The sequence below is a fragment of the Peromyscus californicus genome, unplaced genomic scaffold (genome assembly GCF_007827085.1).
Source record: "Peromyscus californicus insignis strain IS unplaced genomic scaffold, ASM782708v3 Scaffold_9__1_contigs__length_137607984, whole genome shotgun sequence".
Classification (NCBI taxonomy): domain Eukaryota; kingdom Metazoa; phylum Chordata; class Mammalia; order Rodentia; family Cricetidae; genus Peromyscus; species Peromyscus californicus.
The window spans coordinates 53,275,841-53,420,019 of record NW_026294617.1 but is presented as its reverse complement, the minus strand read 5'-3'; the positions used below and the strand labels follow the sequence as shown (position 1 = coordinate 53,420,019).

Sequence of the window (144,179 nt, the reverse complement as noted above, 5' to 3'; positions counted from 1 at the left end):
AATATGAGCCAAGTACATAACATACATGTATGAAGATATTATAATGAAACCCATTATTTTGTATACTGATTTAAAAAGTAATTTTCAAAACTTGCTGTTATCCTCTTTAGGGCCAATCCTAATAGATAAGATGACTTCCCAGGCCCGGGTTCCCATTTCCAAGCTTCCTCTCTGACTACTGTGGAGTTTCCCATATGCCTTGCAAACAAGACTGCACATTGGCTTGCTGTTGGAAAAAAATTGCAATTTACAGATGCATTCTGTAGAAGTGATAGGATAAAACAAACTGCTTCTTATAGTTTCATTTTAAAAACTGTAACATCATGAAGAAGTTCAAATAGAAAATATCTGAGACTCAAAGTTTAGCATGTTAAAAAAAATGATCCTAATTAATGATTTAAATATACCAGCAAGATTAGGTGAAGATGATGAAATGATTTCATAAAACTGTCTGATTAAAAAAAAAATGTTCAGGGGGGGAAAAAAACCTGAAGAAAAAGAAGTCCCATGACTTTAAAAGAATAGGTCCTCTTTGCAAAAAAAAAAAAATAAGCAATACATGAAAGCACAAAAGATACAAGAATCAACACACTCAGAGAGAGCTCCTGCAAAAATCCTGAAGCCCTGCAGTTTCCTGTTCCCTCCTCCACTCCTTTCAGGGAGTGATGATCCAGGTAAGCCCTAGAAGGGACCTCCTAGGAGCTGGCCTGGTTTAAGAAGTCCTCTGTATAAGAGTGAATAAAACAGAGTTCTGTTTTCACAGAGCTTTAGACATGGTAACAAAATATACAAAAAGCAAACAAATGTTATATGTCCGACAAGAGAAGTACAACAAATAAACTGACTAAAATACTGGAATACAGGAGATGGACTTGGGTGGGAGCAGCACTGGAGGTCTCTGTCCCCCTTCCCAGTGTGGCCACAGCAAATAAATCTCTCTTTTGTGCTTTTCACTATGAATTTGATTCTTTAAATTAGCATATTGAGGATGGACGGCCGAACCTGACTTGTTGGGGCCACAGACTGTGAAATCTTAAGTCCAGAAACAATCTTTTGACCATGAAGGGACAAAAGGCAGTTTGAGGTACTTGCCAACTATAGCAAAGTAGTCAGCATATGAGAGGAACTGGCAACTTTATTTCTATATTTCTTTATTAGGAAACCAATTTTGTGCTAAAATTTTGTGTCCTTATTGAAATTTGTGTGTGTGAATGTGTTTGTGATTTTTAAACTATTATGAGCAATTGGTTCTGAGCCTGTTTTTATTTAGCTAGCTAAAATACAAAGATTTAGATGCAATTTTAATTTGAAACAAAAAGGTACTGGGTTTACTGTACTTTATCTCAGGTAGACTTGTCTAAAATACCAAATGAGATGTTCATTTTAAGCTTACTTCTTAATGATTCAGGTCTGATGCTCTCAAATGTTAGTTTTACAAACTGAGGCTGAGGAAAAATTTGATCACAGACTTTAAGAGAGATAACTTGAATATAGTTTAAAATATTTTATTGAACACTGTTTTAGACACTATTCTATTGCGGTGAAGAGACACCATGACCACAGCTAAAAGATAAACCATTTAACTGGAGCATGCTTACAGTTTCAGAGATTTAGTCCATTTTTTCACAGCAGGGAGGGAGCATGGTGACACATAGCCAGATGTGGTGCTGGAGAAGGAGCTGAGAGTTCTACAGCTGGAACCATGGGCAACAGGCACCGTTAGACCTGGTGTGGGCTTTTGAAACCTCAAAGCTCATCCCCCCAGTGACACAGTTCCTCTAGTAAAGCCACACCCACTCCAACAAGACCACACCCCCTAATCCTTCTCAAGTAGTGCCACTCCGTGATGATTAAACATTCAAATATATGAGCCTATAGGGACTATTCTTATTATACAAACCACCACAAATGCTCAGAAATTTTTAGAATTGCTTTTGCTAAGCAAACCTGAAATTTTGTAAAATTAAAAGATTAATTTTAGGCAGGGCAGTGGTGGCACACACCTTTAATCTCAGTGATAGAAATTCCTACCATGCCCCCACAGTCGGGCATGGACACTTAGTCATCTTCGCCTAGTCATTTCCGGGTCATATGTCATGCATGACCCATGCCCCATGGTTATGCGGTCACGTAGCCATGCGGACGTGACTAAGTGATCTCTGCCCATGGGCTTGTGTGCGCAGGGGCGTCCTGGCCTTTATAAGGCGGCACCGTGTTCCCCTGTCCCTTTCTTGCACGTATCTTTCCACAGGCCTGATCACATCTACCCCTTTCTCTTTGTCTTGATAAAACTCTTGTTAGTGGATTCTGTCCTGTATCATGACTTCTCCTTTGGGTCAAGAGCGCCACAAAACAACCAACATCTGGTGCCGTGGCCCAACAAGCACTTCCGGGTGCTTTGCGCTTGTAAACCGGGGAGTCTGCTCTGTCCCAGATAGCCCACTGTCCATTTGCCTGGCCTCAGGATCCTGCACACACCACTGTCTGCTTCAGTTGGTGAGTCCCCCACTTTTCAGGGATCTGTGGGAATGATCTTGAGCGTCTGGCATCCCTCTAGTATTCTTGAAACTGGGGGAACCCCTGACCATGGTCTTTACTGGCTACGGTCGGCCTTATCGCAGGCTTGGATTTCTAGTCATCTCCCACATCTGCAGTTTGAGATATTCCTCCCAGTCAGACCCCGACCTTCAAGTGCGTCCTCAGGCTGTGTAAGGCCGACACATATTTCTGGCTTGACAAAGCAGAAAATGCTGTCTGGATTTCCGGGGTCTCCTTGCCTTCACAGGCCTTAGGCCCCTGCCCTATGGAATAAGAGTTTTATCAAGACAAAGAGAAAGGGATAGATGTGATCAGGCCTGTGGAAAGACATGTGCAAGAAAGAGAGCAGGAATTATAAGGTGCCGCCTTATAAAGGCCAGGACGCACCTGCGCACACAAGCCCATGCGCAGAGATCACTCGGTCACGTCCGCATGACTACGTGACCATGTAACCATGGGGCATGGGTCACACATGACGTATGACCCGGAAATGACTGGACGAAGATGACTAAGTGTCCCGCTGGGCATGCACGACCATGCCCAACCATGGGGGCATGGTGGGAATTTCTATCACTCAGCACTTGGGGGGCAGAAGCAGACAGATCTCTGTGAGTTGGAGGCCACCCTGGTCTGCAGAGTGAGCTCCAGCACAGCCAAGGCCACATACAGAAATCCTGTCTCAAAAAAAAAAAAAAAAAAAAAAAAAAGATGAATTTTAGGATTGACCTGTATGTTGGGACATTTTTGCCTTGGTCCATTTAAAATGTACAAACATTTTGTCAGTGTTGAGATGGTCTAATTTTTGCTTTGGAATAGTTGCTAAGAGATACATTGTTGTTGTTAACTTTATTATTTACAGTGGCTGCCCCTCAGGCACCAACTCTTTCAAAGCTACTAAGGGAACTTATCTATATCTCCTCAGGATTCAGCAGTTTAGGAATTCTGCTCACTCAGAGAGGCTGAGTAGCTAGTAGCTAATCTTCTCGCTTTGCTGGTGTCTTCCAAAACACCCAGCATCCTTCTCAGTCCCCACTTAAAAAACCCTTGCCACACATGGTTCCTCCTTACCACTTCCTGTCAGCTACTTGCTGACTCAGCCTCCTGCTCACAGGCTAATTTTATTTAATCAAACACATCTTTGAATTGTTAGCAAAAGCAGTAGAAAAAAATGCAACACACTTTAAAATAATAATCCCTAGCACATTGTCTTATAAATATATTATAAAATTATATATTCTAATATAGAAATATGTTGTGGGAAATCAGAGTTCCCTCTTACGGGTTCATAGTCTTGATAATATGGGAATTTGGAAACATGACTCAGAAGAAAGTTTGAGGACCTCTTAGTTTGAGAAAAGGGTAAAGTAGGTAAGCTTAGAAATGGAGGTTTGCATAAAGCTGCATGGAGGATGGGTCTTCAGGGACTGAGGAAAAACACCCAGCATCAGAGTTGGCATGTGTGGGATGTGCTAAGTATCATGCACCATGGGGAAAGGAACTTATGTGTGTAGGACATACATACATATAAATTAGCTAACCTGCCAGTGTCAATGTTCCACAACTCCCCTGTTCTTGGTAAACCTTTTGTTTATACAAAGGCCCTCCTCATTCCAGAACTTTACTCTTTCCTTCATTTCCTTTGCACTAATTCTTTTAAAATTAGCCAACTAAGGACTGCGAGGTCCAATGAGGAAAAGGAACACTCATCACTTGTGTTAGCTGTGAACTTCTGCCCAGGTGCTTGCTGGCCTAGTCTGGTTTCTCATGTGCCCTTTTGCAAACAGTAATTGCTTTCACTCGGCTAATTTCACTTTTTGTGTTCCTTTGTATAAACATCAAGAGTTTTCTTCCTTTATATTCTTTATTTCTAACAGATATTTTATGGCTTTATTGTTGTTTGTTTTTGAGTTAAGGGTCAGAAAAGGCAAGCAAGCTTAACAATAAAGATCTGTGGATAACTGCATTGAGAGAGGAGACAATGGTATGTAATGTTATAATCTTCGGGAAGATTTAATCTTCAGCCAGCACAAGAGACAGAACTCAGATTCTATTCTTTTGAGCAGGAAGTTGTCTCTGTTTCAGATCAACAAGATGGGGCTGCTTGTGCCAGTATTTCTAAAAGTTACTAAAAGCCAAGAAATTATTCAGAAATGTTTCCTATGTATGGGATGCTGAGTGCATTCCGACTTTGATTCCTACTTGTAGTCTGCTTATGATATTTGTCTAAGACCAGGCATATTTCACTTCCAGATTGAGGTATTCAGCAGAGTGAGGAAATGTCGCCAGCCTGCCTGGTGGAATGAATATTTTTTTGTTTTGTTTTGTTTTTCGAGACAGGGTTTCTCTGTGTAGTTTTTGGTGCCTGTCCTGGAGCTCGCTCTGTAGACCCAGCTGGCCTCGAACTCACAGAGATCCACCTAGCTCTGCCTCCCGAGTGCTGGGATTAAAGGCATGTGCCACCGCTGCCCGGCGGAATGAATATATTCCAAGGAGACACTTCTGCTCTTCTCTTTAGCTATAAGACTATGGAAAGAATGGTCCCAAGAAGTCAGAACCTCCTCCAGCATCTCCTGCTGGAAGAAGAAATGGCTGAAGTCCTGGGACAGCCAGAGAAGAAGCCTGGCCCTGGAGAAAGATCTAGCACTCACTAGACATCCTTGCAGGGGACTGAGCTAAGACACCAGTGGGCAGGGACCACACCTTGTTACCGTCGGGGGTTCTTAGGTTGGGTAGGTTTTCAGCACTAAAGAATTAAAAAGCAAGAAATGCTGCAGTCATAGTACTCAGCCGAGTTCTATGGAAAAGAAAAGTAAACACACAGCACACCCCCAGACTCCCCTGAGAGGAGGAGATCTGAAGCCGGTCCATTCCTCCCTGCAGGGTCCAGGTTTGGGAGGGGGTAAACCTGCTTTTTCTCCTTCCAGACTGGTTAGTTCCGACTGCCGTAGGGGACTGTGATGGAGAGTGGAAGAAGAGTCTGCTCGTGAATTCTTTGTTCTAAAGGAGAAAGAGCCCAGAAGTCTAACAGCTTTTTGTACGTTGGAGAAAAACAGATTTGTCTGCCCATGGTTCTATGGTGATTTGCCTATGAGGAAACTGGCTAACTCCTATGATCCCTTGGGAACGGCTTAGTTATGCATATCACTAACTTATTACTAAATCCCTGTCCCGATATCAAGAACTTGAAGATGGACTTGAGGGGAGGGTGCACTGGATCTCTTTTTGTCTATTCTCAATATGTCCACATTGAATAAATCTTGTTTTCCTGATTTTCACTAGGAGATTGGGGGTAGAGGGATGGGGGAGGGGGTAGCACTGCAGGAGATTGGGGGTGGAGGGATGGGGGAGGGGGTAGCACTGCAGTGTAAAGTTGGTTCCACGTACCCGTCAGAGAAACTTTCTGTGATGAGGTAACGTTTTAACAGACACCTGAAGGAAGCGTGTTATTGTGAAAACATTTCAGATACAGTGAACACAGAGTAAGGCCCCTGAGACTTGAGTGTGCTTGGCGGCAAGAGAACACTGAGGAACCAGTGGCTGAAGTCATATCAGCAGCCTGCCGTGGTGACAGCCCAGCAGAGGATGATGGGTCAGGTGCAGCAAGTACTTGGAGTTTTGTTCTAAATGTGATGAAATGGTACCAGGGTGTTTTGATATATTTGACTTACTTTTTGAAAAGGATTACTCCTGCTGTTAAGTGGCAAATAGAGAATATATACCCGGGAGGAAGGGCAGAGGCACAGGATGGAAGCAGGAAGTTGGAGACAGGCATATTCCAAAAGATGGCAGTGGATTCCTCCAGAGGAGTGGCCATGGAGGTTGGATAGGAAACAAAACAAAAAGAGGCAAACAAAAGACTGTAAATATGTCAAGATAATGAATAGTTACTTGAATTTGAAATAAATGATTTAAGAAATCAATGTTTATTTTAGTCGTGAAAATATTCTTCTGTTTTCTTCTAAAAGCCTCCTTGTTTAGTCTTCACATTTAGGACTTTGATACATTTTCAATTAATTTTGTTTATAATGAGAGGAAATAGGCATAAACCAAAACTCAACAACTGGAAGATAAAATTTTCAGCAGAAAATGATGCCAGGTAGCGGTGGAAAAGAGGCTCAGAGAAGATTGCGTTGGAAAGGACAGGCTAGGGTGCCACTAACTCTAGTCTTCGAAAGAGAACACGTACAAAATGGGCAATAAAACAAGCCTTTATGTGCAGAATAGAACAAGATGTATAATACCTAAGCTAATGCAGCAAGGAAGAAAGCTACCTGACTGATTCAATCAAGAGCAAAAAAAGAGAAATTAATGAATGATAGGGTAAGATATCAGGAAGAAATCACTTCACAATCCATATAAGTAAATTAAAACCTGCTGATAAAATAAGGCCTTTGTCTAGTTTGGGCTTTTAGAAAATCCTGCTAAACAAGGCCTGGTGGCTATAACCCAGCACTCAAGAATCGAAAGCTGGAGGACCACCCTAAGTTCCAGGCCCACATGGTTTACATAATCTGTTCTAGACCAACCTTCACTACAGTGTGAGACTATCTCAGAAACAAAATTGCACACACACCACTAGGCTAGCCATGGGGCCTATAATCTCAGCACTCTGGAGGCTCTGTGAGGCAGGAGGATTACTGAGAGTGTGAGGTCAGCCTAGGTTACACAGGAAGTTCCAGATTAGCCTACACTATACATGCAGACTATCTCAAACAAACAAAAATCCTGCCATATGCTTTTCAAAGGAGGGGAGGAAAATGGAGTTTTTAAATTATATTGGAACACGGTATCAGAACCATAAGAAACCGATCAGCAAAATTACTTTAAAGGGGTGTTTTGTTAAAAATCAAAGAATATAGGCTGTGGGATAAAGGTTTAGTATTAAGCTGAGCTACTTTGCGTACTGGGACACCACACCTGTGGCTGTACTGGGACACCACACCTGTGGTTGTTTCTGAGAGAAAGAAACAGAGGCTATAGCGTGGGGTGAGTGTAATTGACTTGTGCTCTTTATGACATGAGTTTATGCCCTTTGACCTCAGTTTATTAACTCATTTGTTTCTGGATTGTCCTATTGAATATGTCTTTTACTCAAGTAATTAGTGTGTTTAAAAAAGCATTTGGGGAGGTGATCACACTTAAATAATTAAGATTTGTAAACCAATATGCAATTCAGTGGAGAAAGGGTGACCTTTAGAACAAATGGTTCCATATTAGATATCAATATGGAAAAAATAAACAATGCCTCTTTCCTCTCATTATATACAAAATTAATTAAAATTGTGTCAAAGTGTTAAATGTGAAGGACAAACAAGGAAACTTCTAGAAGAAAACAGAGTATGTTCATGACTTAAAAGAAACAATGATTTCTTAATGCAAAGTATGATGAGTTCTCAGCCCACCTTCATTAGAGTGTGATATCTAGTCCAAAAAACAAGCAAAAAATGCACACACATAACTAGGCTGGGCATGAGGTTCACACCTGCAGTCTCAGCATCCTGGGGACTCTGAAAGAAAAGACAAAGAGCTGGATACAATACACTTCATTAAAACTAACTTTCGTTCATGGAAAGACACCATGAAGAGAGTAAGAAGGCAGTAACAGAGACGAAAAATATGAAACAGTTATTGATAAAGCAGTAACATTAAAACCATATAAAGCTCCAGGAGAGGCGCAAAGCTACACAGAGAAACCCTGTCTCGAAAAACCAAAAAAAAAAAAAAACCATATAAAGCATTTCTATCAAAGGACAGGAGAAAGACTGTTTTTAAAAATAAATAAAACTTGAGTAAAGCCTTCATAATGCAGCTCTAGAAATGGCCAACAAATATTAAAAATAAACATTAATCAGGGAAATGCAAATGAAAGCCATGCCTTAGCTTCTTTTCCTGTTACTGTGGTACAATATCCTGATTCAGTAGGCTAAGAGAGAAGGGGTTCTCTTTAGCTCGGTGTTCAGGGTGTCATCCACTACGGTGAGGAAGTCAAGACAGCAGGAGCTGGTATCTTCAGCTAAGTTGTAGAGAGCAATGAATGCATGCTGCTTAGCTTCCTTCTCCACTTAATCATCCAGGACTCCCTGCCCAGGGCATGGTCCTGCTCACAATTAAAATGAGCTATCCTATACTAACATAATCAAGGTAGTTCCTCACAATATCAGAGACTAGCATTAATCTAGACAATCCCTCATAGGTGTGCCCACAGGCTAGCCTGCTGTGTGCTTCTAAATTATGTGAAACTGACAATGAACACTGATGATTATATTACTATACACCAAGATTATCAAAACTGGACATTACTATACTCAAACTTGCTGTTAGAAGCTGGGTGTGGTGTGTAGCTCAAATTCTAATAGATCTTAATAATAAAAACCCAGAGTCAGATATCGGGATAAATGCTGAAAGATCAGAGAAGTAAAGAGACTAGAGAGACTTTATACCTCTATCCAATCCTCAGACCAAAATGGGGAGATCCTGTCTCCACCCGTCTTATATTCCTGTCTCTACCTCCCTAGTGCTGGGATTAAAGGCGTGAACCTCCCAAGTAGTGGGATCAAAGGCATGAGATCCCAAGTGCTGGGATTAAAAGTGTGTGCCACCACTGCCGGCCTTTGTAGTTAACCAGTGGCTAGCTCCACCCTCTGATCTTCAGGCAAGCTTTATTTGTTGGAACACCAACAAAATATCACCACAGTAGTGGTGTACACCTGTAGTTCCAGCACTGAGGGGGCTAGCACAAGGAGTCCAAGTCTCTCCTGGGCTACATAGAAAGTTCCAGACCAACATATCTACATAGTTAGATCTTGTCTCCAAAAGCCAAAATGAACAACAACAACAACAACAAAGTCGCTGGTAGGATATAAATTGACACAATCTGTGTTCCTACCATGTCCATCTCTCCTTCGTATACAAGCATATTCCAGGCCTGCACACAAACCTCTTCTCAGGAGATAGCTTTTATTTTTAATCATAATTTAAAAATTTTAAAGTACATTTATTTGTATGTGCATGTTTCTATGTATATGTATATCTATGTATGTATACCAGTTTGTGTGTATATGGTGGGGGGTAGTGTGCACTTGTATACATGCCACAGGGTGTATGTAGGTATGGGAATTTTTTTCAGAGTTAGCTCTCTCCTTCCATTTTATGGGGCCTGGAAATTGACTTCAGGGCATCAGTCTTAGTAGCAAGTACCTTTACCAGCTCTATATTTTTTTTCCTTTCTCGTGCAACTGTCAAATATCAAGTATATAGTGACAAGTTAAAGACTAAATCTACACCAACCTTCTTCTTTGTCTATTCATCTTGTCTTAACTTGGCTCTTTGTTGTAAGACGAAGTGTATTCTCAACTATTCATGGAAAGAGCCTCATCCACTGTGTTGGTGAGTGAGTTTCTAGAAGAGAGCATGTGTGGAGATTTAGTTAAAGGCAGGAAACAAAAAAATCCCCTACCCTCGGGGGCTTGGTATATCATTCCATAAAGATGTAATCAAATTAGTGTGATTATGGAAACAGATAGGAGGCACCTGACCATCCCTGGGTCATTTGGCAGGAGTTGGGCATAGTTAACAGAGTTCTTTGTAAGAACAGAACTTTCTTAAGACAGGCCACAGTTCCTCCATCTTGTCCTAGCTGTAGCGGAAGTCTGACTGAGAGATGACCCTGGCTGATGTGAGGGAGAGTCCCTTAGAAAATTACTAACCCTGTTCCAGGGACTTGAGGTCCAGATGCCCCAGCTAACTGCCCTTTTTGCTTCTATTAAATTGCCTGCTTGATCTATTTACCCCTACAACTGCCAACCAGGCTATGGTTTTTGCTTTTAAAAGCTCCCCGCCCAAAGCAGTTCAGCTGCCCTGTGAGAACTGTTTCTCTCCAACCTGTCACTGGCCACTTACTGAAGACTCTCAAATTCAGACTCCCATTTTTTCAAGGGGTCTTTGCCCCATGACAGTGTTAATATTAATTTCATAATAATTTTTAGTGTATATAATGTTTGATGTTTTTCCCTCTTCAAATTATTTGAATTATTGATACCAAGGCAGTCAATGGCTTGAGTACCTGTCAGATTCATTCTTATGTCCTGCTTGCTGCCTCAAAGGGAGAGTTACTAGCTAAACAGCCCCTTAGCAAACAATGGGTCTGCCTCCCAGATAGTCCAGCTGTTTCAAAAGGCAAAAGATGTATATGGTCTGAATAGAAACCCAGGTCTAGTCCCACTGTTTTAAATGCTTCACTAACACACCAAAGAACACTTTACTCCAGCTTCTAGGACAACTCCGGCTGAAGCTACAACTCCCAACCCAAAGGTCTTTCTTGCTCTTACCTCTTTAGACAATCTTCCTTGGCCTCAGAAGACAACACTCCAAGTCGAGCCTCAGTCAACTCTATAGGACCACTGCTTACTCTGCAGGTATTCTTGCTTAAGCACAAGGCGAGGCGCACTTCCCTTGGTGGCTCGGCAATTACAGTGTAAGGCTAATGAGTGGCTGCCTGGTAAGGCTTGTAATGAGTGGAACTGGGAGACCGACTATAATTGATGAAAATTACAAAGACTAAATCTACTTGTCACACATATGTGCCATGACATATCGTTCTGGTTTTGTAACTGGGTTTCCTAAGTTGGGTTTCTACTGCTGTGATGAAACACTATGACCAAGGCAACTTGGGGGGAACGGGTTTATGTGGCTTCAAGTCACTGTTCATCACTGAAGAAAGTCAGGACAGAAACTCAAACAGGGCAGGGACCTGGAGGCGGGAGCTGATTTGGGGGCCACGGAGGAGTACAGCTTGCTGGCTTGCTCCACATGGCTTGCTCAGACTGCTTTCTTATAGAGCTGAGGACCATCAGTCCAGGGATGGCACCACCCACAATGAGCTGGGCCCTCCCGCATTGATCACTAATTAAGAAATTAGTGCCCTACACCCTGATCTTATGGAGGCATTTTCTCAACTGGGGGGGTCCCTCCATTGAGATGACTCTAGCTTGTGTCAAGCTGCCATAAAACTACCCAGCACGTTAGACTCTTTGGCTCACTTTTCATGTCAGTTGGGACACTAGCCTGTCTAGTCTGGGGCTGTCCAGTAGTGTGGTAATATTAGAGCTTCTCTAAACAGTCTTCTCCAGGGGCGGCAGTGGCGCACGCCTTTTATCCCAGTCCTCGGGAGGCAGGGGCAGGCGGATCTCTGTGAGTTCGAGGCCAGCCTGGACTACAGAGTGAGTTCTAGGACAGGCACCAAGGCTGCACAGAGAAATCTAGTCTGGAAAAACAACAACAAACCAGTCTTCTCTTGTTACATTGTCACCTTAATCATGGGTAGAGTGGGCTGAGCGGTAAAGAGAAGCAGTGGAGGTAGCGCAGCATCCTGGTCACAAAGGGGCCGCAGCATCCTGGTCACAAAAGGGCCACAGCTGCAGTCCTGGCCGTGGCCGTAGCACTGGCAACAAGTGGCAGAGGTGGCAGAAGCAGCAACTGGGGCCTAGAGACCGTGGGATGCAGAGGAGGTAAAGTTGAAATAGGATGGAGGATGTACAGAAGTGAGGGAAGGCAGAGAGCTGCGGAGCAGACCATGGAAGGCTGTAGAGCCAAGGATGAGAGACCATGGACCCTGGCCACAGGAGTTCCAGGGACCTCGGAAGTCCTAAGGGCTGAGGATGCTGATACTAAAGCTAAAGAGAAGTGAGTAGCCACTAAAGAGCTGAAGTCCCACTAATTGGAGGTGTAGCACAGCTGAGATTAATTGCGCTGTGACACTAGCTGCTGTTACAAGGTCCTGGCATCCAACACCCAAGAGCTGTACCACTAGCTAGTAAGACCTCTGTTACTGCTAGCTGCTGTTAGCCCGGGATAAGCTCACTGCTGAGTGCCAGGCCGCTGACACCAAATGCCCACAGCAATAGGCAGCTAACTTGAGTGCCTACCGTCATAAGCCTCTGGTATTCCAGACGTAGGGATATACCCCTCTGAGTGTATCAGCCTAGTTCACAAGCCTTTGGCACTCAAAGTCACAAAACTGCCGGCATTTGAAAAGCTCCTCCTTGCCTATCAAGCCCTCTGCTTGATAACGACAGCAGGAATAAAATTCACCACTCAAATATTTAAGAAAGTGAAGTTGCTCCAACAGTCTTGGCTTGAAAAGAAATGATGGTGCAATTTTATCTGAGTTTCCCTGTTGGCTTATGCGCTGTCAAAGCAAGCACAATGCTTATTATTTCTTTTATTCTATGTTATTACATTCTTTTTTCTATTATAAATCTCAAGGAAGAAAATTTAAAATCCACTTTCTTTCCCTTTTTCGCCTCACAGTCATTACACAGAGGAAACATCTCTCCAGCCAGAGCTCTCCTCCAGCCTCTCATCAAATGGAGCCTGCTCCTCTGACCTTTCCTCACCACAGCTCATCTAGGCTCAGATCAGAACTTCAGAAGCTAAAGTCACCTCTTGGTCTCAGAGTTTCCAAAATTCACTTTCAAGAAGACCATTTGATAGAGAACTTACTGTTTAATCAGAATTATCTCCTAAAATCTTTGAAATTGTTTTTTATAATGAATTTCTAATAGAATTTTACAGTTGGACAAGCTGGTAGAATGGTCTTTGGATTTTCAGGTTAGTTTTCCCCCCTGTAACCTTTACTCTGCCCCCTATAGCTACAACACATGAATCTGTCTCAATAAAGATGATTCTGCTTTCAGTGACTACAAGTACAGCTGTCTGATCTGCCCTCAGTCCCAAGTAACTTTGATCTATTTTCTTTCAGAGACATCTCCTGCTAAAAAAGCCATGATCTAGCAAAAAGTTGAAAAAGCTTCCTTCTCTTTTACCCAAACTAAAAAGAGCTAAGTTTCGAGGGCTGGGTAGTCTCAGTTATCTCCAGAAAGTAAAGGTTGTTTTTCTTGATTGGGGGAGGGGGGCAGAGGGGCAGAAGAGACCACATCAGCAGCAGCTCAACTGGCAACCTACAGTCTATAGCCCCTTGTCATGGACATGTCTGTGTGTGGGAACAGAATATGATAAAATGCCAGCACTTACAACTCTGGAAGAGGCTACCTCCTTCTCAACGAATAGTTCCGCTGTCCAATAAGAAAGAAACAACAGCTTTAACATTGTAATGTCAGTATCTGAGTGTGGAAAGTCTATAGTCCAAAGAGACCAATAGCATTTTATATGATTTTAATAGGTTGTCATTATTGAGTCTTAAATCAAGATTAATGAAGGAGCCTCACAATTAAGTAACCAGTCTACAAAAACTATATAGAAAGTGGACTCAGCTATTTCTGGTGACTATTATAAAAAAAAAAAAAAGGAAAAGTATAGAAGTTTTTGAGACTTGCGTTAAATATAACCCCTGATCTCTTGATGCTTTATATAAATAGCAAAATACCAAGAAACACCAACAACATGGTGTTAACAGCAGTATCCTTATACCTAAGTCAACCAGAACAGCTCGGAAAAGATTTCCAGGCCACTACTGTGTCTATTTGTTTTTGGCACAGTTTCTTGTTTACATAGACACTTGAAATTCTGTATTTACAAAAAGACAACGAAGTTAGTTATTCAAGGAACAGGTGATTATGGCCTAAAGAATATGCAAGTCAAAATGACCAAGTATATTATTAATACTAATGATTGCAGTCACCATATACAGTAGCTACTTTGTTAGGCATTATTTTAAGATGTATATTAACTCATTTAAGAATTTTAAAACTTGCTGGGTGGTGGTGGTGGTGGTGGTTGTTGCTGCAGTGCATGCCTTAATCTCAACACTCAGAAGGCAAAGGCAGATGGATCTCTGTGAGTTTCGGGTCAGCCTAGTCTACAGAGCTAGTTTTAGGACAGTCAAGGCTACACAGAGAAACTGTGTCTTGAAAAAGAAAAGAAAAAAGAATTTTAAAACTCAGCAAGGTAATTATTTTCAATTCACAGAGAACAACTCTAATGGAACAATGCATTAAAACCATCCTTAATATTACAGAGTTAGGAAGTGACATAATTTGAACTGTGGTAGTCTAGTTCTGAAGAATTCATAGTCAAATGAGATCATTAAATTAGGCAATCAGTTATTCATTTTTTCATGAAATACTTACTATTCCCCAGTACTGTGGTAGGCTCTAGGTAATACATAAGTGAATAATAGCGGATATGGTGCCTGTTCTCATAGAAGGTTGGATCTATCTATAAGGGAACCTTAGTATTAATTAAATAATGTAAATAATATCACAAACAAAAGTAAACTTTCAATGTAACTGGTGTACAAAGGACAAAAAAATGATGCTATGGAAACCAAAAAGAAATATTAGCCAAATATTGGTAAGAATGTGAAAATTCCATTAACTATGAAGGGTGTAGAGCCTTCATAGTAGAGTAGAAAAAGAGGAAAAGAAAGGGATTTCAAGCACATACAATCATCATTGGTTGGCTGAGCATAGTGGCATGTGCCTGTGGTTCCAACTACTCCAGAGGCTAATATAGGAAGAGTATAGGAGCTTGAGATCAGCCTGTGAAACATGGAGAGACCACGTCTCAAAATGAAATAAAGCATCCGTGATGGTCAGAGAAAACAAGAATACTAATCATTGAAGGAAGGTTAGTGAGGGGTAGAATCACAGAGAGCAAGATGAAGAAGATTGGAAGACAAGAGTGGAAAGGCTGGGACCCAGCAGAGGTTATATAGGACATGTTTTGTCTTCATAACTTCTACTTAATGAACTCTTCCAAGCATTTAAAGATTTTTAAATGGTCGAAGAGCAGTGGTGGAATTATATATGTGTTTTTAAAGGATCATTATAACTTTAATGGTTATGATGAAATGGAAAAGAGCCAATAGATATAAATTAATTAGAAGTTTATTGTAATAGTCCAGGTGAGATATGATTATATTAGAGTGAGGATGGTAATAAAGACAAGTGCATAGAATCAAACTGTTACAAGCAGAAAAAATCAACTTGAAACTCAAAATGATAGAAGACAATTTGGTCAGATATAACTCTTTGCTTTTTCAGATAGATAAAAGTAGTATCGAGATAGGTGGAAGGGTAGCTATAAGGAAAACAAATTCTTCATAGAAAGACACTGGTGGTGAATATTTTTATATTTTGAGAATTCCAAAAATGAGTACAGTGTATTTTCATCATTTCTACCCTTCCCTCACCCTTTGTCAAATCCTCCCATGTCCCCTTTCAAATTCAAGACCTCTTCTTCTAATACATACATATATATTTGAATACACACACACACACACACACACACACACACACACACACACACACACACACACACACACATATATATATATATATATATATATATATATATATATATATATATATATATGCTTTATACATATTCTCCTTCACTTAGTCATTGACTGCTTAGAGTTCTTCGACTCCGGGTGGGCTTTGTGAACCTTCCCCTATCCATGGTGGTATGTCAGCTGCTGTGGCAGTCACAATACATTTGAGAGCTCATAGGTGAAACAGTCCTAAAGTATCCAGAAGATGGTATCTCGCAATTGTCCTCCTAGTCCTTGGCCTTTACACTCTTTCCACCTTCTCTTCCTCAATGTTCCCTGAGCCTTCGATGTGTTGTAGATGTCCCATTTGGGATGACCACTCACTTATTTGCTATAATAAGAAGATGCTTGACAAGGGGCACTTGTGTATGAATACAAGGGTGAATGTACAGCTGGCAGTTGGAAACTACAGGTTCTGTAACAGCTCTGTCCACAGGTTCTTGGCTAGGTTCACAGTACCAGGTATTAGTTTTCTCCTATTGAGCGGACCTTGAGTCCAATCAGATAGGTGTTGGTTACCTCCAAGATATTTGTGCAACGAGTCTAGTAATAGAGATATCTTGCTGGCCTGGTCATTATTGTAATACATGGGATTTGCAGCTGGGTGAGACTATTGATAACTTTTCTCCCTCAATAGCTTACATAGCACCTAATTACATGATGAAAGCTAGCTTTCAGGGAGAACACTTCCAGATCAGAAGTAGGTTAATTTCTCCAAATCCTGTGACCAAAGTGTGTGCTGTCTTTGGTATATTTTTGTTGTTATTTTTGACAAAGTTTTTCCATGTGGTCTGGAATGATCTTGAACTCTTGATCTTTGGGCCTCAGCTTCCTAAGTATTAGGGTTATAGACATACACTATCACACTGAGCTATGCAAAGACATTTTATACATAAATACTTATTAACAATGAGATATATACCACTTCATATAATCTCCTCTATAAGCTAATTTAAATTCCAGAACTCTGTCCTTTTATGTTGGTAATGTAATATTCATCTATTTCTCTGTAGCAAATTACCCTAAAACTTACTGATGTAAAGCAATATTAAGTATTTTTTACCCCAGTTTCTGTAGTTCAGGAATTTGAGAACAAGTTGGCTTCATAGATTTGTTTTAGGGATCTGTCTTGATTTAAGATGGTATTACCAGATGGCATGAGCTACCTCCACTTTGGCTCATTCCTATGATTAGTCAAGTTAGCCTAGAATAATGGTGGATGTCTTTAGCTCCTACCCATGTGGAACTGTTCACAACTTCAACAGCTTCACAAAATGGAACTCTTTCCTTCTAGAACAGATAATCTACATAATATGAAATCTGCTATGTCTTTTAAGACTTAGGCCCAGAAGTAACTATTATGCCAATATCTTATGGATTATATAGGTCTGCTTGATTTGCTCTGAGAGAGTACTGTGCAAAGGGACACACACTAAGGATTACCGGTGTTGGGTTGCAAAGAGTGTACCTCAAAAATCATGTGTGGAAATATGGGTCCTTTAGGAAGTAATTGGGTTATGAGGACTCTGCAAACCTTTTAATCCATTCAAGAATTAGTGGAGAAATCAATTAAATTATGAGAGTGGTTTTGATTTGAAAAAACCAACAGACAAACAAACCTGAGTTCTGTCGGTAAGGCTTCTGGCCATATGATGCTTTCTGCTGTGTCAAAATGCTGCAACAAGGCCCCCATCGAAAGCTGGCGTCAGGCTTTTGGACTTTCTAGCATACAGAACCATAAGTGAATTAAAGCTCTATTTTTTTTAATACCTTATCTGGTCCCCAGTATTCTGTTACAGCAACAGAAAGCAGTATAACAGAGTCAATGAAGGCCAATTTGAAGGCTGGCCTTCACACATATGCATAGTTGTTTTATTGCTGCAGATGCATAGTTTGAGGTAGGCCTTAGGGACCAGCGTATACTTAAATCGGTAGCTGGAAAGAAGGTGTTTTAGTGCTCAACTTTTGGGTTCCTTTTTTTCTTATCATTTATTAGGTTTTTATTGTTTGACAGTTTCAAACATTTATATAATGAATTTTAGTCCTTTTCACAGTCCACCCCCTCTGATTCTCCTCTCTCATGCAGGTGGAAAGAACATAAGAGCAAGAAGATAGGAAGATGTACAGGAAAAACGTATCTTTTGGACATGAAATAGCTGTTGTACTCCTGAACTCAGTGCAGCTGTAGCGATCTGTAATGAGACCTGCACATGCTTTGGTCCATCAACATTTCTTCAAAGATGAGGCCCCCCTTCCTTGGGGCCAATTGGGGAAAGGAAGTATCATTTTCCTAGGTCCAGTAAATAACTTCCCACCCATGCTAGGACCAAAAAATTAATAAAGCTCAGAGGGCCATGCACAAAAAAGAAAAACTGGAAGTAGGTTAGGACTTGCTGTTAAGAAAGGATCAATTCTTAAGGATACAGTAGGGTGCTTGCTAGATTTGTATGCTTTGCAAAGGTGAAACGTGGGAAATAAATTAGTTATTCACTATACTTTGAATAACATTAACTTTACCAATTAAACTTTTGCTAAATATGTTAAATAGAAAATTATGATTCCTATGACCATGCACTTGTCATAGCTTTCTCTGGAATATTTCTGTATTAGTTAATCACGTTTGCTGTGATGAAACACCATGATCAAAAGCAACTTGGGGAGAAAAGTGTTTGTTTTACTTACACTTTCACATCACTGTTCATCATCAAAGGAAGTCAGGACAGGAACTGAAACTCTCCAGGAATCCTGAGTCAAGAACTGATCCAGGAGCCATTTAGTGTTGCTGCTTACTAGCAGGATCCCCCTGGCTTGCTCAGCCTGCATTCTTGTAAGACTCAGGACCACCAGCCCAGGGATGGCACCACTCACAATGGGCTTGACCCTCCCCCATCAATCACTAATTAAGAAAATTACCTACTGGCTTGCCTGCAGCCTGATATTATGGAGGAAATTTCTCAGTTGTGGTTTCTGCCTCTCAGATGCATGTGTCAAGCTGACATAAAACTGGGCAGCAAGGTGTCCTTTTCACTAAATATCAGTTAACCATGCCCAAGAAAATGAATTTTAAATTTTGGAGAGCAATGGCACTTTGTGATGTAGTCTAATTAACATATACATATGTATCAATACATGTCTTCACATTGTATATCCTCAGTTATTAAGAGTAAATTGCAGACATCTTAGGTCATCTGTGATTTAGATAGTGCAACTATGAAAAAAAAGCTATTCTGGTCAAGGACTGCCACCAAATGGGGTTACTTATACTGGACAGAGTAATCTTTATTGATAATTACTCAATACCACATCCTTAGTCATCAGGGAAAGGCAAGTCAAAACAACTCTGAGATACCATCTTACACCTGTCAGAATGGCTAAGATCAAAAACACTGAAGACAGCTTATGTTGGAGAGGATGTGGAGCAAGGGGAACACTCCTACACTTTTGGTGGGAGTGCAAACTTATACAGCCACTTTGGAAATCAGTATGGCAGTTTCTCAGAAAATTGGGAATCAATCTTCCTCAAGACCAAGCTCTACCACTCTTGGGCATATACCCAAGGAATGCTCAATCATACCACAAGGACAGATGCTCAACTGTGTTCATAGCAGCATTATTCATAATAGCCAGAACACAACATCCCTCAACCGAAGAATGGATAAAGAAAATGTGGGTCATATATACAATGGAGTACTGCTCAGCCGTAAATAAACAATGACATTGTGAAATTCACAGGCAAATGGATGGAACTAGAAAATATCATCCTGAGTGAGGTAACCCAGACTCAGAAGGACAATCATGGTATGTACTCACTCATAAGTGGATACTAGATGTAAAGCAAAGTATAGCCAGACTACAACCCACAGCTCCAGAGAAGTTAGCAAACAAGGAGGATCCTAAGAGGGATGCATGGATCACCCTGGGAAGGGGAAATATATGAGATTTCCGTGACTAAACTGGGGGTGGGGGGCAATGGAGGGTTTGAGATGGAGGATGAAAACATAAGAGAATGGGATGGTTGAGCTGGAACAGGGGTGGAGTGGGAGAGTAATGAAAGAGATACCATGATAGAGGGAGAGATCATGGGGATAGAGAGAAACCTGGTGCTAGGGAAGTTCCCAGGAATCCACAAGGATGACCCCACCTTAGACTACTAGCAATAGTGGAGAAGGTGCCTGAACTGGCTTACCCCAGTAATCAAATCATTGAATACCCTGTCATCATAGAGCCTTTCTCCTGTAACTGATGGAAGCAGATGCAGAGATCCACAGCCAAACACTAGGCCAAGCTCCAGGAGTCCAGTCGAAGAGAGAGAAGAGGAATTCTATGAGCAAAGGGCATCAAGATCATTACAGGGAAACCTACAGAGACAACCAAACCAAACTAGTGGGAACTTATGAAATTTAGACCAATACCTGTGGAGCCTCCATGGGACTGGACTAGGTCCTCTGCATAGCAAAACAGTTGTGTAGCTTAATCTGCTTTAGGGGTCCCCTGGCAGTAGGATCAGAATCTATCCCTGGTGCATGAGCTAGCTTTTTGGAGTCCATTACCTGTGGTGGGACACCTCACACAGCCTTGAGGCAGGGGGAGGGGCTTGGACCTTCATCTACTGAATGTACCAGGCTTTGCTGACTCCCCATGCATGGGAGGCCTTACCTTCTTGTAACAGAGAATGGGGCATGGGTTGGGGGGAGGCCATAAGGGTAGGAGGAGAGAAGAGGGGGTTTTGTGATTGGTATATAAAATGAATAAAAAATTTTCTTAATTAAAAAAGAAGAAAATTACTGAGTACAGGTTTTTAAAAAAAAAAGCATTTCTAGTATTGGGGCATGTTTTGGGGGAAAAACCATTTATACTTAAAATTTTCAGATCAAGGCATATTTAGATTACATAGTATTATTTTGAAAATTGCATGAGCTAATAATTTGAAAGCACTCAAGACACAAAGTACATGGCAGAAAGCAATGTTATTAGTACATTTGGGGGATGGTGGTAGTGGTGGAGATCATCATCCAGACAGACACATGTCTCTTCATGATTATCAGTTGTATCTGAGACTGGGATATACTGCAATCCTTACTTAGGTCCAAAAGATAAATTTGCTTAACTGCTGGGAATGTTTTGACTCACAGTTCTCAAAATGTTAATTCCAAAGAGGCATTGCCCTCAGTTTCAGTCAAGGTTCTATCCACTTCCTCAGGGTAGCCTTTATTCAGTGTCTGGCCCTGATAGTTATGCCAAGTTCCAACACCCTGTCTCAAGTTGGGACACCTTTGAAAGGTTATGTTAGGTTCAGAGCCACCCATAAAGTTGGAGTGAGCTTTACTATAACTGCCTCAACTCTTCCTTCTGTTCACTGTGTTAACTCCAAGAACATGATCTCAGAAGTTTTTCTGTGTGTACCTTTCAACCTTAGATTCTATTTCCCAGGAAACAGGATAAGATGTCCATGTTATTAGGAAATTAGAAAACTGTTTAAACCAATGTCTCTATTTTTATTGATTAGCAATTACTATACCAAGGTATAAGTTATAAAAATGGTATAGATAATAAAAAGTTTTGCAGCATTCTTCATTTTGATTAGAAAATTTAATGCTAGAGGCTAATGACACAAATTGTTGATTGAGCTGTTTTGCATATTAAGTACTTTTTGGAAAAGGTGATGATTTACATATAACTAAAGCATGTTCATCTGAACTGTAGAAGCACAAAATGCCATGAAAGCTTTTAACTCACAAGACAATTAGATATGAGAACATATTTGAACAAGTAAATTAGGTAAATTTTCCCCAGAGATTTCCTTGAAAAGATTGTTGTAAACTTAAAACACTATAAGCTGAGCTTTGCTAGGATTCACTTCCATATTTTATTATTCACTCCTTTATGGAAAAAAAAGGGGGATAAAACTATCCTGCATCACAACCATTTCTCATACCCTTTGTCTTAGGGTTTCTATTGCTGCAATGAAACCCCATGACCAAAAAGCAAGTTGGGGAGGAAAGGGTTTATTTGGCTTATACTTCTAGATCATAGTCCTTCACTGGAGGAAGTCAGGAAGGAACTCAGGCAGGGCTGGAACCTGGAGGCAGGAGCTGATGCAGAAGCCACAGAAAGCTGCTGCTTACTGGCTTGCTCAACCTACTTTCTTATAGACCAACAGCCCAGGGACGAGACTGTCCACAATGGGCTGGGCCCTCCCCCACTGATTACTAATTGAGAAAATGCCTTACAGCTGGAGCTCTCAAAGGCATTTTTTTCAACTAAGGCTCCTTCTTCTCTGATGACTGTAGCTTGTGTCAAATTGATACAAACCAGCCAGTATACTCTTATTCTTATGTCTATCATGTTTTTCAAAAACTCTTTTATATTTATTTATTATATGTGTAGAGATTTGTGTGAACGTGTGTGTGTGTGTGTGTGTGTGTGTGTGTGTGTGTGATGGTATGCATGTGGAGGTCAGAGGACAACTGCTCTTGGAAGACATTTCTCTCTTTCTACCAAGTGGAACTGAGGATTGAACTCAGGTCACCAGGTTGGGCAGCATGTGCCTTTACCCACTGAGCCATCTCACAAGCCTTAACACACTAACACAGTCTTTCTGTGTAGCCTAAACTAATCTAGAATTCACTATATAGCCCAGGTAGGTCTCAAACTCACAATATCCCTGCCTCATTTCTAAATGCTGGGACTATAGATATGCACTTGTATCATACTCTTTAGTAAGAAAAATAGTATCAGTACAAAGTATTCTGTATTGTGGATACTTCATAGTGTGAAAAAGTTCAAACGTTAAATAAACATCTGCTATGGTTTGGTTTTTGGAATGTCCTCCAAGGCTCATGTGTTAGAGACTTGATGCTCTTGGGAATTGATGGATTTTTAGAAAATGGGATTTAGTGAAAGAACATTAAGTCATTGGTGACATGTCCTTGAAGGGGTATTGGGATCAGGTCCTTTTTTTTTTTTTCTATTTAATTTTTGAGACAAGGCTTCATTATGTATTCTCAACTGGCCTGGAAGTCTCTGCATCCTCCAAGTTGGCCTTGAGTTCACAGAGTTCCACCTCCCTCCCTCTCCAGAGTACAGTGATTAAGGTATTCACTATCATGCTCAGCTATATTTTCATGGTTTCCTTTACTTTTGATATAAGTATGTTATAAGCCTGTCATCTCCTCTTCCCATTTCCCCCTTCAAACTCTCCCATCTATTTCTCCTTGTTCTCTTTCAAATTCACGGCCCCCTTTTCCTCTCGTTCTTTCTTTTTAAATTGTTTTGTCTTCAACACATCCCAATCGCATTTTCTCCTCCTTCCACTCCTCCCATTCCCCCAACACTCCATCTCTCTTCTTCCCAGATCCACTCTTCCTTCATTCTCCTTCAGAAGAGAGTAGGCCTCCCAGGAATATCCACCCAACACAGTATAACAAGATACAGTAAGACTAGGCACAAACCCTCATATGAAGGCTGGGTGAGGCCACCCCGTAGGAGGAAAAGGGTCCTAAGAGCAGACAAAAAAGTCAAAGACACCCCCACTCCCACTGTTAGGGGTCCCACAAAAACACTAAACTATGAACTATATTATATGTGCAGAGGACCTAGCACAGACCCATGAAGGCTCTGTGATTGCTGCTTCAGAGTCTGTGAGCTGTTACGAGCCATACTTACTTTATGTTGATGGACTGTGTCTGTTCTCCTGATATCTTTGACCCATCTGGCTCCTACATTTCTTTCTCCCCCTCTTCCGGGGCCCCAAGCTCGAGTGGGAAAGACCTGATGGAGATCCCCAATTTGGGCTGTCTTTGTGACTAATGTTTAGCTGTGGGTGTCTACATGTGCTCCATTAGCTGTTGCTGGTAGCCTCTTTGATGACGATTGGGCTAGGCACAAATCTTTGTGTAGCTAGAGATTTCCTGCCTGGCCCACAGTCAGGATAAATCTCTGCCACCCGCCAGTCCCACAGCCACTCAAACCCGACCAGGTAAACACAGAGACTTATATTGCTTACAAACTGTATGGCCGTGGCAGGCTTCTTGCTAACTGTTCTTACAGCTTAAATTAATCCATTTCTATTAATCTATACCTTGCCACGTGGCTTGTGGCTTACCGGTACTTTACATCTTCCTTGTCCTGATGGCGGCTGGCAGTGTCTCCCTCACCCAGCTTCCTGTTCTCTCAATTCTCCTCTCTGTTAGTCCCGCCTATACTTCCTGCCTGGCCACTGCCAATCAGTGATTTATTCATTGACCAATCAGCAACACATTTGACATACAGACCATCCCACAGCATCTTTGAGTATATAAAGATATCATTAAGAATCATTTTATTGATTTTTTCTATCATAGGTCTCTGTAATATCCAGCCTAAGAATCTTGGTCATCCAGGCAGTGTTGGCTTGTATGATTTTCAGTAACCTTGTCTGTAAAATGGGTATATTTCCAAGGAACCTCTGGGCATTGTGAAAACGCAGAGACATTAGATGGCAAAGTATCACACACACTGTAGGTGCTCACTAAATATCTATTTTATGTCCTTCCTTGTTTTCTTTCCTCCTTTTTGTTCCCAAGATGCTGTATCTTACCTGCACATTCAAGTCTGTTACAAATAACCTCTTTGTTCTTTTTTTAAATTTTTTTATTTATTCTTTGTGTCTTTCACATCATGCATCTTGATCCCATTTATTTCCTGTCCTTATATATCCATGCTCTGTCCCTGCTACATCTTCCCACAACATAATAAAATAAAAGTTAAGAGGAAAAATCTTGTCATGGAAGCTGTAATATAACACAGTGAGTCACGCAGCATGTCCTTTTGTCCAAATATCTTTACTTGTGTTCATTGCTAAGAGTCATTGGTCTGATTGGAGGCCTCTGGTTTCTTCTACTCTATTGATACTGGTCCCTCACTGGGACTCCTCTTAAATATCCTGTTGTTGTCATGTGTCATGGAGATCCTGCAGCTTTGGGTCTGCAGGACCAGCCCCTTCATGTGGTACAGCAGATCACAGATGTGGTGGATGTTGGGGTGGGCCAACTCATAATCCTGGTTCTGGGCCTGGGTAGTTGCAGAGTTGGTCAGCCCACCATCCTCATCACCAGGATGAGCTCTCCAGCATTGTCCAGGCAGCAATGAGCAAGGGGCAGGGCCGGTTCTCCTGCTTTCATGCTCTCAGGGTCAGCTTTCCTACACTTATGCCATCAGGGCCAGCTCTACTGTGTTGTCCAAAAGAGGTGCAGGGGTCACTTTCCCAAGTGTTGCAGCTTGTGAGAGGCAAGGACAGCTCTCCAGCTCTTATGACCTCAGGGCCAGCTCTCCCACCTGCCACAGGTGGTGAGGGGCACGGGTTGGGGAGGCACCTCTCCCCTGCCTACCCCACCATATGGCAGATGAGAGTCTGGGCCAGATCTGCCAAGCTCACATTCTCAGGACAGTTCATCACACCCCTGTCAATAGGGTCAGCTCTGCTGGGCTGCCCAGGCTAGGTGCAGGGCCCCTCTCCCTAGTGCCACAGCTGGTGAGGGCGGGGGGGGGGGGGGGGGGTCAGCTCTCTCACCCCCGACAGGTGACAGGATTAAGGAAGGAGGGCATCTTTCCCTCACCCTCACCATATTATGCCTTTTAATGGGTGTATAGTGACAACTCACTAAGGTATTTCTTTGTATTCTCTCCATAGCCAACTATATGAAAGGAGAATGACATTTTACATTTACATTATGTGTTGTACTTTTACAAATAATATTTTGAACATTCATGTTCATTCTTGCAAGTATAGTAGAAATGTACTTCAAGTGATAAAGAGCTGGTATCATATATTGGACTTGTAAAAGGCAGTCAGACATGTCTAATGGCACCCATAGAGGCTCAAAACAATGTAAACTGGATGGGAAAGGTGAAGTAAATTTTCAAGGCCACATGTTTCACAACTATGCAATTGTCCCTTTGTTCCAGAAAGCGGGATGATTTTTCACATTCCAGAAATCTTAATAAACATTCATGGTGTTTGAATATCCTGTAGGATTTCCTATCTAGTGGGTGACAATTTGAGTTTGAATCTTTAAATTGGCTGGGAATCTAACTCATTTTTTACTCTGTACTTTTAGAGTACAAAGCACTTTCTTGATATTGAATGAAATTGCCTATAAACAAGTGTAGCTAGAGTTTTCCTGCCTGGCCCACAGTCAGGACAAATCTCTCTTACCTGCCAGTCCCACAGACGCTCAAACCCGACCAAGTAAACACAGAGACTTATATTGCTTACAAACTGTATGGCCGTGGCAGGCTTCTTGCTAACTGTTCTTATAGCTTAAATTAATCTATTTCTATAAATCTATACCTTGCCACGTGGCTCATGGCTTACCGGCATCTTCACATGCTGTTTGTCATCATGGTGGCTGGCAGTGTCTCTCTGACTCAGCCTTCCACTTCCCAGCTTTATTCTCCTCCTTGTCCTGCCTATACTTCCTGCCTGGCCACTGGTCAATCAGTGATTTATTTATTGACCAATCAGCAACATATTTGACATACAGAACATCCCACAGCACTTCCCCTTTTCTTTTTTTTTTTTCAAAAAGAAAAGGTTTTAACCTTAACAAAGTAAAATTACATATAATTTGGGAATTTGGGTGTAACTTCTCTTACTACTTCCTGCTGGAGGGGGGCACTGTATCTTATGGGGACACAAAGAAAATTTTAGGATTATGGAATAGTCCATGAGGCTGTATTGTCTGAGCCAGTTGCCTTCAAATCATTCTGGATGTTGGATCATCTGGGCCATGGTGTCATCGGAGACCTTTCAAGGGGTCTTGGCTGGTCAAACCTGATATATCTTAATCTGGAACAAATCCATAGCCTTTGGCTTTCTGTGGGAACAAAAGTAGAGTCTCCTTTCCAAAGCAACATATACTTATATCCAAATTTTGAAGTCAAGGTATCTTTAAAATATACATATTGGTTTAACTCAACATCTTTTACGATCAAATGTTTTTCTGCAGTTAAAAATCCCAAAGACAACACAATCCAGATTCTCTGTATAATATTCATCTTCACGTGGCTTATTTTTATATTAATTTTACTGTCTCTTTAAAGACTTTATTTTTTAAAACTATGTATTTGTTTCTATAACTGTATATATCACCTTTTTTGTCTCTTTCAAGCTTACGTATATTTTACACACATTGTAAACTATTACATCTGAATCTGTCTTATTGTGAATCTATTGCTTTAAACTGCAGCAGCTGTGGCTGCTGGCTCCGCCCACCTCAGCTTCCCAACATGGCGGTGGTATGGTTACCGCCAGCTCTGGGAGCTATCGTGGGTCTCTATGCTCTTATCCAAGCAGCGTGTAGCCCAGAAACCTCTTTTCTTGTTTTGTACTAGCAAAGGCTAAATCTACCATGCAGCTTAATGTGCCACTTGCAGAGGCCTCATTCCTCCCATACGGTGGGTCGAGCGTGCATGCTAGGAACCCACCAGTAGCTCAAACCAACAGCTGCTGCTCATTTGAGAGAGACAATTAGGAAACTGTTTTTAGCTCCATTTTAGAATCTTTTTTCTCAGTTTTTAGGTGGAAACTCTTGCCACCACGTTGGACGCCATTTGTAGCTAGAGTTTTCCTGCCTGGCCCACAGTCAGGACAAATCTCTCTCACCTGCTAGTCCCACAGATGCTCAGACCCAACCAAGTAAACACAGAGACTTATATTGCTTACAAACTGTATGGCCGTGGCAGGCTTCTTGCTAACTGTTCTTATAGCTTAAATTAATCCATTTCTCCCTGGTGATGTGAGTAGCAGTCCAGTCATCCTTGTTCCACATCTAGTATCCTGCTATGAGTGAGTACATACCATGTTTGTCTTTCTGAGTCTGGGTTACCTCACTCAGGATGATTTTTTCTAGATCCATCCATTTGTCTGTAAACCTCATGATGTCATTGTTTTTCTCTGCTGAGTAGTATTCCATTGTGTATATGTACCACATTTTGTTTATCCATTCTTCAGTTGAACGGCATCTAGGTTGTTTTCATGTTCTGGCTATTACAAACAATGCTGATATGAACATAGCTGAACAAGTGCTCTTGTGGTGTGGTTGAGCATTCCTTGGGTATATGCCCAAGAGTGGTATAGCTGGATCTTGGGGCAGATAGATTCCCGCTACTCACATCACCAGGGAGGCTACCTGGAAAACAGGACCCCAAGAAAGACACAGGGATTGCCCAATGACGGAGAAATGGAAGAGATCTACATGAACAGCCTGGACATGAGTGGGGGTAATGAAGGGCAAGGTTTGAGGGAAAGAGAGCTTGGGGGAGCGGGAGATCCCAGCTGGATCAACAACAGAGAGGGAGAACAAGGAATAGGAGACCATGGTAAATGAAGACCACATGAGAATAGGAAGAAGCAAAGTGCTAGAGAGGCCCACAGAAACCCACAAAGATACCCCCACAACAGACTGCTGGCAATGGTCGAGAGACAGCCTGAACTGACCTACTCTAGTGATGGGATGGCCAAACACCCTAATTGTCGTGCTAGAAATCCCATCCAACTACTGAGGGATGCAGAGATCCATGACTAGGCCCCGGGTGGATCTCTGGGAGTCCAATTAACGAGAATGAGGAGGGTTTGTATGAGCGAGAATTGTTGAGACCAAGGTTGGATAAAGCACAGGGACAAATAGTCAAACAAATGGAAACACATGAACTATGAACCAATGGCTGAGGGGTCCCCAACTGGATCAGGCCCTCTGAATGGGTGAGACAGTTGATTGGCTTGATCTGTTTGGGAGGCATCCAGGCAGTGGGACCAGGTCCTGTGCTCATTGCATGAGTTGGCTGTTTGAAACCTGGGGCATATGCAGGATCGCTTGGCTCAGCCTGGGAGGAGGGGACTGGACCTGCCTGGACTGAATCTGCCAGGTTGATCTCAGTTCGAGGGGAAGGCTTTGCCCTGGAGGAGGTGGGAATGAGGGGTGAGCTGGGGGGAAGGTGAGGAGGGCCGGAGTGGGGAGAACAAGGGAATCCGTGGCTGATATGTGGAACTGAATTGTATTGCAAAATAAAAATAAAAATTAAAAAAAATTTAAAAAAAATTAATCCATTTCTATAAATCTATACCTTGCCATGTGGCTTGTGGCTTACCGGCATCTTCACATGCTGTTTGTCATCATGACGGCTGGCAGTGTCTCTCTGCCTCAGCCTTCCACTTCCCAGCTTTATTCTCCTCCTTGTCCAGCCTATACTTCCTGCCTGGCCACTGGTCAATCAGTGATTTATTTATTGACCAATCAGCAACACATTTGACATACAGACCATCCCACAGCAAACAAGTGAACAGTTAAGCATTTTGATATCGAGCTAAAATAGTTTGCTATATAGATCCTGCCAAGGATCTAGTTCAATCCTTTGGGACCATTCAGAGGAAATATGATTTCTTTCCACATGGCAGGTACTTGGATATTTGAAAACAGTTATCTTGACCTCTCAAATATATTTCAAGATAAACACGCACATTTTTGCTTCAAACATTCCTAAAGTAAACTTCTTCACCATGATGTTTATTCTCAAGTGAGTCAATCCTAGATTTATTATTGGGCAAAATACTAAACAAAGCATTTATAGTAATACAGTCTATACACATCTATAACAAAATACAATGAAATGCATTTTTTTTTTTTTTTTTTTTTTTTTTTGGTTTTTCGAGACAGGGTTTCTCTGTGTAGCTTTGCACCTTTCCTGAATCTCGCTCTGTAGACCAGGTTGGCCTCAAACTCACAGAGATCCGCCTGCCTCTGCCTCTGCCTCTGCCTCGCTGGGATTAAAGGCGTGTGCCACCACCACCCGGCGAAATGCATTTTTCATTGATAATATATTTCATGTCACTGAGACATTTGGAAAAATATTCTGAAATCCTTTCCTTTTCTTTCTTTTCTTCTCTCTCTCTCTGTCTTTCTTTTTTGGGTTTTTTTTTTTTTTTTTTTTTTTTTGGTTTTTCGAGACAGGGTTTCTCTGTGTAGCTTTGTGCCTTTCCTGGAACTCGCTTTGGAGACCAGGCTGGCCTCAAACTCACAGAGATCCGCCTGGCTCTGCCTCCCGAGTGCTGGGATTAAAGGCGTGCGCCACCACCGCCCGGCTTCTTTTTTGGTTTTTAAATATAGGTTTTCTCAGTGTCATCTTGGCTGTCCTGAAACTTATGTATAGACAAGGCTGGCCTCGAACTCATTCCTTCAGTAATGGACTATGATGTGGAAGTATAAGCCAAATAAATTATTTCCTCCCCAACTTGCTTTTGATCATGTTGTTTCATCATAGCAGTAGCAACCCTAGCTAGGACAATTATACGCATTAAGATTCTTGCCAAGGATCAACATGGTCCTATCTTGGCATCACAGGTTATCAGGAAATCTTAGCTGGATGAATAAATTCCCAGTCAAATAAAATTGAAGGGACAGTTTCTAAGTTATATGATTTCTATTTTATATCACTTTAAATACTTTTTCTGTAACTGTTGCATGAATCCTAAATGGTCTTATAATAAAAACCCCAGAGCTAGATATCAGGGTGAAAGCTGAAAGATCAGAGAAACAGAACAAACCACAGCCAACCTCACCTTACCAACTCCTCAGCCTTACAGAGTCTCTGCAAGAGAGTGAATTCCTGTCTCCTGCCTTATATTGCTTTCTCCACCCAGCCATATCACTTCCTCTCTCAGCCTTCCTAGTGCTGGGATTAAAGGTGTGTGATCTCAAGTGCTGGAATTAAAGGTGTGTGTCACCACTGCCTGGCTGTTTCTCTTTTAGACTAGATTAATCTCATGTAGCCCAGTATGGCCTTGAATTCACAGAAATCCAGAAGGATCTCTGCCTCTGCCTCTGGGGTGCTAGGATTAAAGGTGTGTGCCACCACTGCCTGACCTCTATAACTAACTCTGTGGCTGGCTCTGTCCTCTGATCTTCAGGTAAGCTTTATTTCTTAGATTACAAATATATCACCACGTATAACTGTGTATTTGAGGCTTGAAAAACATTTTTAAAAGTATTTTATCCTATAAATATATGATTGATTTAAATATATGCACAGCCACAGATTTACTTCCTCTACAGATCAAAGAAATAGGCAGAAACATTTGTTAATCAAACAAGCTTTCTCTGATTACCTGGCTCTGGGGAGCACGGGGTTTTGCTTTGCTGAAACATGTCTTCTGCTGCTGGCAATATTAATCCTGAGGAATCCTTTGATTCTTGATAATCTGTATCACCACAGAGATTGTGTGATCTGCAATTTAATAACCACATTTTGATTCAAATAATCACCCTGAAACCTATCTCAGACCTTCTTCACCCCTTGCATCCATTTCACTATCTGTTATTCCCTCTAATGCACCTCAGACCTTCTTCACCCCTTGCGTCCATTTCACTATCTGTTATTCCCTCTAATGCACCTCAGACCTTCTTCACCCCTTGCGTCCATTTCACTATCGGTTATTCCCTCTAATGCACCCCAGACCTTCTTCACCCTCTGTCACTCATTTCATCATTATTCTTTCCTCTAAACCCGATTGTGATGACTAATTTTATGCTACCCAGATTGGGTCAAAGGATATACAGACAGCTGGTAAAAAACTTGAAGGTTTATATTTCTGTAAGAGATGTTAGTCTTTGCATCGTTGATTTGCCCTTACCAGTGCCAGCAGGCATCACCTAGCTGATCATGGACATGCCCAGGCAGATATTTTAATAATGCTTTCTTTTGGAGTTGGAGCATCAAAGTCCTTTAGTCTGTTAGATACCGGAGCTGGTTCTGAACATCTGGGCTTATGCCAGCACTCCCAGCCCTCACTCTTGTGCCTTGGAGTGGGACTGACATACATCATTGACCCTACAGGTTTGAGGCTTTCAACCTTCAGCTGAATCATATCACTTGCTTTACTGTAAGGAGAAACACATTGTAAAGCAAAGCAAATAATTAGTTATTTTACTTGTTTTCAAATCAAGCAAGATTATTTTATGAATCCTAGCTGTTTTTTTTTTATTTTTTGTCTTTTGCTCAGAGAGTCTTCAAGCAATGTTTCCATTTTAATTCTTTTTCTCTTCACTCCTTTCTTCCTTTCCTTCCTCTTTATTTTCTTTCCTTCACCTTTCCATTTGTTTTTCCTTCCCTCCACCTCTCTCCACTTAAAACTAGAAAGATTGCCTCTCCTGGAGTTCTAAGCCAAGACTCCAAAATCATGACCTTAGCTGTAAGCATTACAGCTCAGCTGGAAAGGTATCCTGGCACTTGGGAGTCAAGGAATACCACAAAGTCACACCACATAACAAACCTCACACAAGAGATTTATTGGGAGTGAAAAACCAGGAGGGTGGCTGCCTCTGCTCAGGTGAGAAACAGCAGCAAACTCAACAGGACAGAGGGCTTATATAGAGTTCCTTTGGGAGGGGGTAGATCTTTTCAGGGTGGAGCTTTCCAGGGTGGAGATTGGTGGGATTTCTTGTTCAGAAATTGGGCTTTTTACTCTGTAGGGCAGGGTCAGGGGCCAGCAGTTAGGGCAGTTAGAGTGTTCTGTGGGTGGAACTTGGCAGTTAGAGGTCCTTGGGGGAGGGGCATAGCCACTCCTGTGGCTCAAGGGGCTTCCATTAGCAGGCTTGGACTTCCTTTTGAGAGTCTAGGGAAGAGCATGTTCTTAGTTTTCTCCAATTTCTGGCAAGCATCAGTGTTCTTTGATTGTGGCCATATTAACCCACTCCCTGTTTCTATGGTTACACTGCCTCTTTTCTTCTGTTTGTCATATAAAAATATGTTATTGGATTTACAGCTCACCAAATAATCCAGGATAACCTCATCCCAAGATTAATAATAATATCTCTTCCCAATAAAATAATGTTCACAGGTCATAAGATTAGGATATGGATTCATTTTATGAGGGTCATCATCAACTGCTTGCTGTATAAGGACACAAGCTTGCTTTCCTCTTAAAACTGCCTCTTAATTCTTTAATGAAATTTAAGAAACCTGTTCTCTCCACATCACCTTAGTTTCTAAGTCTTATATTTCCACTCAAGCATTTCTTCAGTTCTTTTGTTTCTATTTATTTGAAAATCTCTGTCCCTTAGGTAAATGAACATGATATCATCGGGGAGGGGATTCACTAGAAAAAGCAAATATAAACTTAAAGAAAATGGGAAGGCATTCTGAGAAAAGCATTGTGAAGTCCTTGTGCAAACATCCATCGTAGACTGTACTTACACAAAGATCAAAGATGCAAACCAGTCAGTCGACTCATCTTCTTGAAGGAATCAAGAGATGTGGTAAACAAATGGAAAGATACTTCTGGCTTAACACAGTACATTGTTTTACAGTAAGTTTTCTAAAATTATTCTAAGTTTATTTATGTTTGTATGTGGGGGTGTGGTGAATGGCACAGCATGTGTATGGTCAGAGCACAACTTGTGGGAGTTGGCACTTTCCTCCCATCCAGTGGGTCCCAGCGACTGAACTCAGGTTGCTAGACTCAGCAGCAAGCACCTTTGCCCACTGCACTAACTTTCTGACCCAGGAAATTCTTTAAATAAGTAGAACTGCACTCGAAAATGATAAAAACACACTGTAATGGTTGATGTTACCAACTTGACAGGCCCGAGGGTCACTTGCCTATGAGTCAAGCCTCTGGATATGTCTGTGAGAAATTTTCTAGTTTAGGTTAACTGAGGTGAAGATCCGCCATAGCTGTGGGCTACACCATTTCTATGTGTAGGGAGGGCCCTGGACCCAATAAAGAGGAGAAAGGAAACTGAACGTAAGTGTAGCTGGAGAATTTCTCTCCATTCATCATTCTTTGCCTCCTGACTATGGAGGTAGTGTGACCAGCTGCCTCTTGTTCCTGTCCCCATCCCTTCCCTTCCCTAGAAAACTTTCTGAAATTATATCTTCCTTCATTAAGTAGCTTCTGTCAGGTATTTTGTCCAAAGGATATAAGAAACTAAAACACATATAGTAAATAGATAAACCAGTTGTTATCAAGTGTGGAGTATACTTTTATACAACCAATAGTACAGTGCATTGTATAACACCCAAACTACCACAAACGTGTAGCCTGAGTTACAATTTTAGGATGGTTGACATCACACGTCTATAGGAATCTTTTCTCTATATAACAATCTGATGGGACCATGATCATATACGTGACATGTTGATGACCAAAATATCATTATGTGGCACATGATTATAATTCGGTGTTTAAGATTTCCATCTCTTGAGCTGGAAAGATGGCTCAGTGGTGAAGAGCATGTGTTGTTCTAACAGAGGACCTGAGTCTATGTCCCAGAGCCCACATCAGGTAGCTCATAACTGCCTAGAAGTCCAGCTCCAGAGGATCTACCACTCAGGTGCATGCACAAGCACACAGATAAATATTAATAAATATTTTTTAAAAGAGTTCCATTTCTTACTCTAAAGGTACACATTTGCTTAGGTTTAGTTTAGTTTGCTCTATTTGCTTCCTGCAATTCCTCAAATATGTATGTGACTGTTTTCAGACCTCATTAGTTTTCCCTCTAAAACCTGGAATGGAAACCTCTCATAGCAGATGATTGAATCTGAACTTGAATTGTTAGGAACTGTCAGAATGTCTCCCCCTACTTGGGAATAGTATTGTTTTCACAACTTTTTAAACTTCTTTTTTGAGAAGAATCACCAAGTTGGAGTTACTATTTTTTAGGTACTATTTGTGTGGTGGTTTGAGTAGGTATGGCCCCCATAGACTCATGTCTTTGAATGCTTGCCCCATAGGGAGTGGCACTATTAGGAGGTGTGGCTTTGTTGGAGTGGGTGTGACCTTGTTAGAGAAAGTGTGTCACTGTGAAGGCAGGCTTTGAGGTCTTACATGCTCAAGCTATGTTTAGTGACAGTCTCCTTCTACTGCCTGTGGATCAAGATGTAGAACTCTCAGCTCCTTCTCCAGCATCATGTCTACCTGCATACTGCCATACTTCCTGCCATGATGACAATGGACTAAATCTCTGAAACTGAAAGCCAGCCAAAATTGAATGTTTTCTTTCATAAAAGTTGCTCTGGTCATGGTGTCTCTTCACACCAATAAAACTTTAACTAAGACAATTTGTGAGCCTGATTCAGTGCTTGAAATGTGTCATTTCCACTATTCAGAAAATTCCTATGAGAACTATCACCTCCATCTTATAGATGGGAGGAACACCTATCCAGAACAACAAAATTAAGTGTTGCTAAATGTCAAAATCACAACACAAGTATCTTAAAAGACTAGACTGGCGTTTACAGATGTTTCTAAAATTGAGTAGTGTCTCGTTCTATAACATAAGTGATCCAGTGAGCTAGGATGAGGGGGTGGTCTCGATAAGCAGAAAAGACTAAAGGAAGTACACACAAGGACTGTGAAGCCAACTGGTCACTTCAAGGTCACTTTGCTAAGGGGGTTACAATGGAGCGTGTTCCTTACCATGTGGGCTAGAGTGGCTTGTTTGGGGACTTTGATGCTTTCAGTTCGGTCATGTCCACCTTTATCAGGAGGACTCTGTTTTTGTCTGGTTTGTTGGAGGGACTCAGTTCAGAACAATACATTTCGATAATGTGAACAGGAATTAAAGCCAGGTTCTTGACACCACAAATGCAGGTTCTCTCACCATGTCAGCATCATATGCTTCCTTTGTTACAAATGGAGCAGGACAGGGAGTTCTGCCTTCTGTTAGAGCTAAGCCAGCACGAGAAGCTGCACATGGCTACCCACGGTGGTCTCCTGATTCTGAGCAGAAGTTTAAAAGGTCCATTGTTTGTCCTCTCTTAGAGTTTTTTCTTCAAGTCTAACCTCATTTGGGAGCTTTAGGTTCTTAACACTATTCTTTAGTGCTCATGTTACTTTTTATAATTATCCTTGGTATGCTATTGCTTTCTCCCAAGGTTTCTGTCGCTTTCAATTAGCCAAGCAATTCCTCCTTGTTGGTCAGAGTCAGGTTCCCCAGGTGCTGTGCCAGTATGCTAAATTATAAGAAAAGCAAGTGAAAAATTTCTTTGTTTTTTAAAATTTTACCTCAAGGAAACTTTTAAGGTGTCCAGTGATTTGAATTTCCTTTTCTGAGTGTGGCATGGCTACAGGTATTGAAAAATTGCATATGCTGTATGGTACTGAATTAGCAATAAATTTTGCTATGAAGAATAGCATGTGGCAGTAAGTGTCTGAAACCAGATAGGCACAAACCCTTCTGTATCAGCCCCAAGCTTCCTCTTGTCTATAGGTACATTTTAGTTATTAATACTCCTTCTCAGCCCACAAGTTCACTAGAGGCAGTATTTTTTTCTAATAAGCTGAAGATATTTGCATATCACTTTTTGTTTATAATCTCAAGCCAGAAAGTAGGTGGTTTTGTGAGGATGGTCTTTTTGAAGTAAAATATATCCCTAGACATGCAGACCTGGGATGCCTAGGAAAAAACGCTGAATTTTTTTTTTCAGCCATTTGTTTCATCTTTTGAGAACTCTTAGTTCTATACCTCAGTTTTTAATTAACTGTTTTCTTGATGTTCAGTTAATCTATATTTCATTCTGCAGGCTGTCACTTTGAGGTTGTCCTTTGCCACACAGCAGCTTTTTAGTTTTATGAGGACTTCTTGTTGTTGTTTTGTGGGCGTTTTTTTGCTGTTGTTAGGGTTCAGTGGCTTTGTCCTTTTGTTTCTTGCTTTGCTTTCTTAGTTTTTTGTTTGTGTTGAAAGCAAGAGAGAAAGAACATGAAGATGGGTGGGTTAGCTGATGGGGAGGATCACAGAGGACGTGGGGGAGCGGGAAAGAAAAGGTTTCACGAATGGCATCCAGACCCCATTATGGGAAGATATCTCAGAGAGTAAAATGCTTGTTGTTCAAGTATGAAGGCAGAGTTTGAATCCTAGAACCTGTACTTAAATCAAAAACAAAAACCCAAAACAAAACAACAAAACCAAACCAACCAACCAAACAAACAAACAAACAAACCCAAACCCAAAAACATAAGGCAAAGTTGCTGTTGGTTGCTGGTCAGTCAGCCTAACCTACCTAGCAAGTTCCTGGTCAAAGAGAGAGAGGGAGACCACAACACAAAAACCATGGTGGGCAGCTCCCAAGGAAGGATGCTCAGGTTTGTCTTTGTCTCCCCTTACCCCAGATCCTATGAAAATATGCACTATACAACTTGTACAAAATTGGAATTAGCATTCCACTCCTTAAGTTCTAAAAACAACTTGATGAAGCAACATAGAAACAAAGGTTCACAGGAATGTTAGTGAATTACTGAAGGACTGCAGTACATTTTTATTTTTGAGACTGTTTCATGCAGCCCAGGTTCGCCGTAGACTCCTGATTTTCCTGTCTCTACTCTCCAACTGCTGGGATTATGGTCATATGTCTGGTTTAACTACTGGAGAACTTTTCTCTCAAATTAGGAAGGTAAGAGCAATATAGGTGTTTTTCAAAAAAGTTTTAATGATGAATATTTTTTCTTAAATATTTTTTTTCAAAAATTTCCTTACTATAGAAAGGTTTGCAAAATCAATGCCGAGTATTAATGAATATATTCTGAATTATCTTTTTTGGTGAGTGTAGGACCTTTTTTCAGGTCAAAGCAGTTACACTGAACACAATCTTTCTCTTTACTAACTATGTTTTATCCTGTGATTTATATTGTTTTACTATTTGCCTGTGGCCATGTGGAAAGTTTTCCATTCTTTACTTTGGATGCTGTAACAGAACTACCACAAACTGGATGATTTAAACCATAAAATCAGTTCTCATAGTTATCAAAGGGGAATTTGAAGAGGATCCTCTTCATGGTTGGTAGATGAGTTCTTGCTATGTTCTCACATGGTGCTGAATAAAAGGAGAAACAAGCTCTTTTGTCTGACAAGGGCATTAAACACATCATGTAGGTTCCACACTCACTGATCCTCTTCTAACTTAAAAGACAACCATTTTCCACTATTGAGACTAGGCTAGTGGCTTTTTAGAACAATTACATAATGTTCCATAACCATACTGGAACTCAGTTGTTCCTACTATTGCCTATAAAGAATTCTATGTACAATTTAACTACAGAAGCAAAACCCAACAAAAATAAGGACCTAACTTTCCATATAGCCACAGACAAATAGCAGAACAATATAAATCACAGAATAAAACATATTTAGTAAAGAGAAATCAATGGAACTTTTTAAAGAGGTGAAACAAATCACATTTTGTAAAAGACAGGGACTGGACTTTGAAAAAGTGGTAGATTTTAATAATTGGAAGAGTTTCAGATCACAGTAGGTGCTGACATAAGCAGTTTTCTGTTGATATTTATACATATTTGAGATCAATTCTCAAAGAGAACATTTTAAGTTATCATAAATCCCAAATGGTAAGAGCCAAGACTTTTCTGATTGTACTCATGACTCCATTGCCAAAAAGATCTTTAAAATGTTATCATCACATCTCCCCTCCCTCCCTTTCATGATTCTCTTTATTTGAATGTTTGTCAACAACCTCTATCCATTTAAGAATTGGAAAGAGGTAAATTCTTTTTTTAAAACAAAGACGGGTAATCGATAGAAAATATTGTTTATAGGATAAAAAGACTTCACACAATTGTAAGCATATACATAAACTAATCATTAAAAATACTACTTTTATAATGGAATTTGTAATGCTGTAACGGAGATAACCACGTGAAATTAAAAGATTTTATCCAAGGATTGTTAATCAATGTGCCATGCAGAAAATAGAGTACAGACTATGACAGTCTATTAAAAGTGATGATAGCAAAAACTGACTGATTTCTTTTCTTGTTTTTACTCTGGCAGGAATGGATTCTATCCTGCTAATAATTCCCACCTTTCTGTCATATAGGAGGAGATGTTTTGTGAACCTCAATGAGGCTGCCAGGTTTAGGACAGCCGGAAGACCCACCGCCGCGTCATAGATGAAAGAGTAAGACTTCACAGAACGTGATGTCACTGACAGGATGATAGCCACTCTCCTTCTGCACCTGTTCTTCCGCAAGGATAGCGACTGCTTCCCCCAGATACACCAGCAGACTACCACACTCAACCATCTGCCCTTGTCCTGGGGCTGGAGAGCAGAAACAGAACCCTCGGGAAGTTCTGGAGTGACCATCAGCAGAAATCTATTTCACAAACTATTCCTCAAGGCCACTGGACTTGCAGCAACTTCTGTAATTTCTTATCCTTTCTCTAACACCTGTCACCCTACTTACCCCCCCGCCCCCCATTAAGAACTAACAAGGTAAACTTTGTCTCCCGTACCCTTTCCAAATAGCCCCCTCTAACTTCTTCAGGTGGCTCAGAACTGATTCCCAGGGCCTTTGGGCCATTTAGAGGTTGAACACCATTAGTTCCAGGTACTGCCAGGACAAAACCACATTATGGTAAAAGATATCTCAAGGACAAGGGTTAGATAGGCAAAGTTTCGGTAAGGCTTCTCAAACTGATCAATTTCTGGATGTAAGATAGGCAAAGTTTCGGTAAGGCTTCTCAAACTGACCAATTTCTGGATTAAAGATGCTCTCTGTAGTTATTTCAAACTTGCCTCCAAGATTAATTCTCATCACAATAAAAGGGCAGAAAGAGTTCACCGGTATAGATTTTTGGGGGTTGGGGTTGGGGGGTGTATGTATATGAGAATTTCACTTCTTTCTGAGTTATAATGCCTTTTCTGTTCATACTGGAATTAAGCAGGTAGGACGTGTCCATTGAATTTTCTTCTTGGTTCCTGTCCTTGGTAGATATCCACTGGCTTCAGCTGGCATCCGTGGAGAGCGAAGAACTTCTAAAGGTCAAATTCCATTGACCTAAGAGAGGCTGGTGCTTTGGCAGGACCTGGGTTTTTACCAAGATTCCAAGGTACCGCGTGAGGAAAACCGAAACACAGAAAGGGCGCTGGCGGAGTTAGACAATTTCTGAGATCTCTCAGCAGGAACAGAGCCCAGGACGCTCTTCATCCGCTGCAAACCGACAGGGTACGAGGCCGATCCCCGCCCCCAAGGCCGTCGGGATCTCCACCTCCGGCCGCAGGCGCCCGGCCCACCTAGGCACCCCGCGGGCGCGGCACCCCGCCCCGCCCACCTACCTGTGCGCCTGCGCCCCCGCGCTCCCAAGGTCAGCCCCGCCCCCCGCCCTAGCCTCGCACCCACGGAAGTAGCTTCGGAGGACGCCTTGCGTCTCCTCGTCTCTGCCGGGCGTGGGGTCGCTGGCGGTCAGGAGAGGGAGGGACTTCCTGTCCCGCGCGGGCAGGACTTCCGGCAGGGCCGGAAGACCTTTTCCCTCGCGGTTTGGAGAGATCCGACCCGCAGAACCTGGAGGGGAGGTTCGGGACGCTGCCGGCGACTCTAGCGTGTCCGTCTCACGACCTGTTCGTGGCGTTATGGTGAGTCCTTCGGTGAGGGCCAGAGTGACACCCTTCAGCAGAGGGCGGGGAGGTCAGTCTGGGGAAGGAGCCGGTGGGTGCCCCTGCTCTGAATGGAGAACCCTGCAGGAACGGTGCGGTGAACTGCTGGCAGGACCCCCACCTGCCCAGAGGGCGCACGGCCACCGCAGGGATTCCGGGCCGCCCAGACACCCGTGGGGTCGCGGGAGGGGCGGGTCGGTCGGAGTGCACTAAGTAGCCTGCATGGCTTGTGGCCTGTGGCACACCAGGTGGCCCCCAGATGACCTTGCTCAGCTCATCCCCCCTGGCCTTGTCACCTTTTCCCGCCCGGGGCTTGTGGCCAAGAATTGAAGGGTATAGAAGTACCTTTTGAACATTGCCCATATCATTCTTAGAGACAAGCAACGCTAGGCACTTAAGATAAAATTGGTTTCTCTTAAAACTCAACTATTTCAGAACTGGAAATAATGTCACTTAAAAAGAAAGTGCCCAAGTTGAGTATCAACGGATTGAATCCGAAAGGAAAATTTGTAAAGATATTGTGTTGAGAAGAGAGCAGTTGCAGTAGGGAGAATAGCCTCAGTCATAATATTTGCAAGTGTCCCAAAGATTAGGTGAAAAGGATTTCATAGAGAGGAGTAAATATAGAAATATATTATTCTTCTATATAGTAAATATAGAAAGAGCCTGGTATGGGCGGGTAGGATGGAAAGGAGTGGGCAGTAAGCAGAGGGTGTTTTAATGTGAGGTCAGTCATCCTGAGAGTTCCGATGCTGTTTTAGGCTGAAAGTAGGATAAAGTTAAGGGACTTGTAGAAAGAAAATCTTAATCCACTTTATTTAAGAAACAGTGGATGGTGATTGGTCACACAGCTCAGAAGTTAACTTATGAAATAAACAATGGGATTTTGAAAGGTCTAGGTTTTGCTTTATAGGAAAACGAGAGGAGGGCAAGTAGTTGTGTAGGGGTTGGTGATTGCAGTAAACTGTTTTCTGGAACATAAAAGGATTTTAAAAACAGACTTGTTTCCAAGATTACATGGTTCTGGTAAAGTTGAACAGACAGTTTGCCATATGAAAGATTTCCAACCCTTATCTGCAGGCACTTCTCTCTTTGATTCTTGTTCCAATTGTCTATATCATCTTTTTATGTACACCAGGCTGTCCTCCAGTTCAGAGATCTGTCTGCCCACTGCTTCCCAGGTGTGGGGATCAAAGGCAAATGCCACCACTCCCAGTTTGGCCATGCCTGTTTTTCAGGGTCACATATTGCCAGTTTTAGCTGTTGTCTGATGATTTTAGAAGGACTTTTGAACTTTCAGACTCATCTGGTTCCAGTTGCACTCTCCCAGATGCCTTATGTTTCTTTTATTTATTTTTTTTTAAATGTTTTGGACCTCGGCATAATATGGCTTACATTCCTTAAGAGAGCCCTGTTTTCATTTGGAATAATTAACTTAGAGAGGGAGCACTAGAACTAGAAGGAATCAAAATCTATCAACCTTCCCACCCTTCAAATTTTACAGAAGGAAGAATGTGGAGTCTAGAAACAGGCAATGGTATACTTGAGATGACATCTAATGAACTTGGTCTCTAGAAAAGTGTTGATAGAATATCAATAACACTTTTCAATACACTATAGTCACAGAGAAGCTGGATTAGAATGTCTTCTCTTCATTCTGAGATCTGTAAAACCACTCTGGCAGTTCCAAAGAAGTAAATATATTTCCAGCTAATCTCATGGTGATTTTCACAATCACTGGGTAGTTAACTGTGTCCACTGTGACATTGATCTTGTTTTTGAGTTACTTGACTGTAGTTGTTCACAGCCTTGAAATTGATCATGTTTGGGTATGTAATTGCAGTCAATGCTTAGTCTAAGAATTGAATTTTGTGAGGATGGGCTGAATTTAGGATGCATCTTAGTTGAATTAGCAGTTTCTTTTAAATTGCAAACTATACATGAACTCTGAAGTCCAGATTCTGCCCACTAGTTACATGATTTTGGTAAGATTACTCAGCTCTGTAAGAAGTTCTAGATTCCTGACAAAAGTAGAATTGGTCTTTGAGTCATCTTCTGATTCTTACATTCAGTGACTTAGAGCTTTGTTTCAGGATATATACATATTTTTTTATTGCAAAAATGTTATTTTATTTCATTATTGTCTTTTACATTCAAACTTTTTTATCTTTTTCTTTATTAAGAATTTTTTTATTCATTTTACATTCTAACCACAGATCCCCCTCTCTTCCTTCCTCCCGCTCCCTCCCTACTCTAGCCTCCCCCCCAACACATCCCCCATTCCCTCTTCTGAAAAAGTGAAGCGTCCCATGGGGAGTCAGCAGAGCCCGGTACATTCATTTGAGGCAGGTCCAAGTCCCTCCTTCTGCATCAAGGCTGTGTGAGGTGTCCCACCATAGCTAATGGGCTATGCAGCCAGCTCATGCACTAGGGACGGATCCTGATCCCACTGCCAGGAGCCTCTTAAGTAGACCAAGCTACACAACTGTCTTCCTTATACAGAGGGCCTAGTCCAGTCCCATGCAGGCTGCACAGCTCTTGGTCTAAAGTTCATGAGTTCCCACTGGCGTGGTTTGCTAGTCTCTGTAGGTTTCCCCATCATGATCTTGATGCCCCTTGCTCATAGAATCCCTCTTCCCTCTCTTTGATTGGACTCCTGGAGCTCAGCCTGGTACTTGGCTGTGGATCTCTGCATCTACACATATTTCTGATTAAGATTTAATTTGATTTCCTTGGCCCGTTAGTTCCTTTAAAACAAAACAAAACAAAGCAAAAAAACAACTCTTTTTTGTATTTTTATACATCATGTGGGTAGTCTTAAAATCTTTGTCCTTATATTTAGCCAAATATTTCACTACTGTCTTATAAATGCTACCCCAGAATGGACATTTTGATTTTATAGTTATTTAATTGGTTATAAATTTATTCTACCCTCTCATTCTTTGATAGGTATGTAGCCCCAAACTTTAGGGGTGTGCTATGTGTATCAGGTTCTTGAATTGTAAGCAAATGACAATAAGCTTGTGATATAGACTGAAAATACCTAGCTCTTTAAATTATTTTGCTTTCAGTTTGTGAACATATTCCATAGAAAATTTACTAAAGCTATACTAATTCTGTTTTACTTTCTGTTGTGATGGAAGTCTTGCATTCATGCTGATTTGTGGGAGAACAGTAGATTAGAGCTAGCATTTTGAGTTGTATGTGTTTCCTGGCTTTTGTAGTCTATGTAGGAGTTTATAATTATTTGCCACTGTTAGCCGTGGGGAGACGGAAAGCTTTGCTATAGTCAGAGTTGGTGAGGGATAGTGCTGGGTAGAGATAATGTGGTACATGTTATGAGAGAAATAACACAGTATACTTGAAGTGTACAAATCTTGAGTCTAAATTGGGGGAGTCATAGAGTAGGTGACTTCTAATGAGCTTGCAAAGAGTGTTGGGATACTTGAGTTTACTTAAGAATGGCTGGGAATGGTGGTGCATGCCTTTAATATCAGCATGAGATCTATGAGTTCCAGACCATCCTAGTATACTGTGAATTCCATGTTGTTTAGGTCTACAGGTCTACATAGTGAGATTCAGCCTCAAAAACAAACCAACAAACAAACACCCCTATGATTCTTGGTAAAAATGTATATTTGGATCCCATTATTGAGCAGTGAAATTTCGGAATCTTTACTTGCTTGCTTGGCTGTTCTTTGAAACATGGTCTTACTCGGTAGTTCAAGCTAGCCTTGAACTCTGTATTATCCTGCTTCAGTCTCCCAAGTGCTGAGGTTATTGTATGGTCCATGATTCTCAACTCAGAATTTTATTTCTAATAAATTCTGTAAAGTCTAAATTAAGTTGTCTTCAGGCCATTCATAGAGGAAAATGGAAGGTGAAGATACTTGGATGTATTTATTAGAAGTTCTTATGTGTTTGAATGAAAACAAGACATGCAATTGGAAAAATAGGTTCGAAGGAGGTTTAAGCATTGAACATGTAGTAGCAGAGATTTGAGTTTCCTTTAAAGTTTTCTGACTTCCTTTTACTGAGATTCTTCTTTGCTGTTTTGTCCTTCAAGAGGCCTAGTGGATACTATATTGAGACTTCCCGTTTCTCCAGTTAGTATTAGTTAATTCAACTTGTCTCTGAGCACCTTTGTAGAAAAAAAAAACCCAAAAATGTAAGCTACCTTTCACTCTTTCTATACCACTTGTTTTATTATCTTTTCCATTGCTAGTAATATGGTACCACAGATTGTGAGAAATGGGTTTTGTGGTTCACAGTCTTGGTCCAAGGTTGATGAACCTCATCTAGTGATAACTTTGCTGGCAGTGGTTGAAGTGTTTCAGGTAATCATATGGCAATAGGTGGATGAGAGGTAGGGGTGTGTGTGTGTGTGTGTGTGTGTGTGTGTGTGTGTGTGTGTGTGTGTGTGTGTGTGAATGCATGCATTCTCTCATTTCTTTCTTTTCTTGATTTAATATAGGAACCCTACTGTGATGCCATATCTAATTGTAATCATCCCAATGGCAATATCCTGAAACATGAGTTAAGTTTCTACCCTCTTAATGCAGTGGAAGCTAAACCCTAGCATGAATTTTAGAGAGGACAAACCATACTTTACCATCTGCTCTGGAACTATGTTAACAAAAACAACAACAAAAACAAAAACAACAGTTTTCAAGTCCTTGTGAAATGAATGTGCTCCTTTGGTTTGCTTGAAATGACTGTCCTTCGTTATACCAGACAACTGTTAAAAAATCCTATAATTTTAAATGATAACTGTTTACTCACTGTTTTCAACGTTGATCGGGCAAGGATATAACTTTATAAAACAAACATCTCTGCCTTTTTGGAGCTTGCTTTCGTTAGGACAGGCTGATGCTGATCTTGTAGTGAAGCAACCAGTGTGCTGGCTTTGGCAAATGAAACAAAGAAAGCAGGAGATAGAAAATGGTGGTGGTGGTGACTGATGAAACATAATGAATGTGACTGGCACAAGTGAGTTTAGACAGTCAGTTCTAACACATCTAATGAACAGTCACAAACCTTAGATTGTTTTTAGCTGTAGAAGACTTCCAGTAAAATCATTACAGAGTTTTGGTGAACAGAATGATTACAGATACGTATTTTTAAGCATGTAGATAATGGTGTTTATTACCTAGATTGCAGTTGTATGTCACATACTGAAAAAAAAAAAGACTTTTATTGTTAAGGATTTATTTTTTATTTTGTGGGTGTGAGTGCTTACCTGTATATGTGTGTATGTATGTATGTACGTATGTACCATTTGTATATCTGGTGCAGAGGCCGGAAGAGGGTGTTGATCCCCTGGAGCTGGAGTAATAGACAGTGAGTCCGTATGTGAGTACTCTTCACTTCTGAGCCATCTCCAACCCCTTGAAGGTTTTTTTTTTTTAAACCCAATTAATTTTTAATTAACTAATTACTTTTTTTTCCTTTGGTTTTTTGAGACAGGGTTTCTCTGTGTAGTTTTGGAGCCTGTCCTGGATCTCGCTCTGTAGATGAGGCTGACCTGGAACTCACAGAGATCCGCCTGGCCCTTCCTCCAAGTGCTGGGATTAAAGGCGTGCACCACCACCGCCCGGCCTAATTACTTTCTTATGTATGTTGGTATTTTGCCTGCATGTATGTGTGTGCAGTGCCTGAAGAGGCCATAGGACGGGGGTCAGATCCTCTAGAACTGGAGGTACAGATTGTTGTTAGTAGTCACGTAGGTTCTGGGAATTGAATGAGGGTCCCCTGGAAAAATAGTCACTGCTCTTAACCGTGACTTTTTTTTTTTTTTTTTTTTTAAAGAGAAGCTTTAGATTTGTGTGCATAAGTTTCCGTTGTTCTATGTATCCTCTCCATTATCTCTTAACTTTCACCAGATAGGTACATCTCATCGTTTTAAAAATAATATATTTTACTCATTGAGGATTTCATACAATGGATTTGATCAAATTCATCCCTTCTCCTCAGCTCTTCTCCACCTCCACTTTCCTATCTGCTAATTTCATGTTCTTTGTCTTTTTAAACCTACAAGTAGAGTCTGATTTGTGTTGTCCAGCTACTCTCGGGTGTGAGTCCTGCTGTGGTGTGTCGCTGACCTACTAGAGGGTCTTCATCTTTTTTAAAAAATAAAAATTATTCGTTGTACTTTTGGGGATAGGTTCTGGCTACATAGCCCATGCTAGTCTTGAACTTCTGATCTTCCTGTCTCAGTCTTCACAGTGCTGTGATTGTAGGCATGCGTTACTATGCCCAGCTCAGAGTGGTACATTTTGTACAATTGATACATTATCACAGTCTATATTCTGTATTAGGATTTCTCTTAAAAAAAAAACAAACAACATTTGTTTGTTTGTTTATTTGTTGTGTTTGTGTGTGTGCACTTACACCCTAGCATGTATATGGAGATCAGGGGACAATTTATGGGAGTTGATTCTCTTCTTCCATCATACAGGTTCAGGGGATGGAACTCAGTTTATTAGGTTTGGTGGCAATGGCAAGCACCTTTATCTACTGAGCCATCTCACCAGCCCAGGATTCATTTTTAATATCCTTTTTTGTGGGTTTGGATGAATTCATGATTCTGTGTACCCATCATTATTGTGAATTATTTTAACTCCCCTGAAAGTCTCTGTTTTACTTATTCATACTTTGTCTTTCCTTTTCTCTGGCAATCTCTGATATTTAAATCTTTCACTTTGTTTTGGATACTGATAGAAAAGTGCTGTTGTTGTTTTGTTTGATGCTGAAGAATAAGCCCAAGACTTTTCATAGTAGGCAGGTGCTCTACCCCTGTGATGTATCTTCAGCTAAAATGATAGTTGTTAAAGGCAGGGTCTTGTTCTCTGCTGGTGGGAGGTCATTGATTTTTGTATGTTAGATTGTACTCTACAGCCTTGCTGTAATTGCTGTTGGTCCACAGTGTGCCATGTTAGTGCTTTGCCTCATTAGAGTTCTGAGAAAATATACCTCAGGCACTAATAATCCCAGTTGTACCTTCATAACACTGAAATAAAACAGAAAGAGTAATTCTATTAGTAAAGTAGATGGAATATCTTTTGTATTTTTTGGCATAAAGTGTAAGATTTGGGGAAAAGGGAGAGAAATTTCAGTTTTTCCTAAGAAAATTAATGTTAATTGAGGTAGGAAGGCCATCCTCTGTAGGTGAACTGTTCAATAGGAGGGAGATTCTCTACTCTCTGAGTTGAGGAAGCAGATCACTAGCATGAATGTGTTAGTTCACTGCTCGATGATCTTGAGTGTAGCTGTAATGTGACTGTCTGCTTCACTCCTGCCCCTTTCCTTCCTTGCAGAGCTAGACTGTAACCTAGAACTGTGAGCCAGGTAAACCCTGTCTCCCTGCAGAGCTAGACTGTAACCTAGAACTGTGAGCCAGGTAAGTCATGGCTCCCTGCAGAGATAGACTATAACCTAGAACTGTGAGCCAGGTAAGCCCTGGCTCCCTGCAGAGATAGACTATAACCTAGAACTGTGAGCCAGGTAAGCCCTGTCTCCCTGCAGAGATAGACTATAACCTAGAACTGTGAGCCAGGTAAGCCCTGTCTCCCTGCAGAGATAGACTATAACCTAGAACTGTGAGCCAGGTAAGCCATGGCTCCCTGCAGAGCTAGACTATAACCTAGAACTGTGAGCCAGGTAAGCCCTGTCTCCCTGCAGAGCTAGACTGTAGGTAAGCCCTGTCTCCCTGCAGAGCTAGACTGTAACCTAGAACTGTGAGCCAGGTAAGTCATGGCTCCCTGCAGAGATAGACTATAACCTAGAACTGTGAGCCAGGTAAGCCCTGTCTCCCTGCAGAGCTAGACTGTAACCTACAACTGTGAGCCAGGTAAGCCATGGCTCCCTGCAGAGATAGACTATAACCTAGAACTGTGAGCCAGGTAAGCCCTGTCTCCCTGCAGAGCTAGACTGTAACCTAGAACTGTGAGCCAGGTAAGCCATGGCTCCCTGCAGAGCTAGACTGTAACCTAGAACTGTGAGCCAGGTAAGTCATGGCTCCTGGAGTTGCTCTTGTCAGGGCTGTTACAGCAGGAATAAAAACTAAGAGAGTCCTTAAAACTTAAAGACTTTCAAAGCACTACAGTTGGCTAAAAATTGAATTTTACTTTTCATCAGTAACTAATCGCTAAATATATTTAGCATCTGGTATTTATCAGATATTCTAAAAGTGAACTTCATTTAAATCCTTATGAAGTATTTCAGCTCTGGGGTTTTGTTTTGTTTTAACTTTCATTTTACAGGTGGAGGCACAACAAAATTAGACTAACTGGTTCCAAGAAATATAGATAACACTGATAGAATTTGACTTCGAAGCTAGTTTTCCTGTTTCACTGTGCCACTTAGCCAGGCTGATTATTGTTTAATTTGATAGCTTTCAGCTTATAAAATAATTAGATTTCAAAAGTTTAATCCAACGTTAAAATTAAAAACCATTTGCTTATAGAGATAATATTATAATAATAAATAATTAGATTATTTTTTGTTAGTCCTGGTGGTTCAAGCTTCTAATCCTAGCTATTCTAGAGACTTGAGGCAAGAAAGAGGACCACAGGTTCAAGCTAGCCTGGGCTAGAGTTAAAGGCTAGCCTGGACAATATGCCCAGACTCTATTTGAAGTAAGCATAAAGAAGGCTGGAGAGACATAACTCAATGGTAGAGTACTTGCCTAGTGTAGCATGTATAAGACTCTAAATTCAGTCCCTAGAACCACTGGAAAAAAGGAAAAAATAAGTAATTTTTATAACTGCTATATACTTGTACTTCGGGAAAGTCTTATCAAGCCTAGTTACTACCTAACATATATTACTGTTAGGCCTAACATGGTTTCCTAAGGCAAGTGCTAAACTTCTCCCACTGTTACAGTGAGTTACAGTGTAGATTCCTTAGTACCTCTAGTGCCTTAAATGCATTCAGTTAAGAGACTCCTTCATACTGGAGGATTAATCATTTAGGTCTGGGCATTGACTTGAAGTAATGCTGATGAGTGAGAAGGAATTGGAGATGCAGAGCCTTGAACCGGAATTTCTTAATTACTGTAAACTTTCTTTATCATACTTGTTCCAAGCCTGTTTCACACCTATTTCTTTTCCTCAGGGCTCTAGCAGTTGCCTCTCTCCCCCTCCTTGTACTTGTGACTGTTGCTTACAGCTGAAACTTTGCTTCCATAGGAGTTATAAAAACTAGAACTCTTAGAGAAGCTTCCCTTCCCTTCCATATGGTCAGCCCACACAAAGACCATCTCTCCGTGTCATTTCTTCACGACCACTAACAGGTTAATTAGCACAGAGATCTTTTTTAGAGGAAAAATAGGACTTTTGATGAGATACTGTCATCTCAAGTTTATGCTCAACAATCACACATTTGAGTTACAAGAGAAATCACATTTTAAAACTATCATATTTTAAGTAAATTTACAACTGTTGGTTCACATTCATAGTTACTCTGCAGTACATGTCACAGGTTGGAAATACCTGCTGGATGACAGTGATAGTGTCTTTGTAGAAAAGTCTTGGATGCAGAGAGGTTTGGGTTGTGAAGAGTGTGGTTAGTATGAATGGGTACTGAAAAAGAAAAGGAAACCTTTATCTAGTGCAGCGGGCATGTCAAGAGGAACGCTTAGCATGTCGTTCTGTTCTGTGTGTACGTCATTGGAGGTTGCCAATGGTTGGTGCCTGCTGCCATGCATACTTAGCACTGTAAGGTTTTAGTTTTACTGTGTTTGCAGTGCTGAGGGAAGTGTTTGACTACTGAGTTACAACCCCGTGTTTACCTTTTAAAGCAAACTTCACATTTTTATCTCTGTGATAAATAGGAGTCTTTGAAAATAATAATCTCAGTTATTTGAATTATCTGCTTGTCTTCCACACCAGTTGTGCTCAACTGGTGTTTGTAATCTTTATTTGCTGATTGCTGCTGTCGACTCTAATGCCATGATCTACTTTGAAAAGCAATGTCACCTTCTGTTTTCTGAAGGAAAGTCATGCTGGAAGAATTTTTTCCATTAGCTTGTCATTTAAATATTTTATCATCCCGAAGACTTCAGCCATACTTATGATGATTATAAGTGATTAATTACAAATTGTTAATATTCTTCAGGCTTGTAGGGATGTCTGTGTAAGCATCCATTCCTTTCTGTTTAGCCTTGTTCAAAAGGGAAACCATGATTTCTTATCTCATAGGCATTTCCTTTTTGTTTTTGCCAGTTTCTTGCTAATTAGCTCAGGCTAGGATGGAACTCACTCTGTCCTTCATGCTGCTTAGAACATGATCCCCCCCTGCCATAGCCTTCCCAGAGCTGGGATTACAGGTGTATGCTGCCATGTCCAGCTAAGTTTTGCATTTATTGTGGTTAAAAATTGTCTTACGTTCTTTAAGACAAAAAAGTAGAAGACTTGGCGATTGGATTTTGGAAGTAATTGTTACCATATTTTTCTGATCATTAGAAACACAGGAAAATACTGTGAAACATTTCACTGTACTGTAGATTATGACCTTAGTTTTAAGACATTTATTTTTTTACGATTGAAACTATTTTCTAGTATAATTTCAACTAATGTTAATATGAGTGCTTGCATTTTATTTTTATAATTTGTCCATTAATCATTTTTACTAGAAGTGTTTGTGGTCATAGTTCTTATGTCCTCTTTGACTCTCCCTCCAATGTGGACTTCAGGCCATTCTGGAACTTAACTCTGTTGAACCCACTGTCCTGATAAAAATCTGTGCTGAGATTACAGATGTGTGCATTATACCCTCAAATAAGCAATTTTGTTTCATTTTTCCCCCAGTGCTATGTGATATTGCCAACTCCTTCTCCTAATACCCACTGATTAGAAAAAAATTATATCATTAGAACAAGCAAAAACCCAAGTCATTTAAAGAGATAATTGACTAAACTTCAAAAATAAAACAAAACTTTAGGCTTAGATAAGTCTCTGGAGATCAATGGAAGTTTTTAAAAATTGAGTACCTGTGTTTACTTATTTGTGTGTGTGGCAACAGGTGCATCTGCCATATGGGGTGTATATGGAGGGCTAAATATTGCTTATGGGAATCATTTTTCTACCGTGTGGGTCCAGGGAATCCAACTCAGCTCCTCAGACTTGGCAGTAAAGACCTTTACTCTCCAAGCATGTCGGTGACCCTGGAGATACTTTTTTTATTTATTTTTTAGGGCATTAATTGAGGTGAGACTGTTGAGTGGTGGGCTAAGTCTACCATGCTACATTAATTTGCAACTCTTGGTTTCCTTTCAAGCTTCTTATAAATTGTAGCTCATTTAATCCTTTTAGGGAAAAGATCATTATTTATTACCACTAGCTGAAAACTTCATGTTAAAGGCTTTGTATAGAAGTGTTAAATTTTAATATGCTAGATGTGTATTTAGTTAAATTCTTGTGGTCATAAACAGTAAGGTCTGCTTGGGATTTGAGAGATCATTTGCCATTTGTTTTAAAGAGAGGAAATGAGTCTGAGAGAGCTTGTCTAATTGTTGTGTAGCTAGTGACAAAAGTGCAGGTACTCAGTGTGTTTCTTTGTTGAATCCGTTAAAAGAGGCACAAGAGTTAACTTCAGGGATATATGTTTAAAGGTTCTGGGCTTTTGTATTTATAACTGAATTTCTTATTTTAAGTGTGCTTTGTAAACGATGAAGTGCACTTAGCATGGTTGTAGTAAGTTGTTTGTGTAATGAGTGGGTTCCTTCCTTTCACCATGTGAATTTCAGGGATGGAGCTCAGGTGATAATGTTTGGCTACAAGCGCCATTACCTACTAAGCCATTTTGCAAGCCCTCTTTAGAATAGTACTACAACATTCTTCTATTATTCTCATTTAATATAAAGGCCTTGTTTTGAAAAAGCAAACTTTTCAGTCCAGTTTACTCTGTTACTAATGGCTGACTCAAAGCAGGAGTAGCTCGTGTAATCAATTCTGGGGTACTGGAGATGGCCCATGAGAAAGACTTCTTGTCTGTTTATGGTTTTATGTTGCTTTTACCAGTGTTGGAGTATGTAGAGGATTTCTCTTTTGGATTAAGTCTAAACTGTTCTTAATGCCTTGACCTCTTAAAAGCCTCCGCTTAGGGCTGCCAGTCTTTCACCTGTGTGACTTTTATCAGATTTTTCCTTTCAGGTTTCTCACCCTCCTTTTAATGACATTGAGTTTTGATGATTATCCTAGTGTTTGTTTTTTCACCTTCAGAGATCCTGTTGTTGGTGTGACTGTTCTTCAAGGACATCTCAGATGCTGTCTGGTGCTTTATTTGGCTATTGATAAGCTATTTTATCTTGTGTTTTTTAATTCTCATAACATTTAAAGGTTCTAAATCCTGATCATTCTTTTTTCTGATAGTGTACCTAAGCTTGTAGTCACTTAGGCAGACTTACGGTCTCTTGGAAATCATCCATTCAATTCCTGTGGTTTTTGTTTTTGGCCCACATTCTCATAACTTGGAAATATTCCACCCTTTTATAGCTTATGTCCTCTGCCTGTTCTGATGGTTAGGAGCTAATTTGAAAACTTTGGAAAAATCAGAGTTTTCAAAAATAACTACATGGTACCAGCAAAGTATCTGGAATTTTGACCTCATTTATCTGATTTTCCCGATCAGGTTCTAAATTACCTGTGACGACCACAGTTTTCACATTTAATACAGTCCATACTTATTTATGCTTCCATTCAGTGGGAAAGGACACAGAGTATATATATCACATCAAATTTTCCTCATTAATTTTTCTCAATGAGTAGTTATGCCCATTTTATCTTTAAAAAAGCACCTGAGTTTTATCCTTTCCTTGAAAATATAGTTTCTATTTTAATGCCAAAAAGATCTTAGTTCTTATGTTGCTCTTGCTTTTGTGACATTGCTTAAACTAAGTTCTTTGCTCCTAGACCTAGAGTAATACCAAATACTACTGGTATAAAATTTTTTTTTAAAGTAACAATAAAATGATTCTCAATGATATTCTACTATACTCATAGATCACTGCCTAACAATAAAATGATTCTCAATGATATTCTACTATACTCATAGATCACTGCCTTATTCAACCATCATCAGTGAAGCTTCCTCCTGCAGCAGATGGGATCAAATACAGAGACTCACAGCCAGGCATTATGGGGAGAGAGGGGAAGTGGGGAGGAGAGGAGAGGAGGCGAGGGGAAGGAGGGGAGAAGGGAGAGGGGAGGGTAGGGGGGGAGAGAGAGAGAGAGAGAGAGAGAGAGAGAGAGAGAGGAGAGACTGTCTTCTCAGAATGTGCAGCTCTAAGTGGGAGGTCTCCATCAAATTCCTCCCCTAAGAGCTCAGGAAAAACCCTGCAGAAGAAGAGATGAAAAGAGTTTAAGAGCCAGAGCAGGTGGAGGACACCAGAAGAACAAGACCCTCTGAATCAACTAAGCAAAGCTCATATGAACTCAGAGACTAAAGCAGCAAGAACAGAGCCTGTGCCAGGTCTTCTCTGTATCTATTATAGCTTTAAGCTTAGTATCTTTATGGGACACCCCCTCACCCCCATCCCGGCCAACAACTCAATTGAATGAAACCCAGTCCCAGTACTGAAGACTTGTGTGGTGACAAGAGATGCCAGTAGGGACTCCTTCAACCCCACTATTAGAAAACCTCATTAGGACTCCCCCAATATATTTTAGGGAGTTCCCGCTGCACTAGGTTTCCGTACCAGTGTGTGTTTTCTGTATTGATTCTCTTTGCATTTTCAGGTCGTTGGCAGTTATATTAATTTCCGTACACTGTTTGCTTTCCTGGATTTCTTTAAGGGATTTATTAATTTCTCCTTCTAGACCTTTGTAATCTTTATACAGATGACTTTAAGGTTTATTTCTTCAGGCCTGTTGTGGTAGTTTATCTGGGCTCTAGTAAAGACATACTGACATGGCTGTTAATGATTGTGGTTTTACACTGGTGTTTGGGCATCTGGGATGAGTTGATTATAGGTCTAGGTGCTTATTTCTGCACTTCTCTTTGTTGGGTGGCTATTTTGTTCTTTGCTTTCTCCCCCCCCCCCCCCCCCCCCCCCCCCCGGATTTTTGGAGGGTGTGATGCCTGTGTGTTGCCTGGTTGGAAATTTTCTGTGGACATGGTAGTTGTGGCCACTGGCAGTTCCAAGTAAAATGTTGTTTCTGAGTATTAGGAGCTGATGCACAGCTAGAGAGAGTCCATAGGAAGGAGGAGAGTAGAGTGTTCAACAAGGATGCTCATTTTGTCTCCTTGGAATGGGGAGAGACAATGAAGCCTGGTCACCAAAGAGGGTCTGCTATAGCTCTGAGGATGAGACTGGGCCTTGGATCTAGAGGAATAGAAGGAAAGGGAAGATTTACAGACAGCCTCCCTGCTTTCTTGGCAGGAGTGGTCTGTTAGTTAGCAGTGAGTGCCTGCTGGATTTGTGGACTGGGATAAAGCAACAAGTGTGGAAAGGGAAGTTGGGAGAGGAAGGTCTATGGGATCCATAGGAGATGTGGGCAGAGGGGAAGGAAGGCTGCAGCAGGTCGTTTGTTACAGAACTGGGGATGAGGCTGGGGTAGGAACAGAGGGAGAAGAGAGAATCTGCAGGCTGACTACCTGGTTTTCTAGAACTTGTGGTCTGTGTCTGCTGGAGTTGGGGGCTGAGATACAGTTGGGGGAGGGAGGTTAGCAGGGGAAGATCCGTGGGATCCACAGGACATGGGAACAGAGGGCAAGGAGGGCTGCCACAGGTGTCTGCTACAGAGGTGGGGATGAGACTGGGGGATTGGATTTGGAGGGGAGAGGGGAGTGATAAAGATCTTCAGCTGGCTTACCTGTTTCCCTGGCCTGCTTGGCTCTTGTGTTCCTATTGAATGTCTGCTGGTGTTGGAGGCTGGCATACTGGGATGAGTTGGAGGAAGGAAGGTTTGAGGAGATCTTTGTGATCCATTGGGGATGGGGTCGAAGAGAAAGGCAGACCTCAACAAATGTTCTGCTACAGAAATGGGCATGAGATTGGGGGATTGGATCTGGGGAGAAAGATAGGCCAGTCTACTTGTTGCCCTGACTGGAGCAACCTTTGAGTGGGGTCCATTTTTAACCTTGTCAGACTAGGTCAAATATCATTCCTTGAACCAGCCTTTCCCTGGATTGCGAATTCTAATTGGTCTTAATGATAAAAACCTGGAGCCTTTCCCTGGATTGCGAATTCTAATTGGTCTTAATGATAAAAACCTGGAGTCAGATATTGGGGTAAATGCTGAAAGATCAGAGAAGTAAAGGAGCAGCCACAGTCGCTCTTACCTCCACGACTCATTCAGAGTGAAAAGGGGGCGAGCTCCTGTCTCTGCCAGCCTGCCATATCACTTCCTGTCTCCTGTCTATATAGACCTCCAGACCTCTATGGTTGACTAATGGCCAGCTCCACTTTGATCTTCAGGCAAGCTTTATTTGTTAGAGCAAAACCAAAATATCACCACATTTCCCTCTTTTTGTCTAAAATAAAAAAGTTATATATTATAGTTATGTTATAACTAATATAAGAAAAACCATATACAATAAGTACAATAACTATATAATAATATACAGGCAGTAAATACATCAACTAACATTTGACAAATTCAGAGAAAATATTCCATTATCTATCCTATCTTGGTGAGTCCAAAAGGTTGTACCTAATTCACTTTCTATTCTAACTTGTATTACTAAAACTATCTTTTAATGTCTCTCAACCTATACACTTTACACCTCTTTAGTGAATTTCTTTTCTGAATTTGTTACAAGGAAAACTATAACTATAAAGTCTTCAATTCCTTCAGAGACCCAAGAAGGAAATAATATTATCTGAGTAAGCAGGAAGTACAAGCAATCTACTTACAAAAAGTGTGAGAAATGACAGAAACAGCTGGCTGCCTGGACAGTCACCCAGTCAGACAGTTCCTCTGCAACATTGGGGCATCCATCTTTGGCTTACCAGCCTAGCATCTAACAGACTTCTCTGTGAAGCAGGATTTTCTGAAGGACTGTCCTGCCTTGTCTTGGTGGAGTTCAGCAGTTACTTTCCTTTGTGTCCTGCTTGTCCATTTTGGACAGCATACTGTCAGCAGTCGAGGCAAGGGCTAATTTCTTGCCTAGTGGCTAACTTTTGCTACACAGAAAGTAAACTCCACATGGAGTTTCTTCAGTGCCCATCTCTGAAGTATTTGAAGAAAACTTCTTATCTAAAACATATCTCTGTTTGACCTTGAAAACATACCTAACATGACTACAAGTTTGATTGTGATAGGAGACTAACTACTAACCTGCATTTCCTTATTATCCTAAATAGTTGGTAATAATAACTTTGAAGCAGTAAAAATTTGCATTATATTGTTAAGTGAGTTGTATAGGCACAATACCTTGAACAAGAGTAGAAATGTATGTACAGTATGTTCTAACAAAAATAATCTCAAATTTGTATCAAAATACAAAAACTCATATCAATGTAAAATATTTAAAACTAGTAGTTGCTTTTTTGGTTTAAAAGTAGATTCAATAATCTACCTTTTTAGCCTATCATTTCTATAACACATATACAGTATAACAAAAATAATCTCAAGTTTGGTACCAATATACAAAAATCCAAGCCAATATAAAATATTTAAAACTAGTAGTTGCTTTTTTGGTTTAAAAGTAGATTCAATAATCTACCTTTTTCTATCATATCTATATCCCCCCTTTTTTCTTTTCAGAACAAGATGCCTGGATCTAATCTCCTTTGTTCAGCTTTTTCCTGACCATTACTAATAACAACTTGTAACCAACCAACCTAAACAATGACAAATATCTGTAACCCATTGAAAGACCAAAAAACCACCCACACCACCTCTTGGGAATAGTGTTCTTAAAATTACTTCCTGCTGTCTGGGGGCAACAGTATCTTTAGGGGATCCTGAAAAGAAAAAATTGGGGTTAATTATCAAGTCCTGGGAGAGGTAGCTGTATCATTTGTTATCCAGTCTCTGCATAATGGGAAAGTGCAGGGCTTGTCTCAAGTCCTGGCTAGAGTAGTCTGTGAAGCTGGATCATATCAACTAGCCACCTTGAAATTATCCTGAGCAGTTTGTAGTCCAAAGCTGATCTTAGGTGGTGTTTTTCAGCTTAGTGGTGATATCATATTGATATTGTGAGACCCCATCCTCCTTTTAGAGACTTCAAAGGTCGCTGTTAGGCATGGTCATGGTTCATTGCAGAAAACTTGACTATTTTAAATGTCATATGCAGCAAATCTCAAAGAGGTTAAAGGATCAATATTTGTTATGTACATACAGAGTATAAAAACTTAATTCTGAGTTACCTGATAGAGAATCAAACCTAAAATTGTGTACAGGAAGCTAGATGAAGCCTTTTCCTAGAATTAGTACTCTATATGACCACTAATATCACAACAAAAAGTTTAAAATATATATATATATTATAAATTTTGAGATAATATTTATACCTTAAGAAAAGTGTTAAAGAGTCCACATAAAACCAAAGGATTATGAGATTAGTGGCAATAAAATAGTCCTTAAATTTTGGTTTTTCTTCTGTCCCATATCAGGTGGCTCTTCTGACATGAGACAGATTTTGGATTTTACTATAACAAGCATGGTTGGGTTTAGAGAGAAGGAAAGAACCACACTCTTTAAGGCCAGCTTTAATTTTCAATTGAACCGAGACTACAAAAAGACCATTTGCATTATATGTCTGTAGAGAGCAGCAGAAACAAACATTTGGGAATATTTATGAAATTTTTTCCTGTTGGAGATGTGATATACTAATAGGCCAATTTACTCTTTTTCTTGGGACATTTTTTTCTGGATGATTTGTCCTTTTTCTTCATATGTCTCATTTGTCCAGTGGTTTTCAGATTCCTTAGCTAGATGTCTTTATTTTCCAGAAAAGACAAAAACAAAATCCTGCCCCAACCCTAATTTTGGGGAAGGTCCCTTATGACAAGTTATATCTGTTCAAATAAAAAGTATGTGTTAGTCTTATAGGTTAGTTTAGATTAAATGGCCACGCTGTTTGATGAACTATCACCTCTTCTAATCAAGAGGTCTCTCTTGTTTTGGTTTCTCCTGGAATTTTTGTTTTATCTACTATAGCTATTCTATCATCCAGAGCAGTATGGTTTTTTACAATAGGCATTAATTAGATCCTTTAATTACTCTGGGAAGGAGTTTCCTCCACAATGACAGGAAATGACTGAACCAAGTTTAACTTGGGGACCTGCAAGAGACCCTTCAAGGCGTTTCCCCCGATAGCAAAGGGTTACCTTGACTATTTGTCCCTTGTTGATCTACATTCATTAGTCCAATGTCTGCCTTCACCACACCTTCTGCATACTCCAGATGGGAGGGGCATTCTATTTGGATTATTCTTAGAAAAAACATTGTTTCTAGAAACTCTCTGTTTATATCCCTTTTTAGGTGACCTTTTTTTTACTGCAATTGAAATGCTTGACATTTTGGTTTTCTTCAAACCTCTGGAAATCACCTCTCCTATCTAATTGGAGAAATCCACGGGAGTCTACTTAAGGAGTATTAGGGAAATTTATTAGGATAAATTGAGGAAATACACTCATGAATACAGAACCTAGTAGACAGCTGAAGTTGTCCTCTGATCTGACCGGGAGTGAATCCACCTGGCAGTGTGATCACACCAGGAAGCAGGAAGGAGGGAGGAGGGCCTTGTGACCCTTTCTTCTCCCTTTCCTTTTAAGAGGTCACTACAGTGACAAGAAGCACTGCCTCCTTTAGGCGGAGCAAATTCCAGGAAACCTATCCAAGCAGCATCATGGTTATGAGATTCAATATTGACTGTATCTCAGATCCATTCATCTAAGGATGCTGATCTTGCCTTTAACGGTTAATTTGCGTCCCAAAGTTGGACACCAGATGTAACTTGAATTCTCATTGGTCTTAATAATAAAACTAGGAGTCGGATATCAGGATAAATGATGAAAGATCAGAGAAGTAAAGGAGCAGCCATAGTCACCTTTTACCTCCACAATTCCTCAGACCGAAAAGGGGGTGAGCTGCTGTCTCTGCCCACCTTATATTCCTCTCGCTGCCCAGCCATATCACTTCCTGTCTCTTATCTGTACAGACCTCCAGACCTCTGTGGTTGACTAATGGCTAGTTCCACCTCTGATCTCCAAGCAAGCTTTATTTGTTAGAGCAAAAGCAAAATATTACATTTCCCAGACCACCTTTGTAGGCTTAATTATTCCCTAAACTTGTAGGCTCCTTAAATTTGATGCGTACTAGCTTACATTTTTCTGTAAATTGACTCATAGCACTTTTCCAAACCTGATTTCCACCAGTCTTGTCTCAAGCAAATTAATTTTCTTTACCACACCAGTAAGCGTGTATTTTCTGAAAAGCTGGGCTGTAGCCAAGTAGTGTCCTTGGGAAGCCTCTCTGAGGCTTGTCAGCTGCTTCTTGGTATCTTTCAGTCTACCTCTTCTTGTATTCTCCCAGCCAGCCACATGGAAACAGCTTGCCGTACCATTGAGACTTCCTCAGCTGTATTCTGTTGTTATCCTTTACACTCGATCATACTCAGTTTGATTTTTCATCTGGAGTGGTCTCTGTTCATTCCTCCTGGTTTTAACTGCCCTTTTGTCTTAGAATTTCTCTTTGATTAAGCAGTTTACTAATGTGTCTGATTTTGTACATGTAGTGTTCATTGCCCTGTTTCTGACTGCTTAGACTTCCAAAGTGATAGTTTCATCAAACAGGAAATGAAAGTTCAATATTTCTCATGTTAGATGCTTTGTTGCCATGACAGAATACCTGGCAAAAACATTGTAAGAAGGAAAGTTTTATTTTGGTTTACAGTGTTAGAAGTGTCAGTCCGTGTCAGCTGCTCCATTGTTTCTGATGCTGTGGTGAGAAGGAGAGCACATTTCATGGCAAAGGAAGGCAGAAAGGCAGATGGGAAGGGGCTGGAACAAGTTGTACCATTAAAGACACATTTCCTGTAATCAGTGCCCACCTACCACTAGGTTCCTACCACTTCCCAGTAATGCCATCAAAGTATGACTTTGATGTTTGTGCACTGAATTAGCTTTGAGCCTTCATTATCAATGATTAGATCAACCACCTGGAGATGAATCCTGCATTCAGCACATGAACCTTTGAGGGAACATTACATTTCATATTCGGGACAACACACACACACACACACACACACACACACACACACCCTCACTCATATTTATGTTTGTCATTTAGCCTGAAATTTCCTTTTATTTGTCTGAAATTTCAATTTCCATTTTAGGTTTTCCCATTCCTATGAAGCTTTCTTACCGTTTTGGGGCAATTGTTAAGGCAACTCCATGTAGTTAAAAAGGAGGTTTAGCCGGGCGGTGGTGGCGCACACCTTTAATCCCAGCACTCGGGAGGCAGAGCCAGGCGGATCTCTGTGAGTTCGAGGCCAGCCTGGACTACCAAGTGAGTTCCAGGAAAGGCGCAAAGCTACACAGAGAAACCCTGTCTCGAAAAACCAAAAAAAAAAAAAAAAAAAAAAGGAGGTTTATTGGGGCGGGGGTAACTTACAGCTAGTAAAGGGGTTGGTTATAGGATCCAGGAGAGGTGAGATACAGTCCAGTGGGGTTCTCTGGAGAACTCTGCTCAGTCTACCATCCAGCATCCAGGATCATCAGGAACCAGGAGAACTGGCATATCTGGACCTCAGGTGTTAAGGGCTCCTGTCGGCCCCGCGTTCGGGGTAGGCCATAGGTAGGTGTGACAGTTACCGGAAGCCTCACTGCGGGTAGTACTTCCAGGTCAAAGCTGGAACAGCTCCCCACTACATTAGCCAGTTTTAAAATTTCTATAGCACTTCTTTATAATGTGCAAGTTTGTGCTCAAATGTTATTGTTATTTATTATGCAGTACTCTTTACCATGCAAGAAAAACTATGAAGCACAACAAAACCCACTATAAGAGTTTATTAGGGAAGGGGGCAGAAGGGATGTGCTTAGGCCTATTGTAAGGTAGGGAGGAAGACGAGGGTGGGGGGTGGGGTGGGGTGCGGGATCTGCTCTTATGGATTCCCCCATGCCTGAGCGTATGGGCTTACGTAGCTACGTCATGCATGTGCATAGATTACGTGATTACTCTGCACACGGACATGAGGCCCCCAGAATGACTAAGCTTCTTGCCAGCACATGCTCAGTCATGGGGGAGTGGCTAGGAATTCTATCAGTTATCTTATGTGATGTTCCCTTATATGTTAATCTTGGATTATAAGTTTTGATAACATATTCTTTACAGTGGCTTCATTCATTCAGATATCACGTGCTATATTATGTACTCTAAATTGTTCTAAATGGTATTGTTCTGAGTGCTGGGGGGTTAACTGTCAGTAAAAACACGTATTTTTGTTCTAAGTTCCTGATCATAGCCAGCAGGATATCAGCTGTATGTTAGAGAGTTTTTTTTTTTTTTTTTTTGGCGGGGGGGGGGGGGGGGGGGGGGGGGGGGGGGGGGAGTGCAGTTGTTTGTTTTGAAACAGGTTTTCACTGTGTAGCCCAGGCCAACTTTCTGGCCAAACCTAGCTTCAAACTTGTAATCTTCCTGCTTCAGCTTCTTTGGGATTATAGGCTTATATCATAATAACGAGCAAAAAAATGTATTTTTGTTTTTTAGATTTATACTTATTTCTATGATGATATGATTGGACTTGTAGTGCTTTATTATTCGAAATTATTAAATTATCTCTGTGACACCACAGACACATACACATGTAGTTGTTGTCACTAAAGTAAGAGATAGGGCTTCCCTGCTTCCTACTTGATCTATAGGTCCTCTTCTCATATTCGGGCCATTTGTCTCAGTGCTGCTGGGCTCTCTTCTCTTCCTCGTTTGTTCTTGGTATCCAAAGGGATTTTCTTCTTACCTACTCATCATATCCTATCACTTTTCATGGTATTATAGCCTTAAGGTTAAATTTTAAATCCGATAGTCTTACCTTTCAATATCTGGCTTTGCCCTCTATCTTTCCTTAAAGCAGTTAGCAGTGTTTATTGACCAAACTACTGCCTCTTGGTTAGAGCTTGACCTTCCAAGTGACCTTTCATAAGTTTGTTCTCAATTTCTCTCTCCTTTTGTTCTGTTATCATAGACTTCCTATCTGCTTATCACTTTTGAATATAATATGTATCTCTCATCTGAGGTATGTGCTAACTGCTCATTAAAGGTCAAGAACATGCACATTTCCTTGCTTCTAGTATTCTAAAGTAGCATAAAGCTTGTTTCTTAATACATGTTAATTAAGTGAACTCAATAGACTTTAGTAGAAAAATCATTACATTTGAAATTAGATTCCTGGGTTCTAGTTAAGTCTGTAACCAGGTAGTTGTATGATTTTGGTCATTTAGATTCTGCTTCCCTTCGTTAATTGTCTAGAGAAGGTTTGTTTAAATGCTTAAAGTGTGAGTTCTTAAGATTTTTATTAATCTAGGTTGAAATAAGTTTCCTATTCTTTTGGAGTAAAATTGATTTTTTTACATGCCTCAGTATGTCTTGCTAAAAGTCACTAAAATGTTTTAAACGCTTGAGAAACAAACAAAAAATTGAGAAGGTCGATAGGTAATAGCCTTTCTCTTTTTTGTAAAGGAGATGATAATTGAAACCATTTGGGGTGATCTGCATCCCAAGTTTATATGCAAATATGTCCTCTAATAGTAAACAATGTGTGCTTCCTTTCAATTGGTTTGTCAGCAGGAGAGCTAGTTTAATGAAACATAACAAAATGTCAACTCCTCTGAGGTGTCATCACTTTCAAAGTTTGAAATTTAAAACTGCAGTGTGTTTGTCTTTTATTATTGAAGTTTGGTTTCCATTGGTGACAAACAGAAGAAACTACTGGTGTTTGGTATATATTTTATTTATTGGAGAATTACTTAATTTTCATTGATAAAATTTTTTTATGCTACCCAGAAACAGTTAATGACAAAAATTGAAATGATCATTCTTTTAGATACCAAAGATGTAACTTTTCCCTGCTTTCCATGACCTCAGGTAAAGATGTAACTTTTCCCTGCTTTCCATGACCTCAGGTAAAGATGTAACTTTTCCCTGCTTTCCATGACTTGGAAAGGTTCACACCAAGGTACTGTAGGCTTTACTCGAGTCTTGGGTCTCTAAACTATTTCATAAGTTAATTTTCCCAGTTCCAGTTATCAAGGGAATCTGAACCTAGAGACAGTGGATCCAGATAGAAACTGTTTGGCCAAACTATTGTTTTGAAGCATTAATAAAAGCATTAAGACTTCATGCGGCATGTTTGAGATTCAACTGTGATGGTCTTTGTAGCTTCAGTGCATCAGTCTAAAAGTTTTATGTTGTGAAATTTGTTTAACTCCAGAGTTAAATTTATTTCAATATTCCATTAAAGAAATAATGAAAAATATTCATACATTTAAGAGACTTTAAAATGTTCAAATCTGATAAGAATATTACAGTTGCTAATTTCTAAGTTAGTACTAGTAAAATAGTAAATTAATGAGACCATTCCCCCAAAATTACAACTTTGACAGTATACTCCAGGTAGTCTTCCTGTGTGTGTGTGAAAAGGAATAACTGTGGCCAAATAATTTTCATATGATTTCAAAATGATCTCTTTATGTAGATTCCTGTTTTAGTGTAAAAGTTACGTTCCCTTTTAGTATGACATTTTTAGTCATCTAACAGTGACACGTTCTAGGAAAGACTTAGTGATTTCTCTTAGAAAGCTGAAAGATTCCTGTTATGTAATAATGTGTTTAGCACAGCAGGTAGATGAGGTTTTGGAAAGCTATTTTCTGCTTCATTTCAGAAGAGGAAAGTAACATAGTAAATTGAACAGATTAGAGTTATGCTTTTGCATTGATCAGTTTTTAGTCGTACATGAACTAGAATACTGAGAATAGCTTTCTTATACTATAGCATTTGCCTTTTTCAAGGTGAGGAGTTCCTTAATTCTCTCTCGGCTCCATAGTTGATCAGTTTCTGAATTTTTCAACATCATCTCTAGACTGCTTTTCTCCTCTGGGTACCAAAGGTACAGCGTCATTATTTTCAAACTGCGATCATTAAATCTGTTTCTCTGATTTTTGTTGGATTATTTGTGCTTTACTTCCATGGTCTACATCTTTAACAGTTTGTGATTTGGAGGAAGAGGAGCAGTATCCTCTTCCAGTTATCACATTCTACCATATACATCTTCTAGATCAATCTTGCTGGAATAGCTTTTTATAGTAATGACTTTCATTAAATACAACTAAAATGTGGTTTTACTGTTGAGGACAGAAGTGACTGAACTGTTAAATTGTCTTTGTGTCTGTGAGAGGCTGCACCGTTGACCTTGGACTCTGGGCTACTGTCACTGTTTTCAAGGTTCACTTTGTCTACAACACTTTATTTACTAACTGAAAGTGCTTTGCCTTTTAAATCTGTAATTTCAAATAAACCAATCTTCTGGCATACTGTTGAAGAGTTTTCTGTGATTATATTCAGAGTATAGAGATTGCAGAACTTCTGTTACAACCTATAGGAAAAAGACTAGAGATGTAAAGTAAAAAAATGTAACGTTGGATGTGAAGTAAAATGAAAGATGCCCTATCTGTAATCCAGTTGCCAGAATTGAAGACATTAAAATATCTAGAAATAAAGTAGAGTTGAAATAGATTTGGTAGACATTTAAAAATAGTCCTGTTCAAGAACCACCTCTTAACTCCTTTACTTGAGAAATTCTGTCTTTTAATGGTGGTAATCACTACAACAAATAATAGTCGTGTGGACTTATTCTTGCTCTGTAACAGTTCAGTGAAGTAGATTGAATTATTATCTGTGTATGGACAAGGAAACGCAGGTACAGAGTGTTTGAATGGTGTGTCAAAGTCACGGCTGTTAGATTGAGGACTTGAAGAGAGAACAATCAAAGTTCTGCCATCACGCTTCATACAGCTAGTGCTCTTTAACCATTTGCTTTGATCAGTAGTCTTGAACTAAAGAGCTGTTTTGTTTTTGTGTTTTTTTGTTTCTCTCTCTCTCTCTCTCTCTCTCTCTCTCTCTCTGTCTCTCTCTCGTAAGATAGTCTACTTCGGCTTCTGACTCTCAATGTTCCTACCTCAGTTTTTTTTAGCGTTCACCACCATGCCTTGTAGTATGAATTCTAATTGGTCTTAATGATAAAAACCCGGAGCCAGATATTGGGGTAAATGGTGAAAGATCAGAGAGACAAAAGAGTAAGCCACAGCCATCTCTTACCTCGCCAACTCTTCAGCCTGAAAATGAAATAAAATACGAGAAAAGAAAAACTTACACATTGGAATAGGAGAAAACAAACAGAAGGAAAAGAGCCCAGGAAAAGTCATAAGAAACATAAGTAGATAGAGAGACTCACTTGTTACTTAGAAATCATGTTAAAAAAAAAAAATAAATAAACTAGAAGCCTTAAATACATACACAAAATACCTGTAGGGTAAAAGATAGAAAAGGTATATATAATTAAAAAAAATAAAGCCCTGACACAACATTATGAGACAAGGAACCTCCAAAGATGCCCTTGAGTTCATTTTATATTGGCCATCTACTGCTGGGCTTACAGCCTACCCTTAGGAATAGTTTGTCTGTGTCTCCCCGCTCTCCATGAGAATCTCTTAGAGAAACCTAAATTTTCATTTGCAAGTGGTTATCACTTGGACATTGCTTCTGGGTAAAGAATAGCACATGTGTCAACTTCTTTCAGGTCTAGGACCCCATCTGCTGCAGACCTGTGCAGGCACAGTACATTCTGCCTCCGTCTCTGTGAGTTCATCTGTGCTTCCGTCCTGCTGCTGGAGAGGGCCATGTTTCCTTGGTGTACTCCATCCCCTCTGGCTCTTGCACTCTTTATGTCTACCTCTTCTGCAAAGTTTCCTGAACCCTGAGAGGAGGGACTTGATAGAGATATCCTATTTAGACCTGAGTGTTCCAAGGTCTCTCACTCTGCTTAATGTCTGTTTGTGGATCTCTATTTCTTCTCCTTTGCTGTAGGAGGAAGCTTCTCTGATGATGATTGAACAAGGCACGGATATATATGTATAGCATAATGTCATTAGGAGTCAGTTTAATGGTGTATTCTTTTCCTAGAACAGTAGTATTTGATTTTTCCCTAGGTCCCTGAGCTATCTAGTCTCAGATTCTTAGTCACCCAAGCAGTGTTGGGTAAGGGTTCCATCTCATGGAGTGGACCTTAAGTCAAACTGGATATTGGTTGGTTACTCCTAAGAATCTTTGTGCTCTCTTTGTAGTAGCATATCTTGGGGTCAGGATACCTTTGTAGATCAAAGGGTTTGTAGCTGGCTTGGTGTTTTCATTTCCTCTTTGGTAGCATGCAGAGTACCTTCTTTTACCAAAGATGCTAGCATGTAGAAGGCTCTATGTAGGCAGCAGCTTGACTTCTCCATGTGCAGAGTTTTGTAGGTGGTGTTTTCAGTAATAGGGCCTTGCCATCAGTTTTGTGGAGGACAGCCTATAGTCCTGGCAACAGCCTGGGTTGTTTTCAATCACAATAGATGGAGAAAATAAGACATTCCATGATAAAACCAAATTTAAGCAGTTTCTATCTCAAGCCCAACAGAAGGTACTAGAAGGAGAATCCCAACCTGAAGAGGTGAACCACACCCAGCAAAACACAAGAAATAATAATCCCAGACCAGCAAATCAAGAGAGGGGAAGCGTGCGTGTGCATACACACACACACACACACACACACACACACACACACACACACACTATACACACAAATGAACAGGAATCAGTGAACACTGCTCATTGATATCTCTCAACATCAGTGGTCTCAATTACCAAGTAAAAAGACATAGATTAGCAGAATGAAAGCAAAAAATGGAATTCATCCTTTTACTGCATCCCAGAAACACACCTTAACATCAAGGATAGATATCACCTCAGGGTAACAGGATAGAAAAAGATATTCCAAGCAAATGGATCTAAGAAGCAAGCTGGTATATAGCCATTTTAATATTTGACAAAAAGACTTCAAACCAAAACCAATCAGCAGATATAGGACAGGACACTACATACTCATCAAGGAAAAATCCACCAAGATGACATTTAAATTCATGACATTTGTGCACTAAACACAAGGGCACCCAAGTTAATAAAAGGAATCCTACTACAGCTTAAGTCACTTGTTGATCCGTACACACTGATTGACTCCCACCAAGAGTGGGAGATTTTACTACCTCACTCTCACCAGTTAGGCAGACCATCCAAACTAACACTATACAGAGACATGCTGGCACTAACAGACGTTAAAAACCAAATGAACCCAACACATTTACAGAACATTTCATGCAAACACAAAAGATTATACCTTCTCAGCACCTCAGAATTTTTACCAAAATTGACCAGATACCCTAATTTATATAGAGTATCTATTGGGAATAAATGTTTAATGTTTAGTTTACTTGTACTCACATCCATGTGATGCTTTGGTAATTTGAAGAAGACTATGGAGTGACATCCCCTACTGTGCTTTAAGTTTAAAGGAAGTATGTGGTCTTAAATACCTAAAGGCCACAAGAATGAGATATTTTATTGTTAAAGTCAATTTTCTGTACATTTTCAAAATATATAGAGTTTTCCAGCAGGGTCCCCAAACATTAATTAATTTATTGTTAAATTTATTTGTTTTTTACACAGGGTGTGATAGGTATACAGCTGGTTGTTACCATGGTGATGGCCAGTGTCATGCAGAAGATTATACCTCACTATTCTCTTGCTCGTTGGCTACTCTGTAATGGCAGGTAAGTAAGGGATAGGCTGACTGTAATGGGCACTTTTTTGTTTTGAGATGAGGCTTTGTGTAACCCAGACTGGCCTAGAGTAAGATACCTTCAGTCCCTATCTTTCTCTTTCTGCCTCCCAAGTACTAGGATTGTAAGCATGTACCCCCTCCCCTGCATAATACCTGGCACCTGCTGTCTCCATTCAGCTTACAAGCCGAGTAACTTCCTCCAAGTACTAATTCAAATCTGTTTCTAAAATAACCACAAGGAATGTTGTGAGAAAATCTTGCTTTCTCTTTCTCTTAACATGCTAGTTTATCTGTGTTGTACAGAGGCAACAGGGCAAGCAGTAAGAACTCAGATTCTGTTTCCTTTTTCCTCTTCCATCTATTTTATGGACACTGAGACAAGGAAGTTTTTTTTTTTTTCTTCTAGTTATCTTTAAAAGCTGATCAGCAGCCAGGCAGTGGTGGTACACACCTTTAATCCTGGCACTAAAGAGGCAGAGGCAGATGGATCTCTGTGAGTTCAAAGCCAGCCTGGTCTACAGAGTGAGTTCCAGGATAGCCAGGACTACACAGAGAAACCCTGTCTCGAAAAACCGAAAAAAAAAAAAAAAAAAAAAAAAAAAAAAAAAGCTCGTCAGCAGGAGGGTGAAAAGTTAGAAATCCAAGTGCTTAATAAATGTTAGAAAGAAATTAGAAAAAAAAGTCCTGCTTTTAGTGGTTTAGTTAAAAAATTAGTATAAAAACTAGATGTTCTTTGTTTGACTGCAAATAATTTTAATCTCCTTAATTCAGTAAGGATGGAGTGGAATTATGTTGTATTATTTAAATTTATCTATTGTACTGTAAACTTAATATTGTTTATCCCCACTGCTTCCAAGAAAAGACCTAGGTTGCCCCTCTAGAATTTGTATAGTATAATGAAATCAGAAGAAAAGGAATTAGATGATATAGTTACAGAAAATCTATACACAGAAATATAAGCCATATGTATTTCCTGTGCAGTTAATGAAAGGTCAGTAATACATTTGGTACCATAACTGTTTCAATAGATGAATGACCAAATGTCAACTCTTTTCTTTTGTTTAGACCTTTTGAAATTTGAAGACGGTGGGAGGCTCTCTTACTGATACTTTCTTATTCAGCGAGACAGATAAACCTTTAATTTAATAGGCTATTCTCTTTACAAACTGAAGTTTCCTTCGTCTGATTTATTTCCCATTTTATCATGTTAGCTATGTTTCATACTTTTCTCTTTGTGATAGTCAAATGTAGAAAAATAATCAGATTTAAAGTTTTTAATACTGCACATTTGTATATGTACTGATAATGTGAAATAAGCTGTTTAAATGTATTTTAAATAAAGTGATGAAATTTTTTGATAAAATTGATAAGCTCATGTACAGATCCATCATCTGTGACTGAAATTTTGTTATGTCAGCTTAATATACCTTCCATAATTGTGTTTGCTTATTTTGCATTCCATAGACATGAAAAACAACAGCTGTGCAAATTATTATTAGTTCTAAGCAAATGATAAAGTTCTAAACATACAAAACCTTAAAATATATAAAAAAACTTGTTAATTTTGGAGTAATGTGTTATAAAGTTTTTCTTTTTTGTGGTGCTGGGAATTGAGCCCAGAGTCATAATATGTGCAGGGCTCTTACTGAGCTATATCCCATCACTCAAAGTTTGATCTTTTACAAGAATGTGTCTTTTTAACTTTTTCTCATTAACAGTATTTTGTATTGATAAAAGTTGCCTTTAATGCTAAATGAAGTGTATTAATAGACATATATTCTAGTAAGATTATGTCTCTGTTATTTCATATTCCTACTGTTTTGTCTCATGTTTTAATGTTATGTACATATGTAAAGTTTGACGCTGATATTTTGGAGTCACAGAAGCCAACTCTCAGCACTGTCAACTAATCTAGTAGAATAAGATCAGTATTTTATAACATTTAGAATAATTACTATTTTGCCAACCTTCGGTGATATGAAACCATACTGTGTTAACACTCAGATATCTTCTTAGTGGCTTATGTATTGTGGTCATAAATGATAGTTTTCATTGGAAGCCATTTGAGCAAATGAAAACTGTTACAGGATGACTTGGGAATTACTGTGTTTAATAGACCTGTTCAGTAAGATCATTTATGTGAATGAATACATGTATAGATACCACTAATCAATAGTATGCTAAAAATTTGGGTGTTTTTTTTTTTTTTAAACTTTTTGTGTATATCTTACTATTCGTTTATTTCATGATAATATAAATAAATCATACTTTTCTTAAAACTTAGGACTTAGGTTCGTGTTAACTTATGTCTTCTATTTTTTTGACCCTGTGTCTTTGAAGTGCAGAGATTACAGAGGCACTTGAGCCAAGTGATTGACATCATAGTTAAGACAGTTTTCCAAAGGAGTCAGTACCTTCAAGGAGTAAGCAACTGTACCTAACAAAATAAGCAGTTTTTAAAATTAACAAGACTTTTAATATAAAAAGTTTATTATTTTATAACACTACTGTAATTTTGAACAGTAGGGTTTTTTTTTTTAACAAAAAAGCCTTAAATCTGGTTTAATTCCATTGATATTACCTTTGTATTTATATAATGCATACTGACAAATTTTTAAAATCTAGTGTCTCATTTGGATATTCTGAGTAAAGTAGGAAAAGAGATGCACTGGGATATGTTTATAACCTCCAGAATCCCAGTGCATATGAATTAATGTAGGCTTCGCTTCTGCCAGACAGGAATGGGATCACATGGGGAATCAGTGTGATTGGGCAGCTCTTCCGGTGAACTCTTCACAAAATGGTGATTAAGGTATTTAGTTACCTTTTCAATGGTGAAGTGTAGGTATTCTAGTTGTCTTGCTTGTTGTGGCTTTAGTGTTCTTCCCATGACCTTAGAGTCTTCTGTCAACTGCTGTGCTGGTTGGCAAATGAAAAGAGGGTGGACTATGGATCAAGAGATTCTGAGGTATCAACCTTAGAAATAGACTGATTGATTTCATAAGCTGCGGCCTTTTGACTAGGGCCAGCTAAAGGTCAGGGGAAACGGAAATGTTGTTTTCATTGTACCTCAGAAATAAAAACAAGATTACTGAATCCCTATTTTTTTTTTTTTTTAAGAATAGATGGTATTCCATTTTTACATGTGGGAAAACAAGTTGTAAGTAATTTGTTCAGGTCCATATAATGAGAAATAAATAGCTCCAGACCTTCCTTTAGAAGCCCAAGTCATAGTCTAGTGTAAGAGTTTTCACCCAAACCTGTGATTTTACTTTCCACTGCAGTCCATCAGAATCTAAAAACACTGAATGGGAAAAACTTCAGGAAGAAACAGTTGATCTTTTAAGTGGCACACCATTGTGAGGAGCATAATGAAACTGCAGTCTGTTCATAACTGATCACACTGCATGCTACCTGCCTGTTATTCTCTTTAGACCCATGCCAGGGGATGGGGCTTACTTGTGTTGTATCAGAGGGCTGCATTTAAATCATATTTACATTAGATCAGGTTGCCCACATCATTTACCCCTCACTTCATCTGATCATCTAGGTGTTGTATTACCTCACTCCATCACAAGAAGGGTCAGGGTAGTACAGTGAGATTATGAGAGGCAATAGTAACAACTTTATTACAGTATCTTGCTGTAATTTGCTGCTTGTTATTCATTGTTACTGTATCTAATTTATAAATTAAACTTTACCAATAAGTATATGTAAGAAAAATCATAGCGTATATAGGGTTTGATAGTGTCTGTAGTTTCAAGAGTACCCACTAAGGTTTTTGGTACATACCACCAAGTATAAGGGGTGAAGTCCTGTATTTGCTTGATTGATGGCTTCTCTTGTGTTCCACATCTTGTCCTGGAGCTGTCACAGTGAACAGGTTTTTAAATGTGATGCGGTTATCTAACTACAAGTAGAACTGTGATTTCTCTTGGCAGTGGAATAATTTAGGATTATCTTCTTTGCTTCTTTCCCTGCAATGCTTTGTCTTTTGACTGTCATGTATATGTAGGGGATATACTTGCATACATATACATACACACAGGTAGTTACAGCTAGTGTATGATTTCTCTTCACTTACTGTGTTCTTAGGCATCTAGCCATTTATATTCTAAATCAAAAGGCACATCAACACTAATTTTAATTCCAGAAGCATACTATGAAGTAAAGTTTAAATACTATCTTATTTCTTAGTCTATATACCTCTTACCTTGTCATTTGAAATTAAATTTATTCCATGTGTTTTATGTTCATCCTTTCAGTCTTTAATAGGAGAATACATAGTGACCATTCAGAATCTAAAATTCCCAAATCTAAAATGATCTAAAGTCTGAAACTTTTTAAACATCTGTGTAATACTGTTGTACTCGTTTCGCGAAACCCCCAGAGACCACCAAGGAGCTGGTTTCCGATGCAAGCAGACAAGGGTCCTTTTATTCAGGTTCAACCTGGGCCGCCACATGGCAGATGGAAGGAAATGTGGCGATGGCCAGGAGCCCAGGTGTAGAGGGTTTTTATAGGGAAAAACCACAAGCCAGGAATTGGCAACTTGGGATTGGGTAGAAGGGGCAAGGTGATTTTTTGAAACGATTGGTCTAGACTTTTGGTGGGGAACCACAACCCCCTGGACAGGATTATCTGGACTGCTCCGCAGGATTATCTAGATATCTCCAAGGGCCATAAACCACAGACAGGATCCTGTTAAGCTTTCCTTTCCTGTATAAACAGCAGACAGGATGTCTGCAGGAGGATACTGCTCTGTATCCGTTCGAGTTATCATGACATATTCCTGAGCCTGTAAAGTTAAGTCTAGGCCTTCACAATACCACAAGTAGAGAGCTTGACACTTCATGTTTCAGGTAATAGTAAAAGTGTTCGTACATTGAAAACACTTTAAAATTGCCTTCAGGCTGTATATATATTAAAACAAATGAATTCCATAATTAGGTTTGTATTCTAACCCCAGGATACCATGTATATGCAAATACTACAAAATCTGAACCTTGAACCCATCTGGTTCACCTGCAGGTTTACTCGGCCGGCCACTATTTTATGAAATGTTAGTTGTACTTTTTTAAGATTACCAGACTTGCCAGGCGGTGGTGGCACACACCTTTACTTCCAGCACCCGTGAGGCAGAGGCAGGCGGATCTCTGTGAGTTTGAGGCCAGCCTGGTCTACAGAGTGAGTTCCAGGAAAGGCGCAAAACTACACAGAGAAACCTTGTCTTGAAAAACCAAAAAACAAAAAAGATTACCAGACTTGGTTTAAGGGATTTCTCTTTTAACAAGAAACTGAATGGTTTAGTGAGTAGCATCTCTTAGGCCTAACCCATGAAGTTTATTGCTGACCTTGAAAAACAGCTCTAAAGAGCCTGATGCTCTTAGACTTCCGGTCTCTCACCTTCAGAAGGAGGATCCTAAGAAATTGTGTTCTTTGTATTGTAGAGTGAGCAGCTTTCTCTAACCACTCCCTTGAGCCAAAGAACCCCTAACTTCCCATTGTAGTGAAAGTTACCTTTGTTTTGAAGTTTGCTTGCCCCTCTTTGCACAGAGGTAAGTGATAGGTTCCCGTCTTCAGACATTTGAATAGTGGGTACTGTTGACTCAGGATGGTTTGTGTGCCGCCTTGCTGTTCATTTTCCTGTTTGCTCAGCGTAAACCTCATGCATGCATTTCTCCTGACACTTTCATTTCTCTATCTCTCACTTTGCTTTGGTTTGCTACCTTTCACAAGTCTCTCAGCAGAAATACATTTTTTGGGGGGGGGGGTGTAAGATGGCTCCGTGGGTAAAAGTGCTTGCCACATAAACAGGGAGACCTGAGTCCAGTCACCAGAACTCATGCCGTGGCACGCATGCTCTTGTTCCGTCTTCTCTCTCTCTCTCTCTCTCTCACTCTCTCTCTCTCTCTCTCTCTCACCATCACACACATTTTAGTAATAGCTTAAAATTAAATTATAATTTGGTCAAATGTACTGTAATGTCTCCTTCCATATTGAGTAAGGAGGTGTTATAACACCTTAGTGTTCAATTGTTGGAATTCTTTTTGCCTGTTATTGGATGCATGTTTCCTGAGTCAACAATCTGGAAGTTCCTTTCTGTGAGAGGAACCTACTATTCACATGCACAGTGAGTGGGACCTAAGACCTAAAAGAAAGATTTAAATCTTCAGCTACTGCCATTAAGGAATGTTTGAGTCCTTGCTCTCTTTGCCTTAATAACTTCCAGGTCTGGACTGTTCATGATATTCTTTGAAATCTTTCAACAAATAGCAGAGGATTATTTCTTCCCACCTAATATAATTAAGAACATTTAGAATAAAAAGTAAAATTGTGATGAGTTACTACCTTCGTCAGTTTGGGCTGCTCCAACAAAGTACCATGAACTGAGTGGCTTGTATAGTCAGAAGCGTGTCTCTCACAGTTCTGGAGCCTGGAATTCATGAGATCAGGATGCTAATGTGACCTGCTTCTGCCGAGTCTTTACCAGTTTGCACACTGCTGCTTTTGTGTGTATTTTCAACACAGCAGAAAGAGGAAGACAACTTTCTGACCTGCTTTTAAAAGCGTATGAGTCCAGTTCATTAAGACTCCATGTTTATGACCAAAAAGCCCCATATCCAGATATTGTCGCATTGGTTTTTAGATTTTAGCAGAAGAGTTTGGAGAGACACAAACATTCTGTTTATTCAGTGACCTGTATTATATGCCCTGAAATAAAGTTTTACGTAATTATATGGTAAAATCTTCATAGCTTGCTCTGTTAATACTCCTTTTGTATACTTGTTCATGGTCAAATTTTCATTTAAAATTTCTATAAAGATTTGAAGTAAATAACCCTGCTACTTAAATTTTTATAGTAAAATCCAGACCAAATAATTCTATAGTTTCTGCTATTTGATTTTCAGTGTTGCTGAATTGTTATAGTAGTCAGATATTTTATGTTAATAACTGATGTGAGAATGACCATTATAAACCTGATTCAATAATTTAGTAAAGTACAACAGCAGCTTAACTTTATTATCTGAAATATTGCTACTAATATAAACTCAGTGTAAGTGAAAAAAAAAAAAAAAGGCACAGAGTAGCCAACCAAGTTAACTGCTAGCAAATGCACTGAAATTAATATACTTAAATGTGAGAGGTTCAGGTATTAGTGAGTGCCTTTTTAAATTTATTTATACCTTTTACTGCTTTCCACTTCAAAAGCAGCCTATACATACTGTGTGAGAAACAAAGATGGCAAATTGATAAAAATGTTTAAAAAAATAGGTAGTAGATTAAATGCCCATGACCTAAAGGTGATAATAAGTAAATTTTGTTGTATTTCCTTCTGATGTTTTTACTCAGTATCCCCCATTAGTTATACCCTAATACAGCTTTTTGCTTAACATAGCAAACGGTTTTCCTCTAACTATGTTCTTGTAGCCATGTTAGGAAGACACAGTGCAGCTGTTGCAGACAGGCAGTCATTTTCCTGAGACAAAATGTAGAAAGTGGGAACCGTGTGGTAGTGAATGAAACTGCAAAGTACAGACTGTTATTAAAGGAAATCAGGCAAGCATCCATCTGAGTTTCGCCTGGTGATTTGCTGTCTAGAATACATTTTCCTCCTATTGTTTCTGGCCTCCCACTGATGTACAGAGCAACAAAATAAATCTTAAAGCATAAATTGAACAACTCTGTCTCGAGTTTGAGAATATTATTTTAGCATAAAGTCTATACTCCATACTATCACCTAGAAGGCTTGGCATGATATGGTCCTTTCTTACCTCTTGCGTTTACCTTTTGCATTTTTTGTGACACTGTGCCTCGTTGGCTTTTTAGTTACTGCAACGTTGTGTATTTCTTTAAGCTTCTGTGCATTTGGACGTGCTCTTTCTTGCTTGAAATGCTCTTCTCCCCATTTCCTACCTATTAGGATGCTAGTTAAGTACTGGCTAAGAGAAGTTTTTTTTTTTTTTTTCTTATGTCTAATCATATATCTAATAAGTGAAATCTCATATTTTCACCATTCATTTGTTTTTTTTCATGTGGTTTCACAACTTGCAATTTATTTTTTATTAGAAAATGGTTAAATTCTACCCTGACTGGAATAGAAGCATCAAGAAGACAGGGATTTTGGCTTTATTGAAGTTGATTTTGAATCAAGTATATAACTGTGTCAAAGTATCTGGAACATGATGGGCTCTCCATAAATGGCTGATGAATGAATGAATGAGAGATAGATTAGAAATAGATGTTCCTAAAAGGACCCAGTATCACTGGAGTTTAGCTGTAAAAATAATCCTAATGAAGTTAATTTTAAATTGTCTAAGAAGAACTATAGTATGCATTCCATTTTAGAAAAATGGACTTATAAATATAAGTTAGGGGCTCGAGAGATGACTCAGTGACTGAAACATATGCTGTGCAGCCATGAGGACCTGAGTTTGCATCCTGAGCACCTACAGAGCAAACCAAGTGTGGTCCCATGATGTGCCTGTCACCCTGTTATGGCAGTGGGCAGAGACAGCAGGAGCACTGTGGCTTACTGCCTTCCTGACAGAATACAAACCCACTCAAGCTGTAAGCTTCCATCCAGGTTCTAGGGGAGACTGTGCCTCAAAGGATAGGGTAGAAGAGGGAGTGATAAAAGGGGACAGCCATGCATTGCCCCCTCTAGTTCATATGTGCATGTGAGCACACACACATGCGTACGCCATAGCCCACACAAGTAAGTAATTCCAGAAGAAACAGTTCTTTGATAATAGAGGTTTTTAAGATAGCTCATCAATTCTGTGATTTTTTTCACTCACTGTGTTTTATTTCTCAAAGCCAGACAACTAAATGGAGTTTCTTAAATGCATTGTTGCTTAGATGTTCTTCTGAATACCATGCATTCACCAACATTTCTAGATTGTACACTTGAGATTTTCCACAAACTAAAATATGTGTAACACCAGAGTCAGTCAGTATGTGGGTAAGGCCGTCCTAGTCAGATATGGACTTCTACAAGGTGGTAATAAGTTTGTGTGGACCTACACATATCTTCCCAGTTGGAGCCTGACAAGAACATTTCACCTGCTTTTCTTATTTCTCATAAGTCCTGTCAAAGCTACTCTTACTTCGCTTTGACTTTTTATTGATAGTTTTGCTGTTTTAAAAAGTTGACCTCCAGGCAGGTGCAGTGGTGCAAGCCTTTAATCCCAGGCAGGATTCAGGAAGCAATTGAGGCCAATCTGATCTACATAGTGAGTCCCTGGACAGTCAGGACTACATAGAGAAATCCTGTCACAAAAAAAATAAAATAAAATGACTTCCAAACATAAGACCGAGTTATTGCTAATATTCATAAGCACACAAAAGCTGTGATTATGCTCATGGAAATTGTTTGAATGATTTACAGAACATGGAAAAATGCTATATTTATGATTGTGGACATTAGAAAGGCTATATTCAGGCATGATTGTGCTGCTTGGTGAATTCAGTGTTAATGAATCAGCAGTCTTAAATGAAACATATATAACAGGTTATGTCTTGATCAGTTGATGAAAGCTGTTGTGACCAGAGGCTCGCAGGAACCTAACCCTGTATCTCCCCTAGGAGCAATGGTTCAGTGTTTCGCGGCGGCTTTATAGAACATAACTACCTCGAATAACGAGAATCAACTGTAAGTTCAAGTTCTGGACTTGAATAGAAATAGCAGGAAGTTCTTCCTCACCTCTTAAATGTAATTTAGAGACTTGATTGGTGTGTGTGTGTGTCCATTAAACCAGGAGGAACACGGAGTTCTTTTGGTCCAGTGGTTCTTTTTGAGCACTTACGTGTGTGTGTGTGTGTGTGTGTGTGTGTGTGTGTGTGTGTGTGTGTGTCCATTAAACTAGGAGGAACACAGAGTTGTTTTGGTCCAGTGGTCCTTTTTGAGCACTTGTGTGTGTGTGTGTGTGTGTGTGTGTGTGTGTGTGTGTGTGTCCATTAACCCAGGAGGAACACGGAGTTGTTTTGGTCCAGTGATCCCTTTGAACACTTACTATATGCCAGTAACTGTACTAGCTTTGTAGTATACAAAAACAAAAATAGTAAAGTAGGAAGTCAGCTTCAGGAAACTTAGAGCACTGTTCTGTTTTTAATCTGCACAACTGGCAGCTGTCTGTTCTGCAGTTCAGTAATTCATAGAGTGATTCATAGACTTCAAGAAACTTCTGTACTTATTCTGTAAAAGATGCACATATGATAAGATCTGGGGTGAAAGGCACATAGTTTGTTTCTGTGTCCTTTGCATGCAGAATCGGAACATTACCAGAAAATTTGGAGAGGACCACTAGAGTCGCCACAAGCAGGCCCTGCCCCCTCTGGGGTTCCTAGTCTCCTTAATAAAGGAGTTCAAGAGCAGACTCAGAAGAAATCTCCAGGGCAGGCAAGCTGTAAATCTCAGTAGTTGCCTGGAGAAGCAGGGTGGAGAGAAAGTGCCTCTTAATGTTAGGCATTGATTTAGAAGCAGGAAGCCACTGCCAAAAACAGGAGTTGGAAAACTTTAAAGAGTGAGGAAACCCAAAGCATCAGGTACAGCATGTTTTCAAAAGAGGTGAAGAAAATGGAAAATTACAGTTCTCTGAGCACTTCAGAGAAGAGGTCAGCTGCTCTGTGAGCAACTGTACAGAGGGTGGGAATTCTGGGAAGAAAAGGTCTGTTATCTCATTAAAGAAGTAACTATTCCTCTCCTCTTTTTTAAGATGGCATTAGGTGAGTCTGCTCTTCTGAGGGATAGCCCTTAGTCAGGCAGTTGACTTACTCAACAGGATTAACTCCTAAAGGAGGAAACAGTAGCTCGTCTCCACCCAGAGGTAGATTTCATTTCAGTGGCTGGAAGGTAATAGTTTTGTTACAGGACCTTTTTCTGTCACTCTGAGAGTTCTCTAAAGAGGTGACCCTATAATCAATTAGGAGATGGGTTAAAATCGGGGGAAACATGTAATACACTTCTATAATAAAAATGTAGACAGCCACTTCCAAAGCTGCTCACCAGAAGGCATTATTAATGTGGTTTTAGTCCCCCCCCCCCCCTTCCACCTTCGTGTAGAGCATCAAGGGGGTTTGTAGCAGGCAGGAAAGCAGAATTCCCTGGTTTCCTGACAGAGATCTAAGTTCCATGCCAGGAAAGAAGGCGGCTCATGGGAGGCTTGGAAGTTTAAGATGATGTCAAGAGTCCTAGGCAGATAAGACATAGGTTATTCACTCTAGGCAAAGGCCTCAAGGCACACACAAAGGCATGCCACAGGAGGGCATAGTCAACATGCAGACAGGCATATAGACAGACACACTTGGGCAAAGGCCTCTGCCTCAAGACCACCACATTTATACAAAACACATGTGAAAGTTGCATTTTTGCCAAAAATAGTCATCCAACGGATGACATCGCTGTTCACTTGAGGGTTCCCCTACCTGCAGTGTGCTTACTTCGTAGCCCCGTGGATGTCTGCCATTAGCTATGCTGGACGTCCACAATATCCATAGCAGTGCCATGTTATCTAAACATACATTATCCTTTGTGGCCAGTCCTCTGTTACCAACACAAGGACGTTTCAGGAACTGGTGCTTTGGGTTCCCTGTCCCACCTGACTGGTTTCTGATTTTCACCTTGAAGGTTTCTCCTTTTGGGCCCGTCTATGTGTTAACCAGCCAGAAGATTACAGCAAGCTTTGATATCCAGAGTTTTTTTTGGGAGTTTCACCCATAAATAGAATTTTATGTAGTAGATTTTATATCATTGTTTTAAATGATTGAATCCAAATATTAGTCCCTTTCCCATAACTGAAGGTTAAGTTACTGAAAGTTCCAACCCTTTAATCAAGTTTTTTGGTTTTTTTGTGACCAAATTCTATCCTGGAACTAATGTTACCTCATTACTACCTGTCACTTAGAGCTTTTGAAGCATTGTCCAGAATGAGCAAAGAACAGATGATACATTCTATATTATATCACTGAAAGATTTCCTTGTGAAACAGGAAATAAATTGGAATATAGGTGTTTTAGTTAGAGAGAAGAATATATGCAAAAGCACCAAAAGATGAAAGAATTTGTGAGAAATCAAATATTAGTTTAGTCAAGGTAGTGTGTTCTTTTGAAGTAGGGAATGATTGAAAAGAAATCTGCAGAAGTGAGCTCTGTGCTCATGATGCAGGGCTGTGGGAGCAGGAAGTCACAAGTTCTGTACCCCTTAAGGCCTTGAGAGGTGTCTTAGTAGGAAGTTTCAAACACAGAGTGACAGACTAATATTATCAATTCCTGTGTCCTCAGACAGGTTTCTTCTGCTCTTGGCTTCATCTACCCTTACCCCAACATATTTTGTTGCAAATTTTAAACATTGTATTATTTTAGCCATAAATATTTCAGTATCTTTGTAAATGTAAACTTAACATAATCTCACAGTCATCTCAAAATTTTTATCAAACACTTTTATATCAAATATTCAGTCGTTGCTCAAATTGTCATTTCTGTAGCATTTTTAAAAGAGCAAGTTAGTTGTTGGTATTTCTTTAAATTTAGATATGTCATTATAATCTAGAGTTTTGTAATTAAAAAAATAGTATAGCAGCATGAGGTGTGTATTTATCATCCTTTGTAACAGTATAGGGGCAAGGACCTTGATGAAAGTTCTGGCTTACTGATTCATTGCACTGCCTTGGGAAGGATTTAAATGTGCTAATGTACTTTGAGGAGGTATCCCTTGTGGAAAAAGAACCAAGCGAGCTCTGAGTGGTGGGTGAGAAGGATGTCGAAGGGAAGGCAGGATCAGAGAGAGAGTCTTGTGATAGTCATGCCGCAGAGGACTAAGTGGAGCCCAGGGTTGAAGTAAACTGTTTGCAGTGGAGTCGGGGGAGTTTAAAGCGTTAGACCAACCGATGGTAGCGTTTGGATACACTAAGGGTAAGATACATCAGTAAACTGAAGTGACTGGTAGGTAGTGAAACCACTCGGCAAGACACGAAAGTCAGGGACGTGCTTGGTGTGGGAGAGATTAAATGATGTGGATATTCTGTGTGGTAGAGAGGACAAAAAGAAAGATGACTTATAACTATGAGGGAGCATTCAGTCAGCTCTTTTAAATAAACTATCACTTCATTTAAATGAAGGATGGTGGAGAATTAATGTGCGCAGTCATCTGCAGAGTTCATGTCATTTCGTTTATGAAAGAGGAAGATGTTAGAAATCCATACAACATAGCAGGGCCTGGCATCTAGTAAGTGCATCTAGGTGTTGCCTGGGTGTGCCTCTGAGCTCTCTAAGGCCTAAGTGCATCTAGGTGTTGCCTGGGTGTGCCTCTGAGCTCTCTAAGTCCTATGCAGCATGTCTATTTGCATTGCCACCTGATTATTTCCCACAGTGTCTTCACAAATTGGAGACTCAGTAAATATTTGTAGAATAAATAAATAATCTGGTAAATTTAAGCAATTTCTTTAAAAGGGCATTTTTTTCTTCCCTTAGTTTGAGGTGGTATCAACATCCTTCAGAAGAAGAACTGAGAATCCTTGCAGGGAAGCAGCAGAAAGGAAAGAGTAAAAAAGACAGGTAAGTTCCCTTGATGAGCTTCCAATGTGAACTGTTTAACATCGTTTTTGCAGATACAGTTTGCACTTTGATTAAAGGAATGTGTATTAACTATGCTGTAAGTAGTTGATAAATTTCAGATCAGAACCCATGAAAATTCCAGTAAAATAGAAATTAGAATATAAGCACAAAATAATTGTTTTACTCAAAGAGTAACTTTATTCTTGAGTAGGTAATATATTTGACATTAGAACCCATGTAAATCTTAGTAAGTGAAAATAGTATGTAAATACAAGACAGTTGTTGTTTCACTCAAAAGTTGTTAATTTTATTCTTACTTAAATTATGAAAATACTATTTTACATCTGTTTGCTTAGGTTGATTAAGAGAAGAGCTGCAGTGTTGTCCACAGGTCTTTCAAAGGTGGCTTTTGGGAATCTCTGCTGCTCCTATTGCTAGACAGCATGCTACTGCCTTACATCGTGTTTCTGGGTAGATTGGCCTGTTGACTTAGAGTCCACATGTGCAAAAGAATAGAGCGAGACCTGGCTTTGTAGGTTCTGCTCATCACTGCACTGCTTCTCCTCAAGGTGCAACTAAGCCAGAACTCTACATGGAATGTTAGCCCTCAGCCCAGCTCTTTATATGTCGTCTGTTTAATGTTTTAACTGTCTGCTGACAAGCCTCATTGAATGAACCATAGTCACCTTGGTGAATTGGAGAGATTGAACATGGTCGTATTGAAGAACTTTTCTGCCTATAAAGTTGCATACCTGTATTTAATTCTGAGAAAGTCTGCCTTGATGTCCTCTCCACATTAGCTTTAGTTTCCTCAACTAGGGGTTGACTAAGGCTTTTTCCTTTTCACTTATAATATACATTGAAGTTCATTGGATTATTAATCATGAACCTTCCCCTTTTTAAATTTTAGTAGTTCTTTAATAAAATATTCTTAACCAATGTCATAGTTTCCAAAATATTTTATGCATTCGTGCAACTTAATATAGATAATTACCCTGGCTGGAGTGATGGCTCAGTGATTAAGAGCACTCACTGGCTGTTCTTGCAGAGGTCCCGGGTTCAATCCCTGACACCCACATGGCAGATCACAAACTGTCTGTAACCCAGTTTGATTGGATATGAGGCCCTCTTCTGGTCTCCAAGAGCACTGCATGCATGTAGTACACAGATTCTGGCAGAAATACAATAAAAAAAAATTTTCAAGTATCAAATAATTTCCCAAGTTTATATACTTAAGGACCAGAATTTTAAGGACCAGGTTAGTTTTTAGTTGCTTTTTTGTTTTCAACCACTAAAACTCTGATGACGGCCATTGTTACCATGTCAAACAATTGTGGGATTTAATTATGCAGTATATTATTCATTTGGTAAATATTTGGATTCTTTTTGCATGCCTTATAATCTGTTGTTTTCCTTTTTTAGGCTTAGTTTCGTTTAGCCCATGCTGGTAGCAGAGGAAGACCTTGAACTTGTGATCCTCCTGCCTCTAGTTCCCAATAACAGCCATATATCACCATTCCTGGTTTCAGGCTACATCTTAGGATCAAACCCAGGAGCGTGGCAGTCTTCAGCTGCACTATATGCCCAGCCCTTACAGGAATTTCTCAGTGTTGTAATTACAGAGAGATGCAGTGGTGATGCTCTCCTCTTACTAACAGCAGTAACCATGGTTTGATTTACTTACATGAAATTTATCACCGAGACCCCCCCCCCCCCCCGTTTTTATTTATTCAAGAGTAAATATAATGTTGAAAATAATCTTATTAAAGCTGGACATACTACTTTCTATATTTATTTGATTGTCCTTAAAATTTAGATTTAGGAGTGATACAAGTACGCTTAGAGATCTTTGCTGGCCTCCTCTGTCTGTAAGTCTGTGTAGGAACCTCCTGTGGTTACCTTTCATGTTTCTGAATTTCTTACGAACATTAATTTTAATACTCACTCATCTCTGTCCTACATATAATTACAGCTGTGTTTGTGTGTATATGTGTGTACATCATTTCAAAGAGAATTTTATTTTCTCTTCCATTCCTTTAATCTTGTGCCTACAAAAGAGATACTAGGTTGCTTTTGAATCTGCAAAAAAGAGTAGGAAAAATGGGTGTGAAATATTATACTAGCAAGCAAGGTTTTGTTTCTCTTGCTAGTTCAGGTAATTCTTCCTCTGGTCAATTACACAGTAACATAATTTACTTAAGCATTTTGTAGGCTCCTTTGGAAAACTGTTTTTGAGTATCTGACCTCTTCCAGGGTGACATTAGAATGAAACTTAAAATCTCTTTTGCATTTAGAAGGATATAAGCACTTGGATAACTAAGTAATTTGTTTTTTTGTGTCACTTGTCTCATTTTCGCAGAAAATATAATGGTCACATTGAAAATAAGCCACTAACCATTCCAAAAGACATTGACCTTCATCTAGAAACCAAGTCCGTTACAGAAGTAGATACTCTAGGTAAGGGAGTCCTGTACGTGTTCTCTGTACACCAGTCTAATGGCAATGAACATATTTTGTTTGTTTATGGGGTATAATTTGTGTATTTTCCTAATCATGAATTTATTGTCCAAAGCATGAAGTCTAACATGTGAGTTTCTCAAAATGAACTTAACAGCTCCAAATGACTTTACTCAAATGAAATTTTTCTTTTCTCTTTATATGGTATTATTTTCCCCAGTTCTGGAAAGCAGACACTTACTCAGCTTTGTTACAGCTTCTGGTTATTAGGCAGGAGTCACAGTCTTGCAATAGTAATTCCCAAAACTTATTTCCTATAATAATCTACTTTCATAATGCACTTTAAACTACATTTGCATATTGAATTATCTAAAGTGTAGTAATTCAACTATTCTAATAGTGTTGGGTATTAAGATGTTGAAAAAAATTATTCACAAATCACCTTTATCCATTGAGTATATCAAAATAAATAATTTACTTTTTCCTTTTCAGTTTTTATAATAATGACTATAATGATTTTTAAGTTTACAATGAATTTTATATGAAGCTAATTGAATCCTAGAGGGGGAAGACATCTGAAGTGATGTTGTTTGTAAGACTAGTTTTCAGACCTTATACATTCATATTACTTACAGAGATCTTTAGAAATAAAGATTCCTTATTCTCTTTAGTCAGACGGTTTCTCTGGTCCCACCAGGCACCCGCAGTCCCCTGGCCCACTTACAAATAATCATTCAGAAGCTTATATTAATTATAACTGCTCAGCCATTAGCTCAGGCTTATTACTGACTAGCTCTTACACTTGAATTAACCCATAATTCTTTTCTGTTTAGCCACATGGCTTGGTACCTTTTCTCAGTTCTGCCTTGTCATCTTGCTTCCTCTGTGTCTGGCTGGCGACTCCTGCCTCAGCCTTCCTGTTCCCAGCCTTCTTTTCATCTGCTTGCCTCACCTATACTTCCTGCCTGGCTACTGGCCAATCAGCGTTTTATTTATCAACCAATCAGAGCAACACATTCCCAACGTACAGAAAGACATTCCACAGCAGTTCTTTTTAAAAATTCATTGACTCTAGAATAGGTTGTGGGAATTTGACTTCAAAAGTGCAACAAGTGATTTTGATTTATAATCAGATGTGAGAACCACTGGGTTACGTGAAAAATAAGGAATTAACACATTAATCAGTACTTATTTAAAGAAATGTCATACTTTATATTCTAATCAGGGTTTCTCCTCCTCTAAGTCCTCTAGTTCCTCCCCATTTCTCTACCCTCTCAACTCCACACCCTTTCCCCTCTTTCTTTAGAAAATAAAACAAAACAACAAAAAACCCAAACAAACCAGAATTAAAAAGAGAAGTCATAACAAAAACACACACACACACACACACACACAACTACCAGAAACCATAAAAACACAAAATCAGAAACAAACAAAAGATAGTTAAGACAAAAATGCCCAAAACTCTCTGAGACAAAAAGTTTGCAAATACTGTTGAATTTGTTTTGTGTTAGCCACCTATCACTTGGCAGGAGGCCTATCCTTAAGTGTGGTTAATACACACAACGAGACTCTAGTTTTTCCTTTGCAAGCCAGTGTCAGTTGGAGATAGCTTCTTCATTAGGGATGGATTCCCATGTCCACTACCCTTTCTCAACATTGGAACCCCATCTGACTTAATCCTTTCCAGGTTCTGTGCATGTTGCCATAGTCTTTGTGAGTTCATATGTATATCAGTGTCAGTCTTGTTGTATCTGAAAGACACTATTCCCTTGGAGTCATCCATCACCTCTGGCTCTTACAGTCTTTCCTCCTCCTCTTCCACATGACTTCCTGAACCTTGTAGGGTAGGGAGATTTGATAGACATCCTATTTAGGACTGACTCTTCTAAAGTCTCTCACTCTGCACATTGATCAGTTGTGGGTCTCTGTTTTAATTTGTTCCCATCTACTACAAGAGGAAGCTTCTCTGATTGATGATGGCCGATCAAGACAATGATCTGTAGCAGAATGTTGTTAAGAATTATTTATTGTTATGTTTCTTTAGCAGAACAATAGTATTTAATTTTTCCTTAGGCCCATGACCTATCCAGTCTTAGATTCTTAGCCACCTGAGCAGTGTCAGGCATAGGTTCCATCTGCTGGAGTGTGACTTAATCCAATCAAAGAGTGATTGGTTACTCCTACAACATTTGTGCGATTATTGCATCAGCAAATCATGCAGGCAGGTCATCATTATAGACCACAGGGTTTGTAGTTGGGTTGATAGTTACCTTTCTCCTCTGGTAATGTGCAGGGTTCCTTCCAGTACCATGAACACTAGTCAATAGAGGAAAGCTCTAGTTAGGCACCAGCTTGACATTTCTGTGTTCAATGAGATATGCAAGTACTATCTTCAGCAATAAGGCCTTACTGTGAATTTGTAGAGAGCAATCAGCCTGAGATGTTTGGGGGTTTCCATGGGGCTCTTTGACCAGCAACGCATCTAAGTGTAACCCATTCCTGAAGTTTTCATTTGGTGGCAAAAGATGTCTAGGTGGTACCTTGATATTGGTGACACCAATTATATTTCGTTCATATATGTATACATGTTAGGAAGCTTCTATAGTTGTGGGCATCAATATGAACCCTCAACTGGTCCTTATGTTAGGTGTCTCTCCCCAAATCCCCCTTAACCCTTGAATCCATCCTCCTCCCCTTGTCTCTTCATAGCCATAGATTTCACTTCAGCTTCTTGGGGAGATCCTCCCTGCCCTGCTAGCTTCTTATTCTGTACGTAATCTCTGTGGTTATGGATTCTAGCATGCCAATTGAAGGCTTAAAAGCTAACATCCACATATAAGCAAATACCATATTTGTCTTTCTGGGTCAGGATTACCTCTGTCTAGATGGTTTTTCCTATTACCTGCAAATTTCATAAATTTAACAGCTGAGTACTATTTCATTGTGAAAGAAATATACCACATTTTCATTACCCATTCATCAGGCATCTAGGTTGTTTCCTGTTTTTGACTATTGTGAATAGAGTAGCACTGAACATGGTTGAGCAAGTGTCTTTGTAATAAGATGTAGAATTCTTTGGGTAGATGCCTAAGAGTGATATAACTGGATCTTGAGGTCAGTCTATTCTTAGATTCCTGAAGAATTGCCACACTTATTTCCATAGTATCTGTACAAGTTTCCACTTCCAGCAGCTATGGATGATGTTCCCTTACCCTATGTTCTTGACAGCATGAGTTGTTACTTGTTTTATTGATCTTGGGCATTCTTACTGGTATAAGATGAAATCTCCAAATAGTTTTGATTTGCGTTTCCCTGGTGATTAAGGATGTGGAACATTTCTTTGTGGTTCTTCTTTTATGAATTCTCTGTTTTAGATCTATACCACATTTTTAAATTGGATTGTTTCTTGATGTCTAGTGTTTTTTCTTATATAATTTGGATATTAGCCCTCTATCAGATGTGTAGTTAGTAAAAATCTTTTCCCATTCTCTAGTCTGCCACTTTGTCTGAATGGTGGTGTCCTTTGCCATACAGAAACTTTTCAGTGTCATGAAGTCCCATTTATTAATTGTTCTTTCTGAATGTGCTATCAGAGTTGTGTTCAGAAAGCCTTTTCCTTTGTCAAGGAGTTCAAAACTATTCCCCACTTTCTCTTCTACTGGATTCAGTGTGCCTGGCCTTATGCTATAGTTGTGTTTTGTGCAGGGTGATAAATAGAGATCTATTTCCATTCTTCTATAGGTGATAAATAGAGATCTATTTCCATTCTTCTATAGGTGATAACTAGAGATCTATTTCCATTCTTTTATAGGCAGCCATCCAGTTTGACCAGCCCTCATTTGTTGAAGATGCCGTCTTTTTTATCATTGTATCAAAAATCAGGTGTCCATAGGTGTGTGGACTTCTGTGTGGCCTTCAGTTGGATTCCATTGATCAATATGTCTATTTTTATAATGATACCATGATGCTTTTATTACTATAGCTCTGTAGTATACCTTGACATAGGGTATGCTGGTAGCAGTTCTTTAGTTTTCATATGAAACTAAATTTTTTTTCTTTTCAATTTCTGTGAAGAATTGCATTAGAATTTCGATGGGGATTGCATTGAATCTGTAGATTAATTTTGGTAGGATGGCCACTTTCACGCTGTTCCTACCAATCAGTTGAGTATGGGATACCTTTCCATCTTCTGATCTTCTTCAATTTCTTTTTTCAATATCTTAATTTATTATACAAGTGTTTCACTTATTGGTTAGAGTTATCCTAAGTGTGTGTGTTTTGTTTTGTTTTTTGAGGTGAAAGCTATTGTTTCCTTGATTTCTTTCTGAATCAGTTTGTCGTTTGTATACTAATTTCTGTTAGTTTCATATCTTGCTATTTTGCTTAAAGTGTTATCAGCTATAGAAGTTTCCTGGTGGAGTCTTTAGGGTCATTTATGTATATAATTGTATCATCTGCCAATAAAGATACTTTGACTTCTTCTTTTTCTATTTTTATACCATTGATGGTCTTTGGTTGTCTTAGTGCTCTAGGTAAGACTTTAAGTACTATCTATTGAATACGTATGAAGAGAGTAGACACCTTTGTCTTTTTCTTGGTTTTATTGGAAAGTCTGAGTTTCTCTCAGGTTAGGTAGATGATAGCTGTGGGCTTGCTGCAAATTGTCTTTATTATGTTGAGTTTTGACTTTTGGATCCCTAGTCTCTCCAGGACTTTTATAATGAAGGAGTGTTGGATTTTGTCAAAGGCCTTCTCTGCATTTAATGAGATGATCATATGGTTTTTGTACTTAAAGACGCTTATTTGGTGGATTACATTTATCTGTTTACATATGTTGAACCATTCCTGCATTTCTGGGATGAAGTCTACTTGATCATAGTGGATGCTCTTTTTGATGTGTTTTTTGATTCGGTTTGCAAGTATTTTATTGAGTATTTTTTCATCTATGTTCATTCAGTTTCTATATTGGAGAATAATTTGAGGAGTATTGATGTTAATTCTTTGAAGGTCTGATAGTATACTGTGCAGAATTAATCTAGCCCTGGGCTTTTGTTGGTTGGTAGACTTTTAATTACTGCTTCTATTTCACTGGGGGTTATGTGGGTATGTTTAAATTGTTTGTCTGATCTTGATTTAACTTTGTTAGATTGTATATATCAAGAAATGGATCTTTTTTTTTTTTAAGATTTTTCTGTTTGATAAAGTACAGATTTTTACAGCCTGTTCTTATGATTCTCTGGATTTCCCAGATGTCTGTTGTGTTGTCCCCCTTTCATCTCTGATTTTGGATAATTTGGATATTCTCTCTCTCTCTCTCTCTCTCTCTCTCTCTCTCTCTCTCTCTCTCTCTCTCTCACTCACTCTCTCTCCCCCTTAGTTAATTTCACTAAGGGATTAAACAGTCTTATTGATTTTTCTCAAACAGCCAACTCTTTGTTTCATTGGTTCCTTTTGGTTGGTTGTTTCTGTTTTATTGGTTTCAGCCCTGCCTTTGGTTGTTTCTTTCTGTCTACTCTTTTGGAGTGTCATTTCTCCTTTATGGTTTAGAACTCGCAGGTGTGCTCTCGAGTTGCTCGTGTGAGGTCTCTCCAACTTTTTATGTTAGCATCTGTGCTCCGTGAACTTTCTGCTTAGAACTGCCCTCGTGGTGTCTCCTCAGAGATTTGGGTGTGTTGTGTTTTTATTTTCATTCAGTTCTCAGATGTTTTAATTTCTTTAATTTCTATCTTGTAACACATTTTCATTCCATACTGAGTTGGTCATTTTCTCTGCGTGTGAGCTTTCTGCTGTTCCCATTGTTGATATCCAGCTTTAATCCTGATGGTCAGGTAGGATGTGGGGCATTATTTCAGTTTTCTTGTATCTGTTGAAACTTCTTTTGTGACCAGTATGTGGTCAGTTTTTGAGAAAGTTCCTTGAGGTGCTGAGAAGGTATAATCTTTTCTGTTTGGGTGAAATATTCTGCAAATATCTGTTAGGTTCAACTGATTTATAACATTAGTTAGTTCTAGCATTTCTCTGATTAATTTTCATCTAGGTGACCTGTCTGTTGGCGAGAGTGGGGTATTGAAGTTACCCACTATCACTGTTTGAGGGTCAGAATGTGATTTTAGTTGTGGTAGTGTTTCTTTTATGAACTTGGATTTGGGGCATAGATGTTAAGAATTTCATCGTCCTCTTGGTGGATTTTCCTTTGTTGAGTTTATAGTGTTTCCCTATCTCTTCTGATTAGTTTTGGTTGGAGATTTATTTTGTCATATTAAAATGGCTTCATTAGCTTAAATAATACTTCAGATAATACATAAAGTATTATTTTATAATTTGATTCTTCTTAGGACTAAGTCAACAAAACCATAGCAGATTTATCAAGCATCTTATATAAAATTATTTTATAATATAAAATAACATCAGAATCTTTATCAGTTGAGGATTGAGTATTAGTTGTATGAAATTTGTAAGTATCTATAGAGGAAACCTATAACCCACAAAGAACTTTGTAAATCAATCTCATGAACTCACTTAAACATTTAAGACTGATAACCATCCTTTTCCTTTTTGCTTTCTCATGTAACTTTCAAAACACCTTGTTTTTTGATCAGCAGTTGTCACATTTGTTTTTATGAGTTCTGTATGTGTGTTTACTTGTGTAAAAGTGCTCACTAATTTCTGTATATTGTTGCTGTTTCTGATATCAGCTAATATTTATTGAAAAGTTAGCAGCTACTTAGCCAAACATTGTGTCAATATTGTTATACTCAGAGGTCTTAGGGTAGGTATCTTTTTGTTTGTTTTCTAAACTCATTTCTATAACATTAAATAACTGGGTAATTATATTCTGTATGTTAGACAACTAACCAATGAGAACTTGCTATTTTAACTTAAACAGTGCACTTAGGTGATGTGGCTTTAGCATGTAGTTTCTTAACTGATGATTTCACTTAGATAGTTTTGAGAAGTACTTACAAATGGTATTAGTTTAACAACTGGCTATTTAATATCAAGAACATTCTTGTTAACCAGAGTAGCAGTGACATGTTCCGTGTGTGTGTGTGTGTGTGTGTGTGTGTGTGTGTGTGTGTGTGAGTGTGTGTGTGTGTGTGTGTGTGTGTGTATGTGTGTATACTTTTGTGAATGCATGCACATGTGTATGGATATGCACACAGGCTTGTCTGAACCTCTTCTTTTTTTTGGTATTCCTTATTGAACCAAGTGCCTCATACAAGCAAGCACTTTACAACTGAGCTCTCTGCCCTCTGTGGACTTCTTTTGACTCCCAGTTTTCTATTGAAGAGACATATATGGTTATATTATTAAATAGGAATAAAAGACATGATCATATTGGTTAATATATGGCTAAGAATATCACTTTTACTTTGGTTGCCTGTGTACATAATTGATAACTATCACACTCTGGAGGATATAAAACACACTATATATTTTGTAAAAAATTTAAATCAAATGAAATACATAGAGCATACATAGAGCATAGAGCATGTACTGTCAGGGAATTTTATTTTTAATATAAGCCCTGAATGATGGAATTACTTGTTGAAGGGCTGTGGTTTTATGTAAAATCAGTATTGTATCAGTTTTTCTTCTAAGAGAGAATGAGAAGAGTGTTTGTTCATTTACTATTGTGTGCAGTAGCTTACAAATTACTAGTCCTCCGTCAGTGGTTAAAAGCAAAGTTTAAGTCTGAAATGAATGTAAACCTTTTGTATTTTAAAGCAAGTTGTATTCATTGAAGTCAAAGTTAACATAGTTAGATATACCAAGAGAAAGTTAGTCACATAATTTTTGTAAAAATAAGCTGACTAGTTAAGAAAACACCAATATATTTGCATTCATGTTTTAACAGCAATTTAAATAATTTATAGTAATCAGTTCAGGGTTGTTTTCCTTACTTAATTTATGAACTATCAAAATTTAATGTTAAATGCTAGAATTTGACTCTCTCCTATACTTTTATATTTGCAAATTTTACAGTTCAAGAGTGCAAGTAGAATAAAATGTGGCATACTTAAAGTTATATGGATAGAGCCTCATGAGCTTCAATTAACTGAAACTTTTCTGGCCTTTTATTTTTCAGCATTGCATTACTTTCCAGAGTATCAGTGGCTGGTTGATTTCACAGTGGCTGCTACCGTTGTGTACCTAGTAACTGAGGTTTATTACAGTTTCATGAAGCCTACACAGGAAATGAACATCAGCTTAGTCTGGTGCCTCCTGGTTCTGTCTTTTGCAATGTATCCTTCCAACCATCATTGGTGTTGTAAACTTACTTGGTTTTGAACTTAGACCATTAGAACTTGTGTTTAATGTTAAGATATTTTTGTCGGTGGTTAGAGAATTTTCCTTTGTTGAATTCTTCACAGAATTTTTAGGATATGTTAAATTTATTTATTCTTTGACAATTTCTTATGTATACAGTGTACCTTGATCATATTCAATGGAAATTCTTTATGTAACTTCTTAAAATTTCAAAATGGTTGGGTAGTTTAAAAAGTTAAATGTAGAGAGATGTCACCTCATTCTATTTTTTATCCAAGTAGAATGTCAGAAAGGCCACAGACATTTTGACTTCTTTAAGGGGCCTTTTGTGCTGGTGGGAATACAGGGAGACTTTCCTCCCAGGTGCTTAATTACTCTTTGATATTGGGACAGTTCTCCCTAATAGAGATAACATTTTATTAAGATTCAGTCAGTTTTGAGGTGCTACCTATGAAAATAATGTTTGTAGCAAAACATATTTTATTACCTCACTTGAAAATGTATTTTTATATTATGGAAACTCAGCTTTCCCAGAGTGATGGTACATCAGTAGATCAGTACATCATTTCTGTTTTATTTCCTATAGAACTATCCTTCTGGAGCCCTTGGTTGTTTATAAGCTACACAGTTGTGTTAGTGTGTTACTTTATGTGTGCACATGTGTGGGGAGAGAGCAAAGGACCGCTGTCAGGAGACAGTTTTCTCTACCGTGTTGCTCTCAAACTGAACTCAGGTCCTCAGGCTGGGTGTCTAGCACCTTCTGCTTGGCCATCCCCAGTTCTGTCTTCATAAACTTTTTTTTTTTTTTTTGGTTTTTTCGAGACAGGGTTTCTCTGTGTAGCTTTGCGCCTTTCCTGGAACTCACTTGGTAGCCCAGGCTGGCCTCGAACTCACAGAGATCCGCCTGGCTCTGCCTCCCCTGTCTTCATAAACTTTTACATAGCTCTTGTCCTGGAACATTATTCATTGCTGTCTTCCTAAAAAAATCCATTTCTTTTTTTAGATACCTGATCTCTTCTTCCTTGGCTCACTTTCTTTTTTGCAAGCATGAACTCTTCTGTGGTATCTTTAGAAAAGGTGGTTTTTGAAGTTTTATGTGCCTTAAGCCGTCTTTATTGATTGATAATTTGACTTGGTAGAAAATTCAAAAATAGTTTTTCTTCAGAATTCCGAAGTGTTGAAGAACTGCATGCCCTGTTGGCACTCACATTGTGCCTCCTCCTCCCACCTAAATACAGCCCTCACTCCTGGAACTTGTTTTTTTTTTTTATTTTGGGGATTCTGAAATTTTGCTCTTAAATCTTATGTTTACCCCTTAGATTAACAAAACAAAAAGTAGATAAATGTACTTTAGGGAAGAGCTGATCTTATTTTTGTAAAACTGCCAGTTTGGGAAATATATGTTCATGAGTTCTCGGAAGCTTTTATGTAATTATTTGATGAGTTTCTCTCCATTTAGAACACTTCGGGGATGCTTATTGCTGAGGAAGTAGAGTCCCCTATGTTAACATCTAGAATTGTCATCTGTCGTTCATATGCATGGTCATTATAATTTTAGATTTCCTAGGAGATACTCTTAACTTTCCCAGCTATTTTATTATGGTTCTTGTTTACTCTTTCTACTACAGTTGAAAATGTTCATGAGCTCTTCATTTTTTACCTTTTCTGTGAAACTCTGCTTATTTTATGACTACATTATTTTGTGTGTTAAGATATTAATGATAAATATTCTTTATGGAATGCTTCTTTCTCTGCTTTAGTTACAGTTTATGCATATATGAGAATGTATATGCTTCTTATGCAGATTATTTTATGTGGTGTAGCCATTAGTATATTACTACTAGAAACAAACATGTACTTATAACTAGCTACTCAGATATTTTCTGTCATTTTTCATTTTATTTCCTGTTGCTTAGTTGATGGCAGCAATCACAGTCTTTAGCTGAACTAGCTCTACTCCATTTAAGTAGTGTTCTTATGAAAGGTACCAAACAATACCATCTTCCCACAGGAATGTTGGGGTGTTGTGTGTGCTCATAGTAGAGAATATAGAAAATGGTAGAGTTTACAATCCAGGTCACTTGTTTTTTTAGCTTTGACTCTCTGTGAAGAGGTTAGGGAGGAAGAAAGAAGTAGAATTGTATGTATGACTGTGTATGTGGGTTTTATTTAACATTGGGTGTGAAATAATAACCTACTGCAGTTAATGCACATTCAAGATACCAGAATTACATGCCAAACGTCTAGATTCACAACAAAGAAGAGAGTTCTGGCAGGCTGTGCTTGTTCTAGCTATAACAACTGTTTTCAGCCTTAACTCTATACACTAAGTCTACTAGAAGTGATTTCTGTCTGGGATTTCTTTATTTCATTGTTGTATGTCCTACTTAGGAATCAAAATCAGGTCTCCATTGACTTCATGGGGCAATAGTTCTGCTGAATTCCAAGCACATATATATTAATTGATTCAGAAAATCTCTGCAGTTGTTACTGGTTAAAGTATTCCTCAAATTAGATACATGTACTTAATTGGCTCAGTGGATAGTCATGAGCCAATTGCTTTATTTCCATGATCATTTTGTTTCCTTTCTTTCTTCACCATTTTGACATACTTGCATAGGACAGCAGAAATGGCTTCTGTAGTATCGTGAGAGTCCTGAAAGTCTGAGAATGACATTTGAGTGTGTGATACTAAAGCTTGAGTGGTGGAACTTGGTAGGTTGTCACCACCTCTTGTCATCGATTCTCTCTCTTTCTCCTTCCCTCCCTCCCTCTCTCCTTTTTTTGGTTTTTGTTTTGTTTTTCCGAGACAGGGTTTCTCTGTGTAGCCCTGTCTGTCCTAGACCTTGCTGTGTACACCAGGATGGTCTCAAACCCAGAGACCCACCTGCCTTTGCCTCCCGAGTGTTGTGATTAAAGGTGTGTACCACCACCTGTCAGTGCACTCTGAAACTCACACTGATTCTTAGCTCCCCTCCTCTCTGCATCTCTAAGCACCATCGGTGACCCAGTACTTGATCTTCAGTCCCCTCTTTTGCCACCTGTTAACAGTGTAAGGAAGACAGCTGTGAAGACTTGCAGCACAGGGAAGCAGCTGTAGTGACCGTCTTTACTTTGTGTGACATCTTAGAATTATGGGAAAATGTCTATTGATCTTATGATTATGAAGCATATTATCCTCATTTATGAATAAATGAAAAGTGAAAAGGTAAAATCATCAGAGAAAAGAGCCAGTGATCCTGTGATAGAAATAAAACGTTTAAATGTTAAAGTAGTTTACAACATACAGGTAGGTTTTTTTAGGACGCTTTCTTGAGATTAAACTGTAGCACTCTGTAATGTTGAGTCAATTACATGAGTATCAAGAAGAAAACTAGGCTGCAAAGAATTCTGACTTCTCAGTTACACCTGTTATGCTTGGCTAAAGAACTAAAGCATTAGTCACATTTCCACAGTATTTGTATTATACAGTGTCAAAGGTCTAAGCTACAAAAGGCATTATGCTTGTTTTTAATTTGCCATGATTGTGGACATGTAAATTTTTGTAAAATCAAAAGTTGTAAATAGTTTTAGTGAAAATAAGTTCTATGGTTTTCCAATTGAGTCAGTTTTCTTTCTAGACATGCAAAGCTATATAAATTAAATGCTACCTTATTTGCCATGGGAACTAGACAGCTATAACAAAGTAGTACAACTCAGTTGCCATTTCTAAATCCCTTAGAAGGTTGCAAATTACTATATTCTTCCTCTGTGCGAATGTTTCTGCCTTAAATTAATAGGGAAATTGGAACTCTGAAGTAGATTGTTTCATATATCAAGTGTAGTGAGAAAAGAGAATTTTAATCTTAGCCAAGGTATTTATGTGAACCTGAGAACTTATAACAGACATGTTTAAGCTTGTTTTGTATGTGTGTGCAAATGTGGTGTACACACACACATGTGAATGTCGGGACCACATGAGGGAGTCGTTTCTCCCCACCCCCACGTCGGTTCTTGGGGATGAAATTCAAGGTTGTCGGGCTTGGCGCCAAAGGCCTTTGAGGAGCGAGTCGGCTTGCTAGCTCCAGGCTTGTCTCTTTAACACTTGCAGGCCTTTTGTGACATTAGTCCTTTCAGGGTACCAAGATTTCTGGTCAGAACCTCAGAAGGAAAGAGGGCAGCTGAATCTGAGTAATAGGACCTTCTTTCTGTCTATTGATTTGTAGTTAGTATGACTTTCTCCTTTTAGCTGGGAAGTGATAATTTTCTTTCTGAAATTAAAAATTCAAGGGTGGCCTTTTTTGTTTTATTTTAACCAGAACTCTGGTTGTTTTTGTTTTGCAAATAAAGCTCGTATTTATTGCTTTCAGATTGAGCTTGGCTGACTATAAGCTTATTTTGTGACATAGTTTAAAACATGCATGATAATTTTTCTAACATCTGGGAGAATTTTATGTTTTTTTTAAAGTCATAATTAAGCCTGCACGTCTAAAATTGCAAATAAATTTTAAGGTAATGTTAGAAAGTTTTTGTACCATTGAATAGGAACAATTGTCTTTAAAAGATTTTTATTAGATAAGTAATAAGAATTAACATGCTTATTGTTAGCTTTAAATGAAAATCTGTAATAGAATTTTAATACTGTTTCTAGAGTTTGGTTTGCCTATTTGTTTTGTAGTGTAGAATGAAAAGTGTAATGTGTTTCAAGTATTTTAGTTGCCTTTCCACCAAGAAAAATAGTGGGAAGCTTAATCATCTGAATGGGTGGGGGGAGGACTAGCATTTTTTTTGTAAGTCACAAAAAATATATATATAATCTCTCTTTCCATAGTTGAACAAATTTCAATTTATATGAAAATCACTTAAGTAGAAACATAATCATATTTTTAAAAATAATCTCAAATTTGTGAAAAATGATGAAGAATATATTATGCTTATTAAAATATTAATCACATTTGCATTTTGAGTAATATTTCTTCTTAGAATATAGTCTCCTTTTTTGTTGTATTTGAATGAATTTAGCTGTCACTTTATTAGGTATTGCTATACAGGCCAGAATTAAGTATTTGATAATCACAATCACAGTATGCTTTATTTCTTCCATTCAAAAAAAAAAAATAGTGGTAACATTATTGACAAAAGCCATGTTTTCTTGATATGAGAATTGGTCCTTTTTAAAATGTGTATTTGTCTCTAGGTGAATGTATGCTGTGAAGGCGCAAGTTCAGAAGTAGGTAGCTGACCCCTTGGAGCTGGAGGTATAAGTGGTTTTGACCTGCTTGGTGTAAGTGAGTACTGGGAGCTGAACTGAGATCCTTTACAAGAGCAATAAGCACTCTGAACCACTGAGCAGTTTCTTCAGCCCAGAGAATCAGGTCTTTAAGACAATGAATCAATTGAGCTGACTCCAAATAGTGTCCCAGAGTGCTGAGATTAGAGATGATGTAATATTTCTATAGTTTGCACACATCTCCATGCAGATTTTAAATCTGTCCTCTTCTGTTTTCTATTTTATCTTCCATTTTTGCTGTTTCTTCTCACTTTTAAAAATCAACATATTTTAGAAGCCAGTGAGATGGCTTAGTGGGTAAAAGTACTTGCTGCTCAGGTCTGACATCCTGTGCTCACCCTTGGAAACCCATGTAAAGTGGAAGGAGAGAACCAGCTCCACACAGTTGTCCTCTGACCTTCACACACGCGGTGCCTTGCACATGGCTCCTTCTCCCGCACACACTTCCTACATGCAATCATAATCAAATCTCTGTATTTCTAAATGAGAGGTTACAGTCTAATAATTTATCTGTTACGGCATGTGAAGATCTTCTTTCTTCTCCTGACCAGTGAATGTGGTTTTGTGTTTTGGTTTGTTGTTTTAAGACAGGGTCTGTTTGTTAGTCACAAGCTATCTTAGAGCTCAAAATTCTTCTGCAACAACCTCAGGCATATGCTGCTATGGCCAGAGAGAATTTCTTTTTCTCACAATATACTATTCCCTCTACTTTTCCTTTTTAATATTACTAGTACACTTTGTATAAACTTTGGTGAAATCAGTAGTCACACATATTTTTTTAATACCTAAGTATTCATGTGTGAGCATTTTAAGGCACGGTGGTTTCATTTGTAATTTGTTCATAAATTACTACTCTTTGTAAAATTGTACTTATTCTTTGAGTTTCTTAGTAATTCCATTAGCTTTTCAGTAGTGGCCCACCAGGCCACTTGTATGACTTTCCTTTTGCTTTGGCTTTATTGGGATTATTTGCCTTTCAGACCAACTGAATAACTGTTGTGTTGGGGCTTAGTTTTGTGGGTTTCCTGAGAATTCCCTGTTCCCTTCTCCCAATCTTAACTTCCCATTTTCCGAATTCATTGTTTTTCTTTGTTTGTTCAAATGGTTTGATGGAACTTTCAACCATAGTGCGAACAGTAATTGGGTTTTGGACTTTGTGATTCTGAAGGTGCATTACTTTGTACTGCCATTCAATTGGGTGTAGAATTCTAGGTTTTCAATATTTCTTCAGTGTTTCAAATATAATTCCACTGTCCATAACTTTCAAAGATACCATTAAGAATAACATTCTTGTTGTGATATACATATGGCTTACGTTGCCCCCTCTCCTCCTTCCTTAGGAAACAATGATTACCTGCTTTGTCCCACTTCTGTAAGCTAGTTGACACATACTTTGATGGAGCTCTTACATCCTTGGGCTAGGCTTCTTGAAGACTCCTCAACTTTGTAAATTTCAGTTTGGAAACTTTGTTTTATTGTGTCTTTGACATCTTCAAGGCCCCACTCCTACCCCCACCCCACCCCCACACCGTATGTATAAGTGCATATAATTCCTTTTGTCTCTTGTTAGTGTACCTCATGCATTGATACTCTTTGTTTTGCTTGATGAAACTTTCTTTTGTCTATTTTTTGTTTATTATATGTTTAATTTTATTAGCTAATCATTTTTCATAACGTTTTGTTCTTTGAAAGATGCATTTATCTTTACATAGCTAATATGAAATATATATGTGTGTATGTATACAGAAACATGTATAACTTACATATTTGAAATGTTTTATGTTGCTGCCTGCATCTTTTTACCAAGTTAATTTTCCTCATTAATAATTGTATCTTTGATTTAATATAATATAGTACTATACAAGTAAACAGGGCCTACATTTATAGCTTGTTTTGTATAGCTCTAGGGCAAAGGATAGTTTATTAACTTTTTTTTAAGGATTTAGGGTCGGGAAAAGGATACAAAATTTATATACAGAATTAGACTGTATATGTTGCCTACAAAGCCCAAAGTATTTACTATTTGAAAATGTTTGATCTCTGCCTTAATATCTAAGGCTTCCTTTCATATTTAAAAGTGAGAGACTAAACTTGAAGAGGAAGAATGGAAGTTCTGTATGTAAGTAGGGTTTGGTAGTTTCACTGAAGAATAATTTAGTAATATTGAAGCTCCTCTTGTGAAAAGGCCATGATGTCATTGACTATCTTTTGGAGTGATTTGGTTTCTGTCGTCCTCAGTCTCCTGCCTGTGTGTGTACAAACTATTTCCAAGGGGAAGCAGGGAATCCCTCAAGTCTCGTTTTCCTTTTCGTTCCTTTAAGGTTGTGTGAACACAACACATCGTATGTAAACCACACTTGAAAGTCTGCTCTTTATTGAGTTAGTAATATGTGTTACAATATTCTAGGGAGCTGGTCGGTTAGAGCTACGAGTCACTGTGTGGTCACAATGCAGTGCAGTGTTTCTTAGCTGCAGTGCTCAGTAGATTAGGGGTTGTCCGTGCATTTTTTTAGTTTGAATATTCTCAGCTTATTGTGGGTTTATCAGTATGCACCTTTCACTAAACTTGAGCATCTTTGGTATCTTTGACTATCATTTAATCATTCTGTTTTTAGTATAGTGACCTAATCTAAAGTCTGTTTGCCTCAAGTTCATTTCTTCACAGGCAGTCTTTAGTTTTGGAGTCACAGTGGGGTTAGTTCCCTGCTTGCACAGGAAGGCAATAGGAATGGAGTTTTAACTGCTCTCCATCATAGAGAGAGGTCAGCTCACCTCTATTTTTAGCTCACAGCATGACATACTTTGTGGAATCTTTTACCTCTTGAAATTTCATGGGAAAGGTTAAAAAGTTGAATCATTATGTGATCTGTCAGTCCATGAATGCATTCCCTTTTCCTTCCTGTTATCAGTGCTCAGCTGTTAATTCAGGTGTCTAGAAAACATTGAAGTTGCTGAGACTAGAAAGAATCTCTGATTTTCAAACTAGACCTTTAAGGTCTTGAATATAGTGGCTGTACTTTACAGGTGAGGAAATAGAAACACAGAGAGGTTAATGTAGAAGGTCACATGGCAAGAGTAGAACCAAGACACTGTAGAGCAAAAGAATGCTCTTTACAGCTTTGTCACACAGCAGTCCTCAGCATGTGACTGCATAGTGCGTGCATTGTAGAAGTAAGTGCAGTCGTCCATTCAGAAGAGAGCGCTGAAGGATGTGGGGCCTTCACTTCAGTCTTTGATTAGGGAGATGGGAAGGAAGAGGACAGTCCAGATTATAGATTATGATCAAGACAGTGTATGGATTACATCCAGAAGATGGTAGATTTTAATTCAAGAGGAGGTTTGGGGATTATTATTATAAGAAAACTTGAAGATGTGAATTAATAACCCAGATCATAGCATTACATTGCAGAATATTTTATGTGTATTTTATAGCAAGTTATGAAGAGGGTTTATTCTAATCTGGTATAAATAAGTACTTGGTTTTATAATTTATCTAGTATGCAGTATGAATTGAGTCAGGGATTATTATGTTTTAGGCACCTGTGGTATGGACTTTCAGTGTTGATATATTTTGTAATGTATTCAGATCTATATAGCATTAGATGTCGTCTTTGGAAATGTCACTCTGGTCATTTGACATCATTTTGACCGAAGACTTTTTTTTTGTCAGTAGAGGAGTTGTTTGGAAATTCTAGTTTCTGTTTTCAATAAAATGAAACAGTGTTTTTCAAACCAGGGTTTAGGCCCCCGAGGCATTAAAAGATGACAAAACTGTATCTTGGAAGTCGTTCAGGTATGGTTTGGGAGATTTTATATTCTGTGATTTTTACCTTTATTCTCTTTTCCTGTATATTCCAATATAATGTCAAAGAGAAGGAGTTGTAGTGTTTGGATCTAGTAAAAGAAACCAGTGGGTTTGCTTCTCTAGTTTTATTTTAGAAAAGATAAATAAGGGAAACATGTGGCTTAGAGTGATGTGGAAGAAATAGGGAATAGTTTGAACATCTGTGTTCTAGAATCCTACCATTGCTCTCAAAAAATGCTTTTAGCTATATGGATTCTGGCTAATATGTTAATTAGGTGAAGAGTATTTAATGTGTTAATTAGATAAAGTTTTTTTTAAGACTTAAACATTTTTCCTAATTTGTCATTGTGGTTGCTTTCTCTTTAACTTGACACTCAAATTCTTAACTTTTAATGAGCAAATTAGGATTCGTATGGATACAGTTTCAATAGTCTTAAGTACTGAAGTTTTTTCTTGTCTGTTTGCTTCCAACTTTTCCATCATAAGTTGGCTTTCACTTCTATTACTAGGTGGTTAATAACACCTTAAAATGCATAGTTTAAAACTAGTTGTGTATGAGACTTTATATCTATAGATGGATGGATAGATAGATAGATAGATAGATAGATAGATAGATATAGCTATATATATTTACTAGTTTCCTGTGAGAAACAGGAAGTCTAAACAGAGAAAGCTTACTCTACAGTTCTCCTTTACTAACCTAGTAAAATAAATCCAAATTACAACATGTTTAGAATTTGTTAACTATGATATGACTCCAAGATCTTAGACCATGCAAAGTGGTTTAAAATTTAGATGAGTACATTTGACCTTTCTTTTCTCCTGATACACAGCTAGTTGACTCCAGTCTGCATCATGTTGTTTCATTACAAGCTATGTATTTTTTGGTGTGTATGTAGATTTTGCAGTGCTTGGAACTGAGCCCAGAGCCCCTTATGTGCTACCCAGACTCTACCGCTGAGCTCTAAGTCTGACTTTGCAGTAGTGTTAGGGTGAGCACTGCCTGTAGTGTCACGGGCTAGCCACACTCTGCTTCCCTTCCTTTTCTTTTTCTTTCCTTCTTTCCCTTCCTTCTAGAATTTCATACATGTATACAATGAAATATGATCATATCCTTCCCCCACCTTCCCCATGCAACTCCTCCTGACCCCTTTTCTAACATGTTTCCCCCCACACTTCATGTTCTCTCTCTTTTTAAAAACAACCTATAAGACCAATAAATGCTGCCCATGTGTGTCTAGGCATAGGACCATCCATTAGAGCCTGGATCCCAGAGGCTACTTCCTCAGGGTAGAATGATTCTTCCTTCTCCAGTATCTGTGAACTACCAAGAGAGCCTTTTAGTAGGAGTGGAGCTTTAAAAGACCCTCCCTTGTGTATGCTAGAATTTTGGCTGGCTTGAGATGGTACACTTGGTGTACAGATCTGGGAGTTCTGAGATTGTGATAGCCAGGCCATATCCAGAAGACAGCAGTTCACAGCGTTCCTCCCCATCCTTCAGTTCTTTCCTTCCACCTCCTGTTCACAGCCTTTGGAGGTGTGGGGGAAGGTCTATTGGTGTCCCAGTTGGGGCTGAACAGTCAGTCATTTATTCTTAGCTCTTGATCAGTTGGGAGTTTCTGCTTCCTGCTCTAAAAAGAAGCCTCTCTCATCAAGGTTGAAAGTAACATGAATCTATAGGTATAAACATGCTTAGGAGGCTGTTTGACAATAGGACCATTTCATAAAATAATACCAGGGTCCACCTTAGGGTCTGTTACCTCTGCAGCTATGAGATTACAATACCAGGAAGTTTTCCCAGGGAGCAGGCCTCAACTCCAGTCAAAATGCAGGTAGTTAGACTATTGCACCAGTGGGCACATAGAACTTGGCAGATTGATGCAGCATGCAAGGTCCAGCTCTGAGTAAGAACATTGATATCCTTTCTCCTGTAGTATAGCCTACCTAGCACTTTCCAGCACTGTGAAGGCTGGTTTTCTGGGAGGAAGTTTCCTGTTTGGTCTGAGATTGATTTCTTTATGGCCTGTAGCCCAAGTATGTAGTGTCTTCCACAGTAGGACTTTCCCATGTATCTGTGATAGGTAATCCAGTACAGTGGCAAGAGCCTCTGTTGGTTTTTGAGACCTCTTGGGCTTCCCTAACTAGTAACTCAGATGGAGGCATCCTATGCCTTGCATTATGATTTTCATTTAATAGCCTGTGTCTTCTAGGAATGGCGTTGTCCATCTGTGCAGGGTCCTTCTGCTCAAACTACTGTTTGGAAATGAGCTTGCTAAATGAGTAGGCTTCTGTAATGCTTTATTGTACAACATAGTGTTAGTTAACCCACCGGCTGTGTTCTTTCCTCCTGCCCATTCTCCTACCCACACCCCCACTTCTTTAGCTTTCCAAACTCCTTTCTTTCATTTCACATGTATTTTAATATTTAATAGGGTTCCATTTATTTTATCATACACCCTTCCTTGAATGCCCATTCCCACAGCTCTTTTTACCTATAATCTGCTCTCCCCTCTCCTTTAATGCATCCCTCCATGGCACCTTTTTAATTACTGGCTTCATGTTAAATACACAAAAGTTTGCAACTAAGATACAGATAAGAGGGAATTTGAGGCATTTATGCTTTGAGGCCCGAGATACCAGTTTTCCAGTTCTGTTCTTTTACCTGCAAATTTATTTTGTTGTTCTTTGTACCTGAACAGCATTCTACTGTGTATATGTACCACATTTTCCTTATCTATTCATCAGTTGGTATTTTCTGTCACTTTCTTGCTATTGTCAGTAGAGGAGCAGTGTGTAACAGGCTTTCTTTTGGGTCACCAGCCAGCTCCCAGATCATGACACGGAGACTTGTAAATGCTCAGTCTTAGCATAGGCTCATTTCTTGCCAGCTCTTATGACTTAATTTAACCTGTTTCTCTTCATCTGTGTTTTACCTCAGGGCTTTTCATTCTGTATGTTCTACTCCATGTTCTGGCTGGCAGCTGTCTGGCAGGCTGACCCTGCGCTTCTCCCTGTCTTTCTCTCTTGTTCTCTTCTTTTCCTTCTATTCAAGCCTCAAGCCGAGATTCCTCCTCCTACTTACTCTCTCTGCCCACCAGCCCTGCCTATCCTTACTGCCTAGCTATTGGCCATCGGCTTTTTATTAGACCAATCAGGTGCTGTAGGCAGGCAGAGCAACATGTCTTTACTATTAAACAAATACAGCATAAACAAATGTAACACATCTTTTCCTAGTTAAAATAACATTCCACAACAGCAGTGAACATGGATGTGCAGGTGTCTCTCTGAGGTAAAATATTAAGTCCTTTTAATGTGTGCCCAGGAGTGAGTGGTATATATGTGTCATCTGGCAGTTTTATATAGAACTTCCTGAGATACCTCCAGACTGATTTCCACTAGTTCCACCAGCAGTATGTAAAAATTCCCCACTTGCCACATCCATGCAAGCATTTGTTGTCATTTGTATTACTGGAGATGGCTGTTTGGATTGGGTGAGATGGAATCTTAAAATAGTTTTAATCTGCATTTCCCTGATGGCTAATGTCTTAGTTAAGGTTTCTGTTGCTGTGAAGAGACACCATGACCATGGCAACTCTTATAAAGGAAAAACTTTTAATTGAGGTGGCTTACGTTTTCAGAGGTTTAGCTCATTGTCATCATGGTGCAACATGGTGGCGTACAGGCAGAAGTGGTGCTAGAGAAGTAGCTGAGAGTCCTACCTCTTCACTGGAAGGCAACAGGAAGTGATCTGACTCACTGAGTGTGGCTTGAGCATACATGAGACCTCAAAGCACACCTCCTCAGTGACAACGCTTTCTCCTACAAGACCACACCTACTCCAACAAGACCACACCTCCTAATAGTGCCACTCCCATTGGGGGCCATTTTCTTTCAAACTACCTCAGCTAATGATGCTGAGCACTTTTTAAAGTGTTTCCTAGATGTTTGTATTTTTTCTTTAGAGAATTTTCTGTTCAGTTCATAACCCATATTTCAGTTGGGTTCTTTATTTTCTTAATGTTTAGTTTTTTAAGTTCTTTGTATATTTTGTACATTAATTTTTGGTGGATGGATGGATGGCAAATATGGTCTTGTTTCCTTGTGTCAGTTTCCTTTGCTGTACAGAAACTTTTGAGTTTTGTGAGATCCTATTTGTCAGTTGTTTTTATGTCCTCTGGTACTGGAGTCTTACTCCCCAAGTTCTTACCTGTCCCTGTAAGTTGAAGCATGCACTCTACTTTTTCCTCTGCTGGTTTCATAATATCAGGACTATGTTAAAGTGGTCCTTGATCCATTTGTGGTTGAGTTTTGTGGAGGATGAGAGGTAAGTATCTACTTTCGTTTTTCTGCATATTGATATCCACGTTTCTCAGCATCATTTGATGAAGATACAGTTTTTCTTCAATGTATAATTTTGGCATCTTTGCCAAAAGTTGAGTAGCTAATTCCATTGATCTCTGTTTTTGTTCCAGTGCCATGCTGTTTTTATTATTGAGGCTATGTAGTTTAATTGAAATCAAGTATGGTGGTGTTGAGTAATATTCTTTTAAGGTGTGTTACTTACTTTTTATGTTACATTTGTTTAACTCTGTGAAGCTGTGTTACTGTGCCTGTTAAAACACTTGATGGTCTAACTAATAAAGAGCTGAATGGCCAATAATGAGGCAGGAGAGATAAATAGGCAGGGCTGGCAGGCAGAGAGGATAAATAGCAGGAGAAATCTGGGGGAGAGGATGAAGGAGCAGTAGCCAGAAAAGGAGGAAGACATCAGGGGCCAGCTACACAGCTACACAGCAAGCCATGGAGTAAGAGTAAGATTTATAGAAGAGATGAGGAAAAGCCCAAAGACCAGACAAGTTAAGGAAAACTGGCAAGAAAAAGCCAAGCTACAGCTGGGCATTTATAAGTAAGAAAAAGCCTCTGTGTGGGAGCTGAGTGGCAGACCCCCCAAAAGAGCTAAAACAAACAACAGCGTGGTGGTACCTCCTTAGCCATCTTTTTTTGCTCAGGACTGCCTTAGCTGTCCTGGTTCCGTTTTGTCCTATCTGTGAGGGGGCCATGGAATTCTGATTGGAATTGCATTGAATCTGTAGGTTGCTTTTGGTAGGATGGCCACTTTCACAAGACTAGTTGTTCCAATCCATGAGCATGGAAGCTTGTCTTTTAGTGTCTTCCTTAATTTCTTTCTTCTCTGTCATAAAGTTTTCATTATAGAGTTCTTTGATTTTCTTGGTTTGGTTTATTTCGAGCCATTTTGATTTGATTTTATTATGGCTATTGTAAATGGGATTTTCTTTTCTCAGTGTGTTTGTCGTTGGTATATAGGAGGGCTACTGGTTTTATGTGTTTTGTATCCTCCCGTTTTGCTGAAAGTATCATTTCTAAAAGTTTTTTTTGGCTGAGTTTTTAGGGTCTCATATCTGCAAAAAGGGATGCTTTGTCCTTTTTTTCCAATTTGTATCCCTTTTATTTCCTTTTTTTTTTTTGTTTTAATTTGTCTAAGACTTCAAGCTATATTGTTTAAAAGTGGAAAGAGGGGATATCCTTATCTTATTCTAGATCTTAATATGAGTTTTTCTTAGGGTTTGAGATTTTCCACATTTAGTATGATGGTAGCTATAGGTTTGTTTTATATAACTTTTATTATGTTGATGTATGCTCCCTCCATCACTAGCCATTTCATGACTTTTATCATGAAAGGGTGCTGGATTTTGTCAAAGATTTTCTATTGAGGTGATTATGTTATTTCTGTGTTTTGATCTTAACTACGTGATGAATTCCATTTATCTATGTGAGTCTTACTATCCCTGCATTGTTAAAATTGGAGACTCTTTAGTCTTATCAGGGTCATAGTCTCTCAATGTATATAGTATTTTTTAAATAAACTTTCAATTAATATAATTACATCACTTCTCTCTTTTCTTTCCTTCAACCCTTCCATGTTCTATCTCACTCTCAAATTGATGGCCTTTTTTGCTTTGATTATTATTGGTGTGTGTGGGGGGAAGGGGGGGAGAGAGGAGAGAGGCAGAGATACATAAATGCAACCTTCTGAGTCTCTTTTTGTTCTTTGTATGTATAGGATTTCAGGGCTGACCACTTTGTATTAGATAATCAGTTAGAGGACTCATCCTTTGGAGAGGCTAATTCTCATTTTCTCAGCAGTCATTAATTGTAGTTTTTTGTCTAGGATTTGGATCCCATGAGATTTGTTTTCTTCTGCATTAATTAGCATGACTACTGATACTGTCATTGTTCAGGTGTTATATGGGCAGCCATTTCTAGGGATATAGCAGACTTTCTGGGCCTCTGGTTCTTGCATCCTTCTACCACATAGTCTACAGTGTTCTCTGAGCCTTCGGTAGCAGGTCTTGTATTGTAGATGTATCAGTTAGGGTTGAGTTCCTCATAGTCTCTTGACTTCTGCATTGTGTCCTGTTGTGGCTTTTCTGTGGTGATATTTTGTTTGTGCTCTAACAAATAAAGCTTACCCAGAGATCAGAGTGCAGAGCAACCTCTAGAGTCCTGTTGGTCAGGACTGTCCAAGTGGTTCACAAAACAATATAGGTTACTGCTATTGCTCTTTTTTGTGTCTCAGAGGTCAAAGGTCAGATACACACACTTAAGATAAAGGGCTTGGATGATTGAGCATAATACCATGGCCTCCTCCTTTCAGTCAGGCTTCCATAGGAAGTAATACCAGAAAGTACTGTGCAAACTGACAAGGGAGGGAAGTGGGGGTACATACCTTTAATCTCAGAACTTGTGTAGCTAGAGTTTTTCTCTCTGGGTCCCGCCAAGTCCCAACAGTCCTTTAGCCCACTTATAAAATAAATACACAGACGCTTATATTATTTAAACTGCTTGGCCATTAGCTCAGGCCTACCATTGTCTAGCTCTTACTCTTATACTCAGCCCATTTCAGTTAATCTATATGTTGCCATGTGTTCCGTGGCTTTACCTGCTGCCTCTACGTGATGCTCCCTGGATGGCAGGCTGGTGTCTCCTCCTCTCCGCCTTCCTGTTCTCTCAATTCTCCTCTCTGCTAGTCCCACCTATACTTCCTGCCTGGCTACTGGCCAATCAGTGTTTTATTTATTAACCAATCAGAGCAACACAGTTAACATACAGAACATCCCACAGCAGACTTGGGAGGAGGAAACAGGAAGTGATATGGCTGGGCGGAGAGAGGAAGTGATAAGGGGATGGAGACAGGAGCTCAGCCCTGATGATTCCAAGAGGTAAGAAGTCTTTCTAGTGGCTGGCTGCTCTGCTTCTCTAATCTTTCAGCTTTAACTCTGATATCTGACTCCGGGTTTTTATTATTAAGACCAATTAGAATTCATGCTCCAGTTTTCTGTGATGGTCTCTATTTGTTGTAAAGAGAAGCTTCTTTGATGAGGGATGAGAGCCATACAGACCTGTAGTTATAAGAATAAGTATTAGAATGTAGTCAGGAATTATGCCAGTCTAGTAAAGTAGAAGGGAGTAGGCTCTCTTCTAAGATCCATGACTTCCCCAGCCCCAAGTAGTTGGCTAGGTCTCTAGTACTAGGCATGGTTTTCCTGTTGTTGAGTAAACCTTAAGTCCAATTAGATAGCCGTTGGACTATCTAACTTTACTACCAAAATACGAATGTCACTATTGCACTGTCGGGATATCTTGCCATGTTGGCCATTGTTGTGATTCATCAGCATCACAGCTAGATGGAACTATTGATTGCTTTCCTCTCTTGTCAGTTTGCATAGTACTTTCTGGTATTACATCCTATGGAAGCCTGACTGAAAGAAGGAGGCCATGGTATTATGCTCAATCATCCTTTATCTTAAGTGTGTAGTATCTGACCTTTGACCTCTGAGACACAACCAAGAGCAATAGCAGTAACCTATATTGTTTTGTGAGCCACGTGGACAGTCCTGACCAACAGCTCAAAATAGGTTTCTCATCCTTGGTACTGAGGTTTTTGTTAGTCTATGGTTCTTGTGGGGAACATTATCAGTCCAAGAGGTAGAACTCTGCTTAAGATTATATACATTTGTATGTATGTGTATATACTTTAATTTTAAGGTAAATATAAAATATATGGTCCCTTGGCTTTATCAAAAAACTTGGTATTGAAGAGTCTTTTCTATAGCGATAGGTAAGAGCATAACTGGTAAAATCTTATGCATAAAAGTTGAGAAGGATAATATTGGGTTATATGCAATGGTTTTATGGAAGAGAAGCTTTAAAAAAATCATCGTTCTTAAAATAACATGGAAATCATGCTGCTGATAAACCTGTGAATCATTTTAATTGAAATATGATAATTTGGTTAAGCTTGATCGCACAGAACCATGCCAGAGTTAGGAGTGCCACAGTATACGCTTAGCTGCTGAGAAATGATTGAGTAGTCAGAGGAAGAACAGATTGACTCCTGTGCAGGTAAGATTTATATAGTAATCGTAGGGATTTAGGAGGAGTGAAACAGAAGCACCAAGTACTGACTGCCAGGCACACATGTCAGTATCGCTCTTTAAATTCTTCCGTACTTTGAAGAGAGTGTCGGCTTTCCAGATTCAGAAGACTTGAGGATTTATTCTGTGCTATAAAAATAATGTAGCAGAATGTGCATATGTCTTTGTGGCTGAGCAATTGCCTAGAAACCCTAAGACCCTCGGTTGGAACCCTTAACAGCATTTATCCTTTAATTGATGGGTTAATTAAAATAAAATGCAAAAAAAATTAGCTTCAACTTTAGCATGGAGCTTGCTACCTTTGAAAACTATAGCAAGAATGCTTAACAAGTTTGAAAAGATCCCATCTTTTATCTCTGAGCTGCTACACATAACTATTAGGTGCTTCGTGTAATTTATGGAGGCAGATAAGTGAGTGCTAAGTGCCCAGGCTCTGGATTATGACTGCCTAGGTTTAAATCTCAATCATCTCTTATCTGCATAACTTTCAGGTCTTTACTTAACCCCCAGCACAGGTTTCTTTAAATGTGTTTTGTTGTGTACATGACTCACACTAAGTGACAGCTCATTATTTTTAGTGCTTAACAGTCATATCAAAGTTGCTTGTGTCTAGGTTTGTTTACTGGCTGCATTATTTTGTGTTTGGCTTATCCTTTCAAGAAGCATGATTTGTATATATAAGGTCCAGGTTCTAGGTTTGGGTTATATTTGATTTGATCCTAATTAAATGAGTGAGTGTGTGTTATGTGGGGCTCAGGTAACATGTTCTTTTAGTTTGATTTTCAAGGTGAGCATGTTGAAACTTCGACTAGTGTGGAACTCATATTTGTTTAACCCTCATGAATGACGGTCCTAAATAGTTTTCATATAACAGGGTACCCGTAACTATTAGTAATTTTCAAATTTTGAATTGTTAAAGGTTACAAATTAGTTCTGTGGTGTTGTATTCTGTATTTAATTATAAATGTAACAATAAATATAAATGTCTGATAATTATGCCCAATCAGATTAACTGCTTAAATTCTCTACCCCTTCTTTTCATGCTACTATTGTCATGAACTTATTAGCATAAAATTGTGTAGTTACCCCATTAAATTTGAGTCATATACATAAGAAATACATTCTATAATTGCAACTCACTTTTAATGTACTTTTCCTTAGTTTAAAAAGATAAAGTCATACTAGCCTTTCTCTTTGTTTCTGTTCTACGTCCATCAAGGCTTTCATTAGGTTTTCACTTCCAAAGTACACCTGACAAACTGCCCGATAGAATCAGTGAATCGTGTTAACTCTTTTGGCATTTGCCTCATGTAGCGATGTTGTGCGTAGCTCCCACAAGTTATTTGTGGTTTTTCCTGAACTTTTCCTTCTGCAGCAAAGTTCTATTTTCATTAACTACCCACTATTTTAAAGTAGAAGACGGTGGTGAAAGGTCAGTCTGTGTCACCTTTGGGTTTTTTTTCTTCGTTAAAGCAATGGCAGTTTTGATCGTAACAGAGAATTACCTGGAGTTCGGGCTTGAAACAGGTAACAGTTTTACACAACCTTAAAAATCAATTTTATTTGTGTAGTGTAATTTTGATTTCAGTATTTATCTTAGTTTTAGGTCTAATAAATACTTAAAATTGAAGTTGGTTTATGTTCTAGTTAACCTTTATTAATCTTCATTGAGATCTTTATTGCTGTTTTAGCTAAGGTTTTTTATTAACTTTCCCCCCAAAATACTACAACCTCAGTTTCTTCTTAAAGTTAAATTAATTTATGTAATGCTAAAGAATTAATTCAAATTTTATGCACTTGTGGAATGTACAAGGATCAGAGGGATATTTTAGAGACAGTTCTTGATAATAACTGATTTTATTGCATTATAGCATACTAGTTACCACACACACACACTCACACAGCTGGTCACTAACCTACAGATGCTCTGTTGTAGGAGAGGCTGTATTCTACCCTCATGATAAGAGGAATCTCTTTTTTCCTACAGGGTTTACAAATTTTTCAGACAGTGCGATGCAGTTTCTTGAAAAGCAGGGTTTAGAATCTCAGTAAGTTTTTGAAAACTTGAAAATTATTTAAATTTAACGTTTTCTATTCTTAAATAAAGCACTTTTTACTATAGTAAAAAATAGGTGTATTATAATTATTTGATTTTAATCAGTAAAATAATTTCTTGTAGTACTCACTTCTGTCCCTCGTCATTATAGTGTTGGGATCAAGCACAGGAGCTAATGCATGTAGACCAGCAGGGGCTCACCCCACCTCCATCCCCAGCCCTCAGTCATCACACTTTTTACAGTTGTGAAGTTAGAACCTCCCATTGAATTCGTAGTTGTATTTGCTCCACTATCTCTTATATGCCCACTATCTCCAAGGATGAAACCAACTTATATTCCAGCTATATATCATTTGAATATGTAGCTTGGATTGTTGACTGTCATTTAAGAAATACCTGATTTAGTTTATCATTCACCAAGATCTATTGTGAATAAGATCAGTATTTTTGTAGATAAATTCTTTGATGTACTGATATTATTTTTGTGCTTTGTAAATTAGATGAATGGGAAAAAAATGGGTTCTTGGAAAATTTATCAGCTTTTTTTAAAACTTTATTTTTAGGGGTCCTGTTTCCAAACTTACTTTCAAATTTTTCCTGGCTATTTTCTGTTCACTCATTGGGGCTTTTTTGACATTTCCTGGATTACGGCTGGCTCAAATGCATCTGGATGCCCTGAATTTGGCAACAGAAAAAATTACACAGTAAGCGGAAAATGTACATAAGCACATGCAGATAAATATATGTTTTCCACCTTAATTAAGGTATATTATTGTGATAACATAAATTATTTTATTCAGAATTAATATTAATAAATATTTGATGTCACACCACTTCCTCTCAGCTATAGTTTCTTTTTTCAAGCCTATGTTAAAAATACAGTTGCTGTTAAATGTGTTTCTACTTGAAATACCAAGGTTTATGTTATTTCTTTTTAATTCAGACATTTATGATATTTCAGTCTCTACATTGGAACTGAAGATCTGTGGAAATTTCCTTGTTAAATTTTGTTTTAAAATACTTAAAGTTTATGTGTTTATTCAAGTATTTTATTATTTTTGTTTAAGATAATTAAATATTTGTAAAGCTAAGAGTTTCATTTGTAAGAAGTATTTTCCTTAAGTTGGTGATCTGTGTGTTAGACTTAAAGTAACTCACTCTTTATTTTGAGATTGCAAAGAGTGTTCAACGTCCCATAGCAAATGAGTTTTGATTCTGAAATGGAGAAAACATACTAAACTTCTGCCTATGGTTCAGAGCCCTTTACTGTTTTCTTTGTAGTTATTTCAGGGTTTGTTTGTTTTGTTTTGGGGGTGTTTGTTAGTGAATAGAGACATCGTAACAGAAGGGTGGGCTTGTGTATACTTTAGTTTAGATCCCGGTCTTATCTTACCTGCAGTGCAAGCCCTACTTGAGAACACTCCACTTTTATGTGCATGTGTATAGTCATTAAGCTTCTCTAGACAATCCTATTTTCTAAAATTACCATTCTTTTAAAATACTGTATGTAATGATGCTGATTCTGCTTTTCCGTTCTTATTTCTTACCTGTGTTATTTAATTTTCACTCTTCCTCCTTGACTTCGTTTTTCTACATGTTTAGTATGTGTTTACTTATCTTAGCCCCTCACCCCCCTCCTGTTACACACTACCTCATCTCCCTGTTTTGACTTACTATGTCCTGCCCTTTTCCCACCTCCCATCTCTCTAAAGGCTTCTTTTAAGACAAAACCTGGTTCCCCCTCCTCTAAACACAAATGCGGTCCACTAACCCCAGCGCTATGATTTAACTAAGCTGAAAGGGTGGGTGGAGGGAGCCCTGCACAGCTGCTGAACCACTGTGGACTGCTCCTTGGTACTGCAGTGTTCCCTAGCAACACCGCATACCTAATACTGCTCTTTCCTCCCTGCCCTCCTCGACGGTTTGCCACGGCTGTGTGGAATGAAAGGATCACTTTATAAAACATAAAGCGTTTAGTGGTGGTTGGAGCGAGGGGTGGCACATCTATCTTCAGTAAAATGTGGCTTCTTTTTAAGTGGTTTCCCTTTGGGGATTTGGGGTTTTGTTTTATTTCCAGTTTATTACAGCCTTATGCTGTAGTGCATCCCTCTGCTGTGTTGTAGCAGTTGGGGCAGGCTAGTTCTGCTGTGGGTAACTTGAGTGGCAAGGCACGGGGACTTGTGTACTAAGAGGGATTGTAACCATCTTTCCCTATCACCTTACTGTTCCTGATTCAGCCCTGTACCTCACACCCATCACTACCATTTGTGTGTGTGTTTGTGTGTATGTTAAAGCCTGGTGTTAAGCCCTGTCTGTGGCTTAACTATATTTCTTGATAATGAAATTAATTAATAATGAAATTAAACTCTTGATAATGAAAACAGTATATTGTAATAAAACAGTCTGTCAAGTTTGCTTTTTTTCCCTAAAACAGAATTTTTACCAGCCATGTGTATCTGTAGGATACAAATTTAGATACTAGTTAATAATGAGGTTGTAGCTCAGTCCTGCTGCATTAGGAGTGTAGCCTTGTCATGAGAAAAGCAAGGTGTGGTGGCTCATGTCTGTAATTCCAACCCTCATGAGGCTGAGAGCATCATGGAGTGGAGGCCAAGCTAGGCTGTGTAACAAGAGCTGTTCCACAAAATTAAAAATAGAAACAAAAAGTAAATTATCTTTATTTGAATATGATAAAGAAATTAATTTCAGCTGTGTTTGCAACAGTCCAAGAAGAAATACAAATTTTGAGTCATTTATAATTTTGATAATATAATTTAAACATTATAAATGATCATTACATATTGCAAGGTTCCTCAGTTATAAGTTGTGTTCCATTTGCCATATGCCTTCTGGTATTAGGACTTTGCTAATCACTGCCTTTATTTGTGAATACTGAGCAAGCACTTTGTTTGGCTGTGCTGAAAATTGTCAGATGACTCCTGAGTATCTGCCGTTGGAATTACTGACTATAGGAAATTAGTGAATCCTTAAGGCACCTGTTGGAATCATGGATTTAATAAGGGATTGCCAGATGCATCTTGAGTAGAAGTGAACAGATCTCCATTTAAGTCTTAGAGAGCCCTCTCCTCTGTTAAATGGCTCTGAGCAAACTATTGAACTCTCTCTGTGTACATGTTCTCATCTGAAAAACTAAGAAAATAACCTCATTTCTTAAGGACTCAGATTAACAATAAATAACTAAAAATGTAATAGGCAAGTTACACTTGACTATCACATTTTGTTTCTGGATCTTTATGTTTATTTCTTGTATTCTTTCAGAACATTACTTCATATCAACTTCTTGGCACCTTTATTTATGGTTCTGCTCTGGGTTAAACCAATCACCAAAGACTACATTATGAACCCACCATTGGGGAAAGAAAGTGTCCCTTTGTAAGTATAAGGACTTGAGCTCTGAGTTTTGTTTCGTTATAAATCAAAGCTACTTCCCTAAATGGCACTATATTTTGATAGGTTTGCTTGTTTGCTTTTTGAGACAGGGTTTCAGTGTATAGGACTGGCTGTCTTGGAACTCATTATGTGGACGTGTCTGGTCTTGAACTCACAGACATGTTCTTTCTTCTGTCTCTTGAGTACTAGAATTAAAAACGTGCCACTACCATGCCTGGCTTATATCTAAGTTTTTGTTTATTTGTCTGTTTCAGTTTTTTGGATAAATTGAGGTTATTTGTTTGTTTGTTTGTTTGTTTGTTTTTTGGCTTTTTGAGATAGGGTTTCTTTGTGTAGCCCTGGCTGTCCTGAAAATCGCTTTGTAGACCAGCTTGGCCCCGAACTCGGTCTCCCTCCTCTGCTTTCCAATTGCTGGGATTAAAGGCATATACCACCACTGCCCAGCATGAGGTACTTTATTTTTTTACTTATTTATGTGTTTATTTTTGGTTGTTTTTTGTTTTTTTGAGACAGGGTTTCTCTGTGTAGCTTTGGTGCTGTCCTGGATCTCGCTCGAGACCAACTGGCCTCGAATTCACAGAGATCTGCCTGCCTCTGCCTCCTGGGTGCTGGGATTAAAGGCGTGCGCCACCACCTCCTGGCTGGTACTTTATTTTTTAATATTAATGGAAATGCTGAAAAGTTTTTGAAGTTGAAGCTGCTGGCCATCATGTAACCCATTTTTTATCTTTTTTGAAGTGAATGCTGTTGAGTACTACTTTATACTAATATTATCCTATACATACCTTAAGATTTATCTCCTAATATCTAATTGCCATCTTACATTTTTCTTGTCATTTTGCCTATTTAGATCCTTGTATAGTGCTTTTATTATTGTTCTTTTGTGAAATTTATGGAGAGAAAGTACTGTCAATAGAAATATAAGTGATGTTCCTTTCCTTATCCATGGAAATTTTTAACATTTCTTTTTGCTTCATGTCTGTTTTTTGGATAAAATGTTTTTCAAATAAATTAGAGACGTATTTTTATACAATAAGCACTGCAATTTCCATCTCTAACAAATGAGAAGTTTTGTCTGTAACATACTTAGGAAAATTAAAAGTAATGTCTTAAAATTATGATTAATACTTGTTCAGATATCCCCAGTTGACAACCGTAGTTTAGCAGAATAAGATGTCAAGGAAATCTAGAAGCAGTTTATTGAAAGACATTAATAACTGCTTTGTGCGTTAGATACAGTGTTGTGGAACTATTCCACAGTTCTAGAAAGGTTTAGACAGCTGGTTCTAACTCTAGCTTTGCTTCTCACTAAAACTGTCACTTGAGGTAGATTATTTAACTATACTAAGCCTCTGTTTCCACATCTGGAAAATGAAATAGTATGAACCTCACAGGGATATTGCTGGAATTAGTGAAGTAACACATGTAATGCAGTCTTTGAAAATGAGCACTTAGTAATATTCTTTTCACTATGTCTCATCAGAATTAAAATAGAAAAGCCTGACTAGTCATTGACTCCACAGTGTGCGTTGTATAGGATACACTTCTTTTAAATTCTGTATATATTTGTTTGTCTTGGAGAGTAGAACCAGTGAGACCATGACTTTTTTTTTTTAACTTAATCTTCTTGAACTAGAGAAATATCCACTGAAGAAGTAATGTTTAAGTATGACTTTAATAATAGTTTTAACTTGACAGATAACAAATAAAATCAGGAAAGACAAGCAAACTAGCATTTGTCATAAAGCAGTTGTGCTGTGTGTCAGTGATCGCGACATCTTCACCTTGCTCTTCTGTATAGTCATCATTTGTAGTTACTGTTCTTATTGTCTGTGTAAGGTAGCAGACTCAGAATTAAATACAACGACTACTAGTTGTTGGCCATTTTGGGGGGAGCCAGACATGGCGCTGCATACCTAATAATCTCAGTTGTGGGTGCCTGAGGCAGGGAGATCAGGAGTTTAAGGCCAGGCTGGGATACAGAGTGAGATTCTTATCTTTTCCCACCCCCTCCCTCCCCGAGATGGTAGCAGTACCAAAATTTGTTTTCCATTTTGTTTATACACAACAGCCTGGGTTCTTCTGGCTGAAACTTTCTTCTTTGTCTCATCTTTGCTTCTGCCCAATTTTATAAATAATCAGTCACATTTATAACCTTAAGTATGCTCCATCTCACTCTTCTTTAGTTGTGAGTTAATAATTTAGTTTAAAATTTCTATTTAAATTCCAGTGTCCATGTGGTAGATGATGAAATAATGACTGTCTGTAGTCAGAAAGGAAATGATAGGTGTTTCTGTTGCATAAACAAGTTCGTATATGGAAAAGTGTTTGTAGTCAGAAGCAGAGATGTGGTGTTGTGCAATTTGGAAATGTGTGTTAATTCATCCATATATTCTGATACAGTACTGAAAAAGTAAAGTGTGGCTATGTGCAGCCTTGGTATGATTATAACCTGAGAAGAAAATCAGTAGTTATCGTAAAGCCCGTTATTACCTTGAAATCTAGGAAGAATCCATTCTTCCTATTCTCTCTGATTGATTGAGGCAGGGTCTTACGGCAGCCCCAGCTGTCTTGGAACTCACAGAGATCACCTCCTCTGCCTCTACACACCCCTACCTGGGCTTCTTTTTCTCCTTCGGTAGTTTCAGGCTGTGGTTCAGGCTTACCAGAAACTGCTGTGTAAGGTGTGAGCTACCACACTTGGCTTCTGCCTGTTCTTGACCTATTGTTTTACCCCAGCTCAGATTTCTTCTTGAGACACCCCATCTGATCACATTATCAGATACTTGTATTACCTTAGTGTGGGTTAGAAGAATAGTAGCTGTTATACCAAATCCTAAACTTACGAAATGAGTTAGTCGTTTCTATTTTATTCTAGTAACTTTTATGTTTGTTCTCCTTTGATGACTGTGAAATAGCCATCTTCATTGTGCTACCAGTCAGTTCTTGTTCCATACTGTAGGGAACAGATTTCTAGATGCCCCTTGGAAAGCTTCAAGGCTGCAGATGCCCTTACATCCTGTATACTGTTACTTCTATGTGACTGCTCATTTGTCTCTTATTGTAGTGAAAATGTATTGTTAAAATATTATGTATTTATGTTTTCTAGACAACAGTGCCTTTGCATTGGAGTTTTATATCCATGTGCATTCATAACCTTGAAAAAGGAAACAAAAGATTATGTATTAGAAAGTTTTTGTCTCGTTCCCATTTCTGACAGTTAAACAAAATCACACTTTGATGTCTTCTCTGCCTTTCCTTGTCCTTCCCTATTCAACAGCATGCTGTTCCATAGCACCTCTAGTACATTTCCAGGCACTTGCTGTTGGACAAAGGGATGATGTGGTAATGGAAGATATTGAGGGGAGAACTATTGTGAATTGCTATAGGTTATTATCATTTTCATCTTTTCAGGCTGGAGAGATGGCTCAGTTGGTAAAGTTGACAGCTGTGTAAGCACAAAGACCTGAGTTCAGGTCCTGGAACCCACATAAAAAGCCAGGCCTGAGAACCATACTCTTAGGATATCTTTCCAGAAATTAGACTGCTAGGAAAAGCTTAAAATATTTTGGTATTGAAGACAGACTTTCTGGTATCTATCCTTCAAGGTTTAAAGGTTTTGTTGTTTTGTAAGAACTGATTCCTGCTTGAAAGGGACTACCTTTTGAGTAATTTGATGTAGTAACTGGACCAAGCTTGCTACTACTCTGATCTGTAGCATGATCCCAAGGTACTTAGCATGACTATTGACGTGCATACACTGATTTCCCAAAGAGGAGCTATAACTAAGAAGATGCTTTCTGAAATAGATGATAGAATGGATAGAAACACACAAAAGGGAAAAAAATTGTATGTGGAGGTGAAGGTGTGTGCATGTATATATGCTGGGGGGCGGGGTACATGTGTGTGAGATAAGTGTGTATACATGCATATGGAGTGCCAGTGTCAATATCAGTGTCCTTCTTAGATCACAATATGCTAGTATTTTTCTGGGGCAGAGAATCATTGAAGCTGATTGATTTGGCTGGACTGTTTGGCCAGTGAGCTTCAGGGATGCACCTGTCTCTGCTCCCCACCCATCCACCCCCCAACTCCCTCTAATCTTGAGCTAAAAGATGTGTTAAAATTGTAAACTCAGTGTTAAGGCACTGCATAGAGCATAATTGGTTAATTAAGCGGCTTTTAGAGAAATCTGAGGTATCTAATATAATATGTAAGGATGCTTTTAGTTTTCAGTGGTCCTAATTAAAAATAGAATAGACTGAAATCCCCCCAATCAAGTAAGTATATAAACAGACAAAACTATAGCAAATTATAGATGAGTCTAATGCTGGGATTTAGCAAGGCCACTCCACGTAGTTTATCTGATAGTTAAAAGGAAGTTTATTTTGGGGTATCTTACAGCCAGTAAAGGGCTTGGTTACAGGATCCGGGAGAGGTGAGGTGCAGTCCAGCAGGGTTCTGTGGAGAACTCTGACTTGGTCTACAGTCCAGCATCCAGGATCATAAGGAAACAAGAGGCCCGCACGTCTGGATCTCGGGTCTTAAGGGCTCCTGTCTCAGCCACACACCAGGGGCAGGTCCTAGCTAGGTGTGGCAGTTACCAGCTGCCTCACTGGGGTGGTGCTTCAAGGTCAGAGTTGGAACAGCTACCACTACATAAGTCATTGACTTGATTAGTTTGGTGGTTACCTATGGTCCCCCTTAGGGACTCTTTCATCTCTAAGAGCATTGAGACTCACTGCCTGTGCTATAGCTTACATTTCTTCCATAGATATAGGTAGATAGAAAGAGGGCTCTGTTGTGACTTGTGCTTTCATTGTACATTTATCTGGTTAATTATTTTACACAAGTGGAGCCATTAAATAAGTTATTGGCAGAATGGAACTCTTGTTCGGGTCTACCAGTTGACTCTAAGGAAGTAGAGATTTCCTGTATTCTATGTGGTGAACAGTGGCATGACTACTATGCTAGTGTATTGTGGTCCCTGAGAGCACATATCAACTTTTTGATCTATAGAATGACAGAAGCCACATTTGATACCCTGCGACTCTGGTTAATAATCCTGTTATGTGCTTTGCGGTTGGCCATGATGCGAAGTCACCTGCAAGCATATTTAAACTTGGCCCAGAAATGCGTAGATCAAATGAAGAAAGAAGCAGGCCGAATAAGTACAGTTGAGCTACAGAAAATGGTAAGTTTTGTAACAGTCAAAATGAAAACAAAAATGGCACAAGCCATCTCATGTCCTTACAGTAAAGGGGGCGGGGAAGCCGTAAGCTGACATTTGTCAGAGATCTTACGGGATTTTGGTGCTGAATAGGGATCTGGCTTGTTTTCCTGCCTTTGGTGCTCTAAGTGTCAACACAGGTGGATGCTGCAAAGCTGTGGCAAGCCCGTTTGCTGACCGGGGACCTGTCTAATGATCAGAAAGGCTTTATGGTATGTTGTCCAGACATCATGAGTAGAAATTCAGTGCCTCGGATCATTCCTTTTAGCATTCTTCCATGAGCTTCCATGGGAATTTTAAATACTTGCAGAGATTTTAGAGAAGAAGAAAGAGGTAATCCAGTCCTCTTTCTTTTTATATTAACTATAATGTTGGGCCTCTATTTTTTGTCTTTATGTTTCATATGTTACGTATTATTCAAAACTTAACTTCAAATATGTTCACATGGAATGAAGATTTAGTGTTTTTATTTATAAGGACTTCATGTTATACATGCCTGTCTGTCATAGTTACTATGATGTTTAAGTAGCTCTCCATAGAGATTTTAGTATTTTGTTTTACCTTTGAAAAGTTTCTTTAAACAATTTTGCAATATTTTCAAATTCCAAAAGCTTATCTTTGGGTTGAGCCTTTCTAAAGTCAGGGTACATATATAACAAAATGTAAATGAATCATATCTAGCTTTCTTCTCATGAAAGGATTACTTATAGACGTTTCAGTTAGATGATTTTATGAAAGTTTAACTCACTCGTACCATGTCAGCTGTATTGGATACTTAAGCATGTTGTTGGTTGCAGGTGGCTCGAGTCTTTTATTACCTCTGTGTCATTGCCCTGCAGTATGTGGCACCGCTGGTAATGCTGCTTCACACAACTCTGCTTTTGAAAACACTAGGTAGGCATGCCATGGCACCTGGGAAACACCCCTTGCTTTCTACCTATAGTTAATTCCTTTGCTGTTACTAGCCCAGAAATGCACCTCATGACATTCCAGCTGTCGTCATTGTAGCTTTATGGAATCGGGGAAAGACTTATCCATAGGAGTTGATTGGTCTTGATTCTAGAAGCTCAGGTGTATATGGTTTTCTTATTTTCTGATTAGAAGGGTTTTATGTTAATGTTAATTCCCAGATTTCTCAAGTAATGTGGGTAAGCACTTGTTTAGATATTAGTGTAGAAACAAGTAAATTAAAGGTTTGTTAGTGCCTAACATTTAAATTACTACAAAGTCTTTATAAACTTGGCTAGACTGCAGGATTGTATAGTTTGACTCTAGGTAACTTATGTAAAAAGGGTGCAGGATTTTCTAGGAATAAGGGAGGTCTGGACTGTCAAGTCTGCTTGGGTGGTAGTGCCCAGGAACTGCCCATTGTTGCCCTGTTTCTCTCTCTCTCTCTCTCTCTCTCTCTCTCTCTCTTATTTTAGATTGGGCAGCCTGCCATTGTGCAGGCTTAGAAGTGCCAAGAAACTCTGAAGTATGATCCGAGTAGGCTAACTGATAGGGTGGAACTGATGATAAGTATACGTGTGCCTTAGAGCTGTGTTCCACACTGGGCAGGTAGTTCAGTTACAATGTGTGAGTCACATCCTGTGCGAGGTAGAAAAGCTTAGGATGACACCAGTTCTAACAGCCACTGGCAGTTGCTTCCATTGACGTCATACGTAGTTTCTCAGAAAGACATTTGTTGTGATGCTGTAGAGGCAGAAAGGATTTCTAGGAAGTTAATGAGTCTGTTCTGTTAGTAAAGGTGGTCGATTCATAGCTTATGGATTTCCAGATTCTACTGCAGTGAATTAAGAGCCTTGTCACACTTGGGTTTTTTAATATTTTTACTTGAAAAACACTCTGTAATATGGTTCCATTAATTATGATCTTTTAACAGATAGCAAAAGCAAAATTATTACTTTATTTTCAACTTAAAATGATTGAGTGTATCACTAAACTTTTGAGTTTCTAACATGGGTTGGGGTTTCAGGTTTTCTTCTGTTTGTTGTTTTGTGTCTTGACTATTCTAGGGAATCATTCCTGGGGGATTTATCCAGAAGCTGTGTCTCCCTCGCCAGTGGATAGCTTCCCTTCCAACTCCATCTACTCTGAACTGCCGTCAGCTGACGGGAAGATGAAGGTGACTGTTACACAGATCACAGTGGCACTGAGCAGCTTAAAGACCATCTTCACCCCTCTCCTTTTTCGAGGACTTCTGTCATTTTTGACATGGTGGATTGCTGCTTGCCTCTTTTCTACAAGCCTTTTCGGGCTTTTCTATCATCAATATCTGACAGTGGCATGAATTTCAGTCAAAAACTGATATCCAAGTCACACTTTCAATTCAGATATTTGTGCCCTTGAAGGGTTGACAAAAGAAGAATGCAAATACAAAAGAGAAAAGGAATTATTGGAGTGTCTTGTTGCGAATGCATCCTCTGTACTCTCAGGGTGAATTCATGTTGTACTAGTTAAAATCCCAGGATAGGTTGTTACACTGTTACACTGTGGCATTGGAATCTAATTCACTGTATTAACTAATGGGAGAGGGCTATCTGCAGGGGTGATCCTTCTGATTACCTTGGTTTACAGTGCAAACTTCCAGCAGTCGTTCCGACTTCTAGGACTCCAGTTCCTGGTGACTCTTCATGGTCTTGTGGTACTGTTATTACTCTAGTTGCTGCCTATAGAACAATCTTCAAACTGAGCCATGCTCTAGGGGAGGGAAGGAACTAAAGTCACTTCTGTTGGTAATATACGTCTTCAAACAAGCGAACAAAAATCCAACAGAAAGGAAGAGAAAGCTACTGTATATTACAGTACGAAAAGCTGCATAGTCATTTTAAATTGAATGAAGATATAAATGCCTGATGTCTACAAGTACTGCTCCTTGAGAGTAGCAGGAGTATTGTTTTAAAGTGTGTGCCACCTAGCGTGAAAGTTGTGTTCAAATGATTGGCCATTTGAACACACTGCAGTCTCACTGTTTTGAGCCTGCTGTATTTTATTTCTTTGATTCTACATAGTTACGTTTAATCTAAAAATATTTATCAATACTGATCAAATTTAAAAATTACTTTGTAATCCTGCTGACTATGTGTATGTATTGTGTTTATATTATATATTAAATATATAATATATTGATGTTATAAAAGATGAAAATATTGAATCCTTATAATTTAAGTTGCAGAATGTTCATTAAAAATGATTTGAATGAGATGTATTTGTATCTAGAAATTTTGTTTGGAATGAGATTAAAATACATTTTTTTAAAGCTTAACAGAGTATAATTTATTTGTTGAACATATATGACAGTAATTAAAATGTTATGGATGATTAAGTGATTTCTCCCAAATTAAATTTCTTTTTGTTTCTTTTTGTTTTCGCCTTTTATTAAACACAAATTCTTTTCTCATACAGCATAATTTGAGTACAGTTCCCCTCCCTCTGCTCCTCCCAGTTCCTCCCCACTTCCTCTCCCATCCAGATCCACTCCCTTTCTGTCTCTCATTAGAAAAGAACAGGCTTCTAAGAGACAGCAAGGAAACATAACAAAATAAAATACAATAAGATAAAAGCCATCACATTGAAGTTGGACAAGCCAAGCCAGCAGAAAAGTAAAAAGAGCCAAGAGCAGACAAAAGTCAGACACTCACTCTTCATACACTCAGGAGTCCGTCAAGTGTTGAACAGTGTTGAGCTGTAGTATATGCAGGGGACCTGATGCAGACCCGTGGAGGCCCTGGGCTTGCTGCTTCAGTCTGTGAGTTCGTATCAGCCTTGTTCAGGAAAGGCCTTGTTCTCCTGGTGTCCTCCATACCCTTTGTCTCCCCCAAACTCGCTGTCTCTTTTGCAGAGTTCCCTGAGCTCTAAGGAGAGGGATTTGCTGGAGACATCTTGTTTTAAGCTATGTGCAAAGCATATGCCTCCCTTTCTCTGTCTCCTTCTCTCTCTCTCTCTCTCTCTCTCTCTCTCCATATCGTGTGGCTGTGGGTCTCTGTATTTCCCATCTGCTGTAGGAGGAAGCCTGATAATGGCTGAATAAGGCACTGACACGTAACAGCTAATATCCAGATAAAAGGAAATGCATACCATATTTCTCTTTCTAGGTATGGATTACCTCTCTCAGGATGACTTTGTTTCTAATTCCATCCATTTGCCTGCAAATTGCATGATGTCATTTTTTTAAATAGTTTAGTAATATTCCATTGTATAAATGTGCCATGTTTTCTTTATCCATTCATCTGTTGATGGACATCTAGGCTGTTTCCAATTTCTGAATAGAGCAGCAATGAACATGGTTGAGCAAGAGTATCTTGGTAGGATGAAGCATCCTTTGTGTATATGACCAAGAATGATATAGCTGGATCTTGAGGTAGATCAATTCCCAACTTTTGAGGGAACCACCATACTGATTTCCACAGTGGCTGTATAAGTTTGCACTCCGCCAGTAATAGAAGAGTGCTCCCCCTTGCTACACATTCTTGCCAGCATGAGCTGTGATTTGTATTATTGATCTTAGCCATTCTGACAGGTGTAAGATGGAATCTCAAAGTAGTTTTGATTTTCATTAACTCTATGTCTAAGGATGTGTTTAAGTGTTTCTCAGCCATTTGAGTTTCCTATATTGAAAATTCTGTTTAGATCTATACCCCACTTTTTAATTGGATTATTTGGTTTTTGATAACTAGTTTCTTGAGTTCTATGTATTTTGGATATTAGTCCTCTATCAGATGTGGAGTTGGGGAAAATCTTTTCCCATTCTGTAGGCTGCTGCTTTGTCCTACTGACGGTGTCCTTTGTGTTACACAAGCTTGTCAATTTAATGAGTTCTCATTTACTAATTGCTGACTTTAGGGCCTATGCTATTGGCATTCTGTTCAGAAAGTTGTCTCCTGTGCCAATGCATTCAAGGCTCCTCCCCACTTTCTCTTCAATCAGGTTCAGTGTATCTGGATTTGATTCAGTTGATCACTGTGTTTATTTTTATGCCATTTCTGTGCTTTTTTTTTTTTAATTATAGCTTTGTAGTACAACTTGAGAACAGGAATGGTGACACATATGGTTGTTGTTGTTGTTAAGATTGTTTTAGCTATCTGGGGTTTTGTACTTCCATATGGAGCTGAGAATTTTTCTTTCAAGATTTGTGAAGAATTATGTTGAAATTTTGATGAGGATTGCATTGAATATGCAGATTGCTTTTGGTAGGATGGCCATTTTTACTATGTTAATTGTACCTATCCATGAGCATGGGAGATCTTTCCATCTTCTGATATCTTCTTCAATTTCTTTCTTCAAAGACTTGAAATGTTTATCATACAAGTCTTTCATTTGCTTGGTTACAGTTACCCCGTGATATTTTGTATTATTTGAGGCTATTGTTAAAGGTGTTTCCTGATTTCTTTTTCAGTCCATTTGTCATTTGTATATAGGAGGGCGACTAATTTTTGTGAGTCAATCCTGTATCCAGCCATATTGCACTGGTAGATTCAGTCCAAGTAGGTCCAGTCCCCTCCTCCCTTCACCCAGGCTGAGCAAAGTGTCCCTGCATAGGCCCCAGGTTCCAAACAGCCAGCTTATGCACTAAGGACAGGTCCAGGTCCCACTGCCTGGGTCCTCCCAAACAGTTCAAGCTAATCAACTGTCTCATTTATCCAGAGGGCCTGATCCAGTTGGGGGCTCCTCAGCTGTTGGTTCATAGTTCATGTGTTTCCACTAGTTTGACTATTTGTCCCTGTGCTTTTTCCAGTCATGGTCTCAATATCTCTCACTCACACAATCCGTCCTCTTTCTTGCCACCTGGGGCCTGGCCGTGGATCTCTGCATCCAGTTCCCTCAGTCATTGGATGAGATTTCTAGCATGACATTTAGGGTGTTTGGCCATCCGATCACCAGAGTAGGTCAGTTGGGGCTGTCTCTCGACCATTGCCAGTAGTCTTATTGTGGGGGTATCTTTGTGGATTTCTGGGGACCTCTCTAGCACTTTGCTTCTTCCTATTCCCATGGGGTCTTCATTTATCATAGTCTCTCTTTCCTTGTTCTCCCTCTCTATTCTTGATCCAGCTGGGATCTCCCACTCCCCTAAGCTCTCTTTCCCTCAACCCTTGCCCTTCATTACCTCCCCCCCCACCCCCACCCCCCCACCCCCCGTCCAGTTTGCTCATGTAGATCTCATCCATTTCTCTGTCATTGGACGATCCCTGTGTCTTTCTTAGGGTCCTCTTTATTAGGTAGCCTCCCTGGAGTTGTGATTAGCAGTCTAGTCATCCTGTGCTTTACATCTGGTATCTACCTATGAGTGAGTACATACCATGTTTGTCTTTCTGAGTCTGGGTTACCTCACTCAGGATGATTTTTTCTAGATCCATCCATTTGCCTGCAAACCTCATGATATCATTGTTTTTCTCTGCTGAGTAGTACTCCATTGTGTATATGTACCACATTTTATTTATCCATTCTTCAGTTGAAGGGCATCTAGGTTGTTTCCAAGTTCTGGCTATTACAAATAATGCTGCTATGAACATAGCTGAGCATGTGCCCTTGTGGTATGGTTGAGCATTCCTTGGGAATATGCCCAAGAGTGGTATAGCTGGGTCTTGGGGGAGATTGATTCCCAATTTTTTAAGAAAGCGTCATATTATTTTCCAAAGTGGCTGTACAAGCTTGCATTCCCACCAACAGTGGAGGAGTTGCTTGCTCCCTTGCTCCACATCCTTTCCAGCATAAGCTGTCTTCAGTGTTTTTTATCTTAGCCATTCTGACGGGTGTAAGGTGGTATCTCAGAGTCATTTTGATTTGCATTTCCCTGATGACTAAGGATGTTGAGCAATTCCTTAAATGTCTTTCAGCCATTTGAGCTTCCTCTGTTGAGAATTCTCTGTTTAGCTCTATAGCCCATTTCTTAATTGGACTGTTGGGCATTTTGATGTCTAATTTCTTGAGTTCTTTATATATTCTGGATATCAGCCCTCTGTCAGATGTTCGGTTAGTGAAGATCTTTTCCCATTCTGTAGGCTGTCGCTTTGTCTTGTTGACCGTATCCTTTGCTCTACAAAAGCTTCTCAGTTTCATTGGGAGTTAGAGGTACCTTAAATTGCTTATCTGATCTTGATTTAACTTTGGTAAGTGGTATCTATCCAGAAAATTATCCATTTCTTTAAGATTTTCCATTTTGGTAGAGTACAGTTTTAAAGTCTGTCCTTATGGTTCTCTGGATTTCCTTGGTGTCTGTTGTTATATCTCCCTTTTCATTTCTGATTTTGTTACTTTGGATGTTCTTTCTCGTTCTCTCAACCTTCCTAATGTTGTGACCCTTTAATACAGAGGATGCAGCACATCTTTCACGACCTTCTGTCTTTTAGAGTCTCCATTGAGAAGTCAGGTGTAATTCTAATAGATCTGCCTTTTATATGTTACTTGGTCTTTTTCCCTTGGAGCTTTTAATATTCTTTCTTGCTCTGTACAATTAATGTTTTGATTATTATTTGCCTTGGGGACTTTATTTTCTGGTCTAATCTTTTTGATGAAGTTCTGAAGTTAGGAAAATTTTCTTCTATGATTTTGTTGAAAATGTTTTCTGTGCTTATGAGCTAGATTTCTTCTCCTTCCTCTGTTCTTATTCTTAGATTTGGTCTTTTCATAGTGTCCCAAATTTCTAGATGTTTTCTGTCAGGAGATTTTAAAATTTAACATTTCCTTTGACCAGTGTGTCCATTTTTTTTCTGTCATATCTTCAATGCCTGAGATTCTTTCTTCCATTTCTTGTATTCTGTTGGTGAAGCTTGCCTCTGTAGTTTCAGTCCGAATTCCCAAAATTTTAATTTCCAGACTTCTTTCAGTTTGTGCTTACTTTATTGCTTCTCTTTCCATGTTTCGATCTTGAACAGTTTTATTCTATACATTTCCTTCAACTCTTTGTTTTTTCCTGTTTTCTTTAAGGGATGTAATCATTTTCTCTTTCATGGCCTCTGTCATCTTCATACAGGTTGTTTTGTGTTTTTTTTTTTTCTTGGACTTCAGCTGTGTTGCAGTATCCAGTGCCTGCTGTGGTCGGGTTGCTGGCCTGTAGAGGAGACATATTGTCCTGGCTGTTACTGATTATGTTTTTATACTGATGTCTAGGCATCTGGGATTGGGATAATTGTAGGTCTGGGTCATGATAGCTGGTTTTGTCTCTGTTGGGTAATTGTTTGGTTCCTTGGTTTCTGCTTCCTCCCTGTACTTAGGAGGTCGTGGTGACTGTGTGCTGCCTGGTAGAAAAATTTCTGTGGACTTGTTTCCCTGGCCCTGCTCAGCTCTTGTGTTCCCAATGAATGCCTGCTGGTGCTGGAGGCTGGGATAATGGGATAGGTTGTGGGAAGGAAGGTTGGGGGAGATGGTCTTTGTGATCCTTTGTGATGAGGTCAGAGAGGAAAGGGGGACCACAGCAGGTTCCCTGCTCCAGAGCTGGAGGAATTGCATCTGAAGGAGCAGAAGAAGATGTGGATCTACATTCAGCCTATTTGTTTCCCTGGCTGGAGGGACCCTTGGGTTAGCATGGGGTGGTTGCTGGGCTAGGCACTGGGACAAAGCAATGAGTGGGGGAGGGAGGTTAGAGAAGATCTGAGATCCACAGGAGATGGGGACAGTGAGTGGGATGGAGACAGGGAAGGTTGCCACAGGTGTTCTGCTGCAGAGCTGGGGATGAGAGCAGAGGGAAAGAGATCTGTAATCAGCCTTCCTGGTTTTCTGACAGGGGTGGCCTATAAGTTTCTTTTTCTTTCATTTTCAAAAGTTATACTCTTTCTGATCAAGTTTACATGTTTAAGCCTTGTTAAATAGTACTTCTTTCAAATTTCTAGTGTCTGAAATTTAAAATACTCATTTTATTTAATGGGCCAAATATGAGATAATCTGGATTTTTAAAATATGAAAAAAGTAAAACTCAAAATGAAAGGTTAAAGTTATAATGGGAATGACTATAAGAAATGAATAGGTTTGAGTTTTGTTTGGGTTTTTTTGTTGTTGTTTTCATACACCTGTCTTAGGAAACTGTATATTATGTTCTAGTACTGTTCCCACTATTCGAAGCAGGTTTGAAGCACTTTTTGGAGTTAATCTTCATAGCTTATGGTTCCCATTCATTTGACTAATCTCAGGGCAGCAAATTCTTGTCTTTAATATAGATCTAAATATCTTGGAAGCTATTGATATTTTAAGACTAATGGGTTCCTTTTAAAGTCTAAAGCTGATTGAAATGAATTTTGACTACAGTGTAATGAGACTTCATGTGTATTTCTAAAACATTTCAGATGTATCTTCAGCTATACAGCATCACTGGATATGTATCTTATAACAAGATTATACCAGAGTTTGATTTATGTTGGATGTGTAGGTTCTAAGATGCTAATCTTGGAGAGAATTGCACCTAGTGTTTATAATATTTCCTACTAAAGGTCAGCAACTGTGAAAGTTACTGTTTTATGTTTCACAGATTGCACAGTAGCATGTCAGATGACAGGCACATACTAGAGTACTGTATAGAATAATATGTACTTAGTGCTTTGTTGGTTCATTTATTTATAGAACTCTCCCTAAGTATACTGTGGACTTGGGCAAAAGGCGTGTTTTTTTAAGTAGGTTATTTATATTGGTTTTATTTGAACTGGTATATTTAACTACCTTACCTATGTGCCAAAAATTATGTTATTTAATTGAAATTTTTTGTACTTTATATAAACCAAATAATATTTTCTTATTTTAATTCTTATTTTTTCACACAGGGTTTTTCTGTGTAGTACTAGCTGTCCTGTAACTCACTGTGTAGACTATGGTGACCTTGTACTCAGAAATCTACCTGCATCTGTCTCCCAAGTGCTAAAATTAAAGGTGTGTGCCACTGTGACTGCCTACCAAATATTTTCACATCCCCCAATTAGACCGGTACAGTTCTTTGTGCTTTTTGTACTAGAATCTAATCAGGATATGTTTTAAAGGCCAAGTTTTTTTTTTTTTTTAATCTATGTTTGACACATTAAGTAGGAACCCTTATAACATTGCCTTGTCCAGTTTGTAGAATTGATTTGACAATTTTTGGCCCTAACGCACTATAAAATTCACAACTATATACTCCCTCCTATTCCTACATTTCTGGAATGAAAAGCATATGATTTTATCTTAATATTTATATGCATTTTAATTCCTACATTTCTGGAATGAAAAGCATATGATTTTATCTTAATATTTATATGCATTTTAATTATCTTTCCTTCAAATCCCAGTTGCTGTGCATGGAGTGACCAATGCATGCAAGCATAATGGGCCCATTGTCTTATTGTTTCTTAAATAACATTGGCAAAAATATCACCATTTCTTCCTAGAGTCATGATTCAGAAGAGACAATCTTCTATTGATGGAATTATTAGGTCCAGGAAGCAGTGAGTCGAATTCATTATAAAATATATAATTGGAATATCGCGAGATAGGTTTTCTTCTTTTCAATGGAAACTTTAAATTCTCAGTATTTGGAAGCATAAAATGGCAACATTCTCTGAATTTATACACATTTTCTGAGCCATCACATAATTGAAAATACTCTTGTGATATATGATTTTATTCAGCAAAATAAAGCTAAATGGTTTTGTTTTGTTTTGTTTTTTTAATGTGGTTCATTCTGTGTCTTCACAGAACTTCAAGTAGCCTGAAGAGTCAGGTTTAAAGACCTATAGCTCACACAGTCGCTGTCCTCCTCTACTCTCTCACTGTATCATGCTGCTTCAAGCAATAGAGGCGCTGACGAGTGCCTAGAAGGCTGATGCTAACCTTTCATCAGAGCAGGAAATGGTCACACTCATTTGTGTTTTCTTCCTGTAGAAGAAAGCAAGGCACAGCCTTTATGACTGCCTTCTGTTTCTCTATTTTTAATAGAGCAGATAGTTTTTGCATTTTGTATTTCTTTCACATAACTCCCATTTGGTGAAAGACAGTTTATGTTCTTGAATGAACTAACATGATTTTGCAGAAATACTAATCTAATAATAAAAATAGCTCATTCCATTTCTGTCTGTAATTAGCCTCCCCCCTTTCTTTGCATGCATGCATGCATGCACTGGGCCCTCAATTCCTACTAATTAAATACAGCTAAATTGTCTTGGAGGGAATGTAGTGAGGGGTGCAGAAAATAAGCAGATATATATGTCTCTTAGAGGGTGTGTTAAGTAGGAATGAGATCTGGTGAGTTCAGGGTAGGAAGATAAATTATGGAAGGGGAATGTGGAGTTGGAGATAACATTTAAATTTTAAGCGAGATGAGTACAGAAAGCATCACTGAGTCCTTGAAGATGAGTGCATACAGGAACATAGATTGTTAGTATCAATATTTCTGTGGCTCACTACAGGACAAACAACCTGATTTCTGGGACTTTGTTTGCTATGAGGCTAAGGAAATAAATACCTATATGTCTTACTTTAATTTGAACACAAAGTATATTAAGTACCATAAAAATGAGGTGATGGACAGCTCTGATTGGGAGCATGTACAAGTTGGACCTCCAACATTTTTTAAGAGAAGTTTTATTGTTTTTAATATTGTCTACCAAAATTAGCATTAGCATATATTTTTATTTGTAATAGATTTTTTATTCTGTAATTGTACAATGAAGTAATTCATACTTTTGAATAAAAAATTTCAAAATTAAAAAATAGGAAACCACAAATTAGATACAGGAATTATTACTATTTCGTGAATGTGTTTATGCTTACTCTTTCCTTTCTAGTTTGTTTGTTTGTTTGTTTGTTTTTTTCCCTGGAGCTGAGGACGGAACCCAGGGCCTTGCGCTTGCTAGGGAAGCACTCTACCACTGAGCTAAATCCCCAACCCTTCCCCCCCCCCCCCCCCCACAGTGTTTTTCTGTGTAGCTTTGCGCCTTTCCTGGAACTCGCTTTGTAGACCAGGCTGGCCTCGAACTCACAGAGATTCGCCTGCCTCTGCCTCCCGAGTGCTGGGATTAAAGGCGTGCGCCACCACCGCCCAGCTTCCTTTCTAGTTTTAATAGTTTCTTCAAGCATAAAATAAAGTATTTACCAAATGTTCAAAACTCTATCATTATGATAAGAAGTCCTTATACCTATTTTTGAATAAGTAGCTTATAGTTAAACTTAATATTCTGTTATGGCTAGACATCAGAGGTCTCAGTTACAAAAAAAAGAATAAAAATTATCTTAAAATTTTGATTATGAGTTTTAAAAGCTCACTCATAAAATTTTAAAAGTAATAGCATTGTGGAAGAAAAAGAAAAAAAATTTTTTGGTTTTTTCGAGATGGTTTCTCTGTGTAGCTTTGGTGCCTGTCCTAGATCTCTCTCTGTAGATCAGGCTGGCCTTGAACTCACAGAGATCCTCCTGGCTCTGCCTCCTGAGTGCTAGGATTAAAGGTGTGTGCTACCAACGCCCGGCTGAAAAAATAATTTGAATGGAAACTTTTCCTATATTTGTATTCTTGAATTACTTGAAATCTCAATGTGAAGATTCTGCCAGCTGCTAAATACATATACATACATACATGCATACATATCTCAACTATGTGTTCCGGAAGCGAGGGGTGAAACACTCAAATAGACTCAGGGACCCCATTGACAGATCTGAGTAAAATTCCATTGAAAATTCTCTACTAGCATGGTAGCACTTTTGTGAAGTCCCAGCACTTGGAAGGTGGAATCAGAAGTTCAAGGTCATCCTCAGCTACAAACTGAATTCAAGACCAGCCTGGGCTAAATGAAACACCGTCTCAGAAGAAATTGGGAGGGAGGGTGAGAGAGAATGTGAAGAAGCAAGCCAACCTCCACAGTGCTTACATAGACTGGCTGACACTTTGAGCCAATGAGTTAGTGTCTGCATCTCAGAGTTTCCTCAAGGAGACCTTGACTCTCCAGCTGAGAAACTGACAGAGGGACTGTGGCTCTGTGTCAAAGTAAGTAAGATGAGAGTTATGCTGTACAGGCTTTGTAATTTTACTCGGAACTTCAGAGTTCCTGAGGTAACATTTCACTTTTAAACTAATTCTCACAAGATAAGTGAATTTCTAAATAAGACTTGTGGCTTAAATTGAATCACATGATTAAAGGTCATTTTATTAGTACTTAAATGCTAGTGTGCTGAATGAGCTCACATGTACTAGAAATATGTGCTAGTGTATAACCCCTCTTAACAGTATCAATACTGCCCAGTGTAAAACTAGGTAATGTTCTTAAATGTTATCTTCTATGACTCTTTTTAAATTTATTAGTGCTTTGAGAATTTCATACAATGCATTTAATCATATTTACCTCCTCTCCCTTATTTCCAGACCCCCCTTCATACAACTTGTATCCCCTGTTTTGTTAAGTCCATCAAGTTCAATTGCGCTACCCATATGCTCTTGGATGTGTCTTGTACTAAAACATGGTGGAGCTTTTAGGGAGTCTATCCTTAGAAACAACGGACTCCTCGTTGTCCCAGCATCTATCAATTGCTGGAGTTCCCGGGCTATGGGTAGGACTCCATGCCCCTTCGTGCCCTCTCCATGCTGGAATGTTGTCCTGTTGAGAAGACCCTGTGCTTGCTGTCTCATAGCTATGAGTTCTTATGTGGAGCTGCTCTCCTGTGGCTGGGAAACTTTCCCAGGAGTCATCACCACCTGTGACTCCTACAACCTTCCTACCCGCTCCTCCTCAGTGATCCCTAGACCATGGGGAAAGAGTTTAGGTGTGTACTAGAAATCAGTAGCACATATTTGCAAAGCTACTAATTTTCACACTTACTTTCTTTTGTGGAACTTTAATATATAATTTTAATGTATAAAGCACACGAGGAAAGTTTTAGACTGAAGTTACATGGAGGGTATTTTCAAGTAAAAAGCCCTATGTTGTCTGTCACTCTGAAGGTGGCAGCTTTTGTGTCTGATAATCACCTGACAGAGTACGCGTTGGAGGCCTGCGGTGTTGGTGTCACTGAAGAGGTTTTCAGCAGTGTGCCCTCCAGGGGCACCACAGGCATATTCAGCTAGTGCATTCCTGGCAAATGGTGGTGCATTCCTCTTTCCACCTGCATTTTAAAGACCAAGTGAAAAGGTTTCACATGGTGTCTTTAGAATATAGACTTTTAAGTTGATTTATTTTTCAAGTCAAAATGTAACAAATTAAATTCCTTGGGATCAGTAATAAGAGATGGGGATTTCCAAGGTTTGAGAAGAGCTTATGATGTACCTGGTTAGTATAATAAGCACCTTGTTCCTGAGGTAACATTGCTCCTTGGTTTTTTAGCCATTACTCAATGAAATGCTATTTTGTGTATTTTTGCTATAAGATACTGTTAATAGAATGCATGCAGAAGTTATGCTATAGATTAGTTTTTATACTTTTCTTATAACTTCAGATAATTTTAAAATAAATATCTGGCCAGCCATAGGTAGAATGGATACAAATGTAACATGTTTTTCTCAGTCAAACATTTGATGTGCCAAAGCTACTCATTTCATGATATTAATCAAAATTAAATAAAATATTTAAAATGAAATTTTTGTTTTAATATAGAGATTTATCACAAGTCAGACTGGAAAGGTAAAGTTATGCCAGGTCTCTCCAGCCAGTCAGTGGGTAAAGCTAAAAGATTGTACTTCAGTGGTTCATCAGTGTGACTAAGACATTTGATGGTGCAAGGAGAATCTTGAGAGCTGCTATTGATGACTGTTAGTTCCAGTTATCTGTTGCCCCCAAACTATGACAATGAACTTGTAGCTTCCATCAGCTACTTTATTACCTGTCCTGATGGTGTGGGTTAGTTTCAAGCAATCCAGTGACCCTGCCTCCACAAGCCACAGATTGAGGTTGCTTTCAGCTGGCCTGAAGGTCTAAAGTGAACCAGTGTATGCTCCTGCTGCGCTGAGGTGAGGGATTGTGAGCAGGCGTTGGCCTCCCTTCCCAGTGCATTTCTCAGACAGTTCCTGTGGTCACTGTACCTGGTGTAATCACTTGGTTTCCCAAAGGCAGAAGAGAATCTTTTTAGAGGTAGGACTGGATTGAGCACTGGATTCTACTGCTTGGTGCAGTGAAGGACCATCCAAGAAAGAGTGGAAAACACCACTCACTAAAGAAAGTCAGATAACTGGAATGTCTCCGTAGCACTCACACTTCAACATTTCTTTACAAGAATATTAACAGCACCATTATTGTAATATAGAAATTAGATACTGAAACTACTGAACAACTTTGAGTATTTCTATCAAGAAAGTTCTTTTCCATGGTGTTCATTAATTCCTGCAAGTATTGTTCAGTGATCTTCACCCCCTAAATATATTAAACTAGAAGTCAGCTTAGAATATAACTGAGTACACCTGGACACTTAGATGTACAAAAAGAAGTTTCTCTATTATTGGTTTATATAAGCTGGAACAGCTGGACAAGCCTTGAATTTGTAGGAAGCTCACAGGCAGAACTATAAACTCCACCTGCAGTAGAGGACATACCTTAACCCATGTGCAATCTTTAGGACCCACGTTGTTCCTTACCAGAGTGTAATCCTCTCAGGTACCTCAGGAAAGGGTGGACTGTCCCTTAGCTGTGCTACAAGATGTAACTTCTGAAGCCATCCAGATCATATATATGGTGATTGTAAGGCATACAAGTGTGGCTCTCAAGTGCCTATTACTCTTTCTGGTGTCTGTTTCTACTAATGTGCTGAAATCTGTTAAAAATCTTGTAACACTAATAAGTTAATACAGGCTAATAATGATTTATCCTGAAATCCTTTTAGTGCGGCAGTCAAGAAACCAGCTTCACTTGAGAGGTCTCTGTAAAGAACTCAGGGTTGCTACAGGGGACAGCTTGGGGCAGTGTCTCCTTTCTCCCAGTACCCACTGACAGACTAATGGTATTTTAAAGATGTTTGGCTCACAGCCACCTGTAACTTCAGCTCTAGGTGATCTGATGCCCTCTTCTGAACTCTGCTGGCACTGCACACGTGTATACATACATCCATGCAGGCAAAGCACACACATAAAATAAAAATAAAGTCTTTGGAGCTGGAGAGACGGCTCAGGTTAAGAGCACTTGCAGAGAACCCATGTACCATTGCCAACCCCTACATGGCAGCTCACAGCCACTTGGAACTCCAGTTCTGTGGTACCCAATGCCTTTTCCGGCCTTCTCAGGCTCCTCCATGCACATGGCACATGCACACTTGAGCACACAAACATGCACATAAAATTATTTTTTTTTAATTCAACAGGCCCAGAGTGCATCGTGACAATGGGAAAGAAAAAAGAATGTTGCAGTTTGTGAAAGGAGTTAGTGTCTATTAATTATTCCTTTAAAAACGAATATACATTAGAATCCTAAAATAATCAGTTTAAAAATTTATAATAAATGGAAGGGTAAAGGAGAATAGTGTTCATTCACAGTATGAATAAAAATTAGTGCAAATCAGAGCAGTATGAAATCATGAGCACTGGAAATGCATACAGCTGTATCAGTAGTGGATTAGTGCATGTGAGCCACATGGCCGAAAATGAAGTGTATTAAGATTGCTTAATTCAAAAAAAAAAAAAAATACAAAACTGGTGTAAAGATAGAAGCTGAAGGGAAAAAAAAGTCCACAATAACTCCACCACAGTCCAGTTGCAGAAAGAACACACACACACACACACACACACACACACACACACACACACACACGTCTCAGATTCCGAGCCACCTCGTCCTGGATAGATCTCTACACCAAACAGTGGCATTATCTTGTAAGACTTCGCGGCACTTTGTCAGTAAGATCGGTACTTGGTGATGTTAAGTAATTGAGTCACGGACACACAAATTGTCACAGCACCAATGTTGTGATATATGCACGGGGTGCCCCCGTGCATACAGAGAAACATGCTGGCAAGCTGGGCAGATGCAGGGATGGGCTGGCAGGTGACCCACCCCATGTGTGCGTGGCGGCAGGGCGGCAGGTGGATATTCACAACCCAACCACTACATCCGGGCGGAAATGGTTTATTATAATAGATGAAGGGGAGAGAGGAAAGACAAGAAAGGGAGAGAGGGGGGTCGAGGGGTTCACACCTCGTGGGAGATGAGAGAGAGCGAGAAAGGGGTGGAGTATTTCCTTAAGAGGCTTCAGCGTCAGGATGCGGGACGGCCCCAGGGGGCGAGATTTCAAGGGGCGGATCAGAATATTAACACAAATACTCTACACTTCTCTCATTTATGGTTTCAAGATTTTATGACAGGAGAGTAGCAGCAAAAACTGCCCAGGGTAACAAAGAAATCTGAGGGGATAGTGAGAAGGGGAGGGGAGGGGGTCATGAAGGAAATATTCTCAGTGGGTAGTTTACACTCGCATGAAATACCCCTGTGTAACACACTGTCTATAAGGAATACAATGAAAAGTCAACAATTCAACTGAAAATATGAGGTAGTCTCCGCCACTCTAGAGCGCTGGCTCTGGCCTGAATGACTGTGCTGTGTGGACTCCAGTTCCCTTTTGCAGAACAATCCTCTTACCTCAGGAGACACTTGGGCTCTGCTGGTCTGTGGCTTGATATTACAGTTAGTAGTAGCACGAACAAGTGTTTATCTCATCATTTTCCTTTCCAGTACCTTGCCACTTATTTAATTCTTTAAATTTTTATTTAATATGTGTTTGTGGACTTCAGTTTTGTAAAGTAAAGGAGTCTATTTTTGGTTTCCAGTAATTTCCTGTTGGATGGAAGTGGAAGTGGAGGAATAACTAGCTCCTGGCTTTCATTTCAGGTTGGAGCATGTTTGTTTCCCATCTCTAGTCACAGACAAGCTTCCAGTTCACATGTTATTTTTCTTTTCTTTTTAAAGATGTATTTTATTTTATTTTCTGTGTAGAAGTGCTTTGCCTGCGCACATGTATGTGCACTATTTGAATGCATTGCCCAGAGTCCAGAAGAGTGTGCTGAATCCCCTGCAGCTGGAGTTACAGATAGTTGTAACCTGCCATATGGGTGCTGAGCCCCAAGCTCAGGTCTGGTGAAAGAGCAGCAAGTGCTCTCAATTGCTGAGCCATCTCTCCAGCAATGTGTATATATATAATTCACATACTATAATGGTACAAATATCCCATAGAAAAGTTGTCCCTTAAAGTACTGCATAAATCCAAGTCCTTTATAGACTATTTTATAGAAAATTTATGAAGTGTTCAGTTCCTTCTCAAAGTCAGGTACAGATCCTTAACAGTAAGATCAATGGCTCTTTGGGTTTCCAAAAATGTGCATATGTGTAGTCTATGGGAGAAAGAAGATGGTAAGAGATGTAAATTGTCTACATGTGCTTTATTAACATTAAGTAAATTCCTTAATATAATGATTAATTATAAATTGGTTGCATTAAGAAATGCATAGCAAATTAGTAAAGCACAGGACTGGGTATATCTAGGAAGGTAAATTTGTTACTTTCCTCATATTGATTCAATAAGTGTAGGATTCGCAGCTTACAGAACGCATTGAGGAGCCAGGATTACAAAAGAGCCTACTTACCAGAGGGCCTACTTTCTTCAAAGGAAGGAAGGACAGCTGGTCACCTGGAATGCTGGAGTGAAAATGGTCATACAAACTAGTTAGTTATCCTTTGCTATTCTATTAGGAGTCAGCCTTCACCTGAATTTCCCCAAAATCCTGAGAATCATTTAGGCCTTAATCCTGGGCTTTGTCTCTGTGAGAAGTTCTATGTGCTTTGCATCCTCTGACAATAGAATCCATCCTTATGCTTACTACAAATCCTTCCTCTCTCTGCCCTAACCCTGAACACTGTTTCCCAGTCAATAGAACTCATTCTTATGATAAATGATTCAGGTGTGTATTTTGCTATAGTAGTGTGTTTTGCAAAGGAATTTCAATGTAGCCATCCTGAAACTTTGTTATGAGAATCGTCACCTGGAGACCCCACTTCTAAAATTTTACTGTGCTTAAATGTCTAAGGAAATTGAAGCACAGGATCAGAATCTAGAAGTTTTGTTTTAGTCTGACTGACCAACACCGTCTCTACTGAGTTTTCATTTTCACCTCTTCTCTATTGGTTTCCCTGCTGACTGTGATACCTGCAGGGGCTCCCCCACCCCCAACAAACATGCCTGCAATGACTTGATGGATATAGAAATCACTTGGAAACAGATTTGTGCACATCTGTGAAGGACCTTCTAGATAATGTTAGTTTCAGTGAGAAATTGGACTGAAAATGTGAACAGTGTCATTCCATGGGCAGGTGACCTGGAATTCATCAAAAAAGAAAAGGCAAGCATTCGATTCCTTGCTTTCTGCTATGGGTGCAATAAAACCAGCAGCTTTCTGCTCCTGCTGTGATCTCCTCCTGACCACGATGGGAGGAATCCCCTCAAACTGTACTCCAAACTAACTTTTCTCCTTCTGGTTGCTCCTCACCAAATGTTTTATTATAGCTTGAGGAAAGTCACATGTTATTTTAAAAGATATGCCACTTGAAATCATTAGTCATCAGAGAAATGCCAATTAAAACTACCAGGAATAACCACGAAACTGATGAAAAGTAAGAAGCCTGTCATCCCCAAATGTTGAAAAGAATGCAAATCAGCCAAGACTTAGTGTTTTGGTAAAGTTGCTTGGGAAGTGGTATCCCTGCTCTAGAAAAGGTACCCGTCATTTTGGTTTTTATTGGTGTGTATTCATTATACATGGTGATCAGTATCATAGCTCAGGTATACCATGTACTTTGACTGTATCCACCCCTCTTCTTTCCTCCCCCACCTCCTGCTTCTCCAGCTTCTCTGTGTCAAATAGGTAGAAACGACCCTTGACAAAGTTTAGCATCTGTTCATGATAAAAGCCTCAAAGAAGCTCACAACAGAAACAGCAAACCTCAACATAATAAATAAACCGATAGCCAACATTTTTCCCGACTGCAGGAAAATTCAAGTGTTTCCTCAAAAATCAGAGGTAAGACAAAGGTGTTTATTATCTCTATTTTTATTCAGTATAGTGCTTGAAGTCTGTGCTAGAGCAGGAAGGCAGGAGAGAGAAAGGACGAAACAGCAAAGGAAGAAGTCAGGTCATCCGTGTTTGCACATAGGACCCTAAACTTAAGAAACCCTAAAACCTTCAACAGGAAACTCTAGAACTTGTAAACGCTTCCAACAAAATATGAATCAAATTTTTAAAAATGAGTAGCTTTCCTATAGAATAATGATAAACACACTGGAAAGAAATGAAAGATTTCTCTTAAAATGTCTACCTAGCCCACAGCCCAGCAATTTTACCTGCATGTGCTTACCTAAGAGAAAAAAATCTTTAAAAGTTTTGAATAATGTTCATAGAACTGTATTCATAGTAGCCTCATGAAGCAGTCCAGGAATCCAGTAGTAATACAATATGTAAAGACACTGATGTATATCTACAATAGAATATACTCAGCAATGGAAACACATAGTACTGATTCACACAAAGCCTGGATTAATCTTTGAAACAATGTGCTAAAGATAAAGCCTTATGTAGCATAGCACACACTGCATTTATGTAATTTGTAGAATAGTGTAACTTAATCTATAGTAAAAGCTATTAAAAGAATGGTTGCCTCTTAGGATGTTGGTGTTGGGGATTGCCTGGGGAGATGTGGGACCTTCTGGAAGGAAAAGAATGTTCCTTATTGTGGTAGTTTGAATGTGATTATACCCCATAATCTCATAAGAGGTGGCACTTTAGGAGATAGGGTTTTGTTGGAGTGGTTATGGCCTTGTTAGAGGAAATGTGTCACCGTAGGGGCAGGCTTTGAGGTTTCCTATGGTCAGGATACCACCAAGTGTCTCAGTCAACTTCCTGTTGCCTGCAAGCCAAAATGTAGCCAGAACCAAGTCTGACTGTATGCTGCCATGCTCCCTGCCATGATTATCATGGCCGGAACCTCTGGAATTGTAAGCAAGCCACCCCAATTAAATGTTTTCTTTATAAGACTTGCCATGGAGTAGATTGGGAGGTGGGTGTGGTGATATTTTATTTGTGCTTTGATAAATAAAGCTTGCCTGGAGATCAGAGGGAAAAGGGCAGCCATTTTTAAGTAAACAAAGTCAGGCAGCACACGCCCTTAATCCGATCACTTATGGCAGGGTTTCTATGTGTTCAAGGCCATACTAGGGAACAAAGCCAAGCTTGGTAACATACGCCTTTAACCAACCTAATACCAACCATAGAGACCTGGAGGTCTGTACAGACAGACAGTGACAAGTGAGGTAGCTGGGCTAAGAGCCAATGAGAGGGCAGAAAAGCAAGGCAATAAAGGCATGGGTAAGCAGGAAGTAGCTCGCATTTGGAAGCTGCAGAGTTGGTGAGGTAAGGTTGGCTGGTGGCTTTCCCTGTTTCCCTGATCTCTTTAAGGCTTTCACCCCTATATTTGGCTCCATGTTTTTTATTTAATAAGACCATTTAGAAATACATCTACAAGTGGGAACAGAAAGGGCTTGGGGGAGGGGAGGAGAGAAGGGAGGGGCACCTGCAGCCAGGGTGTAAAATAAATAAACAAATGTATTAAAATTTAAAAAATTACATCAGAGATGCAGCTAATAGGGAGAGAGCACTTGCCTAGAATGCTCACAAAACCCTGTGTTCAATCCCTACGAATACTGAAGAAAAAAGGATAAATTATTTAGAAACATTGGTGAGTCTAGCATAAAATATTGTGGTACGACATAGACACCTTACCATAGGAGATGATTGAAGAAAGCAGTACCTGATCACGACAATACTGTCTAAATGGACAAAATGTAAAGAGGTGCTGATTACATTATTTTAAATTTATTTATTTTTATTTTATTTGCATTGGTGCTTTTGCCTGCATGTATGTCTATGTGAGGGTGTCAGATCTTGGAGTTACAGACAGTTGTTAGCTGCCATGTGGGTGCTGGGAATTGAAACTGTGTCCTCTGGAAGAGCAGTTGGTGCTCCTAACTGCTGAGCCATCTCTCCAGCCCCTTTGATTACATTATTAAGAATAAAATTAGCAAATGAAAATGAGTGGTATTGTATCTTGTGACATAACACTTTAGTGACATTGGATTATATATTGATATCCATATGCAGAATATGATACATTGTTATAAAACTGAAAGAAAAGTCCATTCTATAACAAGTTCCATTTGCAATGACAGAGGACACATACAAGATGGGAAGTAAAATATCTTGTCTAAGTTATATAAATGTCTCATATACACCTAGGCCCAAAATTAAATAAGCCCAGTTTTTTCAGACAATGTAGTTCCAGATTTGAAATTTCTTAAGTATGTCTGCATTTCAGATATGTTAAGAAATAAATTAAGAAGTGATATAACTGTAGTTTACCTTTGATCTGGCTAGTGTCTGTTTTGAGTATAAAGCAACATCTTACTCTTCTTGTGTCACTAGGGTGGGGACACATACACAGCACACCCATCCAGCATCTCACCCGCAGGACATATGAAAAATAATTTCCTAAATATTCTGGCTTTTTATTATGACTGCTTTATGTATCTTACATTAGAAGTTTTCAAAAAAAATTAAATCTGTGTTTCAAGAGTTTAAAAAAAAGAAGAGTTGTCATGGTCATAGTGTCTCTTCACAGCAATAGAAACCCTAACTAAGACAAGAGGTTATCCTGGTTTATTCTATCCATCAACACTCAATGATCCTTCACGTGTTTGTGTATTTCATTGAGAATATTACTCAAAAGGAAAGCATTAAACAATAATGGGGAAAGAGCTCATATTTACTCCACTCTAGTTAGTATAGTTAGTGGCATGCATAGAATATAAAAGGGGAAATTTACCATAGGTGTTATCTACTTTGAAACACACCAAAAATTAGGATAGATGTCGAGAACTGTGAGTGATAGGTTGATAAATATGTACTAGTTATGAGATTCTGATGGTATAATCCAGTAGAAAAAAACACTTGTTTACTGTAAAATTCAACCTGTTGCAAGAATTTCTATTGCTTGAAATATCTACAATAAAATGTTGAAGAAAAAAAACCCAATATATTATGAATAGCCCTAACTCAGTAAATTTGACAATTTAGATAAAATGAATACACTAACTGAAAAAAAAGTAGCCTTCCAAGTCAACAGAAGAAGAAATAAAAGATCTGAATAACTACTGAAGAAAATAAGTTCATCACTTAAGAACTTTCCCAGAAGGAAAACTTCTGGCCTCCATTGCTTCCACAGTAAGCTTTGCCTCAGAGTTGCAGAAGAAATTACAGTTGCACCCAGTCTTTGAGAGCACAGAGGGCGACTACTTCCCTTTCTGTAAGGTAGGAGCGGTGCAGTTGCAAATGCACACAATGTTCCAACCTGTTCTGAGACTTTCCTTTTTCTAAGTTGTTAAATCCATCGGTTTAAAGTTTTCAAACACATAGCTTGCTCCTGAATATGATGTGGTTAATGACTTTCCTTTTAAGAGATGACACTAAATCATCCCGTAACTGTAGGAACAAAAATAATTACTTTAACCTTTTTAATTGGCTGGTTGCTTACATGGGCTCTTTTTAGCTTCTTTATGTCATAAACTTAAAGCAACATGAGGCAGTGTGTATCATGATTGAAATACTTGGAAGAGCAAAACTGCTCAACTCATGACCAGAAAG

General features: G+C 39.1%; 1 protein-coding gene across 7 annotated transcripts; it reads left to right on the top strand.

Annotated features, from left to right (window-relative positions):
• Positions 1 to 40,062: 40,062 nt before the first annotated feature.
• LOC128106520 (transmembrane protein 161B) lies at positions 40,063 to 123,845 on the top strand. Of its 7 annotated transcripts, none has more exons than XM_052732063.1 (12): positions 40,068 to 40,231; positions 67,954 to 68,057; positions 81,539 to 81,622; positions 83,982 to 84,079; positions 92,172 to 92,328; positions 111,259 to 111,410; positions 111,871 to 111,931; positions 112,503 to 112,643; positions 115,219 to 115,332; positions 120,370 to 120,544; positions 121,378 to 121,474; positions 122,596 to 123,845. In XM_052732063.1, the coding sequence occupies exons 1-12, from the start codon at positions 40,229 to 40,231 to the stop codon at positions 122,868 to 122,870; spliced, it is 1,461 nt and encodes a 486-aa protein (XP_052588023.1). In that variant the 5' UTR covers positions 40,068 to 40,228; the 3' UTR covers positions 122,871 to 123,845. The 7 variants fall into 7 exon arrangements, with proteins under 7 accessions (XP_052588026.1, XP_052588025.1, XP_052588023.1 ...); XM_052732067.1 differs by lacking the exon at positions 40,068 to 40,231 and adding an exon at positions 77,657 to 77,723; XM_052732066.1 differs by lacking the exon at positions 121,378 to 121,474 and having other exon boundaries at positions 40,063 to 40,231; positions 122,596 to 122,824.
• The last annotated feature ends 20,334 nt before the right edge of the window (positions 123,846 to 144,179 follow it).

Excerpts from the sequence above, each read along its gene's own strand:
- LOC128106520 (XM_052732063.1), top strand. Across the intron at positions 111,411-111,870 it reads GGAGTTCGGGCTTGAAACAG|GGTTTACAAATTTTTCAGAC; the intron begins GTAACAGTTTTA and ends TTTTTCCTACAG. Across the intron at positions 120,545-121,377 it reads CAGTTGAGCTACAGAAAATG|GTGGCTCGAGTCTTTTATTA; the intron begins GTAAGTTTTGTA and ends TGTTGGTTGCAG.